Source organism: Mus musculus, chromosome 7 (genome assembly GCF_000001635.26).
Source record: "Mus musculus strain C57BL/6J chromosome 7, GRCm38.p6 C57BL/6J".
In the NCBI taxonomy this organism is placed as follows: Eukaryota; Metazoa; Chordata; class Mammalia; order Rodentia; family Muridae; genus Mus; species Mus musculus.
In genome coordinates, this window is record NC_000073.6 from 14048775 (window position 1) to 14192953 (window position 144179).

A 144179-nucleotide genomic window follows, 5' to 3' on the forward strand; every position below is an offset into this window, starting at 1 on the left:
AAGAATAATCTCATTCTTTATATAATCAAAACAATAATGGCTTAAGATAATATTTTGGTAGTTTTAGAGAATGTGCATATCAAGTTGTAAAGAAAAGAATTTGTTCTTGGTGTCCTCAGATTCTACCTGTTTCCACATAATTGTATTAATTCTTGAGGACCTATACTTATTAAATTGCTGCAAATAAATGTTCTTATTTCTGATTAATAAATAAATTATGCACGTGACTATTAATAACTTTTCATGCTTTCTAGTTACAACCGCTCTCCAAGAGAAACAACTGAAAGTGTAATTAGTCACTGGCCATATTATATTAAAACTGACTATAGCAGTCAAGTATTTGAGATGTTTTGTCAACAATTTAATAATTCTCAAAGACAAGGTACTAAACTATAGCTTCTTAAAAAACAAAAAAGGGGAGGAATTATATCCCTATGCACATTATTTAAATCATATTTTTTTAAGAATTTTGAAATTTGGATGTCAAAGAACTTAATAAATGCCTTATAGTATCTTAAAACTAGACATAATCATGTCTAGGTGAGATGAAAGGATTTACTTATGGGCATATGGCTTGATCCGGAACAGCTACCCTATTGGGGAAAGGGGAAAGTTTAGTTTCTCTCCACAAAACGCTCAGAAGCATGACAACTGTCACAATGATTCATGTGACAACCTGACCTGTGAGATTGCTGAGTGCTCTGACTGCGGTGACAAAAAAGCTGAATTGGGTATATGTTTTTGACCCACCTTTGCTTGCCTTTGTCCCAGATTGGACAAGCTAAGGTGCCTTGCTTCAAGCTTTTTAACCTTATGGGACATAGAACGTAAGAGACCATAGAATCTGACTTATAAAGATTAGTCATAAGAAAGAGTTATAATGATTCTTCTCTTTCCTTCACTGTGACCAGTTATTCTAACTCAATCTTGGACTGGTGTAGTAATAATTGAAATATTAGAGATTCCTATTGAAGATAGCTAAAAATCTTAATTACCTAGGAAAGTTAATTTGGAGCACAGTGTCCACTTTCAGAGAATCTCTGACTTTTCTGCTAATTCTCAAAGCCAGCTCCGCTACACTAGGAGGACAGAGTCTGAGCTTGATCATTGCTAATTTGCAACTGAATAAAGTACCTGGGCTTCCACAAAGAACCTTTTATCCTGTTGCTTTTCAAATAGCTAGACTGATTTCAGCAAGTTATAGCCTCTCCTCCAGCAAGCGCAGGTGGCAGAAATTAATCAATATGAAGAAGCATATTCAGTATATATTGTGGCTTTGGTCTGATTTGGGAATAAGGTGTGCTATGAGGGCCAGATAGTCAATAACTGGCAACTGGATATCGGAGTTATATTAATCTAAGACAGAGTTATATGGCTAGAGGCTGTGGTTTGTTAATAATACACCACAGAGGCATGTTTGTGCAAAATAAACACAAACAATCTCCATATATTCTCCTGATCAGATAAGAATGGCTTGGGAAAATCTGAGATCCTAAAACAGGCAAAGCCACCAGCCACCGTAACTACCAGGCAGGACTATGGAACATAAATAAATCTTATGTCTCTGTACAGCTATTTTTATCATATATTTAGGGAGGAATTGTAACCTCCCCCAGCCTGAAGTAGGCTGGTACAAACCTTGTTGCCACTGAGATGGGATCACCTGCGATGCAGCTTTCCGACTTGGCTGGCTCCTCTTTGAAGTGACAACTGCCCTGAGATTCTGCTACCTGCAGAGATGAGATGCTGAATCTGTCTTCCTGAGACATTCCTGAACAAACAACCAGCCCAGCAACCTAGTACTGACAGAATGGCTCCAGGCACCAAGAGTGGACTGGCAGGGGGAATGGGCCTTCCTCCTTATAAGCACCATCTCTTAGTAAACACGTGGACCTTGAACAGAAACGTGTCATGGTCTCTATTAATTTCTCTCGCAGTTTAAGTCTCTTTCAGCCCCAGCCTGCCTCCCAGGTGTACACGGTTCATGTAGGTTGTGGGCCGGCATACAAAACTAATTGATAGAAATCAGAGATGACAAAGGAAGAACCCCTAAAGACCTTGGCTACAGACAAGAAGAAGAAGACAAACTAGGACAAAAAGATAGGTGATATATATATCTCTTTACACGAAGACAGCTCTAGAACAAGCTGAGATTTAAATGTCTATATGTAGACAACAACACCTATTGGGTATAAAATTCTCATGACTTGTTACATACAATCCTTTAAGATAGCATGAATAGAAATTTATATTGTATTTTGATTAAATGATCAAAGTAACCTCTAAAGAAAAGCAGTTGTCTTTCTTTATTGATCTTCATTAATTAATTTTTGCACCTTACAACTTTCTTTTTTTCCCATTTTTTATTAGGTATTTAGCTCATTTACATTTCCAATGCTATACCAAAAGTCCCCCATACCCACCCACCCCCACTCCCCTACCCACCCACTCCCCCTTTTTGGCCCTGGCGTTCCCCTGTACTGGGGCATACAAAGTTTGCGTGTCCAATGGGCCTATCTTTCCAGTGATAGCCGATTAGGTCATCTTTTGATACATATGCAGCTAGAGTCAAGAGCTCCGAGGTACTGGTTAGTTCATAATGTTGTTCCACCTATAGGGTTGCAGATCCCTTTAGCTCCTTGGGTTCTTTCTCTAGCTCCTCCATTGGGAGCCCTGTGATCCATCCAATAGCTGACTGTGAGCATCCACTTCTGTGTTTGCTAGGCTCCGGCATAGTCTCACAAGAGATAGCTACATCTGGGTCCTTTCAATAAAATCTTGCTAGGGTATGCAATGGTGTCAGCGTTTGGATGCTGATTATGGGGTGGATCCCTGGATATGGCAGTCTCTACATGGTCCATCCTTTCATCTCAGCTCCAAACTTTGTCTCTGTAACTCCTTCCATGGGTGTTTTGTTCCCAATTCTAAGGAGGGGCATAGTGTCCACACTTCAGTCTTCATTCTTCTTGAGTTTCATGTGTTTAGCAAATTATACCTTATATCTTGGGAATCCTAGGTTTGGGGCTAATATCCACTTATCAGTGAGTACATACTGTGTGAGTTCCTTTGTGAATGTGTTACCTCACTCAGGATGATGCTCTCCAGGTCCATCCATTTGGCTAGGAATTTCATAAATTCATTCTTTTTAATAGCTGAGTAGTACTCCATTGTGTAGATGTACCACATTTTCTGTATCCATTCCTCTGTTGAGGGGCATCTGGGTTCTTTCCAGCTTCTGGCTATTATAAATAAGGCTGCTATGAACATAGTGGAGCATGTGTCCTTCTTACCAGTTGGGGCATCTTCTGGATAAATGCCCAGGAGAGGTATTGCTGGATCCTCCGGTAGTACAATGTCCAATTTTCTGAGGGACCGCCAGACTGATTTCCAGAGTGGTTGTACAAGCCTGCAATCCTACCAACAATGGAGGAGTGTTCCTCTTTCTCCACATCCACACCAGCATCTGCTGTCACCTGAATTTTTGATCTTAGCCATTCTGACTGGTGTGAGGTGGAATCTCAGGGTTGTTTTGATTTGCATTTCCCTGATGATTAAGGATGTTGAACATTTTTTCAGGTGCTTCTCAGCCATTCGGTATTCCTCAGGTGAGAATTCTTTGTTCAGTTCTGAGCCCCATTTTTTAATGGGGTTGGTCGATTTTCTGAAGTCCACCTTCTTGAGTTCTTTATATATGTTGGATATTAGCCCCCTATCTGATTTAGGATAGGTAAAAATCCTTTCCCAATCTGTTGGTGGTCTTTTTGTCTTATTGACGGTGTCTTTTGCCTTGCAGACACTTTGGAGTTTCATTAGGTCCCATTTGTCAATTCTCGATCTCACAGCACATGCCATTGCGGTTCTGTTCAGGAATTTTTCCCTTGTGCCCATATCTTCAAGGCTTTTCCCCACTTTCTCCTCTATAAGTTTCAGTGTCTCTGGTTTTATGTGAAGTTCTTTGATCCACTTAGATTTGACCTTAGTACAAGGAGATAAGTATGGATCGATTCGCATTCTTCTACATGATAACAACCAGTTGTGCCAGCACCAATTGTTGAAAATGCTGTCTTTCTTCCAATGGATGGTTTTAGCTCCCTTGTCGAAGATCAAGTGACCATAGATGTGTGGGTTCATTTCTGGGTCTTCAATTCTATTCCATTGGTCTACTTGTCTGTTTCTATACCAGTACCATGCAGTTTTTATCAAAATTGCTCTATAGTAAAGCTTTAGGTCAGGCATGGTGATTCCACCAGAGGTTCTTTTATCCTTGAGAAGACTTTTTGCTATCCTAGGTTTTTTGTTATTCCAGATGAATTTGCAAATTGTTTCCTTCTAATTCGTTGAAGAATTGAGTTGGAATTTTGATGGGAATTGCATTGAATCTGTAGATTGCTTTTGGCAAGATAGCCATTTTTACAATATTGATCCTGCCAATCCATGAGCATGGGAGATCTTTCCATCTTCTGAGATCTTCTTTAATTTCTTTCTTCAGAGATTTTAAGTTTTTATCATAGAGATCTTTCACCTCCTTAGTTAGAGTTACGCCAAGATATTTTATACTATTTGTGACTATTGAGAAGGGTGTTGTTTTCCTAATTTCTTTCTCAGCCTGTTTATTCTTTGTATAGAGAAAGGCCATTGACTTGTTTGAGTTTATTTTATATCCAGCTACTTCACCGAAGCTGCTTATCAGGTTTAGGAGTTCTCTGGTAGAATTTTTAGGGTCACTTATATATACTATCATATCATCTGCAAAAAGTGATATTTTGACTTCCTCTTTTCCAATTTGTATCCCCTTGATCTCCTTTTGTTGTCGAATTGCTCTGGCTAATACTTCAAGTACTATGTTGAAAAGGTAGGGAGAAAGTGGGCAGCCTTGTCTAGTCCCTGATTTTAGTGGGATTGCTTCCAGCTTCTCTCCATTTACTTTGATGTTGGCTACTGGTTTGCTGTAGATTGCTTTTATCATGTTTAGGTATGGGCCTTGAATTCCTGATCTTTCCAAAACTTTTATCATGAATGGGTGTTGGATCTTGTCAAATGCTTTTTCTGCATCTAACGAGATGATCATATGGTTTTTGTCTTTGAGTTTGTTTATATAATGGATTACATTGATGGATTTTCGTATATTAAACCATCCCTGCATTCCTGGAATAAAACCTACTTGGTCAGGATGGATGATTGCTTTAATATGTTCTTGGATTCAGTTAGCAAGAATTTTATTGAGGATTTTTGCATCGATATTCATAAGAGAAATTGGTCTGAAGTTCTCTATCTTTGTTGAATCTTTCTGTGGTTTAGGTATCAGAGTAATAGTGGCTTCATAAAATGAGTTGGGTAGAGTACCTTCTACTTCTATTTTGTGAAATAGTTTGTGCAGAACTGGAATTAGATCTTCTTTGAAGGTCTGATAGAACTCTGCACTAAACCTGTCTGGTCCTGGGCTTTTTTTGGCTGGGAGACTATTAATAACTGCTTCTATTTCTTTAGGTGATATGGGACTGTTTAGATGGTCAACTTGATCCTGACTCAACTTTGGTACCTGGTATCTGTCCAGAAATTTGTCCATTTCGTCCAGGTTTTCCAGTTTTGTTGAGTATAACCTTTTGTAGAAGGATCTGATGGTGTTTTGGATTTCTTCAGGATCTGTTGTTATGTCTCCCTTTTCATTTCTGATTTTGTTAATTAGGATTTTGTCCCTGTGCTCTTTAGTAAGTCTAGCTAAGTGTTTATCTATCTTGTTGATTTTCTCAAAGAACCAACTCCTCGTTTGGTTTATTCTTTGAATAGTTATTCTTGTTTCCACTTGGTTGATTTCACCCCTGAGTTTGATTATTTCCTGCCGTCTACTCCTCTTGGGTGAATTTGCTTCCTTTTTTTCTAGAGCTTTTAGATGTGTTGTCAAGCTGCTAGTATGTGCTCTCTCCCGTTTCTTCTTGGAGGCACTCAGAGCTATGAGTTTCCCTCTTAGAAATGCTTTCATTGTGTCCCATAGGTTTGGGTACGTTGTGGCTTCATTTTCATTAAACTCTAAAAAGTCTTTAATTTCTTTCTTTATTCCTTCCTTGACCAAGGTATCATTGAGAAGAGTGTTGTTCAGTTTCCACGTGAATGTTGGCTTTCCATTATTTATGTTGTTATTGAAGATCAGTCTTAGGCCATGGTGGTCTGAAAGGATACATGGGACAATTTCAATATTTTTGTATCTGTTGAGGCCTGTTTTGTGACCAATTATATGGACAATTTTGGAGAAGGTCCCGTGAGGTGCTGAGAAGAAGGTATATCCTTTTGTTTTAGGATAAAATGTTCTGTAGATATCTGTTAGGTCCATTTGTTTCATAACGTCTGTTAGTTTCACTGTGTCCCTGTTTAGTTTCTGTTTCCACGATCTGTCCGTTGATGAAAGTGGTGTGTTGAAGTCTCCCACTATTATTGTGTGAGGTGCAATGTGTGCTTTGAGCTTTACTAAAATGTCTTTAATGAATGTGGCTGCCCTTGCATTTGGAGCGTAGATATTCAGAATTGAGAGTTCCTCTTGGAGGATTTTACCTTTGATGAGTATGAAGTGTCCCTCCTTGTCTTTTTTTGATAACTTTGGGTTGGAAGTCGATTTTATCCGATATTAGAATGGCTACTCCAGCTTGTTTCTTCAGACCATTTGCTTGGAAAATTGTTTTCCAGCCCTTCACTCTGAGGTAGTGTATGTCTTTTTCCCTGAGATGGGTTTCCTGTAAGCAGCAGAATGTTGGGTCCTGTTTGTGTAGCCAGTCTGTTAGTCTATGTCTTTTTATTGGGGAATTGAGTCCATTAATATTAAGAGATATTAAGGAAAAGTAATTGTTGCTTCCTTTTATTTTTGTTGTTAGAGTTGGCATTCTGTTCTTGTGGCTGTCTTCTTTTTGGTTTGTTGAGGGATTACTTTCTTGTTTGTTCTAGGGCGTGATTTCCGTCCTTGTATTGCTTCTTTTCTGTTATTATCTTTTGAAGGGCTGGATTCGTGGAAAGATATTGTGTGAATTTGGTTTTGTCGTGGAATACTTTGGTTTCTCCATCTATGGTAATTGAGAGTTTGGCCGGGTATAGTAGCCTGGGCTGGCATTTGTGTTCTCTTTGTGTCTGTATAACATCTGTCCAGGCTCTTCTTGCTTTCATAGTCTCAGGTAAAAAGTCTGGTGTAATTCTGATAGGCTTTCCTTTATATGTTACTTGACCTTTCTCCCTTACTGCTTTTAATATTCTATCTTTATTTAGTGCATTTGTTGTTCTGATTATTATGTGTCGGGAGGAATTTCTTTTCTGGTCCAGTCTATTTGGAGTTCTGTAGGCTTCTTGTATGATCATGGGCATCTCTTTCTTTATGTTTGGGAAGTTTTCTTCAATTATTTTGTTGAAGATATTAGCTGGCCCTTTAAGTTGAAAATCTTCATTCTCATCAATTCCTATTATCCGTAGGTTTGGTCTTCTCATTGTGTCCTGGATTTCCTGGGTGTTTTGAGTTAGGATCCTTTTGCATTTTGTATTTTCTTTGACTGTTGTGTCGATGTTCTCTATGGAATCTTCTGCACCTGAGATTCTCTCTTCCATTTCTTGTATTCTGTTGCTGATGCTCGCATCTATGGTTCCAGATCTCTTTCCTAGGATTTCTATCTCCAGCGTTGCCTCGCTTTGGGTTTTCTTTACTGTGTCTACTTCCCTTTTTAGTTCTAGTATGGTCTTGTTCATTTCCATTACCTGTTTGGATGTGTTTTCCTGTTTTTCTTTAAGGACTTCTACCTGTTTGGCTGTGTTTTCCTGCTTTTCTTTAAGGGCCTGTAACTCTTTAGCAGTGCTCTCCTGTAATTCTTTAAGTGACTTATCAAAGTCCTTCTTGATGTCCTCTAGCATCATCATGAGAAATGTTTTTAAATCTGGGTCTAGATTTTCGGTTGTGTTGGGGTGCCCAGGACTAGGTGGGGTGGGAGTGCTGCGTTCTGATGATGGTGAGTGGTCTTGATTTCTGTTAGTAGGATTCTTACGTTTGCCTTTCGCCATCTGGTAATCTCTGAAGCTAGCTCTTATAGTTGTCTCTGTTAAGAGCTTGTACTTCAGGTGACTCTGTTAGCCTCTATAAGCAGACCTTGGAGGGTAGCACTCTCCTTGGTTTCAGTGGGTAGAGTATTCTCTGCAGGAAAGCTATCTTATTGCAGGGAAGGTACCCAGATATCTGGTGTTCGAACCGGACTCCTGGCAGAAGTTGTGTTCCACTCACTAGAGGTCTTAGGATCCCGTGGGGAATCCCGTGTGGGCCCTTGCGGGTGTCAGGCGACTCCGCTGTCAAGAAAGCCCGGGACTAGAGTGGAGCGGAAGTGGCTTTTGCCCCGGGACAGGCCCAGGTAGTCTGCTTCCCTATGTACCGCAGTCTCAGGTTCCGCGCGATTGGATTGGGGCCGGCGCTCTGTTCCACTCACCAGAGGTCTTAGGATCCCGTGGAGAATCCTGTGTGGGCCCTTGCGGGTGTCAGGCAACTCCGCTGGCCAGGAAGCCCGGGGCTCGAGTCCCTTTCACCTTTCATATGAATGTCTTTACAGAACTATGTGTTGGTTGTAAGGTTTATATATTGCAGAATGAAAGAGGAGGAAGACAGGCCTAACAATATTCTGGGACCTTCCATTCTAGCTCCTTGATTGATTCTACCTCAACTACATTGATGCCGTTTCCTCTAAGGACTTGCTTCCAGGACATTTGCAGAACAGCTAACTTGTCCATCAGATTGTTATAATCAGGATATCAGCTAAGCTGTGAATTTTCTCAACACATAGAAACTGGAAGGCAAATGATGCCAATTATCTCTCCTTTGACAAAACTAATTTTCCCATTTCCCTTTGGGCCCACATAAGGGAATTCTTTTCCCTAATTCATCTAAAAGCTAGTAAAAGAATATTTTTATTCCAGCCACTTAGATTGGGATGGATGGTTCTTATTATTTTATAAATTATAGATATATTTTTATTTTAAGGGAAAATTCACAAATGTTGTGGCTTTGGACAGAGAGGAAATTGAAGAGAATAGGCTCAGGGATCTTTACCTTTCCTTTCCTCTTCTCTATCCTTCCTTCTTAGGTAAAGAAAGGGAGGAATGGGAGTAGAAAAATGCAGATATAGTAATATATGAATTAGAAGAATAGAAAAATAGGTATAGGTTATCAATTTTACTCTTAAACAAAACATTGTATAGCCATATCTTAACCTGCAGAAAACTTTATAATTAGTGCAAATTAGTTATAATTTTACATTGGTACAGAATTTAAATATTATTTAGCTCTGTGCCCCATTTTTTAATGGGGTTATTTGATTTTCTGGAGTCCAGCTTCTTGAGTTCTTTGCATATATTGAATATTAGTCCCCTATTGGATTTAGGATTGGTAAAAATCCTTTCCCAACCGGTTAGTGGCCTTTTCGTCTTACTGACAGTGTCTTTTGCCTTATAGAAGCATTGCAATTTTATTAGTTCCCATTTGTCGATTTTTGATCTTACAGAACAAGCTATTGGTGTTCTGGTCAGGAAATTTTCCCGTGTGCCCATATCTTTGAGGCTTTTCCCCACTTTCTCCTCTGTAAGTTTTTGTGTCTGTGGTTTTATGTGGAGTTCCTATAACCTTGTACAACCAGTCTGGCGGTTCCTCAGAAAATTGGACATAGTACTACTGGAAGATCCAGCAATACATCTCCTGAGCATATATCCAGAAGAAGTTCCAACTGGTAAAAAGAACCCATGCTCCACTGTGTTCACAGCAGCCTTATTTACACTAACAAGAAGCTCAAAAGAACCCAGATGTCCCTTAACAGAGGAATGGATACAGAAAATGTGGTACATTTCCACAATGGAGTACTACTCAGCAATTAAATACAATGAATTCATCAAATTCTTAGGCAAATGGATGGATCTGGAGGATACCATCCTGTGTGAGGTAACCCAATCACAAAAGAGCTCATGTGATATGCACTCACTGATAAGTGATATTAGCCCAGAAACTTTGAATACCCAAGATACAACTTTCAAAACACTAGAAAATTAAGAAGATGGAAGACCAAAGTGTGGATAATTGTCTCTCCTTAGAATCGGGAACAAAATACCCATGGAAGGAGTTACAGAGACAAAGTTTTGAGTTGAGATGGAAGGAAGGACTGTGCAGAGACTGCCCAATCCAGGAATCCATCATAAAATCAACCACGAAATGCAGACACTGTTGCAGATGCCAGCAAGATTTTGATGGCGTGACCCTGATCTAGCTGTCTCTTGTGAGGCTATGCCAGTGCCTGGCAAATACAGAAATGAATGCTCACAGACATCTATTGGATGGAACACAGGGTCCCCAATGGTGGAGCTAGAGAAAGTACCCAAGGAGCTGAAGGGGTCTGTAACCCTATAGGAGGAATAGCAATATGAACTAGCCAGTACCCCCTGAGCTTGTGTCTCTAGCTGCATATGTAGAAGATGATGGCTTAATCGGCCATCATTAGGAGGAGAGGTCTTTGATCTTGCATAGGTTATGTGCCCCAATACAGGGGAATACCAGGGCCAGGAAGTGTGAATGGGTGGGTTGGGGAGCAGGGCGCAGGAGGAGGGAGTAAAAGGGACTTTCAGGATAGCATTCGAATTGTAAAGATAGAAAATATCTAATAAAAATATTTTTTGAATGAATAAAAAAGAATTTCAAGATTGATATATCTTTAAGGTTTTCATTGTTGTGAATTTCTTATATTGATACAAAATTTGAAATTAATATTGTTACCCTTTGATAGGCATTATGCCTAAGTATCTTATCTGAGAACACAAGGCATAGACCTAGTTCTTCTAATAACTGCCATTACAAACTGTTTAGAATAATTAAATAACACATTAAAGACCAGATAGTAAACTCATGACTACATTAGATTCTGATTTAATTATTACAAAGTGTTTTCAATTTACTCAAATAGAAGTGACTAAGAATAGTTAGGTTTAACAGTTCAGATATATTTTATATAATCTTCAAAAGTATCAGAAACCCACAGGATGTGACATTTAAGACCATTGCTCCAGTTGTGGCAAGATACTGGGCAAGAATTGCCCTGATTCATCTATTGACAAAAATACTGTGTGGGAAAATGACACACTATGCAAAATAGTCAACTCATAGCTCTGACAAGAGAGGGAAACAAGTCCTTCATAATTCTGCTTTACATAGGTCTGTCAGATGATCCTGGGCCAGCACACTGAAGACTGATATTCCAACATTTTGAGGAATGAAGGTAGTCAACAGTCTCTACACATTAGTAATTTCAGGTAATGTTTAAATTGTTCTCTTATTCTGACAAGGTTGTAGATTAGTTATCATGCCATACTCAGCTCAAGTTGTTTAACATCGAGAGAGATGATATACATTTGAGAGAATAGTTTTCACATGGTAATCCAAGCTAAAACCAAGACATAATTCAGGCATAATATTGTAAGCACTTTAAGTTAGCATAGATGGTAGAGTGCTTTATCTATTTGATAAATATGATGGTTTAAGTGTATCTTATACTTTATAATTTACATAATTGTAATGGTTGTGATCAATTTATATCTTAGAGAAAAGAGCCTATTTTCAGACAAAACTGGGGAAATGTTGTGGATGGCTGTAGGGCTGTGTGTGTGTGGGAAGAGGGTAGTAGTGCCTTGGATGGGCACCTGACTGTGTTAAGTCACTGACCCCACATGGCAGATTGTGGACAAGGGACAGCCCCAGATACCAGGTTCTCAGCCTCCAGTATTTCATGCTCAATATGGCAGAGGAGCTGAGAACAGAATAGGGGCCCCAGGGTGACACTTGGCCCCAGAGATAAGGGAAAAGGGGAGGGAGAGAGGCAGATGATGCATGGTTCCCATGCAGGTGGGCGTCCTTATTCCTGTTCTTGCCTGAAGCTAGAAGGCCTTATGTCAGGAGTTTAGACAAGGCTTGTTAGGAGAAAGCCTATCCCAACGTTCAAGCATGGTGGGCCTTGATAGTCAGAGACAGTCTATGATTTTAGAGCTTTATTGGAGAAAGGCAGGGGGAAAGAAAGAAGGTAGAAAGAGTGAGAGACCAGCCATGGCCATAGGCAAGAAGGTAGAAGAGAGAGATTAAGAGAGAGAGATTCAGAGAGAGAGAAGGAGAGAGAGGGACAGAGTCAGAGAGAGAGAGAGAGAGAGAGGGAGAGAGAGAGAGAGAGAGAGAAGGCTAGAGGGTAAGAGAGATAAAAGTTTCCAGTGTAAGAAATGTGAAAGCGGGCTGGAGAGATGGCTCAGTGGTTATGTAGGACCCCAAATTTAGGGACCCCCACTCTAGTCCAAGGACAGGAAGCACCCACGAACACAAGAATCCTCTCTTGTTGCAAGACGCACGAGGCTTTATTGGCAGAGCTCTGGGTCGACACGTACCTCACACAGGAGGCAGGGGAGTCGGCCCTGAGGCTCAGAAGCTAGGGGTTTTTAAAGAAGCAAAAGGTTGGGAGTACAAGGAATTTTGACAAAAGGCACAGGATTGATTCATTAACAGAAAGATTACATGTCAGCAAAAAGGGGCATCAGAGCTTTGTTCCGGTGGGCTTGGGACTTATCTAACAACCAGTTGATGTATATGACTTTACTTGGCGCCAAGGGGTAATAGACAGAAAGGAGATTCCGGCCAGATGGTGTGGACTTTAGATCAGATGGCCCTGCCTGTCCCCGGATTGAGGGGTGATTCTGGCTAGATGGTGTTAGCTTAGATAATGTAGCCCCATTTGTCCTTGAATACCTTTTCATCTTTACGGGCAAGATGTTCTTAGGAATGCCTTAACAACAGCCCTGCCTTGGCCTGCCTGGGGGCTGTTCTGCTTTGTTCTCAGTCCCAGATCCGGGCCGTGGGCTCCTAAACAAGTTACAATATTTCATCTTCCTTCAGTTAAGAGCACCGACTGCTCTTCCAGAGGTCCTGAGTTCAAATCCTAGCACCCACATGGTGGCTCACAACCATCTGTAATGAGATCTGATGCCCTTCTGGTGTGTCTGAAGACAGCTACAGTGTACATATAGTAATAAATAAATGTTTTAAAAAAAGAAATATGAAAGCTTAAGAGCAAAGAGGGGCCAAGAAGCCTCTCTTATAGTGGGCTAGCTATATTGTAGTTGTTAGATTAATTTGGGGAGGAGTCCTCCCAGAATGCCAAAAGCTTGGGACATTGTCTACATGACTGCTAGCCACATGCTTTTCTTGTGGAGGCTGTGGGTTTTGTAACTTTGACAGGAGCCATGGCTCCAGGAGACATGATAGAACGCCTTCTGTCCCATGTAGGTGGAAATTACCACCCATCGGATCCCAGTGGGGTTCAAGCCCTCAGTTCGACTAGAGACCAGAGTGTCTGTGCATAGCCCATTGCCCCATAGGTGGCCGTGGTTCTGTTTGTAGTCCTATGTTAATTCTGCATCCCCAAGAGGGGCTACCTCAATTAATGAGATCATATACTCAGGTGATTATATGTGAACCTTCTCCCCATTCTAACTGGTCAAATAAATGGTGGAGCCTGTGATTGGGCAGTAGAAGGAAAAAGGTGGGGCTGGAAGTTTTAGAGAGTGGAAGAATGTTAGGGCATATTAGATAAGAAGGACAGAGAAAGAAGAGCTAGAAGGAAGTTGGAATAGAATCTCATGGCTTGGAGAAGCTGCAAGTAGCAAGGGATCTATGTCATACCTGGGGAATAGATTGGTATAGTGGTAGATCCTCCCAATCTAAGCATACAGTATATAAACATAACAATTGAGTTGTGTGTTATTTACATGGGCTTATTGAGGTTGAAATTTTACTGCGATATGAATTAACAACTGCCGCAGGCCCTCCTGGTCCCTTGTGCCTGCGTAGAAAAGAGTCTCTAGAGTAGATGGGCAAGAGATTAGGATGAAAATGACAGACAGATACACGCGAGGTGTTGGATCTGAATGTAATGTTCTGGTTGAGCTTCAGACTTATATTACAACGAATTATCAGAGGATACAAATCACAAAAAGACAAGATACACTGAAATTCACCAGTTACAGCAGAAAGGAATTTGTAGGGACTAATTAAATGTTTACATTAGGGATAACAAGCCCTGCCTAGGATCAGCCTAATGCCAGGCAAGAATTTCACACTTTAAGGTTAAAAGCATCAGGGGGTTGTTAACTCTTGACAGGCCTTAAGAGTAATGCGCTATCACAGAGCTCTAAATTCTTAGGTCTAGTAAAACTTATCTTGTCTGGAGAGTTTCCCCTTATCAGGGTAGTATATCAACTTATACTTGACATGGAATGTAGCCTGTAGTAAAAGATTTCTATCTCAGTGAGACTTTTAGTCTCTATCTACAGACAGCTGAGTAAATGACAGATGTTTATATTGTTTTATGATACAGCTTAATTAGTTACTGAATGGGTTAAGCTCCTTGCTGCTATCTGGAATCTAAGAACACTGGAAAAAGGCTTTAGCTATGTTAGAATACAATCTTAAAAGGCATTTACTATAAGGTAATACTACATAGAGTGCACGTGGATCCATATACTAGACTAATGTGGATTTGGAAAATTAATTTTATGGGTTAGGGGAATAGCCAAAGATCCGGGAGTAAGTTTCCTTGAAACTTTTTCCTCATGAGAAAGCTTTCAGACTTTCGTCTGTCAAGCTGACTCCACCGGAGTCCCTGGCAAACAACCATTGGTAATTAATATCTCTCAAAATCAATGTACTCAACTCCCCAGTACAATGTCACAAGCTAACAGCATATATGTGAAAACAGGATCAATCATTCTGCTACACACAAGAAATACACTTCAGCAACAAAGATAGACATTACCTCAGGATAAAGGGCTGGGACAAGATTTTTCAAGCAAATGTACCCAAGAACCTAGCTGGAGTAGCCATTCTAATATCTAATAAAACAGACTTCTAACAAAAATGAATCCAGAGATTGAAAAGGACTTTTCATACTCACCAGGAAAATAAATCCATCAAGATGATATCTCAATATTGAACATGCATTCCCCAAATGCAAGGGCCCCACATTTATAAAAGAATCATTACTAACACTTAAATCATACATCAAACTCCACATATTAATAGAGCAAGACTATCACCTCACTCCTACCGATGGGTATATTATCTAGACAGAAACTAAACAGAGAAATAATGAAACAAACTGAGGGTATAGCTCAAATGGACCTAAGAGATACCTACAGAACATTGTGCCCAAACATGAAAGAATGGTTTGTCTTCTCATCCTATCACAGAACTTTCTTAAAATTTTTCCAAAGCAAAATTCAACAGATACAAAAATAGAAATAACCTCCTGTATTTTATCAGATCCCCACAGATTAAGGTTAGGCTTCAACAAGAACAACAGAAATAGCAGAAAGCCTACAAACTGAAGGAGACTGAACAACTCTCTACTGAATGACTACTGGGTCATGGAAGAAATAAAGAAGAAATTAAAGACTGTCTAGAATTCAATGAAAATGAAAACACAACATACCAAAATGATGATACACAATGAAAGCAGTGCTAGGAGGAAAATTCATAGTACTAAATGCCTTCATAAAGAAATTGATGAGTTCTCATGCTAGCTATTTAATAATACACCTGGAAGCTCTAGAACATAAAGAAACAAACATACACAAGAGGAGTAGATCTGAGGAAATAATCAACCTGAAGTCTGAGATCAAAAATTAGAAGCAAAGAGTACAATACAAATGTACAATGAAGCAAATAATTGTTTGTTTGTTTGTTTTTGAGAAAATCAGTAAAATAGACAAGATTTCAGTTAAATTAACTAAAGACAGAAAGAATTTCCAAATTAACAAAATCAGAAATGAAAAGGTGGGCAGAACAACAGACACTTAGGCAATATAAAGAATCAATATGTATTACTTCAAAAGCCTGTACTTCATAAAATTGGAATATAGAAGTAAAATCAATGATTTTTCTGATAGATTTCACTTAACAAACTTAAGTCAAGATCAGGTAAACAATTTAAATAGAATTATAACCCGCAAAGAAACAAAAGCAGTCATAAAGCTCTTTCATGCCAAGGAAACAAACAAACAGACAGACAGACAAGCCTTGGGAAAGATGGTTTTAGGACAGAGTTCTACTAGACTTTCAAAGAAGAGCTAATACTGATAACTTTTCAAATTATTCTACAAAATAGAAACAGAAAGAGCATTGCCAAATTCACTTTATGAGTCAACAGCCACCCTGATTTCTAAACAACACAAAGACTCAACCAAGAATTAGAAATACAGATAATTTTCCCTTGTAAACATTGATGCAAAAATATTCAACAAAATACTTGCAAATCCAATCTAAGACTACATCAAAACCATAATCCATGATGATCAAATAGGCTTCATCCCAGGACTGCAGAGATGTTCACATAAAAATATCTATCAATATTCTCCACCATATAAACAAACAGAATAGGAAAAACAACAACAACAAAAAAAAACGTGATTACCTCATCAGATTATGAAAAAAATCTTTGACAAAAACTAACATTCTTTCTTTATTTTAAAATTCTTGGAGTTATCCAGGATATATGGTACATATTTAAACACAATGAAGGTAATATACATCAGGGTAATAGCCAACATCAAATTAAATGGAGAGAAATCCAATGCAATTCCACTAAAATTAGATACAAGATAAGGCTATCCACTCTCACCATAGGTTTTAAATGTAGTACTTGAAGTTCTAGGTAGAACAAAAAGACAACAAAAGAAGATCAAGGAGATACAAATTAAAAATGAAGAAGTCAAAATATCACTATGTGCAGATAATGTGGTAGTATACATAAGTGATCACTTATTCTATCAAAGAACTCTTACAGGTGATAAACATCTTCAGCCAAATTATTAACCTTCCTTTACACAAAAGATGAATGGGCTAAAGGGCGGGCATTGTGGTGCATGCCTTTAATCCCAGCACTCGGGAGGCAGAGGGAGGTAGATTTCTGAGTTCCAGGTCAGCCTTGTCTACAAAGTGAGTTCCCAGACAGCCAGACCTATACAGAGAAACCCAGTCTGGAAAAAACAAACAAACAAACAAACAAAGAAACAAAACAAATAAACAAAAAGGAAAAGAAGAAGAAAAGAAAAAAAAAAGAAAAAGAAAAATTAGGAAACAAACCCTTCAGAATAGCCAAAATTAATATAAAAGACATTATGGTGACTCTAACCAAGCATGTGAAAGATTTGTATGACAAGAAATTAAGGTGTCTGTAAAGATATTGAAGCAGAAATCAGAAGATGGCATCATCTTCCATGATCTTGTACAAGTAGGATTAACATAGTTAAAATGGCCATTTTACCAAAAACAAACTATAGATTCAGTGTGACTTCTATAAGAATTCCTACAGAATTCTTTACCTACCTTGAATGAATAATTCTTCATTTTATGTGGTTAAAAAAAAAAAAAAAAAACCAAGAAACTAAAATCTCCTGTACAAGAGAAGAACTTCTGGGAAGTTTCACCATCCCTGATCTCAACCTCTACTACAGAGCTCAGGGAGTCTTATGAAAGAATTGTGGGTAAGATTGAAGGAGCTGGAAGGATCAAGATCATCAGAAGAAAACCCGCAGAGCCAACTAACCTGGGTCTATGGGGGCTCCAAGAGACTGAACCACCAACAAAAGAGTATGAACTGATTGGACCTAGGCTGCCTGTACTTAAGTAACATATATGCATCTTAGTGTTCATGTTTGTCTCATGAAGACTAAGTGAAGCAGGGGCTGTCTCTGAATTGGACTCTGTTGCCTCCTTTTGCACCCCTTTCCCATAGTTGGGCTGCCCTGTCTGTCCTCAGTGGGAGAAAATGTACTTAGTTCTATGAGATTTGATGCACCAGGGAGGGTTTGTCCCTGAGTGGGTGGATGCAATGGAACCCCCTTCCTTGAGAAGAAGAAGAGAGGGGATGGAGGGAAGAAGTTGTAAGTGTGTGGCTGAGAGGAGAGTAGGGAGTTGGCTGCAAGCAGGATGTAAAGAGAATAAATAAAAAAATGAAAACATTAAGAATATATATATGTGTGTGTGTGTGTGTGTGTGTGTGTGTGTGTTTCTTTGCAAATAATGAAGCTGGAATTCATGCAAAGTTTGATAAATACACAAATACTGAGTAATGCTTGTGTAATTTCCATAGCTTCACACTTAGAAACTTTTCCATGTCCAAACTCAGTCAATAAAACTACAAATAAATGACCTATTTAAATGAAAATAAAATGTTTTAAAGCTGGAGTTCTATAAAGTGAATTGGAATTTGCTGACAATACACAACAAAACAATAATAAAAGTAGCAAATATACGATGACTCAAGATTCCATGATTCTAGGCTTAAGAAATGACTCTCAAAGATGGAGAGATATTAGTAGTATTGTATTGCTTAGGTAGAGGATCTGAGATCCGTTCCTAGGACCCAAAGAAGGACGTTTATAGCTGCATGCAACTACAGGTGCCTCGTAACCAATGCACTCTTCTGGCCTCTGAAGGTACTACAAACAGAAAGGTATACACACCACCACCACCACCAGCAGCTCCAGCACCAGCAGCAGCACCACCAGCACCACCACCAGTACCACCACCTCCACTACTGTTGCTATAACTGGTATTAGAAACACTAGCATTTAAAAATTCACCCTCACAATTCCACAACAGGTTTTATTCTATGACTATATTCAGGTGTTCAAGATACAGAACAACAGGAACATAAACATCAGTGTTCATATAATATTCAAAAATTTTGAAAATTATTCCCATGGGAACATCCCTTGGGGGAATCCAGCCATTTTCTCCTGGAAAACTTTATTGAAGGCTTCAGCTTGGGCTACTGTGAAATGATTCTTCCAGTCCCCAGTTGTGCCTGTAAAATGTGAAGAAGATGCATAGGTGGATTAATAATGGTCGTAACACTAAACACTAAACTAGTCTTCCCATCATATGCTTGTACCTTCTGTTTGGTAATGATCACCCAGTTAATATGCTACATCCACTCCAGCAGTGACTCACATTACAGGTTTAGAAATCTGGAAGCAGTCCTGAGGCACAGTTTCAAGGAAAGAGCCTCCTGGAACCTTGGCATTCCCATAGCTAGAATGCCCCAGATTTCTCTCTGCAATATTGTGGAGGGTCTTGCATGCTTTCTTAAGGTATCTTACTGGATAAGAGTTAGAAGTCTCAGGGCAAGCTTAGCAAAGTATACTTAGTATCTTCATTACAACCAGGTATAGCAGACTACATTGCATATTAGAAGCAAGTTGGTGAATTCTTCTGACAAATGGAGATTCCCTACAGACACTTAAAAGAACAGCCAAGTTACACTCATATGCAAGAATTTACCAAGGCCTAGGACATAGAAGGGTTGTGGTATTACATTATTTATGAGAAGGTCTGCTAGAGCAGAACCCCCTGGTGCTAGCTTTCACAAGGCTCAAAGGAGTAGAAGAAATTGTGACTAGGTTGTGAAGTCCTTACCTGACATTAGCTGACTGTAGGCAGGGCTGTTTTATCTTTACTGTAAATATTACCTAGTTCCTGTGAGTCTTTTAAAGTCATTTCTCTGTTTTGTGTCAGATACTTCAATGTACTTTGCCTGCTGTGACACCCTACTCCTTTCTTTTCTGTATTATATAAGAATAGTGTTCGATTTGTGACAATACATTCAGATTCAGCACACTCTCTCCTCTCTGTGTCTGTCAATGAATTCTCGAAGACTCTATGCTCACCTGCTGGAACCTTGATTCCCACAGGTTGAAGGGGGACAACTGAGCTTGGTCCGTGGCATTAATAAATCAAACTACCATTTTCTGTAGAAACTTCCTTCCTTCCTTCCTTCCTTCCTTCCTTCCTTCCTTCCTTCCTTCCTTCCTTCCTTCCTTCCTTCCTCCCTCCCTCCCTCCCTCCCTCCCTCCCTCCCTCCCTCCCTCCCTCTCTCTCTCCCTCTCTCTCTCTCTCTCTCTCTCTCTCTCTCTTTCTTTTCCCCAAAACAGGGTTTCTCTGTATAGCTCTAGCTGTCCTGGAACTCACTTTCTAGACCAGGCTGCCTCCCAAGTGAAGGGATTAAAGGCGTGTGCCACCATGCCTTGCCAAAACTCATCTTAAGTCCTGAAATCAAACTTCTCCCTCTGTCTAAATTATGTCCTACCTTTTCCTCTCCCAACCTATATGCTAGACAATCTAACAGCAGCGACACTGGCTTGATCTTTTATATATACACAGGTTATTCCTGCTTCCCATCAAACCTGTTCTTATCATGCTATCCAACTCAGCAGGTTTTATCATCTCAATGACTCAAACAGACTTCAACTGTTCTGTCTACATCTTAGTATTTACTTATAGAAGTAAATGATTTTAAAGCATCTTTTAACTAATATCTTAAAACAGTTTCTACTTATGTGTGTGTGGGTTCACATGAGTGCTGCAGATACACACAGTTATGAGCAGCATTTCAGCTGTCTTGATTTTCTCACCAGATACAGTGGACCCAGCCCCTCCCAGCTGAGAGCATTGAAGGACTCTGTTTCACTCATCCATGGTGTTTTGTGATGCATGAAGATCTGCATAATTTCAGCACCTGTCCAATGTAGCACTGTGTCTTCTGACCATATATTGTTTTTCACCACTCCATTCCAGAATGTCTTTAGTTATAACCTTAGAGATTAATCAACTGCTCATTCTGTGTTGTATCATCTGTCACCCCAGAGGACTAATATTTTTCATATAATTACATCTTGCTCTTTGTCTCTTTATTAATGACACTGTAACTTTCTCTTCCCATCTTTCCTCCATTTACAACCCAGCAGGCCGTTTCCTAGCTGTGACACTGTTATTTGTACCATGTACTTATGCTTTGAATATACACACAGAATATGCATCTAATATATTTGGAAAGAAAGTGTTTCTGAAATTACTAAATGGTTCATTATACAGAGTGACAGACATATAGGATATACTCAGTGTGGGATTGTTAAATAAATTTGTGAATACCTGAGGAAGGTATAGGCAGTTCTCCTATTTTGCTGATGAGGAAAAATTAGTCTTTGAGATGTTATCAGTATGACAGTGATGGATGTGTATTTGAATCCAAAAAGAATGACAATAGAAGCCATTCTTTTCTCTATAACATTACATTCTTTCTGTATCATCACATAAGTTAATTTTAATTCCCCAGAGGGCTATATTAAAGAAAATATAAAGAATTCATAAAAATGTAAATCCCTGATAAAGAATATTAAAATAATATACTATAATTGATATGAATATAAAAGTGTCATCTAATGAGATGTGTACCTATTCATATCCATTGGTACTTTCAGGTTCTTTTTTTTTTTTTCTTTGTTAGAACACATTTTCTTATTATTTCTTCCAGCATGCCTGGATCCTGATAAGCCAAACCAGATAGATGCTAGACTAAAAGCATCTCAACAAATTCAATATGGATTGCCAATGGAATAAATCAGTCCATTTGAGAAATCACATCTTTGGAGCTACACACATGGAGTTGTAAGTTCACCTATGTGCAAATTCGATGAACCGTATTGATGTACTTTTATTTTCATTCCTTGTTTCTAAAAATCTCCCCAAACTTTTCTGTATCAGAATGCAGGATAACCCTAACATGTGGTGGCTTAACTCTTGTTGAAAAAGAACTTCCTCATAGTTCTGGAGGCTGTAGATCTCACATCAGAGTATTGTCCATACTTTTGTAGGATTTTCTTTTTGGCCTGAAGATGGCAGGCTTCTTCCTCTGTCCTTGGGTCATCTTCCCCTTTTAACTCTAATTAATGACTTCTGAAGGAACTAGGGAAAATGATTAATGGCCCAACTATTATGTCCATTAAACATATACTGTGAAGTAATGAGTGCTGGAAATTTTGAGGGCTGCCAGAATATATTTCCTATACACGTCTTGATTGTGGCATTGTCTTTACAAAGTCTTGTCAACCAAACAATAGCTGAATATCTCTCTAGTATGAATTCCTATAGATCCTAAATATTGAATTACAATGACTATAATTGCACGTGAAAAAAATCATTGCTTGGAGATTAAAACCAGATACATCTCAACAACTTGAATGATTCAGCCTCTGGGATAAAGCTGACAAAGTAGCTCTCCAGAAGCAATAAAAGACAATTTCTTGTGTTTTGAGATAAGAACAATTAAAGGATATTGGAAAATAGGTCTAGTGAATTCCTCCTGGTTCAGGCAAGTCTAACTCTTAATACGGCTTTTTAATGCTTTATGATTTAGGGAATTAGGTTATCTAATGGTAAATAATGAAATTTGTTTAGCATTATCTTTGTTTTGCTCATAGTTTGATGATTCAAAATGGCACCAATCTGATAGAGGAATTGAGAAGATAAATATTATCTTTATATACATTTTCCTTTCAAAGTTATTTCCAGACATATCCATTTCATCACTCTATATAATCAATTAGTGAAGCAAGTGGGTAATGTATTTGTTGTCCCCCATCATTGACCTGGTTTCCAGAGTTACAAAGCTGACTGGCTATTGGTGTCACACTAGTATAAGAAAAATAATCCCCAAAATAAAATCTGTCTTCAAATGCAAAAAAAAAAAAGGCTATATATAATTACTAGGATAATTAAATTTCAAAAGACTAATGAAATCTTATCAAGTAGTTTGGCAGAACTTTATTATAATTACTGTAAGTATGTATGTATGTATGTATGTATTCCTGCTATCATCTGTGCTGCATGACAAATAGTATTTGTATTTGCAAGAGATTAAATCCAAGTGTGGATTTAGGTCTCATCCTAAAAGAATCTTGCTGGAACAGCAGAAACAACTATTGTCTTCAAGGAATTTTGTCTTAAATTCTATTCCATCTGCTCTGATTTGTCTCTGCTAATGCCTTTGCTTGTCACTTTCCTTATCCCTTTGCTATTAACAGAGCTACTTCATTCCTTTAGGTATGTAATAACAGACTTTTATTTTCTTACAATGTTTTAACTCTGCCAAATTCTCATTCATTATAGGAAATCAAGAAACAGAGCACTTTGCTTAGGTGAGAACTTCTAGTGTGGAGAAATATGTCTCCACAGTGTCTGGAGTGCAGGAAGCTGAGGGCAGCTGGAAAGAACAGTTTATTCTTCCCCATGCCTTGATTTTTACTGTATAGATTTCCATGTTCTTTTAGTGAATGGTGACATATCTTTATGTTTAAATCTCAGTCACAATATCCTATTATCTGGATAGTAAGAAAACTGGATTAAATACAATCTGGTAACTATTTTGACTTCATTTTTTCTATGAAAACTCCTGATATCCGCATATTGTTAGTATCCAAATCTCACACTCCAAAGCAGTCCATTGAAGGTAAAGGCTGAAACATTTAAATTATGGATAAAGAAAATTAAACTCATAATTTTTACTTCATTCATTTATATCCATGTTTTTATTCAGTGTTAAATATCTGATGACTGACACCTTCTTTCTTCTACTCTAAGTTCACCTCAGCTATCATTATCTAATTAGGTCTGGGTGAGGCTCAAGGTATGATTCATTCTGGCAAAATCACACCAGAACTTTACACCTATGAAACCACACACACAAAATCTCTTCCCAGAATAGAGAGGATTTGGCACATAAATAGAGAGGATTGAAATTCCCCTTCCAGGAGAGATAATTCCAAAGAAGAGAGGCATCATTAACCTAATCTAAACATAGGTTGGCAAATAACATCAGATTTTAACACTAGAAATTTTTTTTTAGTCCTATTGGAGTATAATCTTGGCTTACACTGGGCAGCAATCTTGACCTGGTCGACATTTTTTTTTCAGCTGTTAATATAATTTTTGTGGTTCTATGGTTATCATCTTAGATATATCTTTGGACTCCTGCATTACACTTTTTTATTTTATATTTTAGAGATGAGGAATATGATACAGGGAACTTGACAATGCCTCACAGAACACTGACTACTTTCCCATTTTTTTCATTGAAGTTATTGGACATGACCATCTCCAATCCCAAGTTCATCTCCCAGAGTAAATGAACATTGCAGAGTGTTTGAGGCCAACATCTTCTCCATAAAAACAAACCTTCCCTGTAATGTCTGTTAGAAGCTATCAGTGATGAGCAGTGACTTTCAGTACATTCCCAACAACTACTTAGAGCTTCATTGGCACAACAAGCCCTTCACATGTTCTGACTTATTCTGAAGCTAGACAATCTCTTTACCTTTTCTCATGAGCTTCAAGCCATTAGTAATCATATCTTCGCTAACGAGACTATAATTGGACATGTTGTTTTCTTTCATGGCTTGGAAAGAGCTGTATTTGAGGACGAGATCCAGCTCATCTGGTTCTAATTTTTTCCCTAGGAAGTCACAGATCTTCTTTATGGTTCCCTTTGTGTCCTAAAGGAAGAAGAAAGTGAAATGAGGGCAATAAACAGAGAGCACTGAGAGAAAAGATTCAAAAATGGGATATGTGGTTGGGGATGATCAAAGCCTTGTGAAAAGGGCATCATCAAATGAGAGAGCATGAAAATGAATTAGGCAATAAAAGAAATGGAACAAAGGCGGGAAGGACTCACACTAAACATTTATATATTGAGTGGGTTTGCAATGTGGCTCATCTCTGGTCTCTAAAAGATAGAGGCTGGGGATTCTTTTTAGGGAGGAGAAAATGAAAGAGAGAGGTTCTCATATAACCAAGGTTAAATTTAAACTTGCATTTTAGAGTCTCATGACCTTGTATTTCAGACCCTCCTAGGTCCATCTCCATAGTGCTGAGGTCACAGTTGTGTGCTGACACAGTCACTCAGTATACTGAGTTATTTTTCTTAAGACAGGGTCTCACTATGGAGTTTTTTCTTGTGTTTTGGAAGTTGCTGTGGAGTTCAGTATATGTCAAGCTCACACAGATCAGAAATCCATCTATCTGGCTTTTTCCTTCCAAGTGCTGGCATTGAAAGTATGTATAACCATACCTAACCTGCCCTGGGACATTTAAAGAAACTTATAGAAATGCTGCTAGATAATGATCAAGGCAAATGAAGACATGTGCACAAAGTCCTCAGCAGAGATTAATGTTAGTGCCAGATAATACTGTTTGCTTAGGCTGAGAATAAAATAGATTTTATGACAGTTTCATAGAAATGTTCTTAATATTTATTACTTGAGGGTACTTCTGAGAGAATTTGTTTTGAGTAAGCATCTCAGGTTGTGGTTCATGTGGGTATCACATTCCTAATTTTTCTGTCTCAGATCTCGAACTGATGCAACAATATCAGTGTATTACCACAATTAATTTAATCTTTGGATATAATCATTACAAGGTAAAACCTTAGAACACCAAAAATTGGACTTTCAATCCTAGCACTCCCCCTGGGGACATGAAATTTTATTTGTTTAAAACTTTTTTAAACATATTTATCAGAGTTCTGCTTAATATTTCATACGAATGTAAACACTCATGACGTTAACTGAAAAGAATGTGTTAATGGTCAGATAGAAGACTTATTGGAATGTGCAGTAGTGTGTAGCAGACAGCTCAGTAGTGATCCTTTCTTGGGAAAACTGAACTTAATGATGATTAAGTAAAAGATTCTATATATGGAAAAAAGAGTGTGATGAACCTTATTTAATTTTTAAAATTAATTTATTTTGTACAGTCTGTATTTTATTCCCCTAAATCCTGATCTAACCTATGACTTCCACATCACACACCTCCTTCCCACCACCATGTCTCTATGGGGATGCCCTCCCCAACCCAGCTGATTTCTAATCTCCCTGTGTCCTTCAGTCTCCCAAGGGTTAGGTGCATCGTCTCTGAATGAACACGGACGCAGAAGTTCTCTACTGTATATATGTTGGGGGCCTCATATCAGCTGGTGTGTGCTGTCTTTTGGTGGTCAACTGTTTGAGAGATATTAGGGGTCAGGATTAATCAAGAGTCTTTGTCCTCCTAAAGGATCACCCTTCTCTTTAGCTTCTTTCAGCCTTCTCTAATTCAAAACAAGGGTCAGCTGCTTCTGTCTATTGGGTGGGTGCAAACATCTCCCTCTGATTCTTTCAGATGTTTGCTGACTTTTTTCAGAGGGCATTCATGATAGGTCCCTTTTTGTAAGCTATCCATAGCCTCAGGAATAGTGTCAGGCCTTGTGACTTCCCCTTGAGCTGGACCCCACTTTGGGTCTTTTGCTGGACCTTATTTTCCTCAGGCTCCTCTCCATTTCCAACCCTGTAATTCTTTCAGACAGGAACAATTATGGTTGAGAGTTATGACTGTGGGATGTGCACACTCTCCTTCATTTGATGCCCTGTCTTCCTGCTGGAGGTGGAGGTAGGGTCTATAACATCCTTCTGCCTAATGCATGGCATTTCATCTAAGGTCTCTCCTTTGAGTCCTGGGAGTCTTTAACCTCCCAGGTCTCTGTTGCATTCTGGAGGGTTCCCCAAACCTTTAAGAGGATGCCTGTTTCCATTCTTTCTGCTGAGTATCAGAGTTTCAGTCCTTTTCCTTCACCCAATTCTAGATCAGGTTCAAATCTCTCTCCCACCCCAGTCCCCCCCATACACTTTTCCTCCCAGTTTCCTCGCTCCTGCTTCCTGAGAGATAACACTACGAGGTCAAATTTATTTTTGAATAATTTCATCTTTCAGTTTTTGTCTGGTTGCACCTTCTCTCTGCTTTTCTAGGTCCCATGCCCAATTTGCATCTTTTTGCTGTTGTTGTTGTTGTTGTTGTTGTTGTTTGAGACAGGGTTTCTCTGTGTAGCCCTGGCTGTCTTTGAACTCTGTAGACCAGGCTGGCCTCACACTCAAAAATTCGCCTGCTTATGCCTCCCAAATGCTGGCATTAAAGGTATGAGGCACCATGCCTGGCCTCCAAATCTCATCTTTAGCTATGCAACAGAAAATCTGTGGCATCATTTCCCTTCTCTAGTGGATCCAAAGATCTCTCCCTTCTTAAATTGCTCCCTCAAATCATTGCATTATCCAAATTCACGACTCCCTGGGAACTCACAAACCACTCTAGCCAGAGAAACAGGTAGGCTATTAGCAGATAGATCTTCAGTTTGCCCTATGTGTCTCATAGTCTAACCACACAGACTCATACTTAACTCTGCAGCGGAACACCAAACTTTGGGGGGTGAATTGCTTTGCTCCAACTCCAGAATGACTGCCAAGGAAACCACAGCTCATTATGACAAAGGAAGCAATTAGGTTACACCTTCAGATCTTCATCTCTCTCTCCATTCTTCAAATTCAATCCCTAAGTATCATCCCCTCCTGTTACCAAACCTCCTGCTGTGGCCTCTTCTCAATATATGGCCCTCTTCCATGGAGATAGTCTAAGTAGATCCTAGTAGAACATCCTACTTTCTTCCCTCTTTAGAAGTCCCTCTCCTGTGTCCAACCCATCCCATTCCTAACTCTCAGGTCTCACAACCCATAAACTCATCGTACCTGGTAGCCCAAGGTAGTTCCTACAGGCTACATAGGACCAACTCAAACTCATAATAAAAAAAGTGAAACAGAAGCCAGATAACAAAACTCCCATACGATAACGACAAGACTAGATATGAGCCCCTAGAATTATTATCTTCCTAATCTAATATTCGTAAATGCTAGTATAAAATCACAATCAATAACAACCAGGACAATATATCTCCACTAGGCTCCAGCAATCATAACACAGCAGGTCCTGAATATTTCACCATAGCTGACACACAAGAAAAAAATCCTTTAAACAACTGTATGAATATGATAGTGGTCTTTTAAAAGGAAATGAATATATCATTTAAAGAAATCTATGAAACCACAAAGAAATCGTGGAAAGTATTGAATTAGTCTGATTTACAGCAGAGTAGAAATAGAATCAATGCAAAAAATCCAAATTGAAGGAAATCTCAAAATGAAAATTTTAGTAACACCAACAGGTATCATAGTGGCAATCTTCACTAACAAGTACAATATACAGAGACCTTCAGTTATTGAAGATATGATAGAAGAAATAAATATATTAAAGAAATTATTAAATATAAAATACTACTGGCACATAATATCAAGAAAATCTAGGTCACTACAATGAAAAGACCAGATCTATGAACAAAAAGAATCAAAGAAGAAAAGGAAACCCATGTTAAAGAAACAGAAAATATTTTCAAGAAAATCATAGAAAAATACTGTGAAGAAAGTGATGCTTATCAAAGTCTATGAAGCATACAGAACACCAAGTAGATCATACCAGATAAGAAAGTCTGCTGAGCACATAATAGTCAAAACTTTAAATGTACAGAACAAATTATGAAAGGATGTGGAAGGGCTAGGATGGGGGGATCAAGTGGGAAAGGGCAAAGGAGAGGGGGTTGTAGAGGGGAGTACAGGGAGAGACATGTAAAATTCAAAGTTATTTGAGAAAAAGTATTGAAACCCAGTACAGTGGAAACTTCCTAAAATCTATGCACATGTGAAGGTAATCAAAGTGAAATCCCAAAATAATGCCTATCTCATGTCAGGAAGATAAAAGAATGAAAAATTCCATTAGTAGGATTGGATTATAATTAATTGAGTTGTTGGCCAAATGGACCCCACGGGAATTCCTCTAAAAAAATACAAAAACAAACAAACAAACAAACAAACAAAACCAGACTATTGCTAAGAGTATAATTTGCTCTCTATAGATTGACAGCAAGCCCCATATTGCTATTACTACACCTATACAAAATACTGGATGTGAAAATGTCAAGCTTGTCCCTACAGAGAACCTCCACTCTCACATCCTAGGGTCTTAATATAGAAAGGCACTCTGCATGCTCCACAAGGAGAAATATATACACAATACTAGACACAAATGTTTCTATCTATAGTGTGTTACTACTTTTGAGACAAGCTAAGTAACTGGTGGCTCAAAACTTATGGGAATAAGAAACAAACAACTGAATTTACTTAAGTCCCATTGCATGAGATGGGGCTCATATGCTAAACTGTTTTGGTGACCAAGGACCTGAGACCAAATAATGCTCTTAAAAAGGAAAAAGAAAAAAAATTACTGGCAAAATGACTCCTAATGATATTCTGATATATGTATATAACAATGTCTTGTTTATACATCATCAGTGAAACTTCCTCTTGTAGTAGATGGGGACAAATATAGGATCTTACAACCATACATTATAGAGAGTGAGACATCATAAATGAATATCTTCATCAAATCACTCTTTTCAGAGCTCAGAGAATGAAGAAGAAGGAGGAGGAGGAGGAGGAGAGAGGGAGAGGTAGAAGAGGGAGAGGGAGAGGGAGGAGGAGAAGAAGAAGAAGAAGAAGAAGAAGAAGAAGAAGAAGAAGAAGAAGAAGAAGAAGAAGAAGAAGAAGAAGAAGAAGAAGAAGAAGAAGAAGAAGAAGGAGAAGAAGGAGAAGAAGGAGAAGAAGGAGAAGAAGAAGAAGAAGAAGAAGAAGAAGAAGAAGAAGAAGAAGAAGAAGAAGAAGAAGAAGAAGAAGAAGAAGAAGAAGAAGCTGTAAGACTGTAAAAGAAAAGAGGAAATTGAGAATTGAGTTCACCAAGAGATATGAACTCTTAGAGACTGAAGCAGCATGGACAGACCTTGGGTAATTCTTTTCCACATACACTGTGTCTATAATATTACCTAAAATTTAGTGTTTTCATGACATTCCTGAGGGAGTGTTTTCATGAGATTCCTGAGGGAGTAAATGAGTGGGGTTTTGATCCTTATGCTTTAATAAGATTCTTTTACTTTTGTTGGTTTGACTTGTCTCACTTCCATGTGGTAGTTTATGCTTTATCAGACATCATTTGCCTTAAACTTACACAGCATTTTTCACCATTGGAGGAATTCAGTCACTGGATGGGACAGTCACTGGATGGCCTTTCCTTTATATTCTGCTCCAAACTTTGTCTATGTATCACTTCCCATGGGTGTTTTGATCCCCCTTCTAAGAAGGACTGATGCATCCATACTTTGGTCTTCTTTCTTCTTGTGCTTTTATATGGTCTGTGATTTGTGTCTTGGGTAGTCAGTACTTCTGGGCTAATAAGCACGTATCAGTGAGAACATGCCATGTGTATTCTTTTGTGAGTGGGTTATCTTACTCAGGCAACCAGTTTCCTTAAAGAACTAAAAGAGGGCAGCTTTCACAAGAGGCTGGGCTCTCCATCTTCAATCAATGACTAAGAAAGTGCCTTGCAGATTGTTGTACAGCCTGATCTTATGAAAGCATTTTCATAATTAAAGTTCTGTCCTCTCAATAGATGCCCATGAACATACAGGAAGCCTACAGAAATCCAAATAGACTGGGCCATAAATGAAATTCCTTCAGTCACATAATAATCAAAACACCAAATGAACTAAGCAATAAAAGAATATTAAAAGCATTAAGGCAAAAGTCAAGTAACATATAAAGGGAGGCTTATCAGAATTACACAAGATTTCTCACCAGAAAATATGTACGCTAGAAGATCCTGGGTAGATCTCATACAGACCCTAAGAGAACACAAATTCCAGCACAGGCTACTATACTCAGCAAAGTTCTCAATTATTATAGATGGATAAAGCAAGATATTCCATGACCAGGCCAATTTTACGCAAATCTTTCCACAAATCCTGCTATGCAAAGGATCATATATGGAAAACACCCACAAAAGGAGGGAAACTACACCCTAGAAAAAGCCAGAAAGTAATCTTTCAATAAACCAAAAAGAAGATAGCCACACAAATATAATTTCACCTTTAACAACAAAAAGAACAGGAAGTAACAATCACTTTCCCTTAATATGTTTTAACATCAATGGACTTAATTCCCCAATAAATGACTTAGACTAATAGACAAAATATGCAAACAGGACCCAGCACTTCGTTGCACACAGAAAACACACCTCAGCGACACAGATAGAAACTACTTCAGAATAAAATGTTGAAAACAAATTTCCAAGCAGATTGTCCTAAGAAAGAAGCTAGAGTAGCCATTCTAATATTGGATAAAACCAAACGTCAATCAAAAGTTATCAAAAAAAATAAGGAAGGAAACTTCATACTGGTCAAAGGAAAACAAATCTACCAATTCTGAGCACCTATGCTCCAAATGGAAGGGCATCCACATTCATAAAAGAAACTTTGCAAAGCCCAAAACATACATTGCATCCCACACAATGATAGTGGGAGTCTTCAACTCCCCACTCTCAGCAATGTACAGATCATGAAAAAAGGAACTAAACAGACACACAGTAAAACTAATAGAAGTTATGAAGTAATTGGATCTAACAGGTATTTAGAGAACATTTCATCCTAAAGCAAAATAATATAGCTTCATCTCAGGACCTTATGATATCTTTTCCAAAACTGACCATATATAATTGGTCACAAAACAGGACTCAACAGATACAAGATAGAAAAAAATTCCCATGTATCCTATCAGATCAACATGGACTAAGGCTGGAATTCAATACCAAGAAAAAAAAAAAAAAAAAGGAAAGCACACATACACATGAAAGCTGAACAACACTCTACTAAATGATAACTTGTTCAAGGAAGAAATAAAGAAAGAAATTAAAGACCGTTTAGAATTTAATAAAAATGAAGACACAGCATACCTAAACTTATGGGACACAATGAAAGCAGTCCTAAAAGGAATACTCCTAGCACTGAGTGCCTCCAAAAAGAAACTGGAGAGAGTTTACACTCGGTGCTAGACAGCATACATAAAATCTCTAGAACATAAAGTAACAAATACACTCAAGAGGAGTAGACAACAGGAAATAATCAAACTAAGGGCTGAAATCAAACAAGTGGAAGCAAAAAGAACTATACAAAGAATCAACAAAACCAACAGCTGATTCTTTGAGAAAATAAACATGATGAAGATAGACCTCTAGCCAGACTAATCAGAGGGCAAAGAGACAGTATCCAAATTAAGATCAGAAATGAAAAGGGAGATATAACAACAGAAATTGAGGAAATTTAAAAAAAAATCATCATCGTACTACAAAAGTTTATACTCAACAAAACTGGAAAATCTAGATGAAATGGACAGTTTTCTAGACAGATTCCAGATCCCAAAGTTATAACAGGATCAAATAACCCATCTAAACATTCCCATAACCCCGAAAGAAATAGAAGCAGTCAATAAAATTCTGCCAACCAATAAAAGCCCAAGACCAGATGGGTTTAGTGGAGAATTCTATCCAACTTTCAAGGAAGACCTAATACAAGTGTTCTTCAAATTATTCCACAACATAGAAACAGAAGGAACACTAACTAATTCATTCTATGAAGCCACAGTTACACTGTGTATCATCTTTTGGTGATGGATCTTTTTCTGTCTAATTGTGAACTTGTGTAACAATTTCCTTTCATAGAGAGCTTCATTATAGATTTCTTCTACTTCTATCATGTTTAAAGTTTCAAATATATTTTATAAAGAGACTGAGTGCATATTACTTTTAACTCCCAAAGATATCATGCAAATTCAAGAGGCATTTAACTATTAAAAATTATTACATTTTTTTTTTTTACAGATACTGAGATACAGTTCACAGAGCTCAAAAAGGTCAACAAGCTGAAGTGCCCAAGTGAGGATGCCTCAGTCCCACTTGGGAGGGAGAAGCAAGCTATCACAAGTGGGAAGGAATGAGGGAACTAAAAGGGAAATGGAATGGGGGGAGTGAGGTAGAAAGGGGTACCGGATCTGGTATTGAGTAAAGGGAAAGGACTGAAACTCTGATGGCCAGCAGAAAGAATGGAAACAGGCATACTCTGGAAATAGGAGGTTGGGGGGACCCTACAGAATTCACTGGAGAACTGGGAAGTGAGAGTCTCTTAGGACTCAAACTGAAGGACCTTAGATGATAATAACAGACAGTAGTGAGAGGGAACTTATAGAGCCTACCTCCAGCAGTAAGACAGAGCATCCAATGAGGGAGAATGGGCCCATCCTACAGTCATAATTTTAACCCATAATTGCTCCTGTCTGAAAGAATTACAGGGATGGAAATGGAGAGGAACCTGAGGAAAAGAAGGTCCAGCAACAGACCCAAAGTGGGGTCCAGCTCAAGCGGAGATCCCAAGGCCTGACACTATTATTGAGGCTATGAAGTGCTCAAAAAAAGGGACTTAGCATGACCACAATCCAGAAGACCCAACAAACAAATGAAAGAGTAAGATGAAGATATTTGCACAAACCAATGGACAGAAGCATCTGTCCCCTGTTGTTGAATTAGGGAAGGCTGAAAGAAGCTGAGGAGCAGGGCAACCCTTAGGAGGACCAGCAGTCTCAATTAATCTGGATCACTGAGATCTCTCAAACACTGGACCACCAAGCAGGCAGCATACACCAGCTGATATGAGGCCCCTAACACTCATACAGTAGAGGACTTCCAGGCCTGTGTTCATTCAGAGATGATGCACTTAACTCTCAAGAGACTGGAGGCCCCAGGGTGTTTACAGGTCAGGTTAGGTGGGACATGGGGATATCCACATGGAAACATGCAGTGGATAGGATGTATGGGTTGTTGGAAGTGTAGGAGGATGAATGGAAAGTGGGAATAAAATGTAGAGTGTAAAAATAAATTAATTCTTTAATTATAAAAAATAGAAAAATAAAGTAAAAAATGCTAATACTGAGTTGCATATTTTAAAATATTTTTTAGTTTAATAAAAATACACAATTCCAAAATTTACACTGACATTAAAAAGAAAATAAAACAGAAGCAAAAATAAATGACTGACTGACTGAATGAATAAATAAGTAAAAGAATAAATAAATAAAATACAGTTCACTACTTGCAGGTGATTTTTTTTAAAAGTCAAAACAAACATACAAACCACATTTCTCAGTAACCTTCCTCAATAATAGGTTCTCATTCTTAACTGAGTGATGACTGTAAGCTCACCTTTTTCATGTCTTCATAGTACAGTACCAAGAAGTTATCCCATTCTCTCATGGACAGCCAGCCACGGACATGCTCAAACCATGATCCATATATGACTGTGTGCAGGGAGAAGAAGAGTGTCAATTACAAAGTAATTACACAAGGTCTGCTTGACTTTCTTCATTTTCTGAAAGCAGCAGCAGAAAGCTTCACTAAGAAAAATCTAACTAGTCTGTATTTATAGCATTAAACATGATGTTTGAGGTTGATACACAAATAGAGAACTGATAAAATCAAGTTCATTAACAAACTCATTACCACACAGTTTACCATTGATGCCATGAGGAGATATTCTACTGCCAAGGTGCAAGGACAGAGGTGTGTGCTGGGGGAAATCTAGCACACCAATACAGAAATCTAGATGTGATTTCTGTAAGTACCTGCCTCCTGCTGAGGTGTATGAAGACAACAGAAAGATTTGATAACAGAGATGGGAGAACAGTATTTTATATGGTGTTGGAAATCAAGATTCCCATCAGTACAGCAACCTACTGGCAGAAATCTAATAGATGTATGAATCAAAGCATTATGACATCATTAATAATCACATCAACAAATTAGTTAAGGGGATAAGGCACCTTTGTGTGTGTGTGTGTGTGTGTGTGTGTGTGTGTGTGTGAGTGAGTGAGTGTGTGTTTGTGTGTGTGTAAAGGAGAGAGAGAGAGAGAGAGAGAGAGAGAGAGAGAGAGAGAAAGAGAGAATGTTTGTGAAGTTTTAAAATTATCTTAGCATATGTATTGGATGCAAATCTGTTGCTTATGAAGACTATATAAGGCACTGCAAAGTGGGGATGACAAGAGACAGAAGAATTTCAACAGAATCTCTCAACTCAGCTTACCTATGTCTACAATTCCCTTTGGGAGTATATAGGGGTATCCTTTCCTGTAGCATTCCCCAGCCTGAAGCGGGCTTGTGCAGACCTTGTTGCCACTGAGGTGGGGCCCCTTGCGATGAAGCTTTCCAACTTGGCTGGCTTCTTTTGATTGTGTCAACTACTGCTGTGCTTCCCTGGGATCCTGCTGCCTGCTGAGACACCTTTGAGACAATCCCTGTTGCACAGTGTCTTTGGGCTGGATTCAGGCACCTGGATGGACTGGCGGGGAGATGGGCCTACCCCCTATATAAACTTAGACTCTAAATAAACTTTAAGGTGCCTTGAACAGAGTACTTTTGTCTTGGCGTCATAATTTCTCTCCCCATCTAGTCTCTTTCAGCCCCAGCCTGCATTTCAGGAGTTCCCAGTTCATTTAAGCTGCGGGCTGCTTACAACTACAGATTGGCGCCTCGAACACGGACCTGAAAATAGCAGGTCACACTGAGGGACCGCTGTCTTATGTGGAGCGCCATGAGAAGGGAAGAATAAGAAGATCGTATCGGGCACAATGAGCAACAGGTATTTATGCTAGTGCTGGTTTTAAACTTCATTTTTTAAAGTGTTGCTCGAGGTGCGATAGGATACGGGCTAATTTGGAATAGGGCTGACCTGGCGCTGTTTCCACCTAGGGTTTGGCAGCGAAAAAGGGGACTAGAAACTTCAAAACAGGCGGTTGTCCGCAGTCAAGAACTGCATCAGGCGAGAGGAGTAGCGTTTAAAATAATAAAATAAAATAAAATAAAATAAAATAAAATAAAATAAAATAAAATAGAGAAAAATGGATTTTGAAACTCTCCCAGAGACAGAGAGAAATCGGAGGATGCCCTGTTTTATTCTCCCTGGCCCCTACAGGAGAAGTTCTCTACCCTCTTTGGATTGTCTAAGTTTGGTGCACCAATCTGTCCACATGTCAATTCATGTGTGTTTTTGTTTCGTTGTCTGAATGACTGAATGTTCTGTGTTTCTTGTTGGAAAATAAAAATGGCTAAGACTTTATCTGCTGGTTCAGCAGAGCCTGAGAGTGGCTCACACTTTAGCCAAGAATCAAGCACAGCATGGCAGCCACTGCTGGAAAAACTGCTTTTAAAGAAAAGGAGTCTGTAGCTTTTTAGTTTTAAGGCATAAAAGCTGATAGTTGTTTTTTTCCTAGAAAATTCTCTGCAATCATGATTATTTTGCTTAGCACATGACAAAGTGCTTTTTTATCTCATAATTATAGGTATAAAAAGTAAAATTCTGTGATTGGTCTAAATTTATAAGACTCCTGTAGCCACTGCATTTTTTTTTTACAGGTCTTAAAGGTGTAATATGCTCTACATGTCTTCATCATAGAGTTTTAGCTTATAAGTTATTGGGTATGATTAAAAGGGTGTAACATTGGTTACAAGACAGTTTTATATTGGTAACTCAGGGTTGGAGTCTTTCAAACACATGGCATAAAGCAGACCAAAAAACTAGGCCTCTAAGGATATTTCTAGTTGAGATAATATTTTACGTTATTCTTATCCTAGAAAGTAACTTATAAAGATAAGATTTACAACTATGTCTCTTTAATGAAGCATTAAAATTGGCACTGTTATGCATTCATAGGTATAAATTGGCAGCCAAACTTCGTAACATGATAGTGATGTTTCTAATAATGATTTTAAAGATGATAAATTGTTTTAAAATTGGGTTTTGTTTTCCCAAACTTATAGTTATTGTCTAACATTGCAAAAGAAACTTAAAAATTCTAAAATCTGTCCTCACAGCAAGAGGAACAAAGCTCAGAGCAGCCTCAGCAGGACTTGTGTGGCTTTCTTTTGTTTTGCAAACAGTGCATAGGGAAGTTCTTGCCTGCCTTAAGGGGAATTTACTTTTAGCTAAAATAACATTGTTACAGATCTATCCAGATGTTGTTCTAAATAAAGTTTAAATTCAAAATGTATAAAATTTATAAAAGACTGTAAAACTTATAAAGGCATTACAATCTGTCTTGCCCACTTCATATAAAGTTATTATAGATTTAAAAGTTTGTTTTTCCTTTGCATTCTGATAATTGTAAAGAGTTTGCTTCTAGCAAACTGGTAATCACTGGAAAATTTTGCCTCTAGGTATGGCGAATATAGCTTTACATTATGTAAGAAAAATTTTTATTGGCTCTTCTTCTATACAAGAATCTAAGAATTTGAATCTTTCAGTGTAGAAAGTACATTATTAGCTAATGCCTCTAAAGGGAAGTTTACTTCAAATCTTTGCTCTCACACAATGGGCTTTAAAGTTCTGGGGAGTAGCTGTTTCTCCAGAAAAGATTCAGAGGCAATATCTTTTTAAAATTTAGGGTTTTAGTTATACTAAAAAATTATGGTACAGAAAAATCTAAGAATGAAAAATTGATTTGCTTCAAAATTTTATTTTCAAAAACTTTCAGGAGATGTTAATTGGCTAAGACTTCACCTTAAGGTCTTAACGTGACTTAAACCTTTGTTGGATGTTATCAAGAGAGATACAAATTAACTAGTAAAAAACAAAAGTCTCTGCAGAAAATAAAGGAAGGTTTTATAATCATTATGAATTATAATCAATGGTAATTAAATAGTAGCTGCTTCTTTTAGTTATGGCTATTAAATGTGCCCACAGCAATTTTTGGCAAGAGAAAACATTAATATAAAATCATCCTTCTTCACCTCAAAGTAAAGTTTTAACATCCTTTTAAGGCTTCTGTGGTGTTAATTAAGAATTGTTAGATAGAGCAGTCGCCATCTTGGTCCGGGACCCGCCGAACTTAGGAAATTAGTCTGAACAGGTGAGAGGGTGCGCCAGAGAACCTGACAGCCTCTGGAACAGGCAGAAGCACAGAGGGGCTGAGGCAGCACCCTGTGTGGGCCGGGGACAGCCGGCCACCTTCCGGACCGGAGGACAGGTGCCCGCCCGGCTGGGGAGGCGACCTAAGCCACAGCAGCAGCGGTCGCCATCTTGGTCCGGGACCCGCCGAACTTAGGAAATTAGTCTGAACAGGTGAGAGGGTGCGCCAGAGAACCTGACAGCTTCTGGAACAGGCGGAAGCACAGAGGCGCTGAGGCAGCACCCTGTGTGGGCCGGGGACAGCCGGCCACCTTCCGGACCAGAGGACAGGTGCCCGCCCGGCTGGGGAGGCGACCTAAGCCACAGCAGCAGCGGTCGCCATCTTGGTCCGGGACCTGCTGAACTTAGGAAATTAGTCTGAACAGGTGAGAGGGTGCGCCAGAGAACCTGACAGCTTCTGGAACAGGCGGAAGCACAGAGGCGCTGAGGCAGCACCCTTTGTGGGCCGGGGACAGCCAGCCACCTTCCGGACCGGAGGACAGGTGCCCGCCCGGCTGGGGAGGCGGCCTAAGCCACAGCAGCAGCGGTCGCCATCTTGGTCCGGGACCCGCCGAACTTAGGAAATTAGTCTGAACAGGTGAGAGGGTGCGCCAGAGAACCTGACAGCCTCTGGAACAGGCAGAAGCACAGAGGGGCTGAGGCAGCACCCTGTGTGGGCCGGGGACAGCCGGCCACCTTCCGGACCGGAGGACAGGTGCCCGCCCGGCTGGGGAGGCGACCTAAGCCACAGCAGCAGCGGTCGCCATCTTGGTCCGGGACCCGCCGAACTTAGGAAATTAGTCTGAACAGGTGAGAGGGTGCGCCAGAGAACCTGACAGCTTCTGGAACAGGCGGAAGCACAGAGGCGCTGAGGCAGCACCCTGTGTGGGCCGGGGACAGCCGGCCACCTTCCGGACCAGAGGACAGGTGCCCGCCCGGCTGGGGAGGCGACCTAAGCCACAGCAGCAGCGGTCGCCATCTTGGTCCGGGACCTGCTGAACTTAGGAAATTAGTCTGAACAGGTGAGAGGGTGCGCCAGAGAACCTGACAGCTTCTGGAACAGGCGGAAGCACAGAGGCGCTGAGGCAGCACCCTGTGTGGGCCGGGGACAGCCAGCCACCGTCCGGACCGGAGGACAGGTGCCCGCCCGGCTGGGGAGGCGGCCTAAGCCACAGCAGCAGCGGTCGCCATCTTGGTCCGGGACCCGCCGAACTTAGGAAATTAGTCTGAACAGGTGAGAGGGTGCGCCAGAGAACCTGACAGCCTCTGGAACAGGCAGAAGCACAGAGGGGCTGAGGCAGCACCCTGTGTGGGCCGGGGACAGCCGGCCACCTTCCGGACCGGAGGACAGGTGCCCGCCCGGCTGGGGAGGCGACCTAAGCCACAGCAGCAGCGGTCGCCATCTTGGTCCGGGACCCGCCGAACTTAGGAAATTAGTCTGAACAGGTGAGAGGGTGCGCCAGAGAACCTGACAGCTTCTGGAACAGGCGGAAGCACAGAGGCGCTGAGGCAGCACCCTGTGTGGGCCGGGGACAGCCGGCCACCTTCCGGACCGGAGGACAGGTGCCCGCCCGGCTGGGGAGGCGGCCTAAGCCACAGCAGCAGCGGTCGCCATCTTGGTCCGGGAACCGCCGAACTTAGGAAATTAGTCTGAACAGGTGAGAGGGTGCGCCAGAGAACCTGACAGCCTCTGGAACAGGCAGAAGCACAGAGGGGCTGAGGCAGCACCCTGTGTGGGCCGGGGACAGCCGGCCACCTTCCGGACCGGAGGACAGGTGCCCGCCCGGCTGGGGAGGCGACCTAAGCCACAGCAGCAGCAGTCGCCATCTTGGTCCGGGACCCGCCGAACTTAGGAAATTAGTCTGAACAGGTGAGAGGGTGCGCCAGAGAACCTGACAGCTTCTGGAACAGGCGGAAGCACAGAGGCGCTGAGGCAGCACCCTGTGTGGGCCGGGGACAGCCGGCCACCTTCAGGACCAGAGGACAGGTGCCCGCCCGGCTGGGGAGGCGACCTAAGCCACAGCAGCAGCGGTCGCCATCTTGGTCCCGGGACTCCAAGGAACTTAGGAATTTAGTCTGCTTAGGTGAGAGTCTGTACCACCTGGGAACTGCCAAAGCAACACAGTGTCTGAGAAAGGTCCTGTTTTGGGCCTTCTTCTTCGGCCAGGAGGAGGTCCAAATACAAGATATCTGCGCACCTTCCCTGTAAGAGAGCTTGCCAGCAGAGAGTGCTCTGAGCACTGAAACTCAGAGGAGAGAATCTGTCTCCCAGGTCTGCTGATAGACGGTAACAGAATCACCAGAAGAACAATCTCTAAACAGAGTCAACTATAACTACTAACTCCAGAGATTACCAGATGGCGAAAGGTAAACGGAGGAATCTTACTAACAGGAACCAAGACCACTCACCATCACCAGAACCCAGCACACCCACTTCGCCCAGTCCAGGGAACCCCAACACACCTGAGAACCTAGACCTAGATTTAAAAGCATATCTCATGATGATGGTAGAGGACATCAAGAAGGACTTTAATAAATCACTTAAAGAAATACAGGAGAACACTGCTAAAGAGTTACAAGTCCTTAAAGAAAAACAGGAAAACACAATCAAACAGGTAGAAGTCCTTACAGAAAAAGAGGAAAAAACATACAAACAGGTGATGGAAATGAACAAAACCATACTAGACCTAAAAAGGGAAGTAGACACAATAAAGAAAACTCAAAGCGAGGCAACACTAGAGATAGAAACCCTAGGAAAGAAATCTGGAACCATAGATTTGAGCATCAGCAACAGAATACAAGAGATGGAAGAGAGAATCTCAGGTGCAGAAGATTCCATAGAGAACATCGGCACAACAATCAAAGAAAATGGAAAATGCAAAAAGATCCTAACTCAAAATATCCAGGAAATCCAGGACACAATAAGAAGACCAAACGTACGGATAATAGGAGTGGATGAGAATGAAGATTTTCAACTCAAAGGTCCAGCAAACATCTTCAACAAAATTATTGAAGAAAACTTCCCAAATCTAAAGAATGAGATGCATATGAACATACAAGAAGCCTACAGAACTCCAAATAGACTGGACCAGAAAAGAAATTCCTCCCGACACATAATAATCAGAACATCAAATGCACTAAATAAAGATAGAATACTAAAAGCAGTAAGGGAAAAAGGTCAAGTAACATATAAAGGCAAGCCTATCAGAATTACACCAGATTTTTCACCAGAGACTATGAAAGCCAGAAGAGCCTGGACAGATGTTATACAGACACTAAGAGAACACAAACTGCAGCCCAGGCTACTATACCCAGCCAAACTCTCAATTATCATAGAGGGAGAAACCAAAGTATTCCATGACAAAACCAAATTCACGCATTATCTCTCCACGAATCCAGCCCTTCAAAGGATAATAACAGAAAAAAACCAATACAAGAACGGGAACAACGCCCTAGAAAAAACAAGAAGGTAATCCCTCAACAAACCTAAAAGAAGACAGCCACAAGAACAGAATGCCACCTTTAACAACTAAAATAACAGGAAGCAACAATTACTTTTCCTTAATATCTCTTAACATCAATGGTCTCAACTCGCCAATAAAAAGACATAGACTAACAAACTGGCTACACAAACAAGACCCAACATTTTGCTGCTTACAGGAAACTCATCTCAGAGAAAAAGATAGACACTACCTCAGAATGAAAGGCTGGAAAACAATTTTCCAAGCAAATGGTATGAAGAAACAAGCAGGAGTAGCCATCCTAATATCTGATAAGATTGACTTCCAACCCAAAGTCATCAAAAAAGACAAGGAGGGACACTTCATTCTCATCAAAGGTAAAATCCTCCAAGAGGAACTCTCAATTCTGAATATCTATGCTCCAAATACAAGAGCAGCCACATTCACTAAAGAAACTTTAGTAAAGCTCAAAGCACACATTGCGCCTCACACAATAATAGTGGGAGACTTCAACACACCACTTTCACCAATGGACAGATCATGGAAACAGAAACTAAACAGGGACACACTGAAACTAACAGAAGTGATGAAACAAATGGATCTGACAGATATCTACAGAACATTTTACCCTAAAACAAAAGGATATACCTTCTTCTCAGCACCTCATGGTACCTTCTCCAAAATTGACCACATAATAGGTCACAAATCAGGCCTCAACAGATTCAAAAATATTGAAATTGTCCCATGTATCCTATCAGATCACCATGCACTAAGGCTGATCTTCAATAACAAAATAAATAACAGAAAGCCAACATACACATGGAAACTGAACAACACTCTTCTCAATGATACCTTGGTCAAGGAAGGAATAAAGAAAGAAATTAAAGACTTTTTAGAGTTTAATGAAAATGAAGCCACAACGTACCCAAACCTTTGGGACACAATGAAAGCATTTCTAAGAGGGAAACTCATAGCTATGAGTGCCTTCAAGAAAAAACGGGAGAGAGCACATACTAGCAGCTTGACAACACATCTAAAAGCTCTAGAAAAAAAGGAAGCAAATTCACCCAAGAGGAGTAGACGGCAGGAAATAATCAAACTCAGGGGTGAAATCAACCAAGTGGAAACAAGAAGAACTATTCAAAGAATTAACCAAACGAGGAGTTGGTTCTTTGAGAAAATCAACAAGATAGATAAACCCTTAGCTAGACTCACTAAAGGGCATGGGGACAAAATCCTAATTAACAAAATCAGAAATGAAAAGGGAGACATAACAACAGATCCTGAAGAAATCCAAAACACCATCAGATCCTTCTACAAAAGGCTATACTCAACAAAACTGGAAAACCTGGACGAAATGGACAAATTTCTGGACAGATACCAGGTACCAAAGTTGAATCAGGATCAAGTTGACCTTCTAAACAGTCCCATATCCCCTAAAGAAATAGAAGCAGTTATTAATAGTCTCCCAGCCAAAAAAAGCCCAGGACCAGACGGGTTTAGTGCAGAGTTCTATCAGACCTTCAAAGAAGATCTAACTCCAGTTCTGCACAAACTTTTTCACAAGATAGAAGTAGAAGGTATTCTACCCAACTCATTTTATGAAGCCACTATTACTCTGATACCTAAACCACAGAAAGATCCAACAAAGATAGAGAACTTCAGACCAATTTCTCTTATGAACATCGATGCAAAAATCCTTAATAAAATTCTCGCTAACCGAATCCAAGAACACATTAAAGCAATCATCCATCCTGACCAAGTAGGTTTTATTCCAGGGATGCAGGGATGGTTTAATATAAGAAAATCCATCAATGTAATCCATTATATAAACAAACTCAAAGACAAAAACCACATGATCATCTCGTTAGATGCAGAAAAAGCATTTGACAAGATCCAACACCCATTCATGATAAAAGTTCTGGAAAGATCAGGAATTCAAGGCCAATACCTAAACATGATAAAAGCAATATACAGCAAACCAGTAGCCAACATCAAAGTAAATGGAGAGAAGCTGGAAGCAATCCCACTAAAATCAGGGACTAGACAAGGCTGCCCACTTTCTCCCTACCTTTTCAACATAGTACTTGAAGTATTAGCCAGAGCAATTCGACAACAAAAGGAGATCAAGGGGATACAAATTGGAAAAGAGGAAGTCAAAATATCACTTTTTGCAGATGATATGATAGTATATATAAGTGACCCTAAAAATTCCAACAGAGAACTCCTAAACCTGATAAACAGCTTCGGTGAAGTAGCTGGATATAAAATTAACTCAAACAAGTCAATGGCCTTTCTCTACACAAAGAATAAACAGGCTGAGAAAGAAATTAGGGAAACAACACCCTTCTCAATAGCCACAAATAATATAAAATATCTCGGCGTGACTCTAACGAAGGAAGTGAAAGATCTGTATGATAAAAACTTCAAGTCCCTGAAGAAAGAAATTAAAGAAGATCTCAGAAGATGGAAAGATCTCCCATGCTCATGGATTGGCAGGACCAACATTGTAAAAATGGCTATCTTGCCAAAAGCAATCTACAGATTCAATGCAATCCCCATTAAAATTCCAACTCAATTCTTCAACGAATTAGAAGGAGCAATTTGCAAATTCATCTGGAATAACAAAAAACCGAGGATAGCAAAAACTCTTCTCAAGGATAAAAGAACCTCTGGTGGAATCACCATGCCTGACCTAAAGCTTTACTACAGAGCAATTGTGATAAAAACTGCATGGTACTGGTATAGAGACAGACAAGTGGACCAATGGAATAGAATTGAAGACCCAGAAATGAACCCACACACCTATGGTCACTTGATCTTCGACAAGGGAGCCAAAACCATCCAGTGGAAGAAAGACAGCATTTTCAACAATTGGTGCTGGCACAACTGGTTGTTATCATGTAGAAGAATGCGAATCGATCCATACTTATCTCCTTGTACTAAGGTCAAATCTAAGTGGATCAAGGAACTTCACATAAAACCAGAGACACTGAAACTTATAGAGGAGAAAGTGGGGAAAAGCCTTGAAGATATGGGCACAGGGGAAAAATTCCTGAACAGAACAGCAATGGCTTGTGCTGTAAGATCGAGAATTGACAAATGGGACCTAATGAAACTCCAAAGTTTCTGCAAGGCAAAAGACACTGTCTATAAGACAAAAAGACCACCAACAGACTGGGAAAGGATCTTTACCTATCCTAAATCAGATAGGGGACTAATATCCAACATATATAAAGAACTCAAGAAGGTGGACCTCAGAAAATCAAATAACCCCCTTAAAAAATGGGGCTCAGAACTGAACAAAGAATTCTCACCTGAGGAATACCGAATGGCAGAGAAGCACCTGAAAAAATGTTCAACATCCTTAATCATCAGGGAAATGCAAATCAAAACAACCCTGAGATTCCACCTCACACCAGTGAGAATGGCTAAGATCAAAAATTCAGGTGACAGCAGATGCTGGCGAGGATGTGGAGAAAGAGGAACACTCCTCCATTGTTGGTGGGATTGCAGGCTTGTACAACCACTCTGGAAATCAGTCTGGCGGTTCCTCAGAAAATTGGACATAGTACTACCGGAGGATCCAGCAATACCTCTCCTGGGCATATATCCAGAAGAAGCCCCAACTGGTAAGAAGGACACATGCTCCACTATGTTCATAGCAGCCTTATTTATAATAGCCAGAAACTGGAAAGAACCCAGATGCCCCTCAACAGAGGAATGGATACAGAAAATGTGGTACATCTACACAATGGAGTACTACTCAGCTATTAAAAAGAATGAATTTATGAAATTCCTAGCCAAATGGATGGACCTGGAGAGCATCATCCTGAGTGAGGTAACACAATCACAAAGGAACTCACACAATATGTACTCACTGATAAGTGGATACTAGCCCAAAACCTAGGATACCCAAGATATAAGATACAATTTCCTAAACACATGAAACTCAAGAAAAATGAAGACTGAAGTGTGGACACTATGCCCCTCCTTAGAAGTGGGAACAAAACACCCATGGAAGGAGTTACAGAAACAAAGTTTGGAGCTGAGATGAAAGGATGGACCATGTAGAGACTGCCATATCCAGGGATCCACCCCATAATCAGCATCCAAACGCTGACACCATTGCATATACTAGCAAGATTTTATCGAAAGGACCCAGATGTAGCTGTCTCTTGTGAGACTATGCCGGGGCCTAGCAAACACAGAAGTGGATGCTCACAGTCAGCTAATGGATGGATCACAGGGCTCCCAATGGAGGAGCTAGAGAAAGTACCCAAGGAGCTAAAGGGATCTTCAACCCTATAGGTGGAACAACATTATGAACTAACCAGTACCCCTGAGCTCTTGAATCTAGCTGCATATGTATCAAAAGATGGCCTAGTCGGCCATCACTGGAAAGAGAGGCCCATTGGACACGCAGACTTTGTGTGCCCCGGTTCAGGGGAACGCCAGGGCCAAAGGGGGGGAGTGGGTGGGTAGGGGAGTGGGGGTGGGTGGGTAAGGGGGACTTTTGGTATAGCATTGGAAATGTAAATGAGCGAAATACCTAATAAAAAATGGAAAAAAAAAAAAAAGAATTGTTAGATAAATTCATATATTTTAGAAAACCTATAACAAAAAATTTTGTCTTAAAAACCTGAAGAAGTGTCTGTTCCTTTTTCCAAACAGCAATTAAATTGGTTATTGCAGAATATTGATATTTGGCCTATTGCATACCATCATTTTAAATAAAATTGATAATCACTATCCTAAAGATAAGTTAAAAATTGTTTTTATACATGATTTTGTACCTTCTATAAATTCATGCATGCATGCATCCCATTTACAGTGTTTAAAAACAGCCCTTCTATGGGAGAAAAATATATGTGAATTGGATCACATGCTTATTCTTTTAAGTTTCCTCCTGCTTCAGCACAGGTAATTATATTGTGTGCTGTAGATGGTGTTTTAAAATGTTGAATAATCAAGATTTAATTTGTATAGTTAACAATATATATCTCAGAGCTTACAATTGCTTAAAATTGTTCATCCCTCAGACCCTATAAATTCTCAAATTTGCAATGGTTTATGCATATACAACTCATAGGAAAACCTGCTGTTCTTTTAAGAAGACTGTTTTTGGACATTTAAGAATTTGTCCTAGACTTCCTGGACAAGACCTTAAGGCAATGCCATGCTAGATTTATATCTCAGACAGATTATAGGCCTTACACAAAAATAATTGGCCATATAATCTCATTCTTTATATAATCAAAAAAGTAATGGCCTAAGATAATATTTTGGTATTTTGAGAGAATGTGCATGTCAAATGGTAAAAAATTTTTTCTTAGTGCTGTCAGTTTCTACCTGTTTCCACATAATGGTGTTAATTCTTGAGAATTTATACTTAATCAATTGCTGCAAATGGATACTCTTATTTCTGATTAATAAATAAATTATTCACATGTGACTATTAATACCTTTTCAAGCTTTCTAGTTACAACTGCTCTACAAGAGAAACAACTAAAAGTGTAGTTAGCCATTTCCTATGTCAATTTTTTTTATATATATACTTGGTGTTCCAAATTAGATTACAACAGATATTGGAACTGGCTATAACTTGCAAGTATTTGTGATGTTTTTTCATAGCAGAGTTGACAGCAGTACTGAATGCTTTTCGGTCTGTAAATGATGTTTTTAATATTTTTACTGATAGTTTATATATTGCATAATCAATTCCCTTATTGGAGACTTGTGGTACGTTTAACTCTACTATGCCAGCAGGATCTCTGTTTTCACAATTGCAAAACATCATTCTTGCCCCAAAACAACCGTTTTATATTGGTCATATATGAGCTCATTCTAGTCTTCCTGGACTTTCAACTGCAGGCAATGATTGCATCGATAGAGTTCTAATAGGAAATGCCTTAATATCAGATCCTGTTGCTTTGGCTAGACATGATTATGATAAATTTCATCTCTCTAGACATACCTTAAGGCTCTGACACAAGATCACTAAAGAACAGGTAAGAATGATTATAAAACAATATCCTAAATGTATTACATATCTCCTGTGCCACATTTAGGAGTTAATCCACGAGGTCTTATGCCTAATCATATTTGTCAAATAGATGTAACTCATTATGTGGAATTTGGAAAATTAAAATATATACATGTTTGTGTTGACACTTTTTGCTTCTCTCCATATAGGAGAGGCCTCTAGAAATGTAAATGACAATTGTTTACAAGCCTAATGCTATGGGATTGCCTAAACTCAGTAAGACAGATAATGGTCTATCCTATACTGGCAACAATTTCACTTCATGTTGTAAGGAGTTTGGTATCAAACATAAAACTGGAATTCCTTATAACCCTATGGGACAAGGAATTGTTGAACGTGCTCATTGAACTCTGAAAAATTGGCTTTTAAAAACAAAACAGGGGCAATTATACCCCCCATGGTCACCAAAAACACATCTTGGTTTTGTCTTATTTGTTCTAAACTTTTTAAAACTGATGTTAAAGGTCAGTCTGCAGTGGATTGCCACTGGCAGCCAGTTACTTCCAGTTCTTAAGCAATGGTTAAATGGTGAGACCCATTAAGTAATGCATGGAATGGTCCAGACCCCATTTTATTCTGGGGAAGAGGTTCAGTCTGGTTTTTTTTTTTTTTTTTTTTTTTTTCACAAAAAGAAGATGGAGCCGGATGGCTGCCTGAAAGACTGGTTCATCAAGTGGACACAGATCCTGAATCTTCTAGTAAGTATGATTCTAAACTCGATGATGGCTAAAAATACTTTTTAGCCAGAAAAGTTAATTTGGAGCACAGCCTCCATTTCCAGAGAATTTACAGCCTTTCTGTTGATTCTGAACGCCAGCTCCCCGACACTGAGAGGTCAGAGTCTGAGTTTGATTGTTGCTAATTAGCAACTGAATAAAGTACCTGGACATCCCCAAAGAAGCTTTTATCCTGTTATTTTTCAACTCTCTCGACTTTGTTTATTCAAGCAGGTCAGTCTCTCCTTACAGCCTGATTTCAGCAAGCATGCAGCCTTGCATACAGCACTCGCAGGAGGCAGTAATTCATCAATATGAAGAAGCATTTTAAGTATATATTGTGGCTTTGGTCTGATTTGGGAATAATGTGTGCTTTGAGGGCCAGTCAGCCAATGATTGTCAACCAGATTTCTGAACTATATCAATCTAAGTCAGAGGTATATGCCAAGAGGCCATGGTTTGTTAATAATACACCACAGAGCCATGTTTGTGTAAAATAAGCACAAACAAGATGCATATAGCTCCTTGATGGATAAGAGTAGTTTGGGAAAATCTGAGTCCCCAAGCCAGGCACTGCCACCAGCCACCATAACTCCCAGATAGGATTATGGAGCATAAATAAATGTATGTATCAGACCAGCTATTTTTATTATATACTTAGGGAGGAATTGTAGCCTCCCCCAGCCTGAAGTAGGCTTGTACAGACCTTGTCACCACTGAGGTGGGGCCACCTGTGGTGGAGCTTTCCAACTTGGCTGGCTTCTTTTGTTTGTGTCAACTGCTGCTGTACTTAGCCGGGATCCTGCTGCCTGCTGAGACTAAATTTGGCTTCTATATTAAACCTTTTTCTCCAATGTTCAGAGAACATTTTGGATGTGGATGTGATATATTATAGAGGCAGAGGTGGTGGATGACTTTACTAAAACAGTGTTTTCTGCATACTTCACGGCAGTTGGACACATGAACTCAGCAGTTGTGACAGTATGTGCAAGACCTGTGTAAGCTTAAGCCAGAGTGAGTCCTTGCATGGAGCAAGATGTTGGTCATGATGTGCCAACTATGAAGAACTACTAGTGATTGATAGCTTCCTGAAGAGAGTCAGTTTACTTTGTGACTGTTTATCCAACTACAGTGAATATTCATATACCCCAAAAATATATAAGCAGAAGCAGTAAGACTGGAGAGATGGCTCAGGATTTAGATGCTCCCACAGAAGGTGTTGGTTCAGTTCCCAGTACCAACACAGTGACTCACTATCTTCTGTGACTTCAGTTTCAGAAGAAAATTTATACTCCTGGACACTGTGGGTAATGTTCTCATTATGGTTCAAATACATACATACAGATAAAAGGCACCTAGACATAAGATAAAACTAAATCTTAAAAAATATATATACAAAGTTGGATGCTTATGGAATTAGAGCTGTATATGGGAGGAATCAGGAAAGGGAATGAATGTGATGAAAATACAATGTATAAGATTATCAAAGAGTTAAAAGATATATTTAAAGACATTTTATGCAAAGATCACAGAGAAACTTAGTAAACTAAAAGAACATTAGCCTTGTAGCCTGTTAGAAGGAAGATCAATGAAAAGAATGCCTCATTTTACAACTATATACATGGAGATTCAGAGAAAATAGTAAGCCCTACAATGATGAAGTTAATGAAATCATTTATAAGGATTTATTTTATTTTTTATTTCCGTATATGCCTATGTGAAGTTTGAGATATTGCATATCTGTGTGGGTATATTTGCAAAGGAGAGAGGAGAATGTCAGTTACTCTGACTCTAGAGTTACAGAAAATCATGACCTACTCAGGGTGTGAGTGTGCGGAAACAGTCTCTACTCCTGTAAAAGAGCAACAAGAGCTATATAGATCACTGAGCCTTTTGTCCAGCTCCTAATGATACCATTTTTAAAGAAAAGATATGAGCAACTTTATGGAACAAGGAAAAGTAGAAATTAGTTAAATTTGATTTTTAACATTCAAAAAAAAATTTATATATTTTATTAGGTATTTTCCTCATTTACATTTTCAATGCTATCCCAAAAGTCCCCCATACACTCCCCCACCGTTCCCCTACCCACCTACTCCCACTTTTTGGCCCTGGCATTCCCCTGTACTGGGGCATATAAAGTTTGCAAGTCCAATGGGCGTCTCTTTCCAGTGATGGCCAACTAGGCCATCTTTTGATACATATGCAGCTACAGTCAAGAGCTCCGGGGTACTGGTTAGTTCATAATGTTGTTCCACCTATAGGGTTGCAGTTCCCTTTAGCTCCTTGGGTACTTTCTCTAGCTCCCCCATTGGGAGCCCTGTGATCCATCCAATAGCTAACTGTGAGCATCCAATTCTGTGTTTTTGAGGCCCCTGCATAGTCTCACAAGAGACAGCTATATCTGGGTCCTTACAGCAAAATCTTGCTAGTGTGTGCAATGGTGTCAGCGTTTGGAAGCTGATTATGGGATGGATCCCGGGATATGGCAGTCTCTAGATGGTCCATCCTTTCGTCACAGCTCCAAACTTTGTCTATGTAAATTCTTCCATGGGTGTTTTGTTCCCAATTCTAAGAAGGGGCAAAGTATCCGCACTTTGGTCTTCATTCTTCTTGAGTTTCATGCGTTTAGCAAATTGTATCTTATATCTTGGGTATCCTAAGTTTCTGGGCTATCAGTGAGTACATATTGTGTGAGTTCTTTTGTGATTGGGTTACCTCACTCAGGATGATGCCCTCCAGGTCTATCTATTTGCCTAGGAATTTCATAAATTCATTCTTTTTAATAGCTGAGTTGTACTCCATTGTGTAAATGTACCACATTCTCTATATCCATTCCTCTGTTGAGGGGCATCTGGGTTCTTTCCAGCTTCTGGCTATTATAAGTAAGGCTGCTATGAACATAGTGGAGCATGTGTCCTTCTTACTGGTTGGGACATCTTCTGGATATATGACCAGGAGAGGTATAAAATTTTAAATGAAATGAATAGATTTACAAAAGGGAATTAAGGTATTGTTTTATGGCTCAATGCATAAAAGTGTTTATCATATAAGCCTTATGATTAGTTCTCAGTTTCTGTAACTGGAATAAATTAGAAGGAAATACTTGACTCCACAAACGTGCCCTCAGGTCACTGATGTTCTGTGACATATGTGTATCCACATAGACACTATGCACACATACAACCCAGATAATAATAAAGAAAATATCATTAAAGGAAAAAAGAATTAGGAATCTGGAAACAATCTATAAATACCTCAGAAGACAGTCTTAATGAGGAATCATGTAGATATATTGACATGTGTGTACGTTTTTAAACATTTTCCTGATTGTTAATTGATAATATAGAAGGATAATGTATATTGTGGGCAGCACCTTTCTTACTCATGGGATCCTCAAAAGTATAAATGGAGAAAAAATCTAAATGAAGGCCAAAAGGCCATGACCTATATATTTATTCTCTTCTTGTTCATGACTTTGTAAACAAAGAAAGTACATTGAAATCAAGGAGAGATCTTCTAAGTCAAATATAAAGGAAGGCATCTCAGAAAAGGAGACTCATTAACAATTCTAAAAGGCAGGAAGACTGCAAATCTGTATTTCAAGTTCTAAAAAGTTAACCACTTACAAGTCAGAGTACTATATCTGCCATTGCTACTTGTCATAACTGAAGGAGAAATAAAAAAGTTTATACATTGAAAAGCATATGAAATGAATTAATGGCCACCAAGTCTCTTCTACAAAATAGACTTGAGAAAAACAATTTTATCTTTAAAGCCACAACAGTATGAGTTACTTCCAGCAGTCAACCTGATACCTCCCAATGTCATCTTAGACTCTAAGTTAAGAGATTGTCCCCATCAGATTTGTCTATGAATGTTTATTTGAGTAATTGTATTTACTGATCATTGAGGTGGTAGGGCCCACAGCATAAACATGTGTACCTGGACTGAAAAAAAAAAGTGAGAGTGAGGCATTGAGGATATTAGTAAGCTGATTTGTAAACTGGTTTCACTTTGGTTCCTTCTCAAGATACTCCCCTGATTTCTCCTGTTGATAGACTTTTCACCTGAAAGTGTAAGTCAGATAAACTCTTTCTGCTCTTAAATTTCTTCTGGTAAGAGTATTTTATCAGTGAAACCATAAACCAAGCTAGACTAATAGTTAAACAAGAAATAAGAGAACAGCTTGTGTACCTTAGCAAAATCATCAAAATGACAGGCATTGATAGTCAACTTTCCATGATAACTGCATATTGATGTCAATTTTTTATTTTTTATTTTTTATTTTAAGTTTTATTGCATTATGATGAAGAAAGATAATTTCAATTTTTCTGAAATTAACATTTAAAATTTTAAAACATTTAAACTTTAAATGTTAAAATTTAAATTAAATATGTTCATATATTTAACATTTAAAAACATATTTTGAGTAAATACATATACATCACATTCTTCTTTTCCTTTTGTTCCCCAACTCCTCCCAAAGAACCCCCTTCAATACCTGTCATATCATTCAGGATTTTTTGTCATATTTTTTTTAATTTATAAAATAATATAACAACAAAAATGTGTACTTTAAAAGTTGTTTGATATAAAACAACAATCAATTGAACAATCTTATATAGATGCTTGTCTACTGCAAAACTGAAAATAAATACGTTATTCTCAATATAAATTTTAAATAAGTCCAAATATATTAACTGTATAATATTTTAAAATAATATATCACCCCTTCAAGTCCATGCCTACTCCTGGCCACCTCGTGTGTAAACTCAGCACAAGTCCAATGGTCTCCAGGGGATTCTCCACTCTGTAGGTGCCCTAGCATGCATAGGATCTTAGGATCACTGCTGAGTCAAACACAACATCTGTTCCAAAACTATCATAACGGGCCTGTACCAGCAGGTGCAGGCACACAAGAAACCTACCTGACCAGAGGGAATGGGTCCCTTGTGGTAAGCACCAGCATGGGGCCACCTTGGTAGGAATTCTGCAGATAGTCCTACAGTACCCAGAGGACTCTCTATGCCTAAGTTGCCCTGGCACTCCCAGGATCACTGGTGAGTGGAGTGCAACATCCGTTCCAAAACAATCATGATGGGCCTGTGCCAGCAGGAACAAAGACACAGGAGCCCTGCCTGACAAGCAGCTCGGGTTCCTTATGATCAGTGCTGGTCTACCTTGGTTTCGAACACAGTGGACAGCCCCATGATCCCCAGAGAAGATACCCATTCCAGGCTCTGTAACACAACCACAATCTTAAGATTTCAGGATCCCAGGTACCAGGAGCTTGGTTACAACAGGATTTCAGGGTCTCAAAGGAAGCTTGACTGCCAAGAACTCTGACACACCCAGAATCTCAGGTTCATAGGATCCAGGAATCACAGTATCATAGAGAAAGCTGGACGTTAAGGAATCCTGAATCAACTGGGATTATAGGAAGGATAGGTTCCAATCAATATATTGAGGGCAGCAAGCACTTGAGATAATCAGATGACAGGAGACAAGTATAAGAGCAGAAGCAACAGAAACCAAGGCTACTTAGCATCATCAGAACCAAACTCTCCCACCATAGCAAGTCCTGGATATACCATCACACAAGAAAAGCAAGATATGTACCTAAAGTCACTTCTCATGATGATGATTGAGGACTATAAGAAGGAAATAACTCCCTTAAAGAAATACAGAAGAACACATACAATCAGGTGAAAGAATTGAACAAAACCTTCCAGGATCTAAAAATGGAAGTAGAAACAATGATGAAATCACAAAGGGAGACCACTCTGAAAATAGAAAACCTAGAAAAGGAGTCAGGAGCCATTGATGCAAGTATAACACACAGAATACAAGAGATAGAAGGGAGAATCTCAGGTGCAAAGATACCAGAGAAAATATTGACACAACAATCAAAGAAAATGTCAAATGCAAAAAGATCCTAACCCAAAACATCCAGGAAATTCAGGACACAGTGAAAAGAACAAACCTAAGGGTAATAGGTAGGGAAATTACGAAAGATTTCCATCTTCAAGAGCCAGTAAATACTCTCAACAAAATTATAGAAGAAAACTTACCCAACCTAAAGAAAGGGATGTCCACAGGTTCACAAGAAGCCAACAGAACTCAAAATAATTTGGACCAGAAAAGAAATTCCTCCCATCAAATAATAATGAAACCACCAAACCCACAAAACAAAGAAAGAATATTAAAATCAGTACAGGAAAAAGTCAAGTAACATATAAATGCAGACCTATCAGAATTACACCTGACTTCTCGAAAGAGTTTACAAAAGCCAGAAGATCATTGGCAGACATCATACAGACCTTTAGAGAACACAAATGCCAGCCCAGGCTACTTGCTATACTCAACAAAAGATTCAATTACTATAGATGGAGAAACTAAGGTATTCCATGACAAAACCAAATTCACACAATATTTTTTCCACAAATCAATTCCTTCAAAGGATAATAAAGGGAAATCTTCAACACAATAAGGAAAACTAAGGTCAAGAAAAGAAAGAAATTAATCTTTCAACAAACCTAAAGAACATAGCCACATGAACAGTATTCCAAATCTAAGAACACACATAAAGGGAAGCATTAACAACTTTTCCTTAATATTACTTAATATCAATGGACTGAATTCCCCAACAAAAGACATACACTAACAGTCTGGGTATGTAAACAGGACCCAACATTTTGCTGTATACAGGAAACCCAGTTCAGTGACAAAGACAGACAATACCTCAGAGTAAAAGGCTGGAAAACAATTTTCCAAGCAAATGGTCCCAAGAAACAAGCTGGAGTGGCCATTCTAATATCACATAAAATAAACGTTCAAACTAAATTCTCAAAAAAGATAAGGAGGGACACTGCGTACTCATCAAAGGTAAAATTTACAAAGATGAACTCTAAATTATAAACATCTATCTTCCAAATGCAAGGGCATCCACATTCATTAGAGAAACTTTGCTATAACTCAAAGCACACATTATACCTCACACAATAATAGTGGGACACTTCAACATTCCACTCTCATCAATGGACAGATCCTAGAAACAGAAACAGAAAATAAACAGAGACACAGTAAAACTAACAGAAGTTATGAAACAAATGTAATTAACTGATATCTATACATATTTCATTCAAAAATTAAAGAATATACCTTCTTCTTAACATGTCATGGTACCTTCTCCAAAACTGACTATATAGTCAGTCACAAAACAGACCTTAGCAGATACAATAAATATGGACTTAATCCCATGCACCCTATCAGATCTCCATGGATTAAGACTGATCTTTAATAACAACATACACGTGGAAGCTGAACAATGCTCCCCTCGATGATATCTCTCTCAAGGAAAAAATAAAGAAAGAAATTAAATACTTTTTAGAGTTTAATGAAAATGAAGCTACAACATACCAAAACTTATGGGACACAGTGAAAGCAGTCATATGAGGAAAACTCATAGCCCTGAGGGCCTCCAAAAAAAAAAAAAAAGAAAAGAAAAGAAAAGAAAAAATACCTGAAGCGAACATACACTAGCAGCTAGACTGCACACCTAAAACTCTAGAACAAAAGGAACAAAATGACCCAAGAGGAGAAGATGGCAGGAAATAATCAAACTCAAGACTGAAATCAACCAAGTGAAAACAAAAAGAACTGTACAAAGAATTAACCAAATCAGGAGTTGGTTCTTTGAGAAAATTAACAAGATAGATAAACCCTTAGCCAGACTAACTACAGGGCATAGGGACAGTATCCTAATTAACAAAATCAGAAATGAAAAGGGAGGTATAACAACAGAATCTGAGGAAATCCAAAAAAATCATCAGATCCTACAACAAAGTCTATACTTAACAAAACTGGAAGACCTGGCTGAAATGGACAGTTTTTTAGACAGATACCAGGTACCATGGTTAAATCAAAATCAGATTAACATTCTAAACAGTCCCCAATCCCATAAAGAAATAGAAATAGTCATTAATAGTCTCCCAACCAAAAACAACCCAGGACCAGATGGGTTTAGTGCAGAGGTCTATCAGACCTTCAAAGAAGGCGTGTTTCCATTACTCCTCAAACTACTCCACAAAATAGAAACAGAAGGTACTCTACCCAATTCATTATATGATGCCACAATTACTCTGATACCTAAACCACACAAAGATCCAACAAAGAAAGAGAACTGCAGACCAATTTCCCTTATGAGTATCCATGTAAAAATAATTAATAAAATTCTTACAAACCAAATCCAAGAACACATCAAAATGTATATCCATCATGATCAAGTAGGCTTCATCCCAGGGATGCAGCGATGGTTCAATATACAGAAATCCATCAACATAATCCCCTATATAGACAAACTCAAACACACACAAAAAAACCACATGATCATCTCATTGGATGCTGAGAAAGCATTCGACAAAGTCCAACACTGCTTAATGATAAAAGTCTTAAAAAGATCAGGAATTCAAGGCCCATACCTTAACATAATAAAAGCAATATACAGGAAATCAATAGCCAACATCAAACTAAATGGTGAGAAAATGGGAGCAATCCCACTAAAAGCAGGGACTAAAAATGACTGCTCACTCTTTCCCTACCTGTTCAATATAGTACTTGAAGTCTAGCCAGAGCAATTATACCAAAAAAAAAAAAAATGGAGATCAAAAAATACAAATGGAAAGGAAGAAGTCAAAATATCACTATTTGTAGATAATATATAAAAGTGACCTTAAACATTCTACCAGAGAATTCCTAAACCTGATAAACAACTTCAGTGCATTAGCTGGATATAAAATCAACTCAAATCAGTGTCCTGTCCCTAGACAAAGGATAAACAGGCTGAGAAAGAATTTAAGGAAATAACACTCTTTAAAGTAGTCAAAAATAATATAAAATACCTTGGTGTGATTCTAAATAAAGAAGTGAAAGATATGTATGTTAAGGACTTCAAGTCTCTGAAGAAAGAAATCAGTGGAAATCTCAGATCATGGAGTGACCTCCCATGCTCATGATTGCCATGATTAATATAGTCGAAATGTCTATCTTGCCAAAAGCAATCTACAGATTAAATGCAATCCCCCTTAAAATTCCAAGTTAATTCTTCACTCAGGTAGAAAGAGCAATTTGCAAATTCATCTGGAATAACAAAAATCCTAAGATAGCAAAAGCTATTCTCAACAAATAAAGAACCTCTTGTGGAATCAAAATCCCTGACTTCAAGCTGTACTACAGAGCAATTGTGATAAAAACTGCATGGTACTGGTACAGTGACAGACAGGTAGATCAATGGGACAGAATTGAAGACCCAGAAATGAACCCACACGACTAAGGTCACTTGATCTTTGACAAAGGAGCTAAAACCATCCAGTGGAAAGGAGACTGAATCTTCAAAAATTGGTGTTGGCTCAACTGGCAGTTACCATGTTAGAAGAATGCTAATTGACCCATTCTTATCTCCTTGTAAAAAGCTCCAGTATAAGTGGATCAAAGGACTCCACATAAAACCAGGGACACTGAAACTTATAGAGCAGAAAGTGGGGATGATCCTCAAAGGGTTGGGCACAGGGGGAAGATCCCTGAACAGAACACCAATGGCTTGTGCTATAATATCAAGAATTAACATAAAATTTTAAAGCTTCTTTAAAGCAAAGGACACTGTCAATAAGACCAAAAGGCAACCAAGAGATTGGGAAAAGATATGTACCAATCCTAAAGCAGATAGGGGGCTATTATCCAATATGTATAAAGAACTCAAGAAGTTTTACTACCTCTCTTTTCTACTTTCATATTCCTTTTCTTTGTGTGTGTGTGTGTGTGTGTGTGTGTGTGTGTGTGTGTGTGTGTGTGTGTGTTTTACCCATTGAGTTCCATTAGGGTTTGTTACTGGAGCAAAGGAAAGGAGTCATTTTTATTAACATGGGTATTATCAATAGCTATTCTACTGAAAAATGACCTCCCTCCACTAGAAGCCACTAACATAATATAGAGGCTGGAAGGAGGGAGGTCTCATGAGCCCTGCCCCTATCCTATCTACTGTTAACTGCCTATAAATCCTCAAGAAATGGATAGGGGTTTGGGAGTACCTCCTCTCTCCTTGATAGAACATTGAAGGGCAAAATTTTGGAAGTTTTGAGCAGTAATCACAGATAATATGAGTTCAAGATTGCTGTGACCAAGTCATATCTAGAAATCAATGTTCCACATCATTCTATCCCATCTTAGGCTCTAAAATCATACCTTCTTCCTTGATGTTTCCTAAATTTATACTATGGGCTATAGATGTCTCACTTATGGTGAGCACTAAAAGGGTACTTATTCTCAGCACTTTGGCTAGTTTTGAGTCTCTGAAATTACCATTGCCTATTACAAGAAGCACTTTTTAATCAAGTTGATGGTAGAGCTATATAAGCAGAACATCATGGTTACTTAGAAGACAAGTTGATGTTCCCATTATATCCATTTACCAGAATAACAATGACAGCTTCAACACTATGATCTATTCCCTCAACAACGTGGATATTTAACCATGTTGAATAAACATGATGTGAATTCTTCTCAATGAACTGAAAAATGACTGTTTACCCCAGAAGACAATAGCCATTATTAAGCATATCTTGTGAAGATGGTTGAAGTATAGATTACAGTGTTCACAGTTGAGTAAGTGTTAATGGCAATCTCCTAATAACATCCTGACTGACACTGTGAGGGCTTTTCAGCAGGAAGGCATAGTACAGCCTACTCCCAGCATGCTTCCTTTATGTCCTATGACAAGCATATAAGGATGTCCTTAGCAATAGTGTCTTACCAACTACTTTTTGATGGGCAGCTGACAACAGTGACAATTGCCCATATTAATTTAATCCTCGGGCATTTTCCAGGCAAAATCTCCTAGGGAGGGATGTCTTCCAATATTAACAGTGGAGTTTTCATTTAACAAGCTATGGCTTCTACAAGCAGTATTTTCTACCTATATAATGTTTCTTGACTAATATATTAATGAGCTTTCAAACAAGTTAGTTTTCATAAGGCATTTTCATATACTCTTGTTTTGATTACTTATATCCTTTATCTTACCCCCATCTTTGCTTATACCACCCCACTCTCATATTCATTCCTCTACTCTCATATTATAAGTATTTTGGAATGTCTGTTTCTTGTACTCCTTCAAATGGCTCCTTGCTGAATTTCTGTCCTTTATATGGACTTTGATTTCAACACAATAAGAAATTATGTAGGATATACATATGACTAACAACAAATACTGTTTGTTTATCTGTGTCTGTGTTACCTCATTAAGTATATTTTCCAATTGCATCTACTTTCCTAAGAAGCTCAAAATTCATTTTTATACCTGAATGAAATTTCATTGTGTAGGGTACACACATTACAATTTTATTATCTAATTTTCAGTTGATGGGCATACAGGCTGAACCTGTTTCCTGGCTTTTGTGGGTAGAGTTGTAATGAGCACAGATGTTCAGCTGTCTATTAGTATTATATATCTAAGTATTTAGGAACATATACCTAACTACATAGTCACATATTCCTAAGTATGTATTATTATACATCTAATTATATAGTAGTGTACACTTAAGTATATAATAGTATACATTCTTTCTCTCTCTGTCTCTCTCTGTCTCTCTCTCTCTCTCTCTCTCATATATATATATATATATATATATATATATATATATATATATATATATATATATGGTGTAATAGTATACAGTGTATGAGTATGCACTTTATTTTGGACAGATGGGTTACATGAAAATGAGTTCTCAGCTGTTTGAGTGAACTCCACAGTGATTTCAATAGTGATGGTACAAGTGTGAACTACAACCAGTGTTTCTCTTTTTTCCACAATTTCTTTTTAATTTTTTCAAAAAAAGTTCTTATAAAATTTTTAAGCATTTTAAGTTTATTATAAAGAAACTTCAAACAGAGGAATGGATACAGAAAATGTGATAAATTTACAGAATGGAGTACTACACTGCTATTATAAACAAAAGATTTATGAAATTCCTAGATAAATAGATGGATGGGGAGGATGTCATCCTAAGTGAGGTAACCCAATCACAAAGGAACACACATGATATGCACTCACTGATAAGTGGATATTACTCAGAAACTCAGAATCTTTCTCAGAAGGGGGAACAATATACCCATGGAAGGAGTTACAGAGGCAAATTTCAGAGCAGAGACTGAGGAAAGATCATTCAGAGACTGCCCCACTTGGGGATCCATTCCATAAACCACCATCAAACACAGATAAAATGGTAGATGCCAACAAGAACTTGCTGACAGAAGCCTGATATAGCTGTCTCCTGTGAGGCTCTGTCAGTTCCTGGCAAATACTGAAGTGGATGCCTACAGACATCCATTGGATGGAGCACAGGGTTCCCAATGAAGGAGATAGTGAAAGTACCCAGGGAGCTGAAGGTGTCTGAAGGAACATCAATATGCACTAACCAATACCCCAAAGCTTCTTGGAGCTATACCACCAATCAAAGAAAATAAATGGTGGAAATTGTGGCTTTAGCTGTATACGTAGCATAGGATGGCCTGGTCAGTCATCAATGTGAGGAGAGGCCCTTGGTCCTGTGAAGGCTCTGTACCCCTGTATAGAGGAATGCCAGGACCTGGAATGGGAGTGTGTGGCTTGGGGAGCAGTGTGTGGCTTGGAGAGCGGGGAGGGTATAGGTGATTTTCAGAAGGGAAACTAGGAAAGGGGATGACATTTTAAATGTACATAAAGAAAACATATAAAAGTTAAAAAAAAAAATAGAAAGAGGTAGTTGGAAAAAGGATTAGAATCAGCCAGAATGGAAAAAAGGCAAGAATGGTAAATCGGCTATATTGAGATCAAAATCTCCGAATACATGTATGGAAACATCAATAATAAAACACTTTATTATGGGTGATTAATATATTTCAATAACAATTTAAATCAAAACAGTGTATCAAAATTCCCTACCGTAACTCTGTAAATATTTTAGAGACAAATAGGAGATTAGGATTTACAATATTTAGAAAGATGCCTTTTAAGGAAATGCTGGATTATCAGGCCAATATATAAGATGCAATATATAAGACTAAGAAAATCTACAAATGGGAAGCATGGTAGGAAGAAAGAAGCATTTGTTATTTTTCTGTTCTGTGATAAAACACCATGATCAAAGGCAACTTAAGGAAGAGAGAGCTCATTTGTGTCATGCACAACTATAGGAAGGGAAAGCTGGGATTTCATTTCCTCAACTATATGCAGGAAACAAATGGAGTACACTGGAATTGGTTTGAGTGTTTATTCTCTCAAAGCCAACCTTGAATGGAATACTTTCTCCAACTAGGCTGTGCCTCATAAACATTCTGAAAAAGTGCATCCAATTGGGATCAAGTGTTGAAATTTGGGGGCCTATGTGGGTCATTTCTTACTCAAAGGATGACTGGTGTCAACATCAAGATTAGGTTTGTAAAGACTGGACACTCCAAATGGTGCTTAAATATTATGACATGGGACAATTTGTGACTGTGTTCTGTACTGTGGTGATTGTGAGAACAGAAAGACTTCACAATCAGTGTTGAAATGATGATGAGTACTGGGCCCATAGACTTGTTGAATGTAGAGAGATAAAAATGGAGCCTACAGAATATTAAAGGTCTAGAGATGCAGGCAAGTTAGATATCATACATGAAATTGTGTGGTTGAGCCCCAACGAAAAATAAGCAGAGTATACAGTAGGTGCTTGTAATCTTAGAACTCAAGACGTAGGAGAAGAAGGAACCATACTTCAAGGTCTTCCCAAGGTATATAGAGAATTCAAGGCCAACCTAAGCTTTCTTTCACTTTGTCTTTAAAAAAATACTCTGAGACTTGGAACTGGGGAGACTCCAGAGTCTCTATGGTGGTGTCTCAATATGAAACTCTTAACAGTAAGTGACATGGAGCCTGAAGTGCCACCTCCATTAGGCAGGTAGGATTCTCAGTGGAGGGATAAGAATAGCAACTCATTCAGAAAACCTTTGGCCCCAAAGGTGTCCTAACTACAAGATGTCCAGCAACAAAGATGGAGCAGAGATGGAAAGAATGGGCAATCAATGACTGGCCAAAATTGAGACACACACCATGGGCAAGAAACAATCCATGACACTATTACTGATGCTCATGCATGCATGATCCCAGAATAGTATGAGAGGCTCCATGCAGCAGCTGAGTAAAAGAGATGTACAAGTCCACAGCCAAACATTAGTTAGAGTTCTGGAAGTATTTTGGAAAAGTTGGAGAAAGGATTGAGGAACCCAACAGGGTTAAGAACTCCAGATGAAGACCAGAAGAGTCAACTAACCTGGAACTTTTAGCACTCTTAGTAACTGAACCACCAACCAAAAAGCTATCATGAGCTAGAACTAGGGGCCCTGCACATATGTAGCAGATGAGCAACTTGGTCTTTGAGCAGGTCTCCAAACAACGGGAGCTGGGTCTCTCCCTTAATCTGTTTCCTGTCTGTGGATCCCATTCCTCTTGTCTTGTCTCACTGGGAGAAGACACACCAAGTCCTGGGGAAAATTGATGTGTCATGGTAGGGAGGTACCCTAGGAGCACCTATCCCTTCTCAGAGGAGCAGAGGATGGGAATAGGAGCTGTGAGTAGGGGTCATTAAGAGGAGAGTGGTGCTGTATATTGTGATATAATATGAATAGATAAATTTATAATATATAACATGAATAAATAAATTTATTAATTAATAAATTAATTAATGAAATAAAAGTCTCTGAGTTTCCCCCACCTCCTATATTTCACAGGATACTCACCATTTCCTTTGAGGAACCATTCAAAATAAGTTCTGAGTGATCCTGGATTCTTCACAAGGTTTGTGTTACCATAGAAAAAGTAACCAGACACAAGAATATCTCTGGGATTTCTGATGAGATAGATCGCCTTGAAGGGACAAAAAATGTAAATGAAAGTCAACAGTTATTCCTCACCTTTTAACTGTCATAATTTACATGAAATATTCAATTATCTAATGGTTTCTAAAAACATTTGTTATTTTTATGTGGGGAAAACATATACACAAGTGAAAAATCTATAGTCATAATTTCCATTTTCTAATTTTATTTGATTTGTAAAACTGGAACAACAAAATGACTAGTTCATTAATAGTGTAAAAAAACACAGACTGATTCAACAGTTCTAAAGATTACAATAACAATTGGTTATCCAACACCAAATGCTGAGCCTATAAAATATACATACAAGTAATACTGTAGTGACTGAGAAGAATGTACTGAAGTGTTTTGGGATATAGAGATTTATTTAGGAATATATTGATTATTTATTTATTTAAGAATATATATTGTATACATTAGAAACATGCAAATATATATCCATATAGGAATACATGAACATAGGAATATATATGTATATTCATATGTATATGTATCTATATGTAGCATGAATTAATGAAAAAAGAAACCATAAATTAGAAAGACAGTAAAAGGGGATATAGTAATGTTTTCAGAGGGAGAAAAAGGGAGGGAGAAATGATGTACATAATTATATTTTATTATAATAATTTCAAAACATAAAAGAAACAAATTAAAAGAAATAATTTCTTTTAAAAAGATTTATTTATTTTATATACGGAGTACACTGTCACTGTATTCAGATATACCAAAAAGCATTGGATCCCACTACAAATGGTCATGAGCCTCCATGTTGTTGCTGGGAATTGAACTCAGTACCTCTGGAAAACAGTTATTGCTCTTAACCATGGAGCCACCACTTCAGCCCATAAATAATCATTTTTAATAAAAGGAACTTCATAATTTGAACCAATTATTATAGATCTCATCTTTTTTAACTTCAAAAATATTGATTTATGCACGTCTGAGTTCACGCATTCATTTTTGCACACCATATGTGGACTGAAACCCACAGACATTAAGAAAAAGGGGGTTGGATGCCCTGGGACTAGAGTTGCAGACAGTTGTGAGACACCATGTGGGTGTTGGGAACTGAACCTAGGTCCTTTGCAAGAGCAGCCAGTACTCTTAACAGCTGAGCCATCTATCTAAGTCCTCTTAGAAATTTTAAGTATTTTTGTTGGATATTTTTTATTTACAGTTCAAATGTTATCACCTTTTACAGCTTCCCACTTTCTTCCTAGAAACTTCCAATCCAATCTCCTTCCCACTGATTCAGCAAAGGTGTTTCCTGACCCAACCATCCACTCCTACTTCCCAAGGATAGCAAAAATTATTCTCAACAATAAAAGAACTTCTGGGGGAATTACCATTCCTGATCTCTAGTTGTATTATAGAGCAATAATGATTAAAAACAAAACAACAACAACAAACCCAACTGTATGCTATTGGTACAATGAAATGCTGGTAGATTAATGGAATAGAATTGTAAACACAAAATTGGACCCACACTCCTATATTCAGTTGATCTTTTGCAAAGCTTCTAAAATCATCCATTGGGAAAAAGACAGCATGTTGAACAAATGATGCTGGTTGAATTGGCTGTCATAATGTGGAAGAGTGGCTATCAATCAATTCTTATCCCCTTTTACACAGCTTAACTCCAAGTATATCAAGAACTTCCACATAAAACCATATACATTGAAACTTATAGAAGAGAAAGTGGGGAAGAATCTCAAATACATGGGCACAAGAAAAAAGTTCCTGAACAGAACACAAATGGCTTATGCTCTAAGATAAAGAATTGACAAATGGGACCTCATAAAACTGTAAAGTTTTGTAAGTCAAAGAACACGGTCATTAGGACAAAATGGCAACCAACAGACTGGGGAAAGATCTAAATGTGATAGAGAGCTAATGTCCAATATATACAAAGAACTCAAAAAGTTAGGCTCCATAGTAACAAATAACCTTATTACAAATGGGGTACAGAACTAAACAAAGAATTTTCGACTGAGAAATATGGAGTGGCCTAGAAGCACCTAAAAAAAGTGTTCAACATACTCAGTCATCAGGGAAATGAAAATGAAAATGAAACTGAGATTCCACCTCACACCAGTCAGAATGGCTAAGATCAATAACTCAGGTGACAGAGATTCTGGTGAGGATCTGGAAAAAAGGAACACTTCTCCATTGCAGGTGGGATTGCAAGCTTGTACAACCACTCTGGAAATCAGTCTGGTGGTTTCTAAGGAAACTGGACGTAGTATTACATGAGGACCCAGTTATAGCACTCCTGAGCTTATACCCAAAAGATGCTACAACATATAACAAGGATACATTGTCCACTATGTTCATAGTAGCTGTATTTGTAAGAGACAGAATTTTGAAACAAATCAGATGTCCTTCAACAGAGGAAAGGATACAGAAAGGGTGGTGCATTTACATGATGGCATAGTACTCATCTATAAAAAAAACAATGACTTCTTGAAATTCATAGGAAAATAGATAGAAATAGAAAATATCATCTTGAGTGAGGTAACTCAATCACAAAACTATACAAATGGTATGCATTCCCTGATAAGTGGATATTAGCCCAGTAGCTCAGAATAACCAAAATACAATTCACAGACCAAATGAAGCTCTAGAAGAAGAACGACGAAAGTGTTGATACTGCCATCCTTCTTAGAAGAGAAAACAAAAAAATCATGGGAGGAAACATAGAGACAAAGTGTGGAGCAGAGACTGAAAGAAAGACAATACAGATAATGCTCCATCTGGGGATCCATCCCATATTCAGTAACCAAACCAAGACACTATTGTTGATGCCAAGAAGTACATGCTGGCAGGAGCTGGATAGAGTAGTTTCCTGAGAGGCTATGCCAGAACCTGCCAAATATAGAATTCATCTCTTTAAGCTTCAGTTTCCCTAGTCAAAAATTTCCAAATCCAGATAAAACACACACATGTAACCTCCCCCAGCCTGAAGCAGGCTAAGCCAAACCTTGACCTTGCTGCCACTAAGGAGATTATCTAGGGTGGAGCCTTCCTCCCTGACCACTCTATTGTCCAGCCACTGCCACTGTTCCTCCTGCTGAAAGGCCCCTGAGCTATTCTGGAGACTACACCCTATCCTGCAAGTTATCACCTGCAGCTGCTTCCAGGCTCCAAGGATGAATTGGCGGGAATGGGCCTCCACCCCCCCCCCCCCATCCCCGAAACTTGACTTAACTCCATTCTTTCTCTTGACTGCCTAGTTTCCCCTCTCTTTTCAGCCCCGGCTTGCCTCCCAGGTGTACCCCTTTTCTTGTCAGCCGCAGGCCAACTTCCAACAGTTTGGTGTCCAACAGAATGTGGGGCCCGAGGAATGGCAGAAAAACGCTGAAGGAACGCTGCTTGGTATGGAGCTCCATGGGAATTAAAAGAAAAGAATTGTATCGGGTGTATGGTGAGCAACGGGTAAAGTGTTGCTGGAGGTGCAGAAAGATACAGGCTAAGCTTGAATCAGAGATCACCCAGCACTGGATTCACTTAGGTCAGCAGCGAATTATCAGAACTAGGAACTGATCAGGCGATTGTCCGCAGTTTTCTAAAACTGCGTTAGGCGAGAGGAAAAAGGGTTTAAATTAAATAATCAGGCAGATGTCCACAGTCAGAAGCTGCATCAGGCAGCAGAAACAGGGTCTGCAATAATAAAATGATATAGAGGAAAATGTATTGTGAAACTCTCCCAGAAGCAGAGAAAAATTCGGGGGACGCCCTGCCTTTTTCTCTCTGGCACTTACAGCAGAAGTTCTCTGCTCTCTTTGTGTTGTCTAACGTCTAGTCTAATGTCTGGTGCACGTGACCGTTCATGTGTTCAATCCATGTGAGTTCATGTCTAGTTGTCTGAATGACTGAATGTTCTGTGTTTCATGTTGGAAAATAAAGATGGCTAAAACTTTATCTGCTGCTTCAGCAAGAGACTGGCCACAGGCTTTAGCCAGGATCAGGCACAGCAGGGGAGCCACTGATGGAAAAGCTGCTCTCAAAGAAAGGGAGTTTGCAACCTCTCAGTTTTAAAGCAAATAGGCTGGTAGTTGTTCCTTCCTAAGAAAATTCTCTGCAATCATGATTATAGTGTTTAGCTAATGACAAGGTGCTTTTTGTCTTATAATTATAGCTAGAAAGTTTGAAATTCTTTGATTGATCTAAATTTATTAGACTCAGGTAGCCGCTTCATTTATTTATTTATTTATTTTACTGGTCTTAGAAATGTAATATACTCTGCGTGTCTTCATCACAAGAGTATTAGCTTATAAGTTATTGGGTATGAACAAAAAGGTGTAACACTGGTTACTAGAAAGTAAGTTTTAAATTGGTAACTCCTGTTTGGAGTCTTTCAAACATGTGGCATAATGCAGGCCAAAAAAACTAGGCCTCCTAAGTAGAGATAATATTTTATGTGATTCTTATCCTAGAAAGTAGAATTAAAGATACGTTGTCCCTTCTTAGAATTGGGAACAAAACACCCATGGAATGAGTTACAGAGATAAAGTTTGGAGCTGAGACAAAAGGATGGACTATCTAGAGACTGCCATATCGGAGGATCCATCCCATAATCAGTTGTCAAGCGCAGACACCATTGCATACACTAGCAAAATTTTGCTGAAAGGACCCTGATATAGCTGTCTCTTGTGAGACTATGCTGGGGCCTAGCAAACACAGAAGTAAATGTTCACAGTCAGCTATTGGATAGATCACAGGGCCCCCAACGGAGGAGCTAGAGAAAGTATTCAAGGAGCTAAAGGGATCTGCAACCCTATAGGTGGAACAACAATATGAATTAACCAGTACCACCACCACCACCACCTCCCCCGCTCCCCCAGCTCTTGTTTCTAGCTGCATATGTATCAGAAGATGGCCTAGCTGGCCAACAGTGGAAAGAGAGGCCCATTGGTCATGCAAACTTTATATATCCCTCAGTACAGGGGAACGCCAGGGCCAAGAAGTGGGAGTGGGTGGGTAGGGGAGTGGGGGGAGGGTATGGGGGACTTTTGAGATAGCATTGGAAATGTAAATGAGGAAAATACTTAATAAAAATGTTTTTAAAAAAGATAAGATTTAAAGCAATGTCTTTTTAATGAAGCATTGAAACTTTCACTGTCATGCATTCATAGGTATAAATTGGCAGCCAAATTTCGCAACGTGGTAGTGAAGTTTTAATGTTGATTCTAAGGTGATAAGTTGTTTTGAAATTGAGTTTTGCTTTCCCAAGGTTGTAGTTATAGTCTAATATTGCAAAAGAATCTTAAAAATTATGAAATCTGTCCTCATGGCAAGAGGAACTAAGCTCAAAACAGCCTCTTCAGGGGTTTGTGTGGCTTTCTTTTGTCTTGCAAATGGTGCCTAAGGAAGGTCTCAAAACTTGCCTCTCCTTGCCTTCAGGGAAAATTCCTTTTAGTTAAAAGAGCACCTTTGCAGATCTACCCAGATGTTGTTCTAAATAAACTTTAAATTCTAAGTTTATAAAATGTCAATCAGGCTGTAGAATTGATCAGGACATTGCAATTTGACTTGCCTACTTCATGTAAAGTTATTATAGATTTAAGAGTTTGTTTTTTCCTTTGCATCCTTAAAATTGTAAAGAGCTTGCTTCTAGTCTGCTTGTAATCACTGGAAAATTTTGCCTCTGGATATGGCTTATATAGCCTTACCTCATGTACAAAAAATTCTTTGTGTCTCTGCTTCAATACAAGAAGCTAAGAGTTTGAATCTTTCACTGTATATTGTTTCTAAGTGGAAAGTATTTTATTAGCTAATGCCTCTCAAGGGAAGTTTACTTTAAATCCTTGCTCTCACACAAGGAGCTTTTAAGTTCTGGGGAGTAGCTGTTGCTCCAGAAAAGATTCAGAGGCAATATCTTTTTAATACTTAGGGTTTTATTTTTTACTATAAAATTGTGGTACAGAAAATCTAGAATGAAAAATTTATTTGCTTCAAACCTTTATTTTCAAAAGCTTCCAGGAGATTTTATTTTGCTAAGACCTCAACCTAAACTCACCACAGGAGAACTTAAGCTTTTGTTAGGTGCTATTAAGTGAGACACAAATTAACTGGTAAAGAACAAAAGGCTTTGCAGAAAATAAAGAAAGCTTTTATAATTATTATCAATTATAATCAATGGTAATTAAATATTAGCTTTGCCCACAGCAATTCTTTGGCAAGAGAAAACATTATTGTATAAAGTCAATTTTCTTCTCCTGGCTGACCGTTGGCCCACGTGGAGCCGACTGTTCCTTTAAGAAGACTGTTTTTGGACAGTTAAGAATTTATCCTGGGTTGCCTGGAAAAGACACCCAGGATTTGCTTTTGTGTTATAGAGATTTACAAAAATCTTTAGCTGGTAAAGGTTTACTTATAATTATTTGGGTTTTAGAGTTACTAATCAAACTGTTTTTCCCCAGAAAATAGTTATTCACAGAGACAACTTAAGGACTTTGAATTATTTTCAAAAATTGTTTGGTGATATTAATTTGGCTTCGCCCTTATTTAAAGCGTACTACAGGGAAGTTGAAACATTTATTTCGTATTCTTAAAGGGAGTCCTGATCCTACCTCCCCGAGATCTTTAACCTCAGAAGGATTGCAGGCCTTAAAACAACTGGAACAAACTATTGAAGAATAATTTGTCACTTATATAGATTACTCTGTTAATTTTTAATACGATTCATATGCCTACAGGATTGTTATGGCAAAAGTCTCCTCTAATATGGATACATCCGAAGATTTCTCCTAAACGTAATATCTTGCCATATTATGAAGCAGTAGTTTATCCTTGGAAGGAAGCAGGCACTAACTTATTTTGGCAAAGAGCCAGATATTATTGTTCATCCGTACAACGTAGGTCAAGACACTTGGCTGAAACAGCACAGTACAGATTGGTTGCTTGCTCAAATAGGGTTTAAAGGAACTAGAGACAGCCACTACCCTCAAGATAGGTTGATCAAATTTTTAAATGTATATGAGGTAATATTTCCTAATATGACCTCTTTACAACCCTTACACAATGCTGTTCTGGTGTTTACTGATGGCTCCTTTAAAGGGCAAGCTGGATATCTTATAAATAATCAACAGGTAATCATAAAGACTCCTGGCCTCTCAGCTCAATTAGCAGAATTAACAGCAGTACTGAATATCTTTCATTCTGTGAATGATGCTTTTAATATTTTTACTGATAGTTTATATTTTACACAATTGGTACCCTTATTGGAGACTTGTGGTACATTTAACCCTAATACGCCAGCAGGATCCTTGCTTTCACAATTGCAAAACATCATTCTTGCCCGAAAACACCTGTTCCATATTGGCCACATATGATCTCATTCTGGTCTTCCTGGACCTTTAGCTGAAGGCAATGATTGCATCTACAGAGCTCTAATAGGAGAGGCCTTAATTTTAGATCCTGTTGCTTCAGCCAAACGTGATCATGAAAAATTTCATCTCTCTAGCCATACTTTAAGGCTCCGCTGACATAGGATCACTAAGGACCAGGCAAGAATGATTGTAAAACAATGTCCTAAATGTATTACATTTTCTCCAGTGCCACCTTTAGGAGTTAATCCAAGAGGTTTTAGGCTTAATCATATTTGGCAAATGGATGTAACTCATTATGCAGAATTTGGAAAGTTAAAATATGTACATGTTTGTATTGACACTTGTTCAGGATTTCTTTTTGCTTCTCTGCATACTGGAGAAGCCTCCAAAAATGTAATTGAACATTCCTACAATCCTTTAGTGCCATGGGATTGCCTAAACTTATTTAGACAGATAACGGGCCATCCTATTCTAGCAAAAATTTTACTTCATTTTGTAAAGAATTTGGCATCAAACATAAAACTAGAATTCCTTATAACCCCATGGGACAAGAAATAGTTGAACGTGCTCATCACACTTTAAAAAATTGGCTTTTAAAAACAAAACAGGGGCTGTTATATCCCCCAAGGTCACCAAAGGCACATCTGCCTTTTGTCTTACTTGTTCTAATTTTTTTGCAAACTGATGTTTAAGGACAGTCTGCAGCAGATCGCCACTGGCATCCAGTTACTTCTAGTTCTTATGCCATGGTAAAGTGGCAGGACCCATTAACTAATGAATGGAAGGGTCCAGACCTGGTCCTAATCTGGAAAAAGGGCTCGGTCTGTGTTTTTTCACAAAAAGAAGACAGAGCACTATGGCTGCCTGAAAGTTTGTCAACTGGACACAGATGCTGAATCTTCCAGTAAGTATGACTCTGACCTTGATTATAGCTAAAAATCCTCTTTAGCCAAAAAGTTAATTTGGAGCACAGCCTCCTCTCCCAGAAAGTTACAGCCTTTCTGTGATTCTCAAAGTCACCTCCCCTACAGTGGGAGCTCTAAGTCTAAACTTGATCTTTGCTAATTTGCAATTGAATGGAGTACTTGGACTTCCCTAAAGAAGCTTTTGTACAGTTGTTTTTTACTTTGTTTTTCAAGCAGGTCAGTTAACACCATTCAGCCTGACTGCAGCAGGTGTGCAGCCTCGCCTCCAAGAGGTCAGGTGGCAGTTATTAATCTTCATTGAAGAAGCATTTTAAGTACATATTGTGTCTTTGGTCTGAATTGGGAATAAGGTGTGCTAATGAGGACCGGACAGTCAATGATGGGCACCCAGATCTCGGAACAATACCAATCTAGGACAGAGGTATATGCCAAAAGGCCATGGCTGTTGATAACACACCACAGAGCCATGTTTTGTGTGAAATATAACACAAACAAGCTGCACATAGCCTCCAAGACGGAACTGGATAGTTCTGGAATATCTAAGATTTCCTAAGACAGGCATGGCCACCAGCCACCATAACTCCCAGGCAGGACTATAGAGCATAAATACATTTTATGCCTCAGTCCAGCTTTTTTTAAAATATTAACAACAGGAGGTAAACTGTAACCTCCCCAAGCCTGAAGCAGGCTAAGCCAGACCTTGACCTTGCTCCCACTAAGGAGATTACCTAGGGTGGAGCCTTCCTCCTTAATCATTCTATTGTTCAGCCACTGTCACTGTTCCTCCTGCTGAGAGGACCCTGAGCTATTCTGGAGACTACACCCTATCCTGCAAGTCATCACCTGTAGCTGATTCCAGGCTCCATGGATAAATTGGTGGGAATGCCCCACCCTCCTTTATAAGCGCATTTGCCATTAAACATTTGAGCATTGATCAGGAAACATGACTTAGCTCCATTCTTTCTCTCGACCACCTAGTTTCCCCTCTCTTTTCAGCCCCAGCTTGCCTCCCAGGTATACCACATTTCTTGTGAGTGGCAGGCCGGCTTCCCAAACACACACACATACGAATGGCCACAAATTCATTGTGCCATTTTAATGAGAGATTATTCTAAGTTTGTATTTGTAGTTGCAGCACAAACTATAGCTTTTATGGATGTAAGGATATACAGAAAACTTCCTTACTGACTAGAAGCTATGATAGGTCAGTATGTGGATATCTCTAATTCCATCTACTGATCCTCTTTCCATTTCATGGGAGATTCCTGTGGCTACTGATCTCACTAGACAGCTAGACACATGATGACATTGTATATACAACTGATCTTTGAACATTGATTCTTGGTCTGTTAGCTTCCCCTATGAGCAATTGTGTCTTAGGTGTTTCACACACAGGCCTTAGGGTATATGTTACAAATAAGATTGGCTCTTTGATGGCAATGATATACCAATATTCACTGTACATTAGAGTTTGAACTCTGGCCTATATATGTAGTTCCTGAATGTTTCAGTGTGATATTTCACTTTATTTCTTAAATCTGTCCAGGATCACTGTGGACTGTCCATATCCTGGTACTCTATCTAATATAGTCTGAGGTGGGAAAACATTAGCATCACCTAGTACATGAGGATCCCATTTTCACATTTCAGCAAGACCTCCAGGACTTGTCAGGTAAAATAAGTTGAAAGAGTGTTTAGTCAAAGAAAATCTCAACCACTGGGCACTGACCTTGGCCTTGGAACTGAAAAAAGACTTGAAGAAGAGATGGACAGGAAGATGAGAGGAAATGAGTCGTGGTCCTTCCTTATTAATTAATGCAAGATATCCTATATCAGTCTCTAGCCAGGGTGAGCGGTCCCAAATGGGCACAGTTTGAATCCACTTTGGATCTCCCCTGGTCTGAATCAAGCAGACAATCTCAATCAGCCAGTGTGTTCCTGAATGAAAAGGAAAAGTGACTGTCACTCACTTCAACATTAATTATGAAAAAGCCTCAAGTACAATATATGCCCATACAATTTACAGTGCTGGCCATTTTCAAGCACATAGAATTGTGTTCACAATATCCATGTGACATAAGTGCAAAGTATATTCACTCATTATATTCTAGACTTCATTTTGCAAAACAGGGACCATATACTCAGTAAACAGCAACTTGGCAATGGAATATCTTCTCCAGCCCTGGGCCAACATCATTCTACATTCTGGTGGAATGAATTTGACAATCCCAGATATTTCAGAATGTTGTAATCAAAGTACCTGCCCTCTGAGACTACCTCCTTTAATTTAATTCATTGTTACTGGGATGGACCCATGCTGTAGTGTATGACTGAGTTCTTCTTTTTAAAGTGAATCAATTCCCTTGTGCATATTTATCACACACCCTTGCATTTGTGTTCATGTGTTCATTTGTCAGTATATGTTTCTCTAGATTTGTTCTCTGAGTTTTTGTCTGGTACTTTTTTCCTATATTCCCATTGCCTTTGTAGTTTCTGTGTTATTTTCCTTTCAATGCCAGCAGCCTAGTACTTACTCAATGTTCAGTGTGTCTTCCACACAGCAAACATCCACACCCCAAACTACCATGATGTCACTTATTACTTTCTTGAGTTTTCAGACTCTTTCTACGTCCTGGACAAGTTCCATAGTAATTCTACCTCAAACTGTCCTCTCCTCCACATATCCTCACATACATGCCTTTATCTCTTAATGTTATTTCTTGTATTCATTCTTATCACTCTCACTCTTCTATCTCTTCCCCAGAGAGAGGGACCAATGGCATATTCTGTCTCAGGGAGCACTATCATTGTTCTGGTGCCATAGCTTGTCTCCTCTGCCCACTTAGGTCAGACTGAGTGGAGCGCACACACAAATCTCCATGCCCACAAGTCATTTTACACATTAATATATAGAACACTCTACTTATCACCCAAAATGAATTAGGATTAAAGTACTAACCTCCCGTATACATTTCAGAATTAGTCTTACTGACGATTCTTACCTGACTTGGGGTAAGTCAATATCAACAAGTCTTCTTCTTTCACCACAAACTTATTACGAATATCTTCCAAAATTTCTTTTTGATATGCTATGGCAGGAAAAGGTATACCTTCAAACCAATAATAGTCTGACATCATGAATATCTCCTTGTAGGTGCTGTTAGAATTCCAGCCGAAGACACCTATTCAGCTTATAGCTAATGCTGAGAAGTAAGATTTAAAGTGCAAGTAAAAAATCATTAACATTATCTTGCTTGTTGTGAAATATTTACTGATAGGAAGAAAGAAGTATTGTAACCTACAGTCAAAGGTTACTATATTGAGCAATTTTAAAGTTGTACAAATAACATTCTGCAAAAATTGTGAGACCAAGTTCATTACCCCAAACTGGAAACTCAGTAAGATGTAATAGGACATAGAAATGCAAGTTAATTTAAAATGTCGAGTAATACAATTTAGCTTTCAGAATGATTTTGAATATGCAGAAAAATGACAGAGATCATACAGAACCATTCCAATGGAATTTCTTTGTTTTAAAATAGTGATTACTTTTGAGAAACTCATAGTACATTAACTACCCTTCTTCTTCCACTCAAAGCCTTCCCTCCTTTTCCCATATTTTTGGTCTTTACTTTAATATTTGATGCTATTTATATATGCACACATGTAAAGTCAACCTACTTAGTCCATGCATTTGAACTTGTATGCGATGTATCCTGAGGCATGCAGTTGAGGTTAGAAAAATCAATGTGGGATTTCATCTCCAAACACAGCCTATTCTCCATATCTTAACAACAACTGATATGAAGTATTTCTTCTTATAGGGTAAAATCATATAGAATTTTTCCTGGCCTCTTTAGTATACCTACTAGTGCCATTATGCTGGTTTGTTTGGATAACTACACTGTTAAAAGTTAATATGTCTATTTTCCTGTTGTATCTAAAAAAGACATAATCTATTAACAGGAACCTTGGGCTTTTGGGGGAACAAAAAAGCCCTCTTCTGTGACTTTTTCTCTGAGTCTCTGATGTTGTAAGGATTTATTTCAGATATATCAGTTTGTTTTGGGCACCTTTCTATTATTATCTATATTTTGACCCATTGTGGATCTTTGCCAGAGTCACCATATGTTACAAAAGGAAGTATCTTTGACAAGCAGTAAGAACTGTATTTACCTGTGGGTATGAGACAAGTACTTAGAAATCAGCTGGAAATTACACTGTTTTAGGGAACTGTTGGTAATGAGACTCATGGGGTTTTGCTTTTTCCAGTCCATGAGGTTGTTTATGTTTTTAGTACCAGACATGGCTTCCCTATTTTTTAATAGGCTTAAGGTCCAAATATATAGCCTTTGATTACCCCAAGATAAAACTGCCACCGTTTTGTTCCTTTGGATGTTTTGCCAGTCAAGTCATTCTTCTGGCTCACAGGCTTCATATCTGCGTAGTTTGAGTGATGGTGCCTCTCACTGGCAGAATAAGCAATGTCTTACGTTATGAAAACCACTTCACTTGCAAGAGATTTCCAGGCTATTTTAACTCAATTCCTCCAAATTGTGTGTCTGAAGTGCATCATGTCTTCAGTAACATAATCTTATCTCCAAGTACTGTGAGGCAACCAAGAGCATCAATAACTGATTTTTTTTGGGGGGGGGGGTTCTCAGATTCTCCTGACTAACTACTTTAGAGAATATTCTTCATGAATGATATTGGGGTTTTGTTATATAGTCCATAGTTCTTGTGGAGAACAATATCATTCCAAATGGCACAATAACTTTAAAATACATATTAATGTTTCACACACACATATATATATACTATATGCGATTTTAGATAAATACTGGATACCATGATTTCCTATGTTTTTTTAAACATCCTTGGTATTATTTATCCTTTTGTCTCTTTTGTCACTGTGCATTAGACTGTGTCTGTCCAAAATATACTCCGTCCCATTTTCCCCATTTCTCCCTTTGTAACACCTGTGTGCTATTCCAGTGTCTAAAATTTCTCCCTCAAATGATACCTTTCAACTTTCCTGGTTACTGTGGTTACTCCAAGTTATAACCATATAGTTACAGATTCAAAGCCAGAAAGCACAAATCTCTTCTAGATCCACCTGTTTGCCTAAAAGTTTCATCATTTCATTTATCTCTACAGCTAAGTAGAATTTCATTGTACATATGAACCACACTTTAATTAGTCATTTATTAGTTGAAGGGCATTTAAGTTGTTATCGTTTTCTAGTAATTATGACTAGAACAGTAATAAACATGGCTGAGAAACTATTTGTAGAGTAATATATCAAGTTCTTTCTCATATGTCAAGGAATATTGTATCCGTGCCATATGATACATTTTTCACACTGATTTTCAGAGAGATGTCATCAGATTGAAATGCAGTTAAGTGCAGGAGGGTCCCCAATTTCCCAAATTATTACAATCATGTTTCTCAACCGCATTTGTTGTAAGATTTTTGTTTGTTCATATTATTTCTGACTAGAGTAGATTAAATCTCAAAGTTGTTAAATTTTTATTTCCTTAATTGCTAAAGCTTTTGACCAATTAAGAAGGTATATCTTATTTTTATTTTTATTTCTTCTCTTCTGAAGAAATAAAACTGGCCAGAGGTAAAGGCCAGTACTTTTTATAATTTTTTATTCGATATTTTCTTCACTTACATTTCAAATGCTATCCTAAAAGTCCCCTATATCCTACCTCGGCCCTGCTCCCCTACCCACCCACTCCCACTTCTTGGCCCTGGCATTACCCTGTACAAGGGCGTATAAAGTTTGCAAGACCAAGGGGTCCCTCTTTACAATGATGGCCAACTAGGTCATCTTCTCTTCCATATGCAGCTAGAGACATGAGCTCTGGGTGTACTGGTTAGTTCATATTGTTGTTTCAACTATAGGGTTGCAGACACCCTCAGCTTCTTGAGTACTATCACTAGCTCCTACATTGGGAGCCCTGTGTTCCATCCAATAAATGACTGTGCAAATCCACTTCTGTATTTGTCAGGCACTGGCATAGCCTCACAAGAGACACCTATATCAGGGTCCTTTCAGCAAAATTGTGCTGGCATCTGCAATAGTGTCTGCGTTTGGTGGATGATTATGGGATGGATCCCCAGTTGGGTCAGTCTCTGGATGGTCCATCCTTTGGTCTCAGCTCTGAACTTTTCTCTGTAACTCCTTGCATGGGTATTTTGTTCCCTATTCTAAGGAGGAATGATGTATTCACATGTTGGTCTTCCTTCTATATTTTCTTGTGTTTTGCAAAATGTATGTTGGGTATTCTTAGTTTCTGGGCTAATATCCACTTATCAGTGAATACATATCATATGAGTTTTTTTGTGATTGTGTTACCTCACCAGGATGATATACTCCAGTTCCAGTCATTTGCCTAAGAATTTCATAAATTTATGTTTTTTAATAGTTGAGTAGTACTCCATTGTGTAAATGTACCACATTTTCTGTATCCATTCCTCTGTTGAGGAACATCTGGTTTCTTTCCAGCTTCTGGCTATTATAAATAAGGCTGCTATGAGCATAATGGAGCATGTGTCCTTATTACCAGTTGGAACATCTTCTGGATATATGCCCAAGAGAGGTATTGCTGGAACCTCCGGGAGTACTATGTCCAATTTTCTGAGGAACTGCTAGACTAATTTCCAGAGTGGTTGTAAAAGCTTGCAATCCCACTACAATTGGAGGAGTGTTCCTCCTTCTCCACATTCGGGCCAGCATCTGTTGTCATCTGAATTTTAGTTCGTAGCCATTCTGACTGGTGTAAATTGGAATCTCAGGGCTGTTTTGATTTGTATTTCCTTGATGATTAAGGATATTGAACACTTTTTGAGGTGCTTTTCAGCCATTCGATATTCCTCAGTTGAGAATTCTTTGTTTATTACTGTGCCCCATTTTTAATGGGGTTATAAGATTTTCTGGAGTCCATCTTCTTGAGTTTTTATATACATTGAGTATTAGTACCCTATATAATTTAGGATTGGTAAAGATCCTTTCCCAATCTCTTGGTGATGTTTTTGTCTTATTGGCGATGTTTTTTTGCCTTACAGAAGCTTTGCAATTTTATGAGGTACCATTTGTCAATTCTTGATCTTACAGCATAAGCCATTGCTGTTCTATTCAGGAAATTTTCCCCTGTGCCCATATCTTTGGGACTTTTCCCCACTTTGTCCTCTATAAGTTTCAGTGTCTCTGGTTTTATGTGGATTTCCTTGATCCACTTAGACTTGAACTTAGTACAAGGAATTAAGAATGGATCAGTTCGCATTCTACATGATAACCACCAGTTGTGCCAGCACCATTTCTTGAAAATGCTGTCTTTTTTCCACTGGATGGTTTTTTAGCTCCCTTGTCAAAGATCAAGTGATCATAAGTGTATGGGTTCTTTTCTGTGTATTCCATTCTATTCCATTGGACTATTTGTCTCTTGCTATACGAGTACCATGCAGTTTTCATCACAATTGCTCTGTAGTACAGCTTGAAGTCAGGCATGGTGATTCCACCAGAGGTTCTTTTATCCTTGAGAAGAGTTTTTGCTATCCTAGGTTTTTTGTTATTTCTGATAAATTTGCAAATTGCCCTTTCTAATTCGTTGAAGAATTGAGTTGGAATTTTGATGGGGATTGCATTGAATCTGTAGATTGCTTTTGGCAAGATATCCATTTTGACTATATTGATCCTGCCAATCCATGAGCATGGGAGATCTTTCCATCTTCTGAGATCTTCTTTGATATCTTTCTTCAGAGACTTGAAATGTTTATCATACAGATCTTTCACTTCCTTAGTTAGAGTCACACCAAGGTATTTTTTATTATTTGTGACTATTTTAAAGGGTGTTGTTTCCCTAATTTCTCTCTCAGCCCGTTTATCCTTTGTATAGAGAAAGGCCATTAATTTGTTTGAGTTAATTTTATATCCAGCTACTGCACTGAAGCTGGTTATACGGTTTAAGAGTTCTCTGGTGGAAATTTTAGTGTCACTTATATATACTAACATATCATCTGCAAATAGTTATATTTTGATTTCTTCTTTCCAGTTTGTATCCCCTTGACATCCTTTTGTTGTGTAATTGCTCTGGCTATGACTTCGAATAATATATTGTATAGGTAGGGAGAAAGTTGGCAGCCTTGTCTAGTCCCTGATTTTAGTGTGATTGCTTCAAGCTTCTCTCCATTTACTTTGATGTTGGCTACTGGTTTACTGTAGATTGCTCTTCTTATTTTTAGGTATAGGCCTTGAATTCCTGATATTTCCAAAACTTTTATCATGAATGGGTGTTGGATTTTGTAAAATGATTTCTCAACATCTAACAAGATGATTATCTGGATTTTGTCTTTGAGTTTGTTTATATAGTGGATTCCATTGATGGATTTCTTTATATTAAACCATACCTGCATCTCTGGAATGAAGCGTACTTAATCTTGATGGATTATTGTTTTGATGTATTCTTGGATTTGGTTAGTGAGAATTTTATTGACTATTTTTGGATTGATAGTCATAAGGGAAATTGGAAGTTCTCTATCATTATTGGGTCTTTGTGTGGTTTAGGTATCAGAGTAATTGTGGCTTCCTAGAATGAATTGCGTAGAATACCTTATGTTTCTATTTTGTGGAATAATTTGAGAAGAACTGTAATTAGGTCTTCTTTGAAGGTCTGATAAAACTATGCAATAAACCCATCCGGTCCTGGGCTTTTGTTGTTTATCTGTTTGTTTTTGTTTGGGAGAATATTAATCAATGTTTCTATTTCTTTTTGGGATATAGAACTGTTTAGGTTATTAATATGATCCTGATTTAACTTTGGTACCTGCTATCTGTCTAGAAATTTGTCCATTTTATCCAGGTTTTCCAGTTTTGTTGAGTATAGCAATTTGTAGAAGGATCTAATGGTGTTCTGGGTTTCCTTGGGATCTATTGTTATGTCTCCCTTTTCATTTCTGATTTTGTTAATTAGGATGTTGTCCCTGTACCCTCTAGTGAGTTTGGCTAAGGCTTTATCTATATTGTTGATTTTCTCAAAGAACCAGCTCCTGGTTTGATTGATTCCTTGAAAAGTTCTTTTTGTTTCCACTCGGTTGATTTCAGCCCTGAGTTTGATTATTTCCTGCTGTCCATTCTTCTTGGGTGAATTTGCTTCCTTTTGTAATAGAGATTTTGGGTATTGCTGTCAAGCTGCTTAGTGTATGCTTTCTCTAGTTTCTTTTTGGAGGCACTCAGAGCTATGTGTTTTCTTCTTAGGACTGCTTTCATTGTGTCCCATAAGTTTGTGTATGTTGTGGCTTCATTTTCATTAAACTCTAAAAAGTCTTTCCAACCTTTTACTCTGAGGAAGAGTCTGTCTTTTTAACTGAGGTAGGTTTCCTGTAAGCGGCAAAATGTTGGGTCCTGTTTGTGTAGCCAATCTGTTAGTCTATGTCTTTTTATAGGGGAATTGAGTCCATTGATATTAAGAGATATTAAGGAAAAGTAATTGTTGCTTCCTGTTATTTTTGTTGTTAGAGTTGGGATTCTGTTCTTGTGGGTGACTTCTTTTAGGTTTGTTGAAGGATTATTTACTTGCTTTTTCTAGGGTGTAGTTTCCATCCTTTTATTGTTTTTTTCCTGTGGGGAATTGCAGGCTGGTCTCCAGTAGAGATGAGGTCTGAACCCTGATTTTCATTATTTACCTACAGACTGGGTAGGTATTCCCTTGTGCTCTTGGATCTCCGGCCCCTGCCTAAGGTACCACCTCCTATAGCCCCCAAAGGAAGCATGGTCAGTAGTCACATAAGCAATGGCTGAAGCTTCTGACCCTCAGGTTAAACTCCTCCCCAGTTTCCTAGCAATAGTGATGACCATAAAAAGGGATGCTCAGCCCACCTTGCTCACTTACTCTTACTCCTTTATTTCTACACCTCTCACTCTCTCACTTCTCTCTTCTCTTCCTTTTCTCTTTGTTTTCTTTCCTCTCCTCTCTTCCTCTTTCTCTCTCTCTTTCTCTAATCTTCTCTCTCTCTTTCTCTCTCTCTTTCACTCTCTCTCTCCTCTCTCTCTCTCCTACCTTCTCTCTTTACTCTGCATTTCTATAATAAAACTTAAACTATAGAATCTCTGCTCTGCTCCTTCAAGTTCAGCTGCTCACTCTGGTCAGTGTTGGGAACCTCTTTTCCCTTATTCCTCTCTCCCATTCCCCTGGGGCTACAGGGTGTGGCCCTGGGGCCACTAGGTCTGGGGCTTCCCCTTCTCCACCCCCTGCAGCTTGGATCAGAGGCTCAGATGCTCTTGAGGGACCATGTGGAAAGCTTCCCAGCAGCCTCCCAAATCCTGTGTCTGCCTGCCTTTTCCCCAGGGCCCCTTGGGACCCCTTATTTTGTTCCCCACATTTTCCCGTTATTATCCTTTGAAGGGCTGGATTTGTGGAAAGATATTGTTTCTCCATCTATAGTAATTTGAGAGTTTGGCCGGGTATAGTAGCCTGGGCTTGCATTTGTCTTCTTCTTAGTGTCTGTATAACATCTTTCCAGGCTCTTCTGGCTTTCATAGTCTCTGGTGAAAAGTCTGGTGTAATTCTGATAGTCCTGCCTTTATATGTTACTTGACCTTTTTCCCTTACTGCTTTTAATATTCTGTGTTTATTTTGTGTATTTGTTGTTCTGATTATTACATGTTGGGAGGAATTTCTTTTCTGGTCCAGTCTGTTTGGAGTTCTGTAGGTTTCTTATATGTTCGTGGTCATCTCTTTCTTGTTGGGGAAGTTTTCTTCTATAATTTGTTGAAGATATTTGCTGGCCCTTTAAGTTGAAAATCTTCATTCTCCTCTATACCTATTAATCTTAGATTTGGTCTTCTCATTGTGTCCTGGATTTCCTGGATGTTTTGAGTTAGAATCTTTTCGCACTTTGCATTTTCTTCTATTGTTGTGCCTATGTTTCTATGGAATCATCTGCACCTGAGATTCTCTCTTCCATCTCTTGTATTCTCTTGCGGATGCTCCAATCTATGGTTTCTGATTTCTTTCCTAGGATTTCTATCTCCAGAGTTGTCTCCTTATGTTATTTCTTTATTGTTTCTACTTCTATTTTTAGATGCTGGATGGTTTTGTTCAATTCCTGGTTGATAATATTTTCCTGTAACTCTTTAAGTGCTTTTTTGTGTTTCCTCTTTAAGTGCTTCTAGCTGTTTATCTGTGTTTTCCCGTATTTCCTTCTTAAAGTTCTCCATCATCATCATGAGAAGTGACTTTAGATTCATTCATATCTTGCATTTTTAGTGTAATGGTGTATCTAGGACATGCTATGGTGAGAGAGTTTGGTTCTGAGGATGCCAAGTAAACTTGGTTTCTGTTGCTTCTTTTCTTATGCTTGCCTCCTGCCATGCTTATCTCAAGTGCTAGCTGCCCTCAATGTATCTGATTGGAGTTTGTCTTTCCTATAATCCCAGTTGATTCAGGACTCCTCAAAGTCCATCTTTCTCTGTGATCCTTTGATTGTGTGCTCCTGTGAACCTGTGATTCTGGGTGCATCAGAGTTCTTGGCAGTCAACCTTCCTCTGAGACTCTGAAATACTGGTGTTACCCAGCTCCTGTTTTCCTGGGATCCATTTATCCTAATATACTGGGCGTGTTCCAGTGCCTGGAAGTCCTGTTTCCTTTGAGGATGGTGGAGCTGTCTGGTCTGTTCAAAACCAATGTAAACCAGTACTGATCAAAAGGAACCGGAACCTTTGGTCAGGAAGGGCTCTGGTGTCCTTGTTGCTGCTCTCACAGGCCTGTCACAATTTGATTGGAACTGATGTTGTGTTCCACTCAGCAGTAATCCTAAGATCACATGGAGAGTCCTGTGTGAACTGTGAGGGTGTCTGCCAATTCCGCACCCAAGGTGACACTGACCTGGTGCTGGTGCCAAATGGAAGAGACTTCTGCCCTTGGTCAGGCTGGTTTTCTGCTTCCCTACTGCTGTCTCAGGTCCCATGCAATTGGATTGGAACCAATGTTGTGTTCCGCTCACCAGTGATCCTAAGATTGTGTGGAGAGTCCTCTAGGGACTGTGGAGGTGTCGACCATCTCTGCATCCTAGGTGACCTGATGCCTGCCAAATTCACGCCCTAAGTGACCAGGTGCTGGCCATGAAGTGTATTTCTGATGAGTCTGCCTTTACATGTTACTTGACCTTTTCCCCTTACTGCTTTTAATATTCTTTCTTTGTTTTGTGCATTTGGTGTTTTGATTATTATGTGACAGGAGGAATTACTTTTCTGGTCCAAACTATTTGAGGTTCTGTAGGCTTCTTGTATGTTCATGGGCATCTCTTTCTTTAGGTTGGGAAAGTTTTCTTCTATAATTTTGTTGAAGATATTTACTAGCCCATTAAGATGAAAATCTTCCTTCTCATCTATACCTGTTTTCCTTAGGTTTGCCCTTCTCATTGTGTCCTGGATTTCCTGGATGTTTTGGGTTAGTATCTTTTTGCATTTCACATTTTCTTTGATTGTTGTATCAATGTTTTCTATGGTATCTTCTGCATCTGAGATTCTCTCTTCTATTTCTTGTATTCTGTATGTTATGCTTGCATCAATGGCTCCTGTCTTCCTTTTTAGGTTTTCTATTTCCAGAATGATCTCCCTTTGTGATTTCCTTATTGTTTCTGTTTCCATTTTTAGATCCTGTATGTTTTTGTTCAATTATTTCACCTGTTTGGATGTGTTCTCCTGTATTTCTTTAAGGGAGTTATTTATTTCCTTCTTATACTCCTCCATCATCAGGATGAGAAGTGACCTTAGATCCATATATTGCTTTTCTGGTTTGATGGTATATCCAGGACTTATGGTGGGAGAGTTTGGTTCTGATGTGCCAAGTAGCCTTAGTTTCTATTGTTTTGGTTCTTATGCTTGCCTCTTGCCATCTGATTATCTCAAGTGCTTGCTGCCCTCACTATATCTGATTGGAGCCTGTCCTTCCTGGAATCCCAGCTTAATCAGAAGTCCTCAGAGTTCAGCTTTCTCTGTGATCCTGTGATTCCTGGATCCTGCAAACCTGAAATTCTGGTTGTGCCAGAGTTCTTGGCAGTCAAGCTTCCTCTGAGATCCTGAGATCCTGGTGTGACCAGGCTTCTGGGATCCTGGGATCCTTAGATCCTTGGCATGTTAGAGTGCCTGGAATTGGAACCATGGGGCTGCTGCTGAGTTCTAAATCAATGTAGACCTGCTCAGACTGAGAGGAACCCGAGCCATTGATCAGGCAGAGTTCCTATGTCTGTGCTCTGGCTGTTCCCAGGTACTCCTGGTTCTATTGGAACAGATGTTGTGTTCCACTCACCAGTGATCCTAAATCCTGGGCATGCTGGGGCTCCTGGGGCATGGAGAGTCCTCTGGGGACCGTGGGACTGTCTGTTGAGTTCTCACCTAAGTTGGCCTGGGGATGGCCTGGAGTTTTTTTTTTCCCAATAGATTAGCTACTGATATGTCACCCATGTTCATAAAAATGACCCCTTCCCACTGCTCCAGTAACAAATCCTAATGGAACACACTGGGTCTAAAACAAACACACACAAAGAAAGGAAATATGAAAGTAGAAAGTAAAGTTAGTTGGAAAAAGGAACAAGAGCAGCAAGAATGGGGAAAAGGCAAGAAAGGTAAGTGGGCTATTACTGAGATCAAATCCTTGTAGACATATATGAAAATATCAATAATAAAACACTTTATTTAATATAATTTACATATTTTAGTACAAATTTAAATAAAAACAATTTATCAAGAATCTCCTACCCTACCTCTGAAAATATTTTAGAGACAAATAGGAGGTTAGAATTTACAATATTTAGAAAGATACCTTTTAGAAAATGTTTGATGATCAGGCTAATGTATAACATATATAAGAAGCCATTACAAAAAGACAATGAAAATCCTCAAATGATAAGCATGGTAGGAAGAAAACAGAATTTGTTATTTTTATGTTGCTATGATAAAACACCACGATCAAAGGCATCTTAAGAAGAGAGAGCTTGTTCATGTCAGGCAGAGTTATAGGAAGGGCAAGCTGGGATCATTTCCTCAACTACAAGCAGGAATCAGATGGAGTACACTGAAAGTGTCTTAAGGGTTTAATCTCTCATAGCCCACATTGAATGGAATACTTCCTCCAACTAGGCTTTGCCTCATAAACATTCTGAAAAAGTGCCACCAACTGTTCAAATGTGGGACCCTATGTGGGCCATTTTTACTCAAATGATGACTGATGCCAGTATCAAGATTATGTCTGCAAAGACTAGAGTCTCCAAATGCTGCTAAAATAGTATGTCATGAGCCAAGCTGTGAGTGTGCCCTGTTCTGTGGTGGTATGTGAGAAAAGACTCCACAATAAAGTTTGAAATGGTGATGAGCCCTAGGTTTGTCAAATTTTTTAATGTAGAGAGAGAAATGGAGCCTACAGAGGATACTAAAGGGCTAGAGATGTAGGCAAGTTAGGTAACATATATGAAAATTTACATTTTAGCCCAGCATCAAATAAGAAGACTATACAGTAGGTGTTTATAGTCTTAGAGCTCAAGAGGTAGCAGAAGAAGAAACCATGGTTCAAGGTCATCCCTAGCTATATAGAGAGTTCTAGGCCAACCTAAGCTATATCTCACTTTATCTTTTTTAAAAAAGTCTCTGAGACCTGAAACTGGGGAGAATCCAGAGACTCTATGTTGGTGACCCTACATGAGACTCTTAACAATAGGTGATATGGAGCCTGAAGTACCACCTCCTGTAACCAGTTGAAGAATAAGAACAGCAACTCATGCACAAGACCCTTGGCCCCAAATGTGTCCTACCTACAAGATGTTAAGGGACAAAGATGGAACAGAGATGGAGAGAATAGGAAATCAATGACTGGCCAAAATTGAGACATACACCATGGGCAAGAAACAGTCCAAGACACTGTTATTGATCCTCTGATATGCTTGCAGGCAAGAGCCCAGAATAACTGTACTCTGATGGTCTCCACCCAGTACCTGACTAAAACAGATGTAGGAATCCACAGCTAAATATAAGTTAGAGTGCTGGGAGTCTTTTGGAAAAGTTTCGGAAAGGATTGAGGAACGCACAGGGGTTAAGAACTCTATATGAAGACCAGCAGAGTCAACTAACCTGGATCTTTTAGCACTCTCAGAGACTGAAACACCAACCAAAAAGCTATCATGAGCTAGATATTGGGCCCCTGCCTACATGTAGCATATGTGCAGCTTGGTCTTCATTTAGGTCTCTTTTCAACTTGATCTGGGGATGGCTCTGCATCTGTTTCCTGTCTGTGGATCCCATTCCCCTACCTGGGCTGCCTAGTCTGGCCTCAATGGGAGAGGATTCACCATGTCCTACAGAGAATTGATGTGTCGTGGTGGGGAGATACCCTGGGGACACCTACCCCTTCTCAGAATAGAGGGAGGATTGGGAAAGCAGCTGTGGGAGCGGGACATTGAGAGAAGAGGGATGTTGAATACTGGGATATAATATGAATAAATATTTTAATTAATGAAATAAAAGTCTCTGAGTTTCCCCTATCTCCTATATTTCACAGGATACTCAGCATTTCTTTTAAGGAACCATTCAAAATATGTCCTGAGTGACCCTGGATTCTTCACAAGGTTTGTCTTACCACAGGAAAAATAACCAAACACAAGAACATCTTTGGGATTTCTGATGAGATAGATTGCCTTCAATGGAAAAAATATAAATGAAGGCCAATAGTTATTCCTCACCTTTTAACTGGCATAATCTACATGAAACATTCAAGTATCTAATGGTTTCTAAAAACATTTATTATTTTTTGGGGCAAAACCTATACACAAGTGAAAAATCTATAGTCATATTTTCTTTTTATAATTTTATTTGATTTGTAAAAATGGAACAGCAAAATGACAAGTTCATTATTACTGATAAAAAACAAAGCAAAACAAAACAAAACAAAACAAAACAAAACAAAACAAAACAAAACAAAACACAGACCCATTTGATAGTTCTAAAGATCACAATAACAACTGGTTATCTAACACCAAATGCCCAGCCTGTTAAATATACATATAAGTAATATTGTACTGACTAAGAGTAATGTACTGAAGCATTTTGGAAAATATAGATTTATTTAGAAATATATTGATTATTTACTTATTTAGGAGTATATATTGTATACATTAGAAACATGTAAATATATATCTATATAGGAATACATAAACTTAGGAATATATATATGCATATGTTTGCAACATGAATTAATGAATAAAGAGAGCACAAATTTGAAAGAGAGAAATAAGGCGTATATCAATGGGTTTGGAGGGAGAAAAGGGAAGAGGAAAATGTTGTACATAATTATATTTTATTGTTATAATTTCAAAATGTAAAAGAAAAAATTTAAAAATCATTCTTTTTTAAAAAATTAGATATTTTCTTCATTTACATATCCAGTGCCATCCCAAAAGTCCCCATACCCTTCTCCCCCCTCCCCTACCCACCCACTCCCACTTCTTGGCTCTGGTGTTCCCCTGTACTGAGGCATATAAAGTTTGCACGACCAATGGGCCTCTCTTTCCGCTGATGGCCTAGTAGGCCATCATCTGATACAAATGCAGCTAGAGATACGAGCTGTGGGGGCGTACTGGTTAGTTCATATTGTTGTTCCACCTATAGGGTTGTGGATCCCTTTAGCTCCTTGGGTACTTTCTCTAGGTCCTCCAATGGGAGGCTCTGTGATCCATCCAATAGCTGACTGTGAGCATCCACTTCTGTGTTTGCTAGGTCCCGGCATAGTTTCACAAGAGACAGCTATATCAGGGCCCTATCAGCAAAATCTTGCTAGTGTATGCAATGGTGTATGCGTTTGGAGGCTGATTAAAATCATTCTTTTTTAAAAAAGATTTATTTATTTTTGTATAGGAGTTCACTGTCCCTGTCTTCAGACACACAAGAAGGCATCATACCCCACTACAGATGGGTATGATCCACCATGTTGTTGCTGAAATTGAACTCAGCACCTCTGGAAAAGCAGTTACTGCTCTTAACCACTGAGCCATCTCTCCAGCACCCAAAGTAATCATTTTTAATAAAAGGAAGTTTATATTTTGTACCAATCATTCTAGAACTTATTTTTTTAACTTCAAAAATATTGATTTATGCATGTCTGAGTGCACACATTCTTTTTCAAGCACCATATGTGGATAGAATTATCACAGACATTAAAAAAGGGGGTGGGATGCCATGGACATAGAGTTGCAGAAAGTTTTGAACCACCATGTGGGTGTTGGGAACTGAACCTTGGTCCTTTGAAAGAGCAGCCAATACTGCTGAGCCATCTCTAACTACTATTAGAACTTTAAAAATATTTTATTGGATATTTTTAAATTTACATTTCAAATGTTATCCCCTTTCCCAACTTCCCGCCACCTCTCTGAAAACCCCCTAACCAAACCCCTCTCCACTGCTTTTATGATAGTGTTTCCCAACCCAACTATCTACTCCTGCCTCCCAAGGATAAGGAAATTTTTTCTCAACAATAAAAGAAATTCTGGGGGAATCACCATCCCTGATCTCATGCTGTATTACAGAGCAACAGTGATAAAAACTGTATGGTATTGGTACAATGAAAGGCAGGTAGATAAATGGAATAGAATTGAAAACCCAAAAATGAACCCACACTCCTATGTTCAGTAATTTTTTTTTTTGCAAAGCTTCTAAAACCATCCATTGGAAAAAAAGACATTTTCAACAAATGATGATGGTTGAATTGGCTGTCAGCATGTAGAAGAATGGAAATCTCTCCATTCTTATCTCCTTATACAAAGCTCAAGTTCAAGTGGGTCAAGAACCTCCCCATAAAACCAGATACACTGAAACTAACAGAGGAAAAATGGGGAAAACAATCTCCAATACGTGGGTGCAGGGGAAAAGTTCCTGAGCAGAACACCAATGGCTTACATGCTCTAAGATCAAGAATTGACAAATGGGACCTCATAAAATTGCAAAGTTTCTGTAAGCCAAAGTACACTGTCAATAGGAGAAAACGGCAACCAACAGATTGGTAAAGTTCTTTACCAATCATACATTGGATAGAGTGCTAATATCCAATAAATACAAATAACTCAAGAAGTTAGAATCCATAGAAACAAATAAGCCTATTAAAAATGGGGTACAGATCTAAACAAAGAATTCTCAACAGAGAAATATTGAATGGCACCTAAAGAAATGTTCAACATCCTTACTCATCAGGGAAATGTAAATCAAAACGACACTGAGATTCCACCTCAAACAAGTCAGTATGGCTAAGTTCAAAAAGTCAGGTGTCAGGAGATTCTTTTGAGGATGTGAAAAAAAGACGAACGCTCCTCTATTGTTGGTGGGATTGCAAGCTGTTATAACCACTCTGGAAATCAGTCTGGTGGTTTCTCAAAAAATTGGATATAGAATTACCTGCAGACCCAGCTGTACCCAAAAGGTGCTCCAACATATAACAAGGACACATGCTACACTACGTTCATAGCAGCCTTATTTATAAGAGACAGAAGCTTGAAAAAAGAAAGGTGTACTTCACTAGAGAAAAGGATACAGAAAAGGTGGTACATTTACAAAAGGGAGTACTAATCATCTATAAAAACAATGATATCACGAAATTCATAGACAAATGGATGGGACAACAAAATATCATCCTGAGTGAGGTAACCCAATCACAAAGTATCACCCATGATATGCACTCAATGATAAGTGGATATTAGCCCAGAAGCTCAAAACACCCAAGATACAATTCCCAAAACACATGAATTTCAAGAAGAAGAAAGAGCCATGTGTGGATTCTTTGGTCTTTCTTAGAAGTGGGAACAAAATACTCATGGGGGGAAATACAGAGAAAAAGTGTGGAGCAGAGACTGAAGGAAAGGCAATAAAAAGACTGCTATACCTGGAGATGCATCCCATATAACATTCATATATATGTATATATATATGAATGGTCACAATTTCATTGTGCCATTTTAAAGAGCAATTATTCTAAGTTTGTATTTGTTGCTGCAACATAAACTATTTATAGCTTTTATGGATGGAGGGATTTACAGAAAACGTTCTTACTAACTAGAACCCATGATAGGTCAGAACGTGGATATCTCTGATTCCTTCTAGTGATTCTCTTTCAGTTTCATGGGAGATTCCTGTGGCTACTTATCTCAATAGACAGCTAGACACAGGATGACACTGTATGTACAAGTGATCTTTGAACATTGATGCCTGATCAGGTTGCTTCCCCTATGAGCAATTGTGTCTTAGGTGTTTCACCCTCCAGGGCTTGGGATATATGTTACAAGTAAGATTGGCTTATTGACATTGATGACAATAATATAGCAATATCAACTGTACATTAGAGTTTGAACACTGCTTGGCATATACATGTAGTTCCTGAATGTTTCAGAGTGATATTTAAGTTTATTTCTTAACATTGCCTAGGATCACTGTGTGATGGTCCACATCCTGGTACTCTAATGTAGTCTGAGGTGGGGAAACATCAGCATCACCTCATAAGACTCCTACCTTAACATTTCTGCAAGAGCTCCAAGGCCTGTCAGGTAAAATATGTTCAGAGTGTTTGGACAAAGAAAATCTCAACCGCTGGACACTGATCTTGGCCTTGGAACTAAAGAAAGACCTGGAGAAAAGAGATGGGAGGTTATGAGTCATGGTCCTTCCTTATTGACTAATACAGGGTATCCTGTATCAGACTCTGGTCAGTTTGACTGGTTCCAAATGGGCACAGATTAGATCCACTTGGGATCTTCCTTGGTCTGAATCAAGCAGACACTCTCAACCAGCCAGTTCATTCCCGAATGAAAAGGAAAAGTGACTGCCACTCATTTCAACATTACTTGTGAAAAAGCCTCAAGTCGAATATATACCCATTCAATTTACAATGCTGCCCATTTTCAAGCACACACACTTGTGGTGTTCACAATGTCCTTGTAATATAAGTGCTAAGTAAACTCACTAAGCATATTCTAGTCTTAATTTTGTAAAACTGAGACCTTATACTCACTAAACAGCAAACTGCTGAAGGAATATCTCCTCCAGCCCTGGGCCACCATCATCCTCTTTCCTGGTGGAATGAATTTGTCTATCTAAGATATTTTACTGTTATGTAATAATAACATCTGCCCTTTGAGACTACCTCCTTTAATTTAATTCATTGTCATTGAGATGCATTCATGCTGCAATGCATAACTGAGTTCCTCTGCTTAAGGTGAATAAATTCCCTTGTACATATTTATCACACACACTTGCATTTGTGTTTATGTGCTCATTTGTCAGTGGATGTTTCTCTAACTTCCCTCTCTGAGTTATTGTCTGTTGTTGTTGTTGTTGTTTTTCTTTTTCTGTATTCCCACAGCACTTGGATTTTCTATGTCATTTTGCTTTCAATGTCAGCAACCTAATACTCACCCAATGTCAGTGCTTCTTCCACACAGAAAACATCCATACCCCAACCTACCATGATGTCACTTTTGGTTTCTTGAGTTTTCTGACTCTATCTACTTCCTGGACGAGTTCCATAGTAAGTAATTCTACCTGAAACTGTCCTCTCTTCCACATATCCTCACATGCATGCCTTTATCTACTTTGTTATTTCTTCTTATTCTCATCACTCTCCCTTTTCTATCTCTTACCAGAGAATGTGTGTGTGTGTGTGTTTGTGTGTGTGTGTGTGTGTGTGTGTGTGTGAGAGAGAGAGAGAGAGAGAGAGAGAGAGAGAGAGAGAGAGAGAGAGAGAGAGAGAGAGAGACTAGTGGTAGGTTCTGCCTCATAGTTCAATATCATTGTTCTGGTGCCATAGTTTGTCACCTCTACCCACATAGGATAGACTGAGTAGAACACACACAAATCTCCTTAATCACAAATCATTTTATATGTTTGATATGTTTAGCACTCCACTCATCACCCAAAATGAATGAGGATATAATCCCTAACCTCCCTTATACAATTCAAAATCACTCTTACTGATGGTTCTTAACTGACTTGGAGTAAGCCAATATGAACAAGACTTCTTCTTTCATCACGAACTTATTACAAACATCTTCCACAAGTTTTTGAAACATTATGGCAGAAAAAGGTATTACTTCAAACCAAGTACAGTCTGACATCATGAATTGCTCCTTGTAGGTGCTGTTAGAATTCCAGCCCTACCTAGCAAACACAGAAGTGGATGCTCACAGTCAGCTAATGGATGGATCACAGGGCTCCCAATGGAGGAGCTAGAGAAAGAACCCAAGGAGCTAAAGGGATCTGCAACCCTATAGGTGGAACAACATTATGAACTAACCACTACCCCGGAGCTCTTGACTCTAGCTGCATATGTATCAAAAGATGACCTAGTTGGCCATCACTGGAAAGAGAGGCCCATTGGACACGCAAACTTTATATGCCCCAGTACAGGGGAACGCCAGGGCCAAAAAGGGGTAGTGGGTGGGTAGGGGAGTGGGGGTGGGTGGGTATGGGGGACTTTTGGTATAGCACTGGAAATGTAAATGAGCTAAATACCTAATAAAAAATGGAAAAAAAATTTTACTGAGTGCACCTAGGAATGTGTATATATGTAAAAAAACAAACAAACAAACAAACAAACAAACAAAAAAACGAATTCCAGCCCTGGATACGGCTTCAGCTTATAGCAAATGCTAGGAGGTAAGATTTATAGTTCAGGTCAAAAAAAATCATTAACATTCTCTGGTTTGTTGTATAATATTTACTGATAGGAAGAAGTAAACATTGTAATCCACAGTCAAACGTTACTGTATTGAGCAATTTTAAAGTCATACAAATAACATTCTGCAGAATTTGTGAGACCATGTTCATGACCCCAAACAATACTCTGTAAGATATAATAGGACATAAAAATGTAGGTTAATTTCAAATCTTTTCTAGTAAAATTTAGCTTTCCAAATGATTTTCAATGTGCATTAAAATGACAGAGATCATACAGAAACTTTCCATGACAATTCTTTCTTTTTTTCTTTGTATAGTGGTTGCTTTTGAGAAAATCATAGTAAATTAACTGCCCTTCTACTTTACCTCAAAGCCCTCCATCCCTTTCTCATATTTATGATCTCTTCTTTAGTATTTGTTTATATATATATATATATATATATATATATATATATATATATATATACACACACACATATATATGTGTGTGTGTGTATATGTGTATGTATACATATATATATATATATATATATATATATATATATATATATATATATGTACAGTCAACTTTCTGAGTCATTTGGGATTTTATGTGATGTATCCTGAGATGTGTAGTTGAGATTAGAAAATCAATGTGGGATTTAATCTCCAGACACAGCTTACTCTCTGTCTCTTAGCAGCTATTGGTATGATGTATTTTTTCTCCTAGGGTAAAACCATGCAGAATTTTCCCTGGCTTCTGTTGCTTCTGTTCTTATACTTGCCTCCCAACATCTGATTATCTCAAGTGCTTGTTGCTCTTGATATATCTGATTGGAGCCTTTCCTTCCTGGAATCCCAGTTGAGTCAGAACTTCTCAGAGTACAGCTGTCTTTGTGATTCTGTGATCCTGTGATTCTGAGATTTTGGATGTGTCAGAGTTCTTGGCAGGCAAGCTTCCTCTGAGACCCTGAGTTCCTGGTGTGACCAAATTCCTGGGATCATGGGATCCTAAGATCCAGGGCATGTTAGAGTACCTGGAAGTGGTACCTCCTCTGGAGATCATGGGTCTGTCTGTTGAGTTCGAAACCAAGGTAGACCAGCGCTGACCAAAGGAAGCTGAGCCACTGATCAGGTGTTATAAGATGTCTGTGCTCAAGCTGTCCCCCGACACTCCTGGTTCTATTGGAACAGATGTTGTGTTTCACTCACCAGTGATCCTAAGATCCTGGGCAGGCTAGGGTGCCTGTGGGGTCGAGAGTCCTTTGAAGACCATGGGATTTCCCACCGATTTCGGGCCCAAGGTGGCCAGGTGCCACATTTCAAAATGTCTTCAGTACTAAATTTAGAAAACAACAGTCCTGAATATCTAAATTATTTTCTGTTTGTGTATAAAAATTTGACTAAGCCCAAATATGAAATATTTTGATATTTCATCAAATACCACTTTGGAGAAAATAATGGACATTAACACTATATAATAAATCCGATGAAAATACTGAATCATCTTGAATTCCTTTCTAACAAGCTGTTCTCTTCTGAGGTGCCAAATCTGGTTATGATAGGCAAAGAACCAAGATATTATTCCATGGAGAGCCAGTATTTCCAGAATTCATGGTATAAGCAAATCTTTTTAGACAATATGTTCATTTTACAAACAGACCTTACAATCAGGGAGGCAGGATACAGCTCAGTGGTTAAAAGCAATTATTGCTCCTCCAGTGAATCCAGGTTCCATTTTCATCTATATGCCACTGTTTGAAACTGCAGCTCCAGGGACTTTGATGATCAATCCTGGCTTCTATAGGCACCAAGTATTCATGAGGTATACAGACATGTATGCAAAAAGTCACACACATAAAAGTAAAGGAAATGTAAATATAATTGCATTTCTTTTTAAGGAACACAATTAGTATGGTAATTGCAACATGTCTGTAGATTTCCTTTGGTACTTTAGTCGTTTTCATAATATTGATTTTGTCAATCTGTCAATGATATGTGTGGATGTCTTCCCATCTTGTATTATCTTTCAGGTGGCTTTTTTTTTGAGAACAGAGCATTTAATTGGAATTTAAAAACAATAACCAACATAAAATTTGGGGTTGAAATTTTATATACTATAAGACAACTATAGTTTGAAATATCTTACATAACATAATATTCACAGGTACTCCAAAGAGTATTTTCATAACTAATAAAAGCATGATGCACATAAAAGAATCAGTTGAGGATGTCAGCATTAAATATATTAAACACAACCTTTAAGAAAAAAATTTAAAAATTTTAAAGTGTTCTTCACAAAACTAGTGACATGGTGATAAATAAATGTACATGACTATATATCAAAAATAATTATTATTATGAATGTGCATCTTTTATTAGTTTTTATTAGCATTAATTATACATAGTAGTGGGCTTCATTATTGCATTTTCATGCATACATATAATATATTTGAATTATGTCTATTCTTTATTATTTTCTCCTTTTACTTTCATGATTAGTTTTTGTTGTTTTGTGACTCAGTGAGTTTAATTAAACTCAGGTGGCTTTTCAAAATGCTGTCTTCCAAAGAAGCTAAACAAGAAGGAAGGCCCAAGTGAGGATGTTTGAATCTCACTTAGAAGGGGGAATAAAATAGTCATTGAGACAGATGGAGGGTAGAAACTGGGTAGAGAGGGGTTGGGGAGGGGAATGTGGGTTTCAGGATCAGGTGTGAGGAGGGACAGGAAAGATGGTAAGATGGCTATGAGGATGAATAGACATCTGCAACTGACAGAGGTGGGGAGGTGGGGATCATCTGGAGGACATGCCAGAGTTCTGGGATGGGAAGGCATTCAAACTGTGACTCACAGCATTGGAGATGTGAAACATGAAGTGGTCACATCCTATAGACAGGTAGGCTCCCCAGTGGAGCATAGGTATACCAATCCACTCACAAAGCTTTTGACCCAAAATTGATCCTGTCTACAAGAAATGCAGGAAGGGACGGTAGAGGAGAGTTGGAAGGAATAGCCAACCAATAACTGGTCCAACTTGTGACCCATCCAATGGGTAAGCACGAATCCCTGATACTATAAATGATATTCTTCTATGCTTGCAGATAGGAGTCTAGCATGACTGTCCTCTGAGAAGCTTCACCTAGCAGTTGATTCAGATAGATGCAAAACACAGAGCCAAACAGATGATGGAGACTGGGGACTCTTGTGGAAGAGTTGGGGAAAGGATCGAGGGATCCAAAAAGAGATAGGAACTGTAAAGGAAGACCAACAGAGTCAACTAAGCAGAAACCTTGGGACTTTCAAAACCTGAACCACCAACTAAGAACACAGCTGGACCTAGCTTCTACCCCACCCTACTACACATATGTAGCAGATTTACAATTTGGTCTTCATATGGATCCCAAACAACTGGAGCCAGGGCTATCCCAAAAGTTGTTGTCTATCTGTAGGATATGTTATTTTAGCTGTGCTATCTTGTCTAGCCTTAGAGGTAGAGGAAGTGCCTAACTCTGTAGAAATTTGTTGTGTTAGGGTTGGGAGAATACCAAAGGGGGGCTCTACCCTGTCAGAGGAGAAGGAGAGGTACAATGGGGGAAGAGTTTTGGAAGAGGGTGATTAGGAGGAGGTCAGAAATTGGGATATAATGTGAACAAATTGAAAAATGGTGTCATAAATCTTTCCTGTCAATGTCCTTCAGTTCATTGTTCAGGATTATTTAAAGTATATTCTAAAGTATTATGAATGAGATATTTTTCTAAACATGTTCATTTTGATATTTAGGAATACTACTAATTTTCACATATTGATTTTGATTAAGCTAACAGCTTGGATAGGCAAGCAGGATATAACATTTTACTGTCTACAGGAAACACCTTAATAACAAAGACAGATATTACCTCAGAGTGAAAGGATGGAAAAATGTCTTCTAAGCAAATGATCCCAAGAAACAAGCTGGAGTTGCCATTCCAATAGCCAATAAAATAGTCTTTCAAACAAAAGTCATAAACTGAGAGGGGTAAGGACACTCATATTCATCAAAGGAAAAACCAACTGAGATCAAGTCTCAATTCTCAACATGTATGCCCCCAAACAAGGGCAAACATATTCATAAAAGCAACTTTATTATTAAAGCTCAAAACAGGTATTGAATACCACATAATAATATTGGGAGACTTCAAGCCCCACTCTCACCAGTGGGCTGGCTGGTCATTGAAACAGAAACTAAACAGGGACACATTAAAAGTAATAGAGCTTATGAACCAAATGGGTTAAACAAATATATACAGAACATTTTACCATAAGAAAAGAATATACCTTCTTCTCAGCACTTCATGATACCTTCACCAAAACTGACCATAATCAGTCAAAAACAAGCCTCAAACAATACAAGAACATTGAAACAAACCCATGCTCCTGATCAGATCACCACGGACTAATGCTAGACTTCAATAACAACAAACGCAACAGAAAAAAACATATACCCATAGACTGAACAACTCTCTACTCAATAACTTGGTCATGGAAGGAATAAAGAAAAAAAAATAAAGAATACTTTCTGGAATCCAATGAAAATGATCACAAAGCATACCCAAACTCATGAGACACAATGGAAACAGTGTTAAGAGGATAAATCATAGGACTACATGCCCTCATAAAGAAATGGAGAGATCTGAACACCCTAGAACAAAGTGAAGCAAACATACCCAAGAGGCATATACATCAGGGAATAGTCAAACTTAGTGCTGAAATCAACTAAATAGAAACAAAGAGAATGATACAAAGAATCAACAAAACCAAAAGCTGGTTAGCTGAGAAAATCAAGAGGATAGATAACCCCCTAGCCAAACTAACTAAAGGGCCCAGAGACACTGTCCAAATTTACAAAATCAGAAATGAAAGGGAGACATAACAACAGAAACTGAGGAAATCCAAAAAAATCATCAGAAACTACAAAAGATTATACTCAACAAAACTGGAAAATCTAGATGAAATGGTTGATTTTCTAGACAGATATCATGTACCAAAGTTAAGACAAGAGCAGGTAAACTATTTAAACAGGCCCATATCTCTCAAGGAAATAGATGGAATCATTAAAAACCTCTTGACCAAAAGAAAGCCCAGGGGCAGATGGCTTCAGAGCAGAATTCTACCAGACCTTCAAAGAAGAGTTAATACCAAAACTCCTCCAACTATTCCACAAAATAGAAACAGAAGGAAAAATATCTAATTTGTTCTCTGAAGCCACAATTACCCTGATACCTAAACCACAGAAAGACTTAACAAAGAAAGAAAACTTTGGACCATTTTCTCTTATGAATACTGATATAAAAATCAATAAAATTCTAGTAAGCTGAATCCAAGAACACATCAAAACCATGAGTCAACATGATCAAGTAGGCTTCGTTCCATGGATGCAAGTTTAGTTTAATATACGACAATCCATTAATATAATCCACTATTTGAACAAAATCAAAGGGAAAAAAAATCACACAATCTTCTCATTAGACGCTGAAAAAGCATTTGACAAAATACATCAAACCTTCTTATTCAAAGTCTTGAGAAGATAAGGATTCAAGACACCTACCTAAACATAGTAAACGCAATATAGAGCAAACCAACAGTCAATATCCAATTATATGTAGAGATAATTAAAGCAATCTCACTAAAATTATCGCTAAGTCTGCCCCCTCTCCTGGTATCTGTTCAATATAGTACTCAAAGTTCTAGCTAGAGCAATAGGACAACAAAAGGAGATCAAATTGGCAAATAAGAAGTCAAGAAATCACTATTTGCAGATTTTATGATAGTATATATAAGCGACCCCAAAAATTCTACCAGAGAACTTCTACACCTGATAAACAAGTTGAATAAAGTGCCTGAATATAACATTAACTCAACCAAAGCAGCAGCCTTCATTTATAAAAATAATAAATGGGCTGAAAAAGAAAATAGGACAATAACACCCCTCACAATAATCACAAATAATGTAAAATATCTTGAGGTAACTTTAGCAAAACAAGTGAAAGATTGTTTCTTCTTTAGGGTTTACTACTATGAACAGGCCATAACCAAGTCAACTCTTTTGTTTTGTTTTAAAGAATTACTTATTTATTTTATGTATATGAATACACTATAGCTGTCTTCAGACACAACAGAAGAAGTCATCAGATCCCATTACAGATGGTTGTGAGCCACCATGTGGTTGCTGGGAATTGAACTCATAACCTCTGGAAGAGCAGTCAGTGTTTTTAACCACTTGAGCCATCTCTCCAGCCCCCCAACTCAACTCATAAAAAACAACATTTAATTTGGCCTTACTTACAAGTTCAGAGGTTCATTCCATTATCATCAACATGAAAACATGGCAGAATCCAGGCTTGCATGCTACAGGAGGAGCTCTTCCTGTGAATGATTCTAGCAGAACACTGCTTCCAGGCATCTAGAATGAGGATCTTAAAGACCACACTCACAATGACACACCCACAGCAACAAGGGCACAACTACTGCAACAGGGCCACACCTTCTAATAGTGTCAAGCTTGTACAAACCATAACAATCTATACAACAAGAACTTCAAGTTTCTCAAGAAAGAAATTGAAGAAAATCTCAGAAAACTGAGAGATATCCCATGCTCATGGATTGGTAGGATTAACATAATAAAAATGGACATCCTACCAAAAGCAATCTACAGATTCAATACGATCCCCTTCACAAATCTTAAAAGACAAGGAAAAAGCAATTCTCAATTTCATATGGAAAAACAAAAATTAAGGATAGTGAAAACATTTATTAAAAAAAAAAAGAACTTCTGGAGGAATTACCATCCCTGACCTCCAACTGTGCTACACAGCAACTGTGTTAAAAAGTACATATTAGTACAGAGACAGACACGTTGATCAATGGAATAGAATTGAAGACCCAGAAATAAAAACACAAATTTATGGACACTTGATCTTTGACAAAGAAGCCAAACATATACAATGGAGAAAGAAAGCATGTTCAATAAATATTGCTGGTCTAACTGGCAGTTGGTATTTAGAAAAATAAAAATAGACCCATATATGTCACCTTGCACAAAGCTTCAGTCCAATTGTATCAAGTATCTGAACATAAAAACAGATACTGTGAATCTGATACAAGAGAAACTAGGAAAGAGCGTCAAACTCATTGGTATGTAGGGAAATTTCTTAGAACTCCAGTGTCTCAGGATCTAAAATCAAAAATTGATAAATGAAACCTGATGAAAATAAAAAAAGCTTCTATAAGGCCAACGACATAATCAGTAGGACAAATAGGCAAATTTCATAATGGGAAAAATCTTCACTAACTCCACTGCCAATAGAAGGCTAATATCCAAACTATACAAAGAACTCAAGATAATCACAAACAAACAAACAAACAAACAAACAAACAACCCAATCAAAAAATGTAGTGTAGAGCTAAACAGAGAATGTACAAGAGAGGAATCGCAAGTGGCCAAGAAACACTTAAGGAAATGTTCAAAGTACTTAATGATTAGGAAAATGTAAATGAAAATGACCCAGAGATTCCTCCTTACACCAATTAGAATGGCTAAGACAAAAAAGTCAGGTGGCAACACATGTTCAGAAGGATGTGGAAAAAGAAACACTTCTCCATTGCTGGAGGGAATGTAATATTATACAACCATCTGGAATCAATCTGGATTTTCCTCAGAATATTGGAAATAGATTTCCCTGAAGACTCATCTATACCACACTTGGGAATATACCAAAAGATGCCTCAACATGCCCCAGGAGCATTTGAACCATTATGTTCATATCATCTGTATAGTGACAGCAAGAAGAAGAAAACAACCCAGATGTCCCACAACAGAAGAATGATACAGAAATTTTGGTTCATTTGCACAATGGGATACTATTCTTCTATTAAGAATGAGGACATCATAAGTATTGCAGGTAAATGGATGGAACTAGAAAATATCATCCTGAGGGAAATAACTCAGACACAAAAGTATATGCATTGTATGTGCTCACTAATAAGTGGATATTAGCCACAAAATACAGAATATCCAGGATATAATTCATAGAACTCATGAAGGTTAACAAACTAAAAGGCCTAAGTGAGGAAACTTCAATTGCATTTTGGAGGGAGAAGAAAACAATCATGGGGACAGAGGGAGGGACCTGCATGGGAAAGGGGAGGGGTAAGGAAAAGGGGAACATAATCATATATTGAGGGGAGGAATAAGAGAGAAGCCCTCAGGGCCAGCAAATGGAATGGGACTATGTAACCTTGGCAGTGGGAAGAGGGGAAGAGCCTCTAGAATATAACTATGACATGTGAGGTGATAGATTCTCAGGATTCAAAGGGAGTAACCTTAGGTGAATTGCCCCACACTGGGGAAAGTGAATTTGTATAGTCCATCTTGCATGAACTTGCCATTCTATAGTCAAGCACTCTGGCCCTGAATTGTCCCTTTCTAAAAGAACTGCAGGGAGAAAAATTGAGAACAGTCTGAGAAAACGGAGGTCCAGTGACCAGTCCAAGTTGGAATCCATTGCAAGAGCAGGCTCCAAGGCCTGATAATATTACTGATGCTATGGTGTGCTTAGAGACAGGAGCCTAGCATGTCTGTCTTCTGATAGTCCCAACAAGCAGCTGACTGAGACAGATGTAGATACTTACACCCAACCAATGGACTGAAGGTGAAGACCCCTATGGTTGAACTAGGGGAAGGCTGGAAGAAGCTGAGGAGGAGGGCAACCCCATAGATAAACCAGCAGTCTCAACTAAGCCAGGCACCTGAGCTGTCTCAGATACTGAACCACCAAACGAGGCAGCACATACTAGCTAGTATGAAGACCCCAACATATTTACAACACAGGACTTCCTTTTCTGGTTTCAGTGAAAGCAGATGCATGTATAATCCTTAAGAGACATGAGGCACCAAGTGAGGAAGTGGGGATGCCAGGGAGTCAGTGTGCTGGGTATTGTAAGGTTGAGGGATTGGGAGAACCACTTGTAGTTAGGAGGATGATGAATGGGATGAGGAACTCTGGGAGAGCGGTCCTGGAGAGGCATAATGACTGGACTGTAAATTAATAAAATTAATGATAAAAAATTTTAAAATTAATATTTTTTAAAAAGAAAAAAGAAAAGAAAAGAAAATGATAAGAATCAACCAAACCATGAGCTGCTTCTTTGAGAAAATCAACAAAATAGATAATATTTTAGCCAGACTAACTAGAGGGCATAGGGTAGAATTCTAACTCACAAAATCTGAAATGAAAAGGAAGACATAAAAACAATCTGAGGAAATCCAAAAAAAAATCATTAGATCATACTACAAAAGCCTATACTCAACACAACTGGAAAGCCTGGGTGAAATAACAAATTTTTAGACAGATACCAGGTACCAAAGTTAAATCAGGATCAGATTAATGACGCAAAATGTCCCTTATCACCTAAAGATATAGAAACAATCATCAATAGTCCTCCAACAACAACAACAACAAAAATCCCAAGACCAGATGGGTTCATTGCAGAGTTCTATCAGACCTTCAAAGAAGACCTAATACCAATACTCCTCAAACTATTCCACAAAATAGAAACAGAAGGTACTCTACTCATTTTGTTCTATGAAGCCACAATTACTCTGATACATAAACTATAAAAGACACAAACAAAGTGAACTTCAGAACAATTTCTCTTATGAATATGGATGCAACAATGCTCAACAATATTTTCACATACCCAAGGACACATCAAAATGATCATCCATCATGATCAAATAGGCTTTATCCCATGGATGCAGGGAGGGTTCAACATATGGAAATCCGTCAACATAATGTACTATGTAAACAAACTCAAAGGAAAAATAACGTGATCATCTCATTAGATGCTGAAAATTATTTGGCAAAATCCAACACCCGTTCATGATAAAAGTCTTGGAAAGACTAGGAATTCAAGGCCCATACCTAAACATAATAAAAGCAATGTATAACAAACCAGTATCCAACATCAAACTAAATGTGAGAAAATTGAAGCAATCCCACCGAAAACATGGACTAGGCAAGGCTGCAAACTCTCTCCCTACCTATTCAATATAGTACTTGAAGTCCTAGCCAGAAAAATTGGACAACAAAAGGAGGTCAAAGGGATACATATTGTAAAGGAAGAAGTCAAAATATCATGGTTTCCAGATGATATGATAGTATACATATGTGACCACAAAAATTCCACCAGAGTACACCTAAACCTGACAAACAACTTTAGAGAAGTAGCTGGATATAAAATTAACTCAAATATACCAGTGGCCTTTCTCTACACAAAGGATAAACAGACTGAGAAAGAAATTAGGGAAACAACACCCTTCACAATAGTCACAGATAATGTAAAATACCTTGGTGTGACTCTAACTAAGCAAGTTAAAAATCTGAATGATAAGAACTTCAAGTCCCCTTCCGCTCGACTCGAGCCCCGGTCTACCTTGCCAGCAGAGTCTTGCCCAACACCCGCAAGGGCCCACACGGGACTCCCCACGGGATCCTAAGACCTCTGGTGAGTGGAACACAGCGCCTGCCCCAATCCAATCGCGAGGAACCTGAGACTGCGGTACATAGGGAAGCAGGCTACCCGGGCCTGATCTGGGGCACAAGTCCCTTCTGCTCGACTCGAGCCCCGGGCTACCTTGCCAGCGGAGTCGCCTGACACCCACAAGGGCCCACACAGGATTCCACACGAGATCCTAAGACCTCTAGTGAGTGGAACACAACTTCTGCCAGGAGTCTGGTTCGAACACCAGATATCTGGGTACCTGCCCTGCAAGAAGAGAGCTTGCCTGCAGAGAATACTCTGCCCACTGAAACTAAGGAGAGTGCTACCCTCCAGGTCTGCTTATAGAGGCTAACAGTGTCACCTGAAGAACAAGCTCTTAACAGTGACAACTAAAACAGCTAGCTTCAGAGATTACCAGATGGCGAAAGGCAAACGTAAGAATCCTACTAACAGAAATCAAGACCACTCACCATCATCAGAACGCAGCACTCCCACCCCACCTAGTCCTGGGCACCCCAACACAACCGAAAATCTAGACCCAGATTTAAAAACATTTCTCATGATGATGCTAGAGGACATCAAGAAGGACTTTCATAAGTCACTTAAAGAATTACAGGAGAGCACTGCTAAAGAGTTACAGGCCCTTAAAGAAAAGCAGGAAAACACAGCCAAACAGGTAGAAATCATTAAAGAAAAACAGGAAAACACATCCAAACAGGTGATGGAAATGAACAAAACCATAGTAGAACTAAAAGGGGAAGTATACACAATAAAGAAAACCCAAAGCGAGGCAACGCTGGAGATAGAAACCCTAGGAAAGAGATCTGGAACCATAGATGCGAGCATCAGCAACAGAATACAAGAAATGGAAGTGAGAATCTCAGGTGCAGAAGATTCCATAGAGAACATCGACACAACAGTCAAAGAAAATACAAAATGCAAAAGGATCCTAACTCAAAACATCCAGGTAATCCAGGACACAATGAGAAGACCAAACCTACGGATAATAGGAATTGATGAGAATGAAGATTTTCAACTTAAAGGGCCAGCTAATATCTTCAACAAAATAATAGAAGAAAACTTCCCAAACATAAAAAAAGAGATGCCCATGATCATACAAGAAGCCTACAGAACTCCAAATAGACTGGACCAGAAAAGAAATTCCTCCCGACACATAATAATCAGAACAACAAATGCACTAAATAAAGATAGAATATTAAAAGCAGTAAGGGAGAAAGGTCAAGTAACATATAAAGGAAGGCCTATCAGAATTACACCAGACTTTTCACCAGAGACTATGAAAGCCAGAAGAGCCTGGACAGATGTTATACAGACACTAAGAGAACACAAATGCCAGCCCAGACTACTATACCCGGCCAAACTCTCAATTACCATAGATGGAGAAACCAAAGTATTCCACGACAAAAACAAATTCACACAATATCTTTCCACGAATCCAGCCCTTCAAAGGATAATAACAGAAAAGAAGCAATACAAGGACGGAAATCATGCCCTAGAACAACCTAGAAAGTAATCATTCAACAAACCAAAAAGAAGACAGCCATAAGAACAGAATGCCAACTCTAACAACAAAAATAAAAGGAAGCAACAATTACTTTTCCTTAATATCTCTTAATATCAATGGACTCAATTCCCCAATAAAAAGACATAGACTAACAGACTGGCTACACAAACAGGACCCAACATTCTGCTGCATACAGGAAACCCATCTCAGGGAAAAAGACAGACACTACCTCAGAGTCAAAGGCTGGAAAACAATTTTCCAAGCAAATGGACTGAAGAAACAAGCTGGAGTAGCCATTTTAATATCGGATAAAATCGACTTCCAACCCAAAGTTATCAAAAAAGACAAGGAGGGACACTTCATACTCATCAAAGGTAAAATCCTCCAAGAGGAACTCTCAATTCTGAATATCTACGCACCAAATGCAAGGACAGCCACATTCATTAGAGACACTCTAGTAAAGCTCAAAGCATACATTGCACCTCACACAATAATAGTGGGAGACTTCAACACACCACTTTCACCAATGGACAGATCATGGAAACAGAAACTAAACAGGGACACAGTGAAACTAACAGAAGTTATGAAACAAATGGACCTGACAGATATCTACAGAACATTTTATCCTAAAACAAAAGGATATACCTTCTTCTCAGCACCTCACGGGACCTTCTCCAAAATTGACCATATAATTGGTCAGAAAACAGGCCTCAATAGATACAAAAATATTGAAATTGTCCCATGTATCCTATCAGACCACCATGGCCTAAGACTGATCTTCAATAACAACATAAATAATGGAAAGCCAACATTCACGTGGAAACTGAATAACACTCTTCTCAATGATACCTTGGTCAAGGAAGGAATAAAGAAAGAAATTAAAGACTTTTTAGAGTTTAATGAAAATGAAGCCACAACGTACCCAAACCTATGGGACACAATGAAAGCATTTCTAAGAGGGAAACTCATAGCTCTGAGTGCCTCCAAGAAGAAACGGGAGACAGCACATACTAGCAGCTTGACAACACATCTAAAAGCCCTAGAAAAAAAGGAAGCAAATTCACCCAAGAGGAGTAGACAGCAGGAAATAATCAAACTCAGGGGTGAAATCAACCAAGTGGAAACAAGAAGAACTATTCAAAGAATTAACCAAACGAGGAGTTGGTTCTTTGAGAAAATCAACAAGATAGATAAACCCTTAGCTAGACTCATTAAAGGGCACAGGGACAAAATCCTAATTAACAAAATCAGAAATGAAAAGGGAGACATAACAACAGATCCTGAAGAAATCCAAAACACCATCAGATCCTTCTACAAAAGGCTATACTCAACAAAACTGGAAAACCTGGACGAAATGGACAAATTTCTGGACAGATAGCAGGTACCAAAGTTGAATCAGGATCAAGTTGATCATCTAAACAGTCCCATATCACCTAAAGAAATAGAAGCAGTTATTAATAGTCTCCCAACCAAAAAAAGCCCAGGACCAGATGGGTTTAGTGCAGAGTTCTATTAGACCTTCAAAGAAGATCTAATTCCAGTTCTGCACAAACTATTTCACAAAATAGAAGTAGAAGGTACTCTACCCAACTCATTTTATGAAGCCACTATTACTCTGATACCTAAACCACAGAAAGACCCAACAAAGATAGAGAACTTCAGACCAATTTCTCTTATGAATATCGATGCAAAAATCCTCAATAAAATTCTCGCTAACCGAATCCAAGAACACATTAAAGCAATCATCCATCCTGACCAAGTAGATTTTATTTCAGAGATGCAGGGATGGTTTAATATACGAAAATCCATCAATGTAATCCATTATATAAACAAACTCAAAGACAAAAACCACATGATCATCTCGTTAGATGCAGAAAAAGCATTTGACAAGATCCAACACCCATTCATGATAAAAGTTTTGGAAAGATCAGGAATTCAAGGCCCATACCTAAACATGATAAAAGCAATCTACAGCAAACCAGTAGCCAACATCAAAGTAAATGGAGAGAAGCTGGAAGCAATCCCACTAAAATCAGGGACTAGACAAGGCTGCCCACTTTCTCCCTACCTTTTCAACATAGTACTTGAAGTATTAGCCAGAGCAATTCGACAACAAAAGGAGATCAAGGGGATACAAATTGGAAAAGAGGAAGTCAAAATATCACTTTTTGCAGATGATATGTTAGTATATATAAGTGACCCTAAAAATTCTACCAGAGAACTCCTAACCTGATAAACAGCTTCGGTGAAGTAGCTGGATATAAAATAAACTCAAACAAGTCAATGGCCTTTCTCTATACAAAGAATAAACAGGCTGAGAAAGAAATTAGGGAAACAACACCCTTCTCAATAGTCACAAATAATATAAAATATCTTGGCGTGACTCTAACTAAGGAAGTGAAAGATCTGTATGATAAAAACTTCAAATATCTGAAGAAAGAAATTAAGGAAGATCTCAGAAGATGGAAAGATCTCCCATGCTCATGGATTGGCAGGATCAACATTGTAAAAATGGCTATCTTGCCAAAAGCAATCTACAGATTCAATGCAATCCCCATCAAAATTCCAACTCAATTCTTCAACGAATTGGAAGGAGCAATTTGCAAATTTGTCTGGAATAACAAAAAACCTAGGATAGCCAAAAGTCTTCTCAAGGATAAAAGAACTTCTGACGGAATCACCATGCCAGACCTAAAGCTTTACTACAGAGCAATTGTGATAAAAACTGCATGGTACTGGTATAGAGACAGACAAGTAGACCAATGGAATAGAATTAAAGACCCAGAAATGAACCCACACACCTATGGTCACTTGATCTTCGACAAGGGAGCTAAAACCATCCAGTGGAAGAAAGACAGCATTTTCAACAATTGGTGCTGGCACAACTGGTTGTTATCATGTAGAAGAATGCGAATCGATCCATACTTATCTCCTTGTACTAAGGTCAAATCTAAGTGGATCAAGGAACTTCACATAAAACCAGAGACACTGAAACTTATAGAGGAGAAAGTGGGGAAAAGCCTTGAAGATATGGGCACAGGGGAAAAATTCCTGAACAGAACAGCAATGGCTTGTGCTGTAAGATCGAGAATTGACAAATGGGACCTAATGAAACTCCAAAGTTTCTGCAAGGCAAAAGACACCGTCAATAAGACAAAAAGACCACCAACAGATTGGGAAAGGATCTTTACCTATCCTAAATCAGATAGGGGACTAATATCCAACATATATAAAGAACTCAAGAAGGTGGACTTCAGAAAATCAAATAACCCCATTAAAAAATGGGGCTCAGAACTGAACAAAGAATTCTCACCTGAGGAATACCAAATGGCAGAGAAGCACCTGAAAAAATGTTCAACATCCTTAATCATCAGGGAAATGCAAATCAAAACAACCCTGAGATTCAACCTCACACCAGTCAGAATGGCTAAGATCAAAAATTCAGGTGACAGCAGATGCTGGCGTGGATGTGGAGAAAGAGGAACACTCCTCCATTGTTGGTGGGAGTGCAGGCTTGTACAACCACTCTGGAAATCAGTCTGGCGGTTCCTCAGAAAATTGGACATAGTACTACCGGAGGATCCAGCAATACCTCTCCTGGGCATATATCCAGAAGATGCCCCAACTGGTAAGAAGGACACATGCTCCACTATGTTCATAGCAGCCTTATTTATAATAGCCAGAAGCTGGAAAGAACCTAGATGCCCCTCAACAGAGGAATGGATACAGAAAATGTGGTACATCTACACAATGGAGTACTACTCAGCTATTAAAAAGAATGAATTTATGAAATTCCTAGCCAAATGGATGGACCTGGAGGGCATCATCCTGAGTGAGCTAACACATTCACAAAGAAACTCACACAATATGTTCTCACTGATAAGTGGATATTAGCCCCAAACCTAGGATACCCAAGATATAAGATATAATTTGCTAAACACATGAAACTCAAGAAGAATGAAGACTGAAGTGTGGACACTATCCCCCTCCTTAGATTTGGGAACAAAACACCCATGGAAGGAGTTACAGAGACAAAGTTTGGAGCTGAGATGAAAGGATGGACCATGTAGAGACTGCCATATCCAGGGATCCACCCCATAATCAGCATCCAAACGCTGACACCATTGCATACACTAGCAAAATTTTATCGAAAGGACCCAGATGTAGCTGTCTCTTGTGAGACTATGCCGGGGCCTAGCAAACACAGAAGTGGATGCTCACAGTCAGCTAATGGATGGATCATAGGTCTCCCAATGGAGGAGCTAGAGAAAGTAGCCAAGGAGCTAAAGGGATCTGCAACCCTATAGGTGGAACAACATTATGAACTAACCAGTACCCCGGAGCTCTTGACTCTAGCTGCATATATATCAAAAGATGGCCTAGTCGGCCATCACTGGAAAGAGAGGCCAATTGACTTGCAAACTTTATATGCCCCAGTACAGGGGAACACCAGGGCCAAAAAGGGGGAGTGGGTGGGCAGGGGAGTGGGGGTGGGTGGATATGGGGGACTTTTGTTATAGCATTGGAAATGTAAATGAGCTAAATACCTAATAAAAAATGGAAAAAAAAAGACTGAAAAAAAAAAAAAGCACTTCAAGTCTCTGAAGAAAGAAATTGGAAATTAAAGAAGATCTCAGAAGATGGAAAGATCTCCCATTCTCATGGTTTTGCAGGTCAATATAGTAAAAATGGCTATTTCACTGAAAGCAATCTAAAGATTCAATGCAATCCCAATCAAAATTCCAACCCAACTCTTGTTTTTTGTTTTTGTTTATTTTCTTTTGTTTTGATTTGATTTTGTTTGTTTTTTGTTTTTTTTTGTTTTTTGTTGTTGTTGTTTTGGTTTTTTGTTTTTTGAAACAGGGTTTCTTTATATAGTCCTGGCTGTCCTGGAACTCAGAAATCTGCCTGCCTCTGCCTCCCAAGTGGTGATATTAAAGGCATGTACCACCATCACCCGGCTCCACCCCAATTCTTCACAGAGTTAGAAAGGGCAATTTGCAAATTCATGTGGAGTAACAAAAAACCTAGGATAGCAAAAATTATTCTCAATAATAAAAGAAATTATGGTGGAATAACCATCCCTGACCTCAAGCTGTACTACAAATCAATTGTGATAAAAACTGCATGGCACTGGTACAGTGACAAACAGGTAGATCAATGGAGTAGAATTGAAGAACCAGAAATGAGCCCACACATCTATGGGCACTTCATCTCTGACAAAGGAGCTAAAACCATCCAGTGGGAAAAAAGACAGTAAATGTAGCAGAAGATGGCCTTGTCAGCCATCATTGGGAAGAGAGGCCCCTTGGCCTTGCAAACTTTATATGCCCCAGTACAGGGGAATGCCAGGGCCAAGAATTGGTAGTGTGTGGGTAGGGGGGCAGGGGAGAGGGTATAGGGAATTTTAGGGATAGCATTTGAAATGTAAATATAGAAAATATCTAATAAAAACATGAGTTGTAATATTTGTTCCTTTAATGTATAAAGACCCGTGATTGAGAGCTGCAAAATACACTCAGATTCAAATTGCCTCTGTGTTTATTTCTGTTTGTCACCACTTAATCCTTAAACACCTGGCTTTGAGGACCCTCATTCCAGGGACCCCCATACCTGACTGGGGTGTTCCATGGCAAATATGTCTCTGACATTTCATTTTATACTTTTTCGTATGGCTAAGATCAAAAACACCAATGACAGCTCATGCTGGCAAGGATGTAGAGCAAGGGGAACTCTTCATTGCTGATGTTTGGGAACACAAACTTGTGTAGTCACCTTGGAAATCAACATGGTAGTTTCTCAGAAAATTGAGAATTGACCTACCTTTAGACCTAGCTATACCACTGTTGGGCCTATGCTTAAAAGATGCTCCATCCTACTTCACAGATTCTCTACCACACCAAAAGAACACCTGCTCATCAGTTGGGTCTCTGAGTTCCAGCCCAGCTGAGTCTACATAGTGAGACTCTGCCTCAAACAAACAAACAATAAGTATGGGAGGAGGTTGAGTGGGAGGTTGAATGTCGGTTAACACTGACATCGTGGCACCTGATAGGCCCTGATGCTTCAGTGGCAGACACTTTTCAGTTTTAAGTGGCTGGAACACACGGGGGTGGGGTGGAGTGGGGCGGGGCGTCGGGGATGGTGAAAGAGTGGAGGATGGGCTGGGCCAGGCCACTAGCTAAATCCCCTGGTCTTGGGTAATAGCATCTTTATTAATGATCACCAGATACAGGAAAACAACTTGGATATCCTTCATTAGAAGAATGGATAAAGAAAATGTGGTACATTTAAACAATGGAGTATTACTCAGATGTTAAAAAAATAACATGAACATTTAACATTTTAGGTAAATGGTTGGAACTAGAAAAGTCACCCTGAGTGAAGTTACATAGCCCCAGAAAGACAAACATTGTATGTACTCAGTTATAAGTATATTTTAGCCATGAAGTATAAGATAATCATGGGAAATTTACAGACTAAGAGAAACTAAGTAATAAGGAAGGCTAAAGGCAGGGACATGTATATCTTTTCAGGAAGGGGAAATAAAACATTGTTTCGGTACACTGGGGGCATGTATGGATCAGAGGTACTATGAAGCAGGGAAGATGGATGTAGGGGGACGGTACTAGGGAGACTTCTGAAATTTTAGGACATTTTGGGGTCAAGTCAGAAACCTAGGGCAATGAAAACTCTCAGAAATCTATTAGAGTTATCCTATATAAGACTCCTAATAATGTGGTATATGGAAACTAAACCAGCCATCTCCTGTAACCAGGCAAGACTCCCATTGAAGAGATTGGGATACCAACCCAACCACAAAAGTTTTGGTTTAAAATTTGTCCTGTCTGCAAGATGTGCTGTGGTAAATGTAGCACAGAGTGAAAGTGGCCACATCGAGGCCAGACAATCAATGATGATACCAGATTGAGATATATACCATGAAAGGGAACCCACTCCTGACATTGCAAGGAAAGTCAAAAACTAGATGCTGGATGGCCCAGAAACCTAGGGTAGAACCAAATATGGCAGCCCAACCACCCCAGAATAATTACTAGTGATATTATGCTATGGTTGTAGGGAGGAAGAATACCACCAGAGAATCTCCAAGCAAGAACTGATGGGGAAATAGATGCAGAAACACATAGGAATATATGAGGTAGAGTTTGTTGAATCCTACTTGGAAGAAGGAGAGGAAGGGTTGCAAGAGTGAGATGCATCAAGAACATCACAAGAAAAACCACAGATTCAATGAACCTGGACTCATAGGGACTCATATAGAATGAACCTACAATCATGGGTCTGACCTATGCCCTCTGCATGTATGTTATGGTTGTGTATTTTGGTATTCTTGTAGGACTCTTTATTATTATTATTAGATATGTTCTTTATATACATTTCAAATGCTATCCCAAAAGTTCCCTATACCCTCCCCTGCCCTGCTCCTCTAACCACCCACTCCCAATTCTTGGCCCTGGCATTCCCATGTACTGGGGCATATAAAGTTTGCAAGACCAAGGGGCCTCTCTTCCCAGTGATGGCCGACTAGGGCATCTTCTGCTACATATGCAGCTAGAGACATGAGCTCTGGTGGTACTGGAAGTTCATATTGTTGTTCCACCTATAGGGTTGCAGATCCCTTCAGCTCCTTGTGTGCTTTCTCTAGCTTCTCCATTGGGGGCCATGTGTTCAATCTTATAGATGACTATGAGCATCCGCTTCTGTATTTGCCAGGCAACGGCATACCCTCATATGAAACAGCTATACCAGGATCCCTTCAGCAAGATCTTGCTGGCATATGCAATACTGTCTGGGTTTGGTGGCTGATTATGGGATGGATCCCCGGGTGGGTAGTCCATCCTTTCGTCTTAGCTCCAAACTTTGTCTCTGTAACTCCCTTCATGGATATTTAGTTCCCTTTTCTAAGGAGTAATGAAGCATCTGCTCGTTGGTCTTCCCTCTTCTTGATTTTCTTGTGTTCTGCAAATTGTATCTTGGGTGTTCTATGTTTCTGGACTATCCACTTATCAGTGAGTGCATATCTAATGACTTCTTTTGTGACTGGGTTACCTCAATAAGGATAATATTCTCCAGATACATCCATTTGCCCAAGAATTTCATAAATTCTTGGTTTTTAATAGCTGAGTAGTACTCCATTGTGTAAATGTACCACATTTTCTGTATCGATTATTCTGTTTTTGGGGACATCTGGGTATTTTCCAGCTTCTGGCTATTATAAATAATGAACATAGTGGAGCATGTGTTCTTATTACCGGTTGGAACTTCTTCTGGGTATATGCCCAGGAGAGGTATTGCTGGATCTTCCATTAGTATTATGTCCAATTTTCTGAGGAACCTCCAGACTGACTTCCAGAGTGGTTGTACAAACTTGCAATCCCACCAAAAATGGAGGTTCATAGCATATACTGCCTTCTGAAGAATTCTGCCCCATCCCTCCATGCTCTTGCCACCTAATTGGCACTGTAACTCTGTCTTCAAAAGGCCATTCCATCTTTATATCAGACCAACTGCTTCAGGATGGTGGGGAACATTGTAAGACCAGTGAATCCTATGATCGTGAGCCCACTGTACTGTTTCTCTGGCTATAAAGTGAGTTCCATGGTCAGAAGCAATACAGTGTAGAATACCGTGATGATAGATCAGGCATTCTATGAGTGCGAAGATGGTCGTTTTGGCAGAAGCATTATGTGCAGGAAAGGCAAATTCATAACCAGAATAAGTACCTACTCCAGTAAGAACAAAACATTTTCTTTTCCATGGAGGAAGTGGTTCAATGTAGACAACCTGCTGGACATCTCCAGGAATGGTGCCATAACTGGGACTCAGTGTTGTTTTCTGCTGTTGGCAGATCTGGCATTCAGCAGCAGCTGTAGCCAGGTAATTCTTTGTGCTTGGAAGTTCATGTTGTTGGGTCCAAGCATAACTTCCATCTCGACCACCATGATCACTTTGTTCATGTGCACATTGAGCAATGACAGGGATGGCTGGGAAAAGAGGCTGACTACCTATAGAACAGGTCATCCTATCCACTTGATTATTGAACTCCTCCTCAGCTGAAGACATCTTTTCGTGAGCATTTACATGGGACACAAATATCTTCATATCCTTTTCCCATTTGGAGATGTCTATCCACATACTTCTTCCCAAGATGTCATTTCCAGGTCTCTGACCATCCAGCCAATCCATTGGCTACAACCCATGAGTCAGGGGACAATCATACATCTGGCCATTTCTTCTTCCAAACAAACTATAATACCATGTGTACTGCCCAAAACTATGCACACTGTGAAGATTTTCCTTCATCTGTATCTTTCAGGGTTGTCTTGGAAAGGGGTTGTAATGCTGTAGCTGTCCACTTCTGGGTTGTTCTTGCATAATGTGCAGAGCCATCAGTCTTCTCTTCTTCAGTCAGCTGATCAGAGGGAACACCCCATGAGGCTATAGGTGCATGCTTGGCAACATATTTCATTGTAACAGGGTTAGAAATCATACACATTTGAGCAACTTCTTCATGTAACTTGCTTGTGCCTTCAGGACCTGCTCTGGCCAGATCACATAAATACCACTTCCATTTGATAATAGACTGCTGCTGTGCACGTCCTACTTCATGATTTGCACCCAGCTAATGATGGGTAGTTCAGGTCGCATAGTAACTTGGTGTCCTATTGTCAAACATTCAGTTTCCACTAAGGCCCAATTTCAGGCCAAGAGCTGTTTTTCAAAGGGATAATGGTTGTCTGCAGATGATGGTAGAGTTTTGCTCCAAAATCCAAAGGTATCTTCTGTGATTCACCTACAGGGCCCTGCCAGAGGATCCAAGCAGCATCTCTATCTGCTACTGACACCTAAAGTACCATCAGGTCTGCTGGATCATATGGTCCATGTTGTAGAGCATACTGAACAGCATCCTGGACCTGTGGAAGAGTCTTCTCCTGTTCCAGGCCCCACACAAAACTAGCAGCTTTCTGAGACACTTGGTAAATAGACCTGAGTAACACACCCAATTGAAGAATGTGCTGTCTCCAGAATCCAAATAGACCCACTAAACATTGTGCTTCTTTCTCGGTGGTGGGAGGGCCCAGGTGCAATAACTCATCTTTCACCTTAGAAAGAATATTTCTGCATTCCTTACACCACTGGACTCCTAAGAATTTCACTGAGGTAGATGGTCCTTGAATTTTCGTTGGATTTCTTTCCCATCCTTTGATATGCATACGTGTAACCAATGTGTCAAAAGTTGTTGCTACATCCCACTTGGTTGGTACAGTCAGCCTAATGTCATCAATATAATTCACCAATGTGATATTTTGTGGAAGAGTAATGATCAAGATCTCTTCTAACTAAGTTATGATGGAGTGCAGGAGATTTAATATATCCTTGAGGCAATAATGTAAAGGTATACTGCTGGCATTGCCATCTAATAGCAAAATGCTTCTGGTGGTCCTTATTGATAGGTACAGAGAAGAAGGTATTTGCCAAATCAATAGCTTCATAATAGGTAACAGGAGATGTGTAATTTGCTCAAGTAGTAAAACTACATCTGATACATCAGCTGTAATTGGAGTTACTTATCTGATTTAATTTCGATAGTAAACTGTCATTCTCCATTAACCCTCTGTCTTCTGAACTTGCCAGATAGGAGAGAGAGTTAAAGGGAGATGTTGTAGGAGCTACTACCCTTACATCTTTCAAGTCCTTGATAGTGGCAGTAATTTCTTGAATTCTTCCAGAAATACAATACTGTTTTTGATTCACTATTTTCTTTTCTTTTCTTTTCTTTTCTTTTCTTTTCTTTTCTTTTCTTTTCTTTTCTTTTTCTCTTTTTTTAATTAGGTATTTTCCTCGTTTACATATCCAATGCTATCTCAAAAGTCCCCCATACCCACCCACCCAATCCCCTACCCACCCACTCCCCCTTTTTGGACCTGGCATTATCCTGTACTGGGGCATATAAAGTTTGCAAGTCCAAAGGGCCTCTCTTTCCAGTGATGGCTGACTAGGCCATCTTTTGATACATATGCAGCTAGAGAAAAGAGCTCCGGGGTACTGGTAAGTTCATATTGTTGTTCCACATATAGGGTTGCAGTTCACTTTGGTTCCTTGGGTACTTTCTCTAGCTCCTCCATTGGGGGCCGTGTGACCCATCCAATAGCTGACTGTGAGCATCCAATTCTGTGTTTGGTAGGCCCTGGCATAGTCTCACAAAAGACAGCTATATCTGGGTCCTTTCAGCAAAATCTTCTTGTGTATGCAATGGTGTCAGCGTTTGGAAGCTGATTATGGGATGGATCCCTGGATATGACAATCACTAGATGTTCCATCCTTTCGTCACAGCTCGAAATTTTGTCTCTGTAACTCCTTCCATGGGTGTTTTGTTCCCATTTCTAAGAAGGGGCAAAGGGTCCACACTTTGGTCTTCGTTCGTCTTGAGTTTCATGTGTTTTGCAAATTGTATCTTATATCTTGGGTATCCTAAGTTTCTGGGCTAATATCCACTTATCAGTGAGTACATATTGTTCGAGTTCCTTTGTGATTGGGTTACCTCACTCAGGATGATGCCCTCCAGGTCCATCGATTTGCTTAGGAATTTCATAAACTCATTCTTTTTAATAGCTGAGTAGTACTCCATTGTGTAAATGTACCACATTTTCTGTATCCATTCCTCTGTTGAGGGGCATCTGGGTTCTTTCCAGCTTCTGGCTATTACAAATAAGGCTGCAATGAACATAGTGGAGCATGTGTCCTTCTTAACGGTTGGGACATCTTCTGGATATATGCCCAGGAGAGGTATTGCGGGATCCAACGGTAGTACTATGTCCAATCTTCTGAGGAACCGCCAGACTGATTTCCAGAGTGGTTGTACAAGCTTGCAATCCCACCAGCAATGGAGGAGTGTTCCTCTTTCTCCACATCCTTGCCAGCATCTGCTGTCACCTGAATTTTTGATCTTAGCCATTCTGACTGGTGTGAGGTGGAATCTCAGGGTTGTTTTGATTTGCATTTCCCTGATGATTAAGGATGTTGAACATTTTTTCAGGTGCTTCTCAGCCATTCGGTATTCCTCAGGTGAGAATTCTTTGTTCAGCTCTGAGCTCCATTTTTTAATGGGGTTATTTGATTTTCTGGAGTCCACCTTCTTGATTTCTTTATATATATTGGATATTAGTCCCCTGTCTGATTTGGGATAGGTAAAGATCCTTTCCCAATCTGTTGGTGGTCTTTTTGTCTTATTGACAGTGTCTTTTGCCTTGCAGAAGCTTTGCAATTTTATGAGGTCCCATTTATCGATTCTTGATCTTACAACACAAGCCATTGCTGTTCTATTCAGGAATTTTTCCCCTGTACCCATATCTTCGAGGCTTTTCCCTATTTTCTCCTCTATAAGTTTCAGTGTCTCTGGTTTTATGTGGAGTTCCTTAATCCACTTAGATTTGACCTTAGTACAAGGAGATAAAAATGGATCAATTCACATTTTTCTGCATGATAACTGCCAGTTGTGCCAGCACCGTTCGTTGAGAATGCTGTCCTTTTTCCACTGGATGGTTTTAGCTGCCTGGTCAAAGATCAAGTGACCATAGGTGTGTGGGTTCATCTCTGGGTCTTCAATTCTGTTCCATTGGTCTACTTGTCTGTCACTATACCAGTACCATGCTGTTTTGATCACAATTGCTCTGTAGTACAGCTTATGGTCAGGCATGGTGATTCCACCAGAGGTTCTTTTATCCTTGAGAAGAGTTTTTGCTATCCTAGGTTTTTTGTTGTTCCAGATGAATCTGCGGATTGCCCTTTCTAATTCTTTGAAGAATTGAGTTGGAATTTTGTTGGGGATTGCATTTAATCTGTAGATTGCTTTTGGCAAGATAGCCATTTTTACTATATTGATCATGCCAATCCATGAGCATGGGAGATCTTTCCATCTTCTAAGATCTTCTTTAATTTCTTTCTTCAGAGACTTGAAGTTTTTATCATACAGTTCTTTCACTTCCTTAGTTAGAGTCACACCAAGATATTTTATATTATTTGTGACTATTGAGAAGGGTGTTGTTTCTTTAATTTCTTTCTCAGCCTGTTTATCCTTTGTGTAGAGAAAGGCCATTGACTTGTTTGAGTTTATTTTATATCCAGCTATTTCATTGAAGCTGTTTATCAGGCTTAGGAGTTCTCTGGTGGAATTTTTAGGGTCACTTATATAAACTATCATATCATTTGCAAAAAGTGATATTTTGACTTCTTCCTTTCCAATTTGTATCCCCTCGATCTCCTTTTCTTGTCTAATTGCTCTGGCTAGGACTTCATGTACAATGTTGAATGGGTAGGAAGAGAGTGTACAGCCTTGTCTAGTCCCTGATTTTAGTGGGATTGCCTCCAGCTTCTCACCATTTACTTTGATGTTGGCTACTGGTTTGCTGTAGATTGCTTTTATCATGTTTAGGTATGGGCCTTGAATTCCTGATCTTTCCAAGACTTTTATCATGAATGGGTGTTGAATCTTGTCAAATGCTTTTTCTGCATCTAACGAGATGATCATGTGGGTTTTTTGTTTTTGAGTTTGTTTATATACTGGATTACATTGATGGATTTCCATATATTGAACCATCCCTGCATCCCTGGGATGAAACCTACTTCTTCAGGATGGATGATTGTTTTGATGTCTCCTTGGATTCAGTTAGAGAGAACTTTATTGAGGATTTTTGCATCGATATTCATAAGGGAAATTGGTCTGAAGTTCTCTATCTTTGTTGGGTCTTTTTGTGGTTTAGGTATCAGAGTAATAGTGGCTTCATAAAATGAGTTGGGTAGAGTACCTTCTACTTCTATTTTGTGGAATAGTTTGTGAAGAACTGGAATTAGATCTTCTTTGAAGGTCTGATAGAACTCTCCACTAAACCCATCTGGTCCTGGGCTTTTTTTTGGCTGGGAAACTATTAATAACTGCTTCTATTTCTTGAGGGGATATGGGACTGTTTAGATGGTCAACTTGATCCTGATTCAACTTTGGTACCTGGTATCTGTCCAGAAATTTGTCCATTTCGTCCAGGTTTTCCAGTTTTGTTGAGTATAGCCTTTTGTAGAAGGATCTGATGGTGTTTTGGATTTCTTCAGGATTTGTTGTTATGTCTCCCTTTTCATTTCTGATTTTGTTAATTTGGATGCTTTCCCTGTGCCCTCTAGTGAGTCTGGCTAAGGGTTTATCTATCTTGTTGATTTTCTCAACGAACCAGATCCTTGATTGGTTGATTCTTTGAACAGTTCTTCTTGTTTTCACTTGGTTGATTTCACCCCTGAGTTTGATTATTTCCTGCCTTCTACTCCTCTTGGGTGAATTTGCTTCCTTTTCTTCTAGACCTTTTAGGTGTGTTGTCAAGCTGCTAATGTGTACTCTCTCTAGTTTCTTTTTGGAGGCACTCAGAGCTATGAGTTTTCCTCTTAGAAATGCTTTCATTGTGTCCCATATGTTGTGGCTTCATTTTCATTAAACTCCAAAAAGTCCTTAATTTCTTTCTTTATTCCTTCCTTGACCAATGTATCATTGAGAAGAGTGTTGTTCAGTTTCCACGTGAATGTTGGCTTTCTATTATTTATTTTGTTATTGAAGATCAGCCTTAGACAATGGTGGTCTGATAGGATGCATGGGACAATTTCAATATTTTTTTATATGTTGAGGTTTGTTTTGTGACTAATTATGTGGTCAATTTTAGAGAAGGTACCATGAGGTGCTGAGAAGAAGGTATATCCTTTTGTTTTAGGATAAAATGTTCTGTAGATATCTGTTAAGTCCATTTGTTTCATAACTTCTGTTAGTTTCACTGTGTCCCTGTTTAGTTTCTGATTCCATGATCTGTCCATTGGTGAAAGTGGTGTGTTGAAGTCTCCCACTACTATTGTGTGAGGTGCAATGTGTGCTTTGAGCTTTACTAAAGTTTCTTTTAATGAATGTGGCTGCCCTTGTATTTGGAGCATAGATATTCAGAATTGAGAGTTCCTCTTGGAGGATTTTACCTTTGATGAGTATGAAGTGCCCCTCCTTGTCCTTTTTGATTACTTTGGGTTGGAAGTCGATTTTGTTAGACATTAGAATGGCTACTCCAGCTTGTTTCTTCATACCATTTGCTTGGAAAATTGTTTTCCAGCCTTTCATTCTGAGGTAGTGTCTATCTTTTTCTCTGAGATGAGTTTCCTGTAAGCAGCAAAATGTTGGGTCTTGTTTGTGTAGCCAGTTTGTTAGTCACTGTCTTTTTATTGGGGAGTTGAGACCATTGATATTAAGAGATATTAAGGAAAAGTAATTGTTGCTTCCTGTTATTTTTGTTGTTAAAATTGGCATTCTGTTCTTGTGGCTGTCTTCTTTTAGTTTTGTTGAGGGATTATCTTCTTGTTTTTTCTAGGGCGTTGTTCCCGTCCTTGTATTGGTTTTTTTCTGTTATTTTTTTGAAGGGCTGTATTCGTGGAGAGATAATGGGTGAATTTAGTTTTGTCGTGGAATACTTTGGTTTCTCCATCTATGGTAATTGAGAGTTTGGCTGGGTATAGTAGCCTGGGCTGGAATTTGTGTTCTCTTAGTGTCTGTATAACATCTGTCCAGGCTCTTCTGGCTTTGATAGTCTCTGGTGAAAAATCTGGTGTGATTCTGATAGGCTTGCCTTTGTATGTTACTTGACCTTTTTCCCTTACTGCTTTTAGTATTCTATCTTTATTTAGTGCATTTGATGTTCTGATTATTATGTGTTGGGAGGAATTTCTTTTCTGGTCCAGTCTATTTGGAGTTCTGTAGGCTTCTTGTATGTTCATGGGCATCTCTTTCTTTAGATTTGGGAAGTTTTCTTCAATAATTTTGTTGAAGATGTTTGCTGATCCTTTGAGTTGAAAATCTTCATTCTCATCCACTCCTATTATGCGTAGGTTTGGTCTTCTCATTGTGTCCTGGATTTCCTGGATGTTTTGAGTTAGGATCTTTTTGCATTTTCCATTTTCTTTGATCGTTGTGCCGATGTTCTCTATGGAATCTTCTGCACCTGAGATTCTCTCTTCCATCTCTTGTATTCTGTTGCTGATGCTGGCATCTATGATTCCAGATTTCTTTCCTAGGGTTTTTATCTCCACCTTTGCCTCACTTTGGGTTTTTTTCATTGTGTCTACTTCTCTTTTTAGGTCTAGTATGGTTTTGTTCATTTCCATCATCTGTTTGGATGTGTTTTCCTGTTTTTTTTCATAAGGACTTCTACCTGTTTGGTTGTGTTTTCCTGTTTTTCTTTAAGTACTTGTAACTCTTTAGCAGTGTTCTCCTGTATTTCTTTAAGTGAGTTATTAAATTCCTTCTTTATGTCCTCTACCATCATCATGAGATATACTTTTAAATCCAGGTCTACCTTTTCAGGTATGTTAGGTTGCCCTGGTTTGGGTGAAGTGGGCGTTCTGGGTTCCGATGATGGTGAGTGGTCCTGGTTTCTGTTAGTAGGATTCTTACGTTTACCTTTTGCCATCTGGCAATCTCTGGAGTTATTTGTTATAGTTGTCTTTGTTTAGAGATTGTTCCTCTCTTGATTTTGTTACCCTCTATCAGCAGACGTGGGAGACTAGCTCTCTCCTCTGAGTTTCAGTGGTCAGAGCAGTCTCTGCAGGCAAGCTCTCCTCTTTCAGGGAAGGTGCACAGTTATCTGGTGTTTGGACCTCCTCCTGGCTGAAGATGACGGCTCAAAACAGAATCTTTCCCAGGAGCTGTGTTGCTTTGGCCAGGAAGGTGGCCGGTTGTCTGGAGCCGAAGATGGCACCGCCTCAGAAGTTCTCTTTCTCTCGCCTGTCCCAGAAACAGCTGGCCTCTGTATTCCACACCCTCACCCGTGCAGCCTGTCCGCAGCGGAGTCCTGGAGCCAAGGAGGCCTGAGGCAGAAACCTCTCGGGCCAGGCAAACCCCTGTGCTCTCACCAGGAAGGTGGCCGGTTGTCTGGAGCCGAAGATGGCGCCGCTTCAGAAGCTCTCTGGCTCTCTCCTGTCCCAGAAACTGCTGGCCTCTGTATTCCACACCCTCACCCGCGCAGCCTGCCCTCAGCGGAGTCCAGGAGCCAAGGAGGCTCCAGCCGCCGGGGCCTGAGGCAGAAACCTCTAGGGCCGGGCAGACCCCTGTGCTCTCACCAGGAAGGTGGCTGGTTGTCTGGAGCCGAAGATGGCGCCACCTCAGAAGCTCTGTGGCTCTCGCCTGTCTCAGAAACGGCTGGCCTCTGTATTCCACACTGTCACCCGTGCAGCCTGACCTCCGTGGAGTCCTGGAGCCAAGGAGACTCCCGCCACCGGGGCCTGAGGCACAAACCTCTCGGGCCGGGCGGACCCCTGTGCACTCACCAGGAAGTTGGCCGGTTGTCTGGAGCCGAAGATGGCGCAGCCTCAGAAGCTCTGTGGCTCTCGCCTGTCCCAGAAACGGCTGGCCTCTGTATTCCACACCCTCACCCCTGCAGCCTGCCCTCCTCGGAGTCCCGGAGACAAGGAGGCTCCCGCCAGGGCCTGAGGCAGAAACCTCTCGGGCCGGGCGGACCCCTATGCTCTCCTAAAATGGTTTTAAAGCCAGAATTTTATGCAATAAATTGGAATTTGATGATAATATACAAACAAAACAATAATAAAAGTAGCAAATATTTGATGGATCAAGACTCCATGGTTTTAGGCTGAAGAGATGTCTCTCAAAGATATAAAAATATTAGTAGTATTGTATTGCTTATGTAGAGGACCTGAGATTAGTTCACAGGACTCAAAGCAGGAAGTTGCTACATGCAACTGCAGGTCCCTCAGAACCAATACACTTTTCTGGCTTCTGAGGGCACTACAAACAGAAAGGTATACACACCACCACCACCACTACTGTTGCTACTACTAGTATTAGTAACACTATTTTTTAAAAAATCACTCTCAGAATTCGACAACAAGATTTATTCTATGACCACATTCAACTATTCAGATATAGAACAACAGGAACATAAACATCAGTGTTCATATAATATTTAAAAGTTTGGAAAAGTTATTTCCATGGGAACGTGCCTGAGGAAAACCGACCATTTTCTCCTGGAAAACTTTATCTAAAGCTTCAGCTTGGGCTACTGTGAAGTGATTCTTCCAGTTCCCAGTTGTGCCTGTAAAGTGTGAAGAAGATACATAGGTGGATTAATAATGGTCATAACACTACTCTGGTTCCTCCCATCACATGCTCTTAACATTTGTTTGATAAAGATCACACAGTTAATAAATCAAATTTCCATTTTCTATAGAAACCTTCTTAAGCCCTGGAATCATATATATAGACTTCTCCCTCTGTGGAAATTATGTCCCACTTTTTCCTCTCCCAACATATATGCTAGTTAATCTAACAGCAGCCACACTGGCTTGACCTTTTTATATATCCTGATTTTTCCTGCTTCCCATCATGCTATTCGACTCAACATTGTTTTTCACCTCAATGATCCAAACAGACTTCAATTGTTATGTCTACATTTTAGTATTTACTTATAGAAGTTCTTCACATCATGAAAGTAACTTTTAAAGAGTATCTTAAAATAGTTTCTATTTATGTGGGTTCACATGAGTGCTGCAGATACACACATTTATAAGCAGCATTTCAGCTGTCTTGATTTTCCCACCAGATACAGGGTACCCAGCCTCTCCCAGCTGAGGACATCGCAGGACATCTGTTTCACTCAGCCATGGTGTTTTGTGATGCATGAAGATCTGTATAATTTCAACCCTTGTCCTTTGTAGCACTCTCTCTTCTGATCTCACTTTGGATTTCATCACTCCATTCCAGAAGATCTTTAGTTTGAGCCTTAGAGATTGTCCAACTGCTCATGATGTGTTGTGTGTTCTTTCATCCCTGAAATATAACTACATCTTGCTCTTTTTCTCCTTATTAATGACACTGTAAACTTCTCTCTTCATCTTTCCTCCATTTACAACCCAGCAAGCCCCATCCTTGCTTTATTTCCTAGGTGTGGCATTGTAATGTGTACCATGCATTTCTGATTTGAATATACGCAGAGAATATAATTGAAAAGAAAGTGTTTCAGAAATGACTAAATGGTTCAATTGGCAAGGAGTGCCAGATATATAGGACATGTCTAACACTTAATAAAGCTTTTTAATGGTTATGATTTAGGGAATTTGGTTATCTTATGGTAAATAATGAAATTGGATTTAGCATTAAGCTTTGATTTGCTCATAACTTGATAATTCAAAAAGGGTACCAATCTGATAGAGGAATTGAGAAGACAAATATTATTTATATACTTTTTCCTTTCAAAATTGTTTCCAGACATATCCATTTCATTATCCTCTACAATTAAGTAATGAATGAAGCAAGTGGGTAATGAAATTGGTATCCTGCATCAGTGACCTGGTTTCCAGAGGTATATGGCTTACTAGCTATGTGTCACACTAGAATAAGAAAAATAATCCCCAAAATAAAAGTTATCAAATGAAAAAAACATATGCTATATATAATCACTAGGATAATTAAATTACAAAAAACTAATGAGGTCTGATAAAGTATAGTTGACAGAACTATATTATAATTACTGCATGTATGTATGCATACATGCATGTATATAAGCATGTTTTCTTCTTACCATCTATTCTACATGACAAATAACAGAGCGTCTTCATTCCTTTAGGTATTTAATAACAGATTTTATGCTCATATACTGCTTTACCTCTTCCAAATCTTGATTAATTATAGGAAATCTAAGAGCAGACCACTTCTCTTAGGTCAGACCTTCAGTTCTAGTGCACAGAAATATGTCTTCACAGAGTCTGGAGTTCCAGAGTCTGAGGGCATCTGTCAACAGTCAGAGGCTTTGATCTTAAGTATATAAATACCCATTTTCTTGTGGTGAGTGGTGAGATACCATTATGGTTAAATCTGAATGAAATTTTCCTATATGGGAATATTAATATTATTGGATTAAATACAATCTGGTAACTACATTGACTTCATTTTACCTATGAAAACACTTCATATCCTTATATCGTTAGTAATCAAATATCATATTCTGGAGCAGAGGACTGAAGATAAAGGTTGAAGCATTTAAATTGTGGGTTAAAGAAAATTAAACCTATAACACTTTACTTACTTAATGTATACCCATGTTTTTATTCATTGTCAAATATCTGATTACTGACAAATTCTTTCTTCTACTCTGACTTCCATTTTCCTTACTATCAGGTCTTACACTAACTACCTAATCAGGTCTCGGTAGGTTCAAGGTCTGATTCAATTTAACAAAGTCAGTCCTTAACTGCACAGCTAGGAAACCACACAACTAATATCCTCCTAGCATAGAGAGGTGGCACAGGCATAGAGAAGATTGAAATTCTTCTTCCAGGAGAGATAATTCAGAAAGAAAAGAGGGGTCATGAATCTAAATGTAAGTTGGAAAATACCATCAGATTTTAACCTTAGAGAATTTATTGGTCCTTTTGGGGTTTAATCTTGGCTTAGACTGGGCATCAATCTTGACCTGTTTAACATCTTTTACAGCTATTAATGTAATTTTTGTGGCTCTATGGTTATCATCTAAGATATATCTTTACTGCATCACACTTTTTTTATATTTTAGAGTTGAGGATTATGATACAGGGAACTTTACAGTGCCTCATAGAATCATGGCTACTTTCCCATTTTATCATTGAATTTATTGGACATGACCATCTCCAATTCCAAGTTCATCTCCCAGAATAAATCAACTTTTTAGAGTATCTGAGGCCCACATCTTCTCCATAAAAACATTCCCCTGTAATGTCTGTTTGAAGCTGTGACTGATAAGCACTGACTCCTAGTACATTTCCAACAACGACTTAAGAGATTCATTGGTACAATAAGCCCTTCACATGTTCTGACATATTCTGAAGCTAGACAATCTCTTTACCTTTTCTCACGAGGTTCAAGCCATTGGTAACCATATCTTCCTTAAAGAGACTAAAATTGGACATTTTGTCTTCTTTCATGGCTTGGAAGGAGCTGTAATTGAGAACCAGATCCAGCTCATCTGGCCCTAATTTTTTTCCCTAAGAAGCCATAGATCTTCTTTATGGTTCCATTTGTATACTAAAAGAAGAAGAAACAGAAATGAGAGTCAGAAACAGAGAGCTCTGAGAGAACAGATGCAAAGCAGGGATCTGTGGATGGGGATGAGAAAAGGAGTGTGAAGAAAGGGTATCAGCAAATGAGAGAGCATGAATGAGGTTTAGGCAAGAAAAGGCAATGGAACAAAGGGAGGAAGGACTCACACACAACATTTACATATTGAATGAGATTGCAATGTGGCTGATCTCTGGTCTCTAAAAGACAGAAGCTGGGGTTCCATTTGAGGGAGGAGAATATATTAGAGACAGGGTCTCACAGAAACAAGGTTAAACTTTGCTTTGCAGAGGAAAATGACCTTGAATTTCAAACCCATCTGTCTCCATCTCCATAGTGCTGACATCACAGGTGTGTGCCAAAAATTCAGTAAGTATATTAGGTTTGTTTTTTTTTCTTCTTCTTCTTCTTTTTAAATTCACTAAAAAAAACCCTTTAGTTTATTTGAAGCATTTCTCACTAGTTAGGCCACAGAGCACTGACAATGAATTAGTTGTCAAAAAGAGGAAACTCTTTCCAAAAAGAGGAAACTCATCTATGGTAAATTTCACTATCATAAAAAGCCAAACACTTGATTTCAATAAGGAAAATAATGTACACAGAAGCAGCACCATCCATTCATCGTCAGCCATCATATCTTTTCTTGAGTTCTTCAACAGAATCCTCCTTTAGATCTGATTTTTCTTTTTTCTTTTTTTAAGTTTGAAATAGATTTATTTTTGAACATTTCAAACCCCTCCCCCCACACAAATAAGTTATTTATTACTTAGATGTTCCCTTGGGTTTTCTTTTTTTTATTATTAGGTATTTTCCTCATTTACATTTTCAATGCTATCCCAAAGGTCCCCCATACCCACCCCCCCAATCCCCTACCCACCCACTCCCCCTTTTTGGCCCTGGCGTTACCCTGTACTGGGGCATATAAAGTTTGCAAGTCCAATGGGCCTCTCTTTGCAGTGATGGCCGACTAGGCCATCTTTTGATACATATGCAGCTAAAGACAAGAGCTCCCGGGTCCTGGTTAGTTCATATTGTTGTTCTACCTATAGGGTTGCACTTCCCTATAGCTCCTTGGGTAATTTCTCTAGCTCCTCCATTGGGGGCCATGCGACCCATCCAATGGCTGACTGTGATCATCCACTTCTGTGTTTGCTAGGCCCCGGCATAGTCTCACAAGAGAGAGCTATATCCTGGTCTTTTCAGCAAAATCTTGCTAGTGTATGCAATGGTGTCATCATTTGGAAGCTGATTATGGGATGGATCCCTGCATATATCAATCACTAGATGGTCCATCCTTTCGTCACAGCTCCAAATTTTGTCTCTGTAACTCCTTCCATGGGTGTTTTGTTCCCATTTCTAAAAAAAGGTAAAGTGTCCACACTTTGGTCTTTGTTCTTCTTGAATTTCATGCGTTTGGCAAGTTGTATCTTATATCTTGGGTATCCTAAGTTTCTGGGCTAATATCCACTTATCAGTGAGTACATATTGTGTGAGTTGCTTTGTGATTGGGTTACCTCACTCAGGATGATACCCTCCAGGTCAATCCATTTGCCTAGGAATTTCATAAATTCATTCTTTTTAATAGCTGAGTAGTATTCCATTGTGTAAATGTACCACATTTTCTGTATCCATTCCTCTGTTGAGGGGCATCTGGGTTTTTCCAGCTTCTGGCTATTATGTACAAGGCTGCTATGAACATAGTGGAGCATGTGTTATTCTTACCGGTTCGGATATCTTCTGGATATATGCCCAGGAGAGGTATTGTGGGATCCTCCGGTAGTACCCATTTATCTATTCTCGATCTTACAGCACAAGCCATTGCTGTTCAATTCAGGAATTTTCCCCCTGTACCCATATCTTCGAGGCTTTTCCCCACTTTCTCCTCTATAAGTTTCAGTGTCTCTGGTTTTATGTGGAGTTCCTTAATCCACTTAGATTTGACCTTAGTACAAGGAGATAGAAAAGGATCAATTCACATTTTTCTACATGATAACTGACAGTTGTGCGATCACCATTTGTTGAGAATGCTGTCCTTTTTCCACTGGATGGTTTTAGCTCCCTTGTCAAAGAACAAGTGACCATAGGTGTGTGGGTTCATCTCTGGGTCTTCTATTCTGTTCCATTGGTCTACTTGTCTGTCACTATACCAGTAACATGAGGTTTTTATCACATTTGCTCTGTAGTACAGCTTTAGGTCAGGCATGGTGATTCCACCTGAGGTTCTTTTATCCTTGAGAAGAGTTTTTGCTATCCTAGGTTTTTTGTTATTCCAGATGAATCTGCCGATGGCCCTTTCTAATTCCTTGAAGAATTGAGTTGGAATTTTGATGGGGATTGCATTGAATCTGTAGATTGCTTTTGACAAGATAGCCATTTTTACTATATTGATCATGCCAATCCATGAGCATGGGAGATCTTTCCATCTTCTATTATCTTCTTTAATTTCTTTCTTCAGAGACTTGAAGTTTTTATCATACAGATCTTTCACTTCCTTAGTTAGAGTCACACTAAGATATTTTATATTATTTGTGACTATTGAGAAGGGTGTTGTTTCTTTAATTTCTTTCTCAGCCTGTTTATCCTTTGTTTAGAGAAAGGCCATTGACTTGTTTGAGTTAATTTTATATCCATCTACTTCATTGAAGCTGTTTATCAGGCTTGGGAGTTCTCTGGTGAAATTTTTAGGGTGACTTATATATACTATCATATCATCTGCAAAAAGTGATATATTGACTTCTTTCTTTCCAATTTGTATCCCCTTGATCTCCTTTTCTTGTCTAATTGCTCTGGCTAGGACTTCATGTACAATGTTGAATGGGTAGGGAGAAAGTGGACAGCCTTGTCTAGTTCCTGATTTTAGTGGGATTGCTTCCAGCTTCTCACCATTACTTTGATGTTGGCTACTGGTTTGCTCTAGATTTCTTTTATCATGTTTAGGTATGGGCCTTGAATTCCTGATCTTTCCAAGACTTTTATCATGAATGGGTGTTGGATTTTGTCAAATGCCTTCTCAGCGTCTAAGGAGATGATCATGTGGTTTTTGTCTTTGAGTTTGTTTATATACTGGATTACGTTGATAGATTTTTGTATATTGAACCATCCCTGCATCCCTGGGATGAAACCTACTTGGTCAGGATGGATGATTGTTTTGATGTGTTCTTGGATTCGGTTAGCAAGAACTTTATTGAGGATCTTTGCATCGATATTCATAAGGGAAATTGGTCTGAAGTTCTCTATCTTTGTTGAGTCTTTTTGTGGTTTAGGTATCAGAGTAATTGTGGCTTCATAGAATGGGTTGGGTATAGTACCTTCTGTTTCTATTTTGTGGAATAGTTTGTGAAGAACTGGGATTAGGTCTTCTTTGACGGTCTGATAGAACTCTGAACTAAACCCATCTGGTCCTGGGCTTTTTTTGGCTGGGAGACTATTAATGACTGCTTCTATTTCTTTAGGGGATATAGGATTGTTGAAATCATTAACCTGATCTTGATTTAGCTTTGGTACCTGGTATCTGTCTAGAAACTTGCCCATTTCATCCAGGTTTTCCAGTTTTGTTGAGTATAGCCTTTTGTAGAAGGATCTGATGGTGTTTTGGATTTCTTCAGGATCTGTTGTTATGTCTCCCTTTTCATTTCTGATTTTTTTTTTCCTGGAGTGTACTTGTTTTTATTAGGTATTTTCCTCATTTACATTTTCAATGCTATCACAAAGGTCCCCCATACCCACCCCCCCCAATCCCCTACCCACCCACTCCCCCTTTTTGGCCCTGGCGTTACCCTGTACTGGGGCATATAAAGTTTGCAAGTCCAATGGGCCTCTCTTTGCAGTGATGGCCGACTAGGCCATCTTTTGATACATATGCAGCTAAAGACAAGAGCTCCCAGGTACTGGTTAGTTCATATTGTTGTTCCACCTATAGGGTTGCAGTTCCCTATAGCTCCTTGGGTAACTTCTCTAGCTCCTCCATTAGGGGGCGTGTGACCCATCCAATAGCTGACTGTGATCATCCACTTCTGTGTTTGCGAGGCCACGGCATAGTCTCACAAGAGAGAGCTATAACTGGATCCTTTCAGCGAAATCTTGCTAGTGTATGCAATGGTGTCATCATTTGGAAGCTGATTAAGGGATGGATCCCTGCATATGTCAGTCACTAGATGGTCCATCCTTTCGTCACAGCTCGAAATTTTGTCTCTGTAACTCCTTCTATGGGTGTTTTGTTCCCATTTCTAAGAAAGGGTAAAGTGTCCACACTTTGGTCTTCGTTCTTCTTGAATTTCATGCGTTTGGCAAGTTGTATCTTATATCTTGGGTATCCTAAGTTTCTGGGCTATTATCCACTTATCAGTGAGTACATATTGTGTGAATTCCTTTGTGATTGGGTTACTTCACTCAGGATGATACCCTCCAGGTCCATCCATTTGCCTAGGAATTTCATAAATTCATTCTTTTTAATAGCTGAGTAGTATTCCATTGTGTAAATGTACCACATTTTCTGTATCCATTCCTCTGTTGAGGGGCATCTGGGTAGACCTTTTCGGTGTGTTGTCAAGCTGCTAATGTGTGCTCTCTCTAGTTTCTTTTTGGAGGCACTCAGAACTATGAGTTTTCCACTTAGGAATGCTTTCATTGTGTCCCATAAGTTTGGGTAGGTTGTGGCTTCATTTTCATTAAAGTCCAAAAAGTCCTTAATTTCTTTCTTTATTCCTTCCTTGACCAAGGTATCATTGAGAAGAGTGTTGTTCAGTTTCCACGTGAATGTTGGCTTTCTATTATTTATTTTGTTATTGAAGATCAGCCTTAGTCCATGGTGATCTGATAGGATGCATGGGACAATTTCAATATTTTTGTATATGTTGAGGCTTGTTTTGTGACCAATTATGTGGTCAATTTTAGAGAAGGTACCATGAGGTGCTGAGAAGAAGGTATATCCTTTTGTTTTAGGATAAAATGTTCTGTAGATATCTGTTAAGTCATTTGTTGCATCACTTCTGTTAGTTTCACTGTGTCCTTGTTTAGTTTCTGTTTCCATGATCTGTCCATTGGTGAAAGTGGTGTGTTGAAGTCTCCCACTATTATTGTGTGAGGTACAATGTGTGCTTTGAGCTTTACTAAAGTTTCTTTAATGAATGTGGCTGCCCTTGTATTTGGAGCATAGATATTCAGAATTGAGAGTTCCTCTTGGAGGATTTTACCTTTGATGAGTATGAAGTGCCCCTCCTTGTCTTTTTTGATGACTTTGGGTTGGAAGTCAATCTTATCAGATATTAGGATGGCAACTTCAGCTTGTTTCTTCATACCATTTGCTTGGAAAATTGTTTCCCAGCCTTTCATTCTGAGGTAGTGTCTATGTTTTTCTCTGAGATGAGTTTCCTGTAAGCAGCAGAATGATGGGTCTTGTTTGTGTAGCCAGTTTGTTAGTCTATGTCTTTTTATTGGGGAGTTGAGACCACTGATATTAAGAGATATTAAGGAAAAGTAATTGTTGCTTCCTGTTATTTTTGTTGTTAAAGTTGGCATTCTGTTCTCGTGGCTGTCTTCTTTTAGTTTTGTTGAGGGATTACTTTCTTTTTTTTTCTAGGGCGTTGTTCCCGTCCTTGTATTGGTTTTTTTCTGTTATTATCCTTTGAAGGGCTGGATTCCTGGAGAGATAATGGGTGAATTTGGTTTTGTCGAGTAATACTTTGGTTTTTCCATCTATGGTAATTGAGAGTTTGGCTAGGTATAGTAGCCTGGGCTGGAATTTGTGTTCCCTTAGTGTCTGTATAACATCTGTCCAGGCTCTTCTGGCTTTCATAGTCTCTGGCGAAAAATCTGGTGTAATTCTGATAGGCTTGCCTTTATATGTTACTTGACCTTTTTCCCTTACTGCTTTTAGTATTCTATCTTTATTTAGTGCATTTGATGTTCTGATTATTATGTGTCGAGAGGAATTTCTTTTCTGGTCCAGTCTATTTGGAGTTCTGTAGGCTTCTTGTATGTTCATGGGCATCTCTTTCTTTAGATTTGGGAAGTTTTCTTCAATAATTTTGTTGAAGATGTTTGCTGGTCCTTTGAGTTGAAAATCTTCATTCTCATCCACTCCTATTATCCGTAGGTTTGGCCTTCTCATTGTGTCCTGGATTTCCTGGATGTTTTGAGTTAGGATCTTTTTGCATTTTCCATTTTCTTTGATTGTTGTGCCGATGTTCTCTATGGAATCTTCTGCACCTGAGATTCTCTCTTCCATCTCTTGTATTCTGTTGCTGATGCTGGCATCTAGGGTTCCAGATTTCTTTCCTAGGGTTTCTATCTCCAGCGTTGCCTCACTTTGGGTTTTCTTTATTGTGTCTACTTCCCTTTTTAGGTCTAGTATGGTTTTGTTCATTTCCATCACCTGTTTGGATATGTTTTCCTGTTTTTCTATAAGGACTTCTACCTGTTTGGTTGTGTTTTCCTGTTTTTCTTTAAGGACTTGTAACTCTTTAGTAGTGTTCTCCTGTATTTCTTTTAGTGAGTTATTAAATTCCTTCTTTATGTCCTTGTACTGGCTAGTTTTGTGTCAACTTGACACAGCTGGAGTTATCACAGAGAAAGGAGCTTCAGTTGAGGAAATGCCTCCATGAGATCCAACTCTAAGGCATTTTCTCAATTAGTGATCAAGGGGGAAAGGCCCCCTGTGGGTGGGACCATCTCTGGGCTGGTAGTCTTGGGTTTTATAAGAGAGCATCCTGAGCAAGCCAGGTGAAGCAAGCCAGTAAAGAACATCCCTCCATGGCCTCTGCATCAGTTCCTGCTTCCTGACCTGCCTGAGTTCCAGTCCTGACTTCCTTGGTGATGAACAGCAGTATGGAAGTGTAAGCCGAATAAACCCCTTCCTCCCCAACTTGCTTCTTGGTCATGATGTTTGTGCAGGAATAGAAACCCTGACTAAGACAAATTGGTACCAGCAGAGTGGGGTATTCCTGTGACAACCTGACCATGTTTTGGGGAGGACTGTGGAAGGAGTTTGGAACTTTGGGCTTGAAGATCCATCCGTTGTTAAAAGCTCTGTCAGATGTTGTGTAGGAGCTTGGAAGATAATGTTGAGAACACTGCAGAAGATGGAGGTCTGGTTTGTGAAATTTCAGAGGGAAAATTAAAGACTCTTTTCAGGGCCATTGCTGTTTTGATTGTGAATATTCTGTAGTTCTGGTTAGCTGGGGCTGAAGAATCAGCTGTGATTAACAAGATACCAGAACTACCAAAGCAAAAACTTTGCATTACTGGGACTATTGATGCTGGTTAGCTGGAACTAAGAAATTAGCGGTGATTAAGAAGAGACCAGCATCATTGAGGTGACATCTTCTGGGAAGTGTTTTCTGAAAGCACAAAGAGGCTGTGTTCCAGAGATGGTCAAGGTTGTACTCCTGCTGCAGCGGGACTTGGTAATATGTAAGGGTCACCCAGGTGGTACTGGTTTTGAAGGCATGAAGGGGTCATGCAAAGCAGCTGAGGCTCGGCACTGTGAGAGGCCATGGAAGGCCATTGGTGAAGGTGCAGCCTCAGTTGCAATTGAAGGCCCAGGACTGAAGGGGTCATGCAGTGTTTTGGAGATGCCAGCACCATGAGATGACCACCAAGAGCAGCAGCAGCAGTGGAGTACAGGCATCTGGAGCCTAGAGGATGACGCATGTGCTACAAAGGGCCTGGCTGGAGAAGTGACCCAAGCCCTTGGAGGAGCCCAGAAGATCGTGAGTTGGATCCCAGACATTGGACGGTTGGAGATTGACTTTTGCTTTTGATTGTGACTGTGTCCTGATATTTTCCCTCTTGAAGGAAGAAACTGTTTTAGTGGAGCCCACAGTTAAAGAGACTTTTAGTTGTAAAAAGACTTTGAATTTTAAGAGATTGAAATTTTAAGAATATGTAAAGACTGTGGGACTTTTAAAGTTATTTAGGTCTTGGGGATGAATAAGATTGTAAGGGTTGAGGCTTACTAGTGATGTTTTTGTGTGTCAAGTTGACAAGGGGTCAATTGTACTGGCTAGTTTTGTGTCAACTTGACACAGCTGGAGTTATCACAGAGAAAGGAGCTTCAGTTGAGGAAATGCCTCCATGAGATCCAACTCTAAGGCATTTTCTCAATTAGTGATCAAGGGGGAAAGGTCCCCTGTGGCTGGGACCATCTCTGGGCTGGTAGTCTTGGGTTTTATAAGAGAGCATCCTGAGCAAGCCAGGTGAAGCAAGCCAGTAAAGAACATCCCTCCATGGCCTCTGCATCAGTTCCTGCTTCCTGACCTGCCTGAGTTCCAGTCCTGACTTCCTTGGTGATGAACAGCAGTATGGAAGTGTAAGCCGAATAAACCCCTTCCTCTCCAACTTGCTTCTTGGTCATGATGTTTGTGCAGGAATAGAAACCCTGACTAAGACAGTCCTCTACCATCATCATGAGATATGCTTTTAAATCCAGGTCTACCTTTTCAGGTGTGTTAGGGTGCCCTGGACTGGGCGAAGTGGAGGTTCTGGGTTCTGATGATGGTGAGTGGTCCTGGTTTCTGTTAGTAGTATTCTTACGTTTACCTTTCGCTATCTGGCAATCTCTGGAGTTAGTTGTTTTAGTTGTCTTTGTTTAGAGATTGTTCCTCTGTTGATTTTGTTACCCTCTATCAGCAGATGTGGGAGACTAGCTCTCTCCTCTGAGTTTCAGTGGTCAGAGCAGTCTCTGCAGGCAAGCTCTCCTCTTTCAGGGAAGGTGCACAGTTATCTGGTGTTTGTACCTCCTCCTGGCTGAAGATGAAGGCCCAAAACAGGATCTTTCCCAGAAGCTGTGTTGCTTTGGCCAGGAAGGTGGCCAGTTGTCTGGAGCCGAAGATGGCGCCACCTCAGAAGCTCTGTGGCTCTCGCCTGTCCCAGAAATGGCTGGCCTCTGTATTCCACACCCTCACCCGTGCAGCCTGCCCTCCGCGGAGTCCCAGAGCCAAGGAGGCTCCCGCCTGGGCCTGAGGCACAAACCTCTCGGGCCGGGCAGACCCCTGTGCTTTCACCAGGAAGGTGGCCAGTTGTCTGGAGCCGAAGAATGCGCTGCCTCAGAACCTCTGTGGCTCTTGCCTGTTCCAGAAATGGCTGGCCTCTGTATTCCCCTGATTTTGTTAATTAGGATGCTTTCTCTGTGCCCTTTCGTGAGTCTGGCTAAGGATTTATCTATCTTGTTGATTTTCTCAAAGAACCAGCTCCTTGATTGGTTGATTCTTTGAATAGTTCTTCTTGTTTCCACTTGGTTGATTTCACCCCTGAGTTTGATTATTTCCCGCCTTCTACTCCTCTTGGGTGAATTTGCTTCCTTTTCTTCTAGGCCTTTTAGGTGTGTTGTCAAGCTGCTAATGTGTGCTCTATCTTGTTTCTTTTTGGAGGCACTCAGAGCTATGAGTTTTCCTCTTAGGAATGCTTTCATTGTGTCCCAAAAGTTTGGGCATATTGTGGCTTCATTTTCATTAAAGTCCAAAAAGTCCTTAATTTCTTTCTTTATTCCTTCCTTGACCAAGGTATCATTGAGAAGAGTGTTGTTCAGTTTCCACGTGAATGTTGGCTTTCTATTATTTATTTTGTTATTGAAGATCAGCCTTAGTCCATGGTGATCTGATAGGATGCATGGGACAATTTCAATATTTTTGTATATGTTGAGGCTTGTTTTGTGACCAATTATGTGGTCAATTTTGGAGAAGGTACCATGAGGTGCTGTGAAGAAGGTATATCCTTTTGTTTTAGGATAAACTGTTCTGTAGATATCTGTTAAGTCATTTGTTGCATCACTTCTGTTAGTTTCACTGTGTCCCTGTTTAGTTTCTGTTTCCATGATCTGTCCATTGGTGAAAGTGGTGTGTTGAAGTCTCCCACTATTATTGTGTGAGGTGCAATGTGTGCTTTGAGCTTTACTAAAGTTTCTTTAATGAATGTGGCTGCCCTTGTATTTGGAGCATAGATATTCAGAATTGAGAGCTCCTCTTGGAGGATTTTACCTTTGATGAGTATGAAGTGCCCCTCCTTGTCTTTTTTGATGACTTTGGGTTGGAAGTCGATTTTGTTAGATATTAGAATGGCTACTCTAGCTTGTTTCTTAATACCATTTGCTTGGAAAATTGTTTTCCAGCCTTTCATTCTGAGGTAGTGTCTATGTTTTTCTCTGAGATGAGTTTCCTGTAAGCAGCAAAATGTTGGGTCTTGTTTGTGTAGCCAGTGTGTTAGTCTATGTCTTTTTATTGGGGAGTTGAGTCCATTGATATTAAGAGATATTAAGGAAAAGTAATTGTTGCTTCCTGTTATTTTTGTTGTTAAAGTTGGCATTCTGTTCTTGTGGCTCTCTTCTTTTAGTTTTGTTGAGGGATTACTTTCTTGTTTTTTCTAGGTCGTTGTTCCCGTCCTTGTATTGGTTTTTTTCTGTTATTATCCTTTGAAGGACTGGATTCGTGGAGAGGTAATGGGTGAATATAGTTTTGTCGTGGAATACTTTGGTTTCTCCATCTATGGTAATTGAGAGTTTGGCTGGGTATAGTAGCCTGGGCTGGAATTTGTGTTCTCTTAGTGTCTGTATAACATCTGTCCAGGCTCTTCTGGCTTTCATAGTCTCTGGTGAAAAATCTGGTGTAATTCTGATAGGCTTGCCTTTATATGTTACTTGACCTTTTTCCCTTATTGCTTTTAGTATTCTATCTTTATTTAGTGCATTTGATGTTCTGATTATTATGTGTCGAGAGGAATTTCTTTTCTGGTCCAGTCTATTTGGAGTTCTGTAGGCTTCTTGTATGTTCATGGGCATCTCTTTCTTTAGATTTGGGAAGTTTTCTTCAATAATTTTGTTGAAGATGTTTGCTGGTCCTTTGAGTTGAAAATCTTCATTCTCATCTACTCCTATTATCCGTAGGTTTGGTCTTCTCATTGTGTCCTGGATTTCCTGGATGTTTTGAGTCAGAATCTTTTTGCTTTTTCCATTTTCTTTGATTGTTGTGCCGATGTTCTCTATGGAATTTTCTGCACCTGAGATTCTCTCTTCCATCTCTTGTATTCTGTTGCTGATGCTGGCATCTATGGTTCCAGATTTCTTTCCTAGGGTTTCTATCTCCAGCGTTGCCTCACTTTGGGTTTTCTTTATTGTGTCTACTTCCCTTTTTAGGTCTAATATGGTTTTGTTCATTTCCATCACCTGTTTGGATGTGTTTTCCTGATTTTCTATAAGGACTTCTACCTGTTTGGTTGTGTTTTCCTGTTTTTCTTTAAGGACTTGTAACTATTTAGCAGTGTTCTCCTGTATTTCTTTAAGTGAGTTATTAAATTCCTTCTTTTTGTCCTCTACCATCATCATGAGATATGCTTTTAAATCCAGGTGTACCTTTTCAGGTGTGTTAGGTTGCCCTGGACTGGGCGAAGTGGGCATTCTGGGTTCTGATGATGGTGAGTGGTCCTGGTTTCTGTTAGTAGGATTCTTACGTTTACCTTTCGCCACCTGGCAATTTCTGGAGTAAGTTGTTATAGTTGTTTTTGTTTAGAGATTGTTCCTCTGTTGATTTTGTTACCCTCTATCAGCAGACATGGGAGACTAGCTCTCTCCTCTGAGTTTCAGTTGTCAGAGCAGTCTCTGCAGGCAAGCTCTCCTCTTTCAGGGAAGGTGCACAGTTATCTGGTGTTTGGACCTCCTCCTGGCTGAAGATGAAGTCCCAAAACAGGATCTTTCCCAGAAGCTGTGTTGGTTTGGCCAGGAAGGTGGCCGGTTGTGTGGAGCCGAAGATGGCGCCCCTCGGAAGCTCTGTGGCTCTCACCTGTCCCAGAAGCTGCTGGCCTCTGTATTCCACACCGTCACCCGTGCAGCCTGCCCTCTGCGGAGTCCCGGAGCCAAGGTGGCTCCAGTGGAGCCTGAGGCAGAAACCTCTCAGGCCGGGCGGACCTCTGTGCTCTCACCAGGTAGGTGGCCAGTTGTCTCAGTTCTGATTTTTCTAAGTGACTGAATAATATATTTGTGAGCTTTCTCTCAGGTCCTGACATAAACATCACTGCTTTGTCAAACCTCAGTTGAGAAAGTCTTTCAAAGAGTTCAAAGATTCCAGTTGGCTTTTCCCTCTCAATGTAAAAGTCATGTAAAATTTTAATGATTTGATCAAATACATCTGGTTCTAGGTTTTACTGAATCAACTTTGGATACAAAGATGGTTTGATTTTCTTTATAGTGGCACAGCATTTTGGAGACCTTCTCAAATGTCTGAAATCAGACTTGAGCTAGAAAGAGTTGGCAGGAACTGGAGGCAGAACCACAGTGGCCAACTGACCTGGTGTCTGCTCTTGCCTCACAGAGGACTTCTCACTCACATGCTTACACACATGATCTTAGGATCACTGGTGATAGGAACACAACATTGTTTCCAATCCAGTAGTGCTGGGCCTGATCCAGCAGCAGGGAAGCAGAAAACCTGCCTGACAAGGGGCACAAATCCCTTCTGGTTGGCCAAGGTCCCCTTGGGCATGAACTCTGAGGACGGTCCCACCATCCACAGAGGACTCTCCATGTAATCTTCAGATCACTGGTGAGTGGAACACAACATCGGTTCCAATACAATTGTCATGGGCCTGTGACACCAGGAGCAAAGACACAGGAACCCTGCCTGACCAGCAGCTCACATACTGCAGCAGACCCTCGTGGTCCCTTGTCTGCTTGGAACAGGTCTTTGGTCAGAGCTGGGCAAGGAGTCGGTGGGAACTGACAGACAGACTCAACACAAGGGAGTGTGGATCTGAATGTAATTTGTCAAATGGAGCATCAAACTTTTTATACAGAAGAAAATAAGGAAGTTGACACACTGGCAAGGTACAAAGATATTACTGGATTCTTACACAAAACAGAGGAATACAAACATGGAAGAATTGGCAGGAACCAACTGGGGTAAAACTCAATGTTAATAACTAGGGTCAAAAACAACTCCACCTAAGGTCCACTTAATCTTAATCTTCGTGCCCTTGCCATAGTTCCTACTCTAGCCTATTGTATAGTCTACCTTCCCCCTAGGCCATTATAAATACTTGCTTGTGTATGGGTGTAACTCAGCTATCTACAGTTCTAAGTATCTACTCTGGTTCTTCTTTAGGTCACAAACTTCCTTCTACCTAGATAATGGTAAATTTCTGTGTAGGGCAGTGACTTAGCTATCCATGCCCAAGGTCGGATCAAGGACTGCCTAGAATCTAACTTAGCTATATGTCAAAATATTGATCCTTAGAAGCACTTGTAATAAAGCAATATTAAGGGAAAGCACACAGATCCATTTACCAACTAAAGCAAGGACACTGGAACATTCTTTAAACAGGATGCCACAGTTCCAGGAGTCTAAGTTTCCATGAACTTTTTGCCTCGGGACCGTGCCCAGGTTTTGGGGGTCTGTCGCGCTTCTTACCACTGGAGTAGATGTAGCAACATACCTCCTGATTGGTACTGGTATACCTTGGTTTTGAACACACCAGACAGATTCCCCTGTCCTCAGAGGATACACCACTTCCAGTAACACGACCAGGATCTTAGGATCTCAGGATCTCAGGATTCCAGGAGCTAGGTCACACTAGGATCTCAGGGTTTCAGAGGAAGGTTGACTGCCAAGAACTCTGACACACCCAGAATCTCAGGTTCATGGGAGTTTGGGATCACAGGATCAGAGAGAAAGCTGGACTCTGAGGAGTCCCGAATCAACTGAGATTATAAGAAGAACAGGCTTCATTCAGATATTTTGAGGGCAGCAAGCCCTTGAGATAATCATATAGCAGGAGGTAAGCACAAGAACAGAAGCAAAAGGAACCAAGGTTATTTGGCGTTATCAGAACCAAACTATCCCACCATAGCAAGCCCTGGATACACCATCACACCAGAAAAGCAAGACATGGTTCTAAAGTCACTTCTCATGATGATGATGATGGAGGACTTTAACAAGGAAATAGAGGGAAACACAGGTAAACAGCTAGAAGCACTCAAAGAGGAAACACAAAAATCCCTTAGAGAGTTACAGGAAAACACTACCAAACAGGTGAAAGAATTGAACAAAGCCATCCAGGATCTAAAAATTGAAGCAGAAACAATAAAGAAATAAAGAAATCACAAAGGCAGACAAAGAGATGGAAATCCTAGGAAAGAAATCAGGAACCATAGATGCAAGCATCAGCAACAGAATAAAAGAGATAGAAGAGAGAATCTCAAGGGCAGAAGATTTCATAGAAAACAAAAAGATCCTAACTCAAAACTTCCAAGAAATCCAGGACACAAAGAGAAGACCAAACCTAAGGATAATAGTAATAGATGATAATGAAGATTTTCAACTTAAAGGGCCAGTAAATATCTTCAACAAAATCATGAAAGAAAACTTCCCTAAACTAAAGAAAAAGATGCCCAGGAATAACAAATGCACTAAATAAGGATAGAATATTAAAAGCAGTAAGAGAAAAAGGTCAAGTAACACATAAAGGCAAACCTATCAGAATTTCACTAGACTTCTCACTAGAGACTATGAAAGCCAGAAGATCCTGGACAGATGTTACACAGACTCTAAGAGAATACAAATGCCATCCCAGTCTACTATACGCAGCAAAACTCCATAGAGGGAGAAACCAAAGTATTCCATGACAAAACCAAATTCAAACAATATCTATCGATGAATCCAGCCCTTCAAAGGATAATAAAGCGAAAACTCCAACACAAGGAGGGAAATGACGCCCTAGAAAAATCAAGAAAGTATTCCTTCAACAAGCCTAAAAGAAAATAACTGCAAGAACAGAATCCCAACTCTAACAATGAATATAACAGGAAGCAACAATTACTTTTCCTTAATATCTCTTAACATCAATGGACTCAATCCTCCATTAAAATGACATAGTCTAACAGATTGGATACATAAACAAAACCCAGCATTTTGCTGCAAACTGGAAACTCACCTCAGTGAAAAAGACTGACACTACCTCAGAGTAAAAGGTTAAAAAACAAATTTCCCAGATATAGCTGTCCCTTGTGAGACTATGCTGGGGCCTAGCAAACACAGAAGTGGATGCTCACCATCAGCTATTGGATGGGTCACACGGCCCCCAATGGAGGAGCTAGAGAAAGTACCCAAGGAGCTAAAGGGAACTGCAACCCTATAGGTGGAACAACAATATGAACTAACCAGTACCCCGGAGGTCTTGTCTCTAGCTGCATATGTATCAAAAGATGGCCTAGTTGGCCATCACTGGAAAGAGAGGCCTATTGGACTTGTAAACTTTATATGCGCCAGTACAGGGGAATGCCAGGTCCAAAAAGGGGGAGTGGGTGGGTAGAAGAGTGGGTGGGTGGGTATGGGGGACATTTGGGATAGCATTGGGAAATGTAAATGAGGAAAATACCTAATAAAAAAAATTCCAAGAAAATGGTTTTCAGGAACAAGCTGAAATACACATTCTAATATCGAAAAAGAATTACTTTCAACTAAAACTTATCAAAAAAAGATAAGGAAGTACACTTTATATTGGTCAAAGAAAAAAAAATCTATCAAGATGAACTCTCAATCCTGAACATCTATGCTTTAAATGCAAGGGCACCCACATTCATAAAAGAAACTTTACTAAAGCTTAAAGCACACATCGCACCCCACACAAAAATAGTGGGAGACTGTAACACCCTACTCTCATCAATGAACAGATCATGAAAATAGGAACTAAACAGAGACACAGTGAAACTAACAGAAACTATGAACCAACTGGATCTAACAGATATTTATAGAACATTTCATCCCAAAGCAAGAGAATATACATTCTTCTCAGCACCTCATGGTACCTTTTCCAAAACTGACCATGCAATTGGTCACAAAACACCCCTCAATGGAAACAATATTGAAATGATCCCATGCATCCTATCAGATTAGAGTGAACTAAGGCTGGTCTTCAATAACAACAAAAACAAGGGAAAGCAAACATACACATAGAAGCGGAACAATGCACTACTCAATGACAACTTGGTCAAGGATGAAATAAAAAAAAAGAAGTTAAAAACATTTTAGAATTTAATGAAAATGAAGGCACATCAAACCAAAACTTACAAAGCACAATGAAAACAGTGGTAAAAGGAAAAGCCACAGCTCTAAGTGTCTCTAAAAAGAAACTGGAGAGAGCTTACACTAGCAGCTTGACAGCACACCTGAAAGCTCTATAAAAAAGAAAAAGAAAAAAAAGAAAGAAAGAAAGAAAGAAAGAAAGAAAGAAAGAAAGAAAGAAAGAAAGAAAGAAAGAAGGAAATAGAGAAAGAAGGGAAAAAAAGAAGTAAATACACACAAGAGGAGTAGACAGAAGGAAATAATCAAATTGAGGACTGAAAACAACCAAAGAAAAAGAAAAAGAACTATACAAATAATCAATAATACCAAGAGTTGGTTCTTTAAGAAAATCCATAAGATAGATAGACCCATAGTCAGACTAAACAGAGGGCCCAGAGACAGTATCCAAATTAACAAGATCAGAAAGGAAAAGGGTGATATAACAACAGAAACTGAGGAAATTAAAAAAAAATCATCAGATTCCACTACAAAAGCTTATACTCAACAAAATTTGTAAATCTGGATGAAATGTACAATTTTCTAGACACATACCACATTCCAATGTTAAAACAGGATCAGATAAACCACATATACAGACCCATAACCCCTAAAGAAATAGAAGCAGTCATTAAAAGTCTTTCAGCTAAAAAAAGCCCCGGACCAGATGGGTTTAGTGGAGAATTCCATTAGACCTTCAATGAAGATCTAATACCACTACTCTTCAAACTATTGCACAAAATAGAAACAGAAAGAACACTACCCAGATCATTCTATGAAACCACTTTACACTGTGTATTTTCCCTTGGAGATGGAAGGGTTTCTGTCTAATCAGGAACTTGTCACAATTAACTTTCATAGAGGACATCAAAAGAGATTATTTTATAATTCTATCATTTTTAATATTTTTATATTTTAAAAACTGATTGAGTGGATATTATTCTCAGCTTCAGAAGATATCATGTATATTTAAGAGGCATTTAACTCTTATAAATTCATATAAATTACTTAATGAATTAAATTGTTAATCATCACTAATAAGAGGTGTTAGCCAAAAAAGTACGGAATACCCAAGATACAGTCCACAGAACTCATAAAAGTGAACAAGCTGAAGTGCCCTGGTGAGGATGCTTCAGTTCAACTTGGGAGTGGGGAGAAATCAATTGCAATTGTGGAAGGAGGCAGGGACCTGGGAGGAAAAGGAGATGGATGGGGTTGAGTGGGGGGTGGGGGGGAGGGGCAGGGAGGAAGAGCCAAACCTGATCTGGTATTAGGTGAGGGAAAAAATGACAGAAGCAATGAGGCCCAGCAGAAAGAATGGAAACAGGCAATGTCAGGAGTAAGGAGGTTGGGAGGACTCTAAAGAATGCACCAAAGACTTAGGATGTGAGAGATTCTCAGGACTGAAAGGGAGGGACCATAGATGAACTTCCAGTCAGTAGTGAGAGGGAAATTATATAGTTCAGCTCCAGCAGGAAGACATAACATCAAATGAGGGAGAGGGGGCCCATTTAACAGCCACAACTCTGTCTCATAATTGTTCCTGTCTGAAGGAATTACAGGGATTTAAATGGAGAGCAAACTGAGGAAAAAGGTGCAGCGACAGACCCAAAGTGGGATCCAGCTCAAGGGGAGGTCCCGAGACCTGACACTATTACTGAGGCTATGGAGGGCTCACAAAAAGGGACTCAGAATGACCACACTCCAGAAGACCCAATATGTAGCTGAGTCAGATGCAGATATTTGCACCCAAATAATGAGGAGAAGCACCTGACCCCTGTTGTTGAATTACAGAAGGCTGATAGAGGGTGAGAAGAAGGGCAACCCTGTAGGAGAACCAGCAATATCAATTAATCTGGACCTCAAATACCTCGCAAACACTGGACCACCAAGCATGCAGCATATACAAGTTGATATGAAGCCCCCAACAAGCATAGAGCACAGGACTGCCAGGTCTGTGTTCATTCAGAGATGATGCCCCTGTCAAGAGACTGGATGCCCCATGGAGTTTAGAGGTCAGGTTGGATGGAGGGTGAGGACATCCAAGTGGAGACAGGGGTTGGGGAGGAGGTATGGAATGAAGAACAGTCAGAGGATGGATGGGAGGGGTGAATAAAATATCTAGTATAAACAAATTAATTATAAAAGTTAAAAATAAAGTAAAATGATA

The 144179-nt window shown here is 39.2% G+C and overlaps 1 protein-coding gene across 1 annotated transcript; it reads right to left on the reverse strand.

The window, feature by feature from the left end:
• Nucleotides 1-18780: 18780 nt before the first annotated feature.
• On the reverse strand, nt 18781-74274 carry Sult2a3 (sulfotransferase family 2A, dehydroepiandrosterone (DHEA)-preferring, member 3). Its single transcript, NM_001101586.3, has 6 exons — nt 74084-74274; nt 72811-73019; nt 62687-62813; nt 33911-34005; nt 24237-24414; nt 18781-18893 (listed from the first exon to the last, which is right to left on the reverse strand). Exons 1-6 carry the CDS (start codon nt 74217-74219, stop codon nt 18781-18783), a joined length of 858 nt encoding a protein of 285 aa, NP_001095056.2. The 5' UTR covers nt 74220-74274.
• Nucleotides 74275-144179: the final 69905 nt, after the last annotated feature.

Excerpts from the sequence above, each read along its gene's own strand:
- Sult2a3 (NM_001101586.3), bottom strand. The coding sequence starts at position 74,219 with ATGATGTCAGACTATTATTGGTTTGAAGGTATACCTTTTCCTGCCATA. Across the intron at positions 73,020-74,083 it reads ATTGACTTACCCCAAGTCAG|GAACACACTGGCTGATTGAG; the intron begins GTAAGAATCGTC and ends CTTTTCATTCAG. Across the intron at positions 62,814-72,810 it reads TTTTCAGTTCCAAGGCCAAG|GCGATCTATCTCATCAGAAA; the intron begins GTCAGTGCCCAG and ends TGTCCCTTCAAG.